The sequence below is a fragment of the Amphiura filiformis genome, chromosome 4 (genome assembly GCF_039555335.1).
Source record: "Amphiura filiformis chromosome 4, Afil_fr2py, whole genome shotgun sequence".
NCBI lineage: Eukaryota > Metazoa > Echinodermata > Ophiuroidea > Amphilepidida > Amphiuridae > Amphiura > Amphiura filiformis.
Genome location: NC_092631.1, coordinates 34,614,515 through 34,758,693, shown reverse-complemented (window position 1 = coordinate 34,758,693; position 144,179 = coordinate 34,614,515). Strand labels below are relative to the sequence as shown.

Sequence of the window (144,179 nt, the reverse complement as noted above, 5' to 3'; positions counted from 1 at the left end):
AGTTTGTTAAAACGGCAGGTATTCTCTCCATTTTTTGTCCAAATTTCACTGGTTTAATAATATTTTTTTCAATATTATGCCAATGCATGTTCGAAAGTAACATATAGCCAGTATATTTTCATAAAAGGATAATGATGTTAAGATTGCTTTCTTATGTTGTGCGGGTTTAAAGAGGTGACTACAAAAACACATATCACTCGAATTTCGTACGTTTCCTATCGCGCGCGCCGTCAGTTGCATTAAGGTGCGGGATTGTAACTATCTAAATTATCCAGACAAATATCCAATTAGCTTCGGCTATTAAGCTATTTAGATATTTAAGATATTTGGATATTATTAAAGGATATTATGGATAATTTGGATAATAGTTGGACCTACTGATATTTTGGATATTTGGATATTATTTTTAGATAATTTGGATATTATCAAGGATATTATGGATATTTATATATTTCAGATATTTGGATATTTTAGATATTATGGCTAATTATGATATTTTAGATATTTTGGATATTATTATGGCTAATTAGGATAATTTGGATATTTGAGATATTTGGATATTTTAGATAATTTGGATATTATTAGGGCTATTTTGGATAATTTGGATATTATTATGGCTAATTAGGATAATTTGGATATTTCAGATATTAGGATATTTTAGATATTTTGGATATTATTATGGCTATTTAGGATATTATTAGGGCTATTTTGGATAATTTGGATATTTTAGATATTTTGGATATTATTATGGCTAATTAGGATAATTTGGATATTTCTGATATTTTTCATATTATTGTGGGTCATTAGGATATTTAGATATTTTAGATATTTGGATATTTTAGATAATTTGGATATTATTAGGGCTATTTTGGATAATTTGGATATTTTAGATATTTTGGATATTATTATGGCTAATTAGGCTATTTTGGATATTTCTCCTATTATTATGGGTCATTAGGATAATTTGGATATTTCAGATATTTTGATATTTTAGATAATTTGGATATTATTAGGGCTATTTTGAATAATTTGGATATTTTAGATATTTTGGATATTATTATGGCTAATTAGGATAATTTGGATATTTCTCCTATTATGGGTCATTAGGATAATTTGGATATTTCAGATATTTGGATATTTTAGATAATTTGGATATTATTAGGGCTATTTTGGATAATTTGGATATTTTAGATATTTTGGATATTATTATGGCTAATTAGGATATTTTGGATATTTCTGGTATTTTTCCTATTATTATGGGTCATTATGATAATTTGGATATTTCCGATATTTGGATATTTTAGATAATTGGGATATTATTAGGGCTATTTTGGATAATTTGGATATTTTAGATATTTTGGATATTATTATGGCTAATTAGGATATTTTGGATATTTTTCCTATTATTATGGGTCATTAGGATAATTTGGATATTTCAGATATTTTGATATTTTATATAATTTGGATATTATTAGGGCTATTTTGGATAATTTGGATATTTTAGATATTTTGGATATTATTAGGGCTAATTAGGATATTTTGGATATTTCTGAAGTTTCCTATTATTATGGGTCATTAGGATAATTTGGATATTTCAGATATTTGGATATTTTAGATAATTTGGATATTATTAGGGCTATTTTGGATAATTTGGATATTTTGGATATTATTATGGCTAATTAGGATATTTTGGATATTTCTGATATTTTTCCTATTATTATGGGTCATTAGGATAATTTGGATATTTCAGATATTTTGATATTTTAGATAATTTGGATATTATTAGGGCTATTTTGAATAATTTGGATATTTTAGATATTTTGGATATTATTATGGCTAATTAGGATAATTTGGATATTTCTCCTATTATGGGTCATTAGGATAATTTGGATATTTCATATATTTGGATATTTTAGATAATTTGGATATTGTTAGGGCTATTTTGGATAATTTGGATATTTTAGATATTTTGGATATTATTATGGCTAATTAGGATATTTCTGAAGTTTCCTGTTATTATGGGTCATTAGGATAATTTGGATATTTCAGATATATGGATATTTAGATAATTTGGATATTATTAGGGCTATTTTGGATAATTTGGATATTTTAGATATTTTGGATATTATTATGGCTAATTAGGATATTTTGGATATTTCTGATATTTTTCCTATTATTATGAGTCATTAGGATAATTTGGATATTTCAGATATTTTGATATTTTAGATAATTTGGATATTATTAGGGCTATTTTGGATAATTTGGATATTTTGGATATTATTATGGCTAATTAGGATATTTCTGATATTTTTCCTATTATTATGGGTTATTAGGATAATTTGCATATTTCAGATATTTGGATATTTTAGATAATTTGGATATTATTAGGGCTATTTTGGATAATTTGGATATTTTAGATATTTTGGATATTATTATGGCTAATTAGGATATTTTGCATATTTCTGATATTTTTCCTATTATTATGGGTCATTAGGATAATTTGGATATTTCAGATATTTGGATATTTTAGATAATTTGGATATTATTAGGGCTATTTTGGATAATTTGGATATTTTGGATATTATTATGGCTAATTAGGATATTTCTGATATTTTTCCTATTATTATGGGTTATTAGGATAATTTGCATATTTCAGATATTTGGATATTTTAGATAATTTGGATATTATTAGGGCTATTTTGGATAATTTGGATATTTTAGATATTTTGGATATTATTATGGCTAATTAGGATATTTTGGATATTTCTCCTATTATGGGTCATTAGGATAATTTGGATATTTCATATATTTGGATATTTTAGATAATTTGGATATTGTTAGGGCTATTTTGGATAATTTGGATATTTTAGATATTTTGGATATTATTATGGCTAATTAGGATATTTCTGAAGTTTCCTGTTATTATGGGTCATTAGGATAATTTGGATATTTCAGATATATGGATATTTAGATAATTTGGATATTATTAGGGCTATTTTGGATAATTTGGATATTTTAGATATTTTGGATATTATTATGGCTAATTAGGATATTTTGGATATTTCTGATATTTTTCCTATTATTATGAGTCATTAGGATAATTTGGATATTTCAGATCTTTTGATATTTTAGATAATTTGGATATTATTAGGGCTATTTTGGATATTTTAGATATTTTGGATATTATTATGGCTAATTAGGATATTTTGCATATTTCTGATATTTTTCCTATTATTATGGGTCATTAGGATAATTTGGATATTTCAGATATTTGGATATTTTAGATAATTTGGATATTATTAGGGCTATTTTGGATAATTTGGATATTTTGGATATTATTATGGCTAATTAGGATATTTCTGATATTTTTCCTATTATTATGGGTTATTAGGATAATTTGCATATTTCAGATATTTGGATATTTTAGATAATTTGGATATTATTAGGGCTATTTTGGATAATTTGGATATTTTAGATATTTTGGATATTATTATGGCTAATTAGGATATTTTGCATATTTCTGATATTTTTCCTATTATTATGGGTCATTAGGATAATTTGGATATTTCAGATATTTGGATATTTTAGATAATTTGGATATTACCGGTATTAGGGCTATTTTTGATAATTTGGATATTTTTGATATTTTGTATATTATTATGGCTAATTAGGATAATTTGGATATTTCTGATATTTTTCATATTATTATGGGTCATTAGGATAATTTGGATATTTCAGATATTTGGATATTTTAGATAATTTGGATATTATTAGGGCTATTTTGGATATTATTATGGCTAATTAGGATATTTTGCATATTTCTGATATTTTTCATATTATTTTGGGTCATTAGGATAATTTGGATATTTCACATATTTGGATATTTTAGATAATTTGGATATTATTAGGGCTATTTTGGATAATTTGGATATTTTAGATATTATTATGGCTAATTAGGATAATTTGGATATTTCTGATATTTTTCATATTATTATTGGTCATAAGAATAATTTGGATATTTCGGATATTTTAGATAATTTGGATATTATTAGGGCTATTTTGGCTAATTAGGATATTTTAGATATTTTTGATATTATTATGGCTAATTAGGATAATTTGGATATTATTAGGGCTATTTTGGATAATTTGCATATTTTGGATATTATTATGCCTAATTTGGATAATTTGCATATTTCAAATATTTTGATATTTTACATAATTTGGATATTTCTAATCTTTTTCATATTATTATGGGTCATTAGGATAATTTGGATATTTGGATATTTTAGATAATTTGCATATTATTATGGTCAATTAGGATAATTTGGATATTTCTGATATTTGGATCTTTTAGATAATTCTCATATTATGAGCGCTAATTAGGATAATTTGGATATTTTTCAGATATTATTATGGCTATGCCTACCTATTTCACAACGTTTACAAATATGAGTCTTCAAATGATACATGTTTCTCTCATAGTTTTTGAAACTTTAATGTACAATATTACACAACGTTTACAAATATGAGTCTTCAAATGATACATTTTTCTCTCATAGTTTTTGCAACTTTAATGTACAATATTATCATCATCACCATAAATACACTGACATGTAAAATACAATATGCGTCGTTCTTTAAAAGTCTTTTCCAACTATACATGCTTTAGCAAACTTTATGCATATGCAACTTTAATGTACAATATAGTATGCGTCGTTCTTTCAAAGTCTTTTCCAACTATATCCATCCTTTAGGATTATACTATTATGAACTACAAGACAACATGCATGATCCATTCTAGGCTGTTCATTAAATGGTTCTCACGCATATTAATTTCACATCTTTTATGAACTAACACAACATGCATGATGTATGCGTCGTTCTTTAAAAGTCTTTTCCAACTATATCCATCGTTTTGGATGATACTATTATGAACTAGAAGACAACATGCATTATCCATTCTAGGCTGTTCATTAAATGGTTCTCAGGCATATTAATTACATCTTTTATGAACTAACACAACATGCATGATGTATATGCGTCGTTCTTTAAAAGTGTTTTCCAACTATATCCATCGTTTAGGATTATCCTATTATGAACTACAAGACAACATGCATGATCCATTCTAGGCTGTTCATTAAATGGTTCTCAGGCATATTAATTTCACATCTTTTATGAACTAACACAACATGCATGATGTATATGCGTCGTTCTTTAAAAGTGTTTTCCAACTATATCCATCGTTTAGGATTATCCTATTATGAACTACAAGACAACATGCATGATACATTCTAGGCTGTTCATTACATGGTTCTCAGGCATATTAATTGCACATCTTTTATGAACTAACACAACATGCATGATGTATGCGTCGTTCATGATGCAGTCATGTCTACAGTAGAATTCACCTCGACCTTTGCAGGACTTAAACCCCATTAAAAGCTATTAAACCAAGATAATACTCATTGAAACAGCTCAACTGATTAAATCGGATCTTCTCTGGCTGTGCACATGTGTCTGTTTTATATGTGCGATATAGCAATGAGCTGCTATAATACAGCTTCAGTTGGGTAACCGATTATAAAGGAAACGCAAGGAAACAATGGTATGTAGACCTTTGTTCACGAAATGAGACAATGGCCTGCTTTTTGTTAACCAGCATTCTTGAAAATGAGCAACATAATGATTGTTGACTTAACACGGTTTGGAAATAATTTCTTCATATTTTTGGTGTTATCTGTCGTTTACATATCCTTCCTAAAACACAAAAGTGCGACCCTTTGTCAATCACCTACAGTACCCAATTTCGGCATACTATATAAGAAACTCATCATGATGATTGCCAGAGAATAGTTTAAATGTAGCTTGTACCGTTTTTTTGTGGCATCCTTCAGAAGTGAGCGGTCCGATACCAATATTTTCGGTCAAATCTCCATTCAATTAACACGGGGAGTTGGCTAGCTATGCCTTGCCCTCACTCATATTTTACAAAAGTGCGACTATTTCTGAACATTTAACCTAGCTGTAATTTTAGATCATGTTAGAGAAATATATTTGCTAGAAGTTTGGAGAATAAGTTAAATATTGGCTGGTTATTTTTCACACAGTGATGTTAACTAGGCAAGTGCCCATTCTTCCAACATACATCATTTGTAGAGGTCACGCGTCAATGGTGAGAGCACTGTGTATTGTGTATAGGAAAACGGACAGTAACTGCAGTATGTCTTTATAATTCTTTACCAACTATATCCATCGTGTAGGATTATGAACTAAAACACAACATGCATGATGTAGGCTGTTCATAATATTGTTCAATATGCACTTTCACAAGTGTACAGGTGTATGCGTCATTCTTTACAATATTTTACAGCAGTATACATGATTTAGGAAACTTGATGCATATGCAACTTTACTGTATACTATAATATGCGTCGTTCTTTAAAAGTCTTTTACAACTATATCCATCGTTTACGATTATGAACTAAAACACATAGTGAGAAATCATCATACAACTACATGTATATATAACTACGTACATTAATACATTGCTATATTTTACAGCAGTATACATGATTTAGGAAACTTGATGCATATGCAACTAGCTAAATATCTGATATCTTAATATCCATCACTTACTAAGTAAAAAATTTCAATATAAATTTTACAAGTCCCTAATATCCAAATATTTGATATAGCGGATATTTTAGATAATATCTAAATTAGCAGATATTTTGGCTAATTTAGATAATAGCTAAATAGCTGATAATATCTTAATATCCATCACTAAGTAAAAAATTTCAATATAAATTTTATAAGTTCCTAATATCCAAATATCTGATATATCGGATATTTGAGCTAATATCCAAATTAGCAGATATTTTGGCTAATTTAGATAATAGCTAAATATCTGATAATATCTTAATATCCATCACTTACTAAGTAAAAAAAATTCAATATAAATTTTATAAGTCCCTAATATCTGATATAGCGGATATTTTAGATAATATCCAAATTAGCAGATATTTTGGCTAATTTAGATAATAGCTAAATAGCTGATAATATCTTAATATCCATCACTTACTAAGTAAAAAATTTCAATAAAAATTTTATAAGTCCCTAATATCCAAATATCTGATATAGCGGATATTTTAGATAATATCCAAATTAGCAGATATTTTGGCTAATTTAGATAATAGCTAAATAGCTGATAATATCTTAATATCCATCACTTACTAAGTAAAAAATTTCAATAAAATTTTATAAGTTCCTAATATCCAAATATCTGATATATCGGATATTTGAGCTAATATCCAAATTAGCAGATATTTTGGCTAATTTAGATAATAGCTAAATAGCTGATAATATCTTAATATCCATCACTTACTAAGTAAAAAAATTCAATATAAATTTTATAAGTCCCTAATATCTGATATAGCGGATATTTTAGATAACATCCAAATTAGCAGATATTTTGGCTAATTTAGATAATAGCTAAATAGCTGATAATATCTTAATATCCATCACTTACTAAGTAAAAAATTTCAATAAAAGTTTTATAAGTCCCTAATATCCAAATATCTGATATATCGGATATTTTAGATAATATCCAAATTAGCAGATATTTTGGCTAATTTAGATAATAGCTAAATAGCTGATAATATCTTAATATCCATCACTTACTAAGTAAAAAATTTCAATAAAATTTTATAAGTTCCTAATATCCAAATATCTGATATATCGGATATTTGAGCTAATATCCAAATTAGCAGATATTTTGGCTAATTTAGATAATAGCTAAATAGCTGATAATATCTTAATATCCATCACTTACTAAGTAAAAAAAATTCAATAAAAATTTTATAAGTCCCTAATATCCAAATATCTGATATAGCGGATATTTTAGATAATATACAAATTAGCAGATATTTTGGCTAATTTAGATAATAGCTAAATAGCTGATAATATCTTAATATCCATCACTTACTAAGTAAAAAATTTCAATAAAAATTTTATAAGTTCCTAATATCCAAATATCTGATATATCGGATATTTGAGCTAATATCCAAATTAGCAGATATTTTGGCTAATTTAGATAATAGCTAAATAGCTGATAATATCTTAATATCCATCACTTACTAAGTAAAAAATTTCAATAAAAATTTTATAAGTTCCTAATATCCAAATATCTGATATAGCGGATATTTGAGCTAATATCCAAATTAGCAGATATTTTGGCTAATTTAGATAATAGCTAAATAGCTGATAATATCTTAATATCTACCACTTACTTAGTAAAAAAAAATCAATATCAATTTTATAAGTCCCTAATATCCATATATCTGAAATAGCGGATATTTAGATAATATCCAAAATAGCAGATATTTTGGCTAATTTAGATAATAGCTAAATAGCTGATAATATCTTAATATCCATCACTTACTAAGTAAAAAAATTTCAATATAAATTTTATAAGTTCCTAATATCCAAATATCTGATATAGCGGATATTTTAGATAATATCCAAATTAGCAGATATTTTGGCTAATTTAGATAATAGCTAAATAGCTGATAATATCTTAATATCCATCACTTACTAAGTAAAAAATTTCAATAAAAATTTTATAAGTTCCTAATAGCCAAATATCTGATATATCGGATATTTGAGCTAATATCCAAATTAGCAGATATTTTGGCTAATTTAGATAATAGCTAAATAGCTGATAATATCTTAATATCCACCACTTACTAAGTAAAAAAAATCAATATAAATTTTATAAGTCCCTAATATCCAAATATCTGATATTTTAGATAATATGAGATATTATGATCCACAAAAATAGCCAAATAGCAAAAAACAACCTTGTAACTATCTAAAATAGCAGATTTTTCACCCTATACTACAACACACAAATTATCCAAATTAGCTAAAAATAAAAAAAAAAGTTACAATCCCGCACCTAAACAGTGATCGGAGTGCCCAACTCTCTTTCACCATGTTCACTGGCGATTAGGCCAGACTCCTCCATGAAATGTTGCCAGGGAGATCGCTACACCTCCTCCATCGCGAGTCTGTTACCTTCCCAGCATTTAAGAATGCTGGTACCCATCTGGGTGGAGAGGAGTAATCGAGATAAAGTGCTTACTCTAAGAAATTATGATATTCGATTTATAGAGATAAATTAAAAGTAAACTTGTCAAAAATATTGACATTGAAATATAGATTATTGTGATATCATCAGCAAACGATGGACTTCACATTGTCGAAATCTGTTTGAAAGAGTAAATCTTAAACCAGGGAAATAAAATTATTGTGATTTTATAATTCGTGAAATCTTTATATCTACATGTCTCGCGCTTAAATACTGGACATATAATAGTTCATTAAGACAACGCCATTACGTCATACTATTGCAGATATGGATGTTTACAAAGCTGACGGTACACGAGGTAGTCCTATAATCCAAGTATTGTCTTAGCTTGTTCAGCCAGCTTCGTTCTAGCAAACTGAAAAAAAAATCGTAAAAATAGATAACAATCTACGGGAAAGAAGAATTAATACGCATCGCACACTAGCACAATTAAACATGAAATTACAAATGGTAACATAACGTGCATAGGCAGATAAACCGGGGACTGCTCTATAATCCGAAGGTTCTATAATCCGAAAGTTCTTTAGTCCGAAGGTTCGCTAGTCCGAACATGTGTTGATAGCATTCGCTAGTCCGAATTTTAAAAGAGGTTCTCTAGTCCGAAAAAAATTGAAAAGAGATTCTCTATTCCGACGGTTCTTTATTTCGAAGGTTCTATAGTCCGAATTTTAAAAACGGTTCTCTAGTCCGAATATGAAAATAGGCTCTATAGTCCGAATTTTAAAAAGGGCTCTATAGTCCGAATATAGAAATAGGCTCTATAGTCCGAATTTTTAAAAAGGGTTCTATAGTCCGAATATAGAAATAGGCTCTATAATCCGAATTCAAAAAAGGGTTCCCTATTCCGAAATTGCAAAACGGTTCTATAGTCCGAAATGGATACCGTGTTCTTTAGTCCGAATCAGTAAAAAGGTTCTATAGTCCGAATTTTTTAAACATTAACATATACTGCGCCCTCTATAAAACAAAGATCCTAAAAATACGATCTTTGTACCAAAAAAGTTGACATATTTTTGCACCATCAGGAACGAAAAGAAAAATAATGAATTGAACGAAAATATTTGTTTAAATCCTGAACAAGTACGAAAGAAAACACGAAAAAATACAGAAGGAAAGACATAATGAAAGAAAATAAACAAAAGAAACAACTGGATAAAGACTAAAAAGGAAGACCATATGAAAGAACAATCAATGGAAATATTGATCACCATAATGAACATTACAGAAAGAACAATGAAAAGAAAGAAATATTGTAACAAAGATAGAACGAAAGAAATTTGAATAAAGAACAAAAAATCAAACGAAATCACGAATGAAACAATGAACAAATGAATGAAAGAACGAACTAAAGAAGAACGGTTCGAAAAAAGAACAAAGGTATACGAAAGAAAGAAAAAACAATGAATGAAAACGAACACAAAAAAGGGACAAGCAATCCCAGGGCCAGCCGCCGGTATCACTGCCAATTGCATGCATGTTACCCCCCCCCCCATCGCAAGATAAAACTATACTTTAACTATTCTGTAAACTAATTTGTGTAAAAGAATAAATTTGTTTAAATGTTTTTAAAAAGCCGCAGCATTTACATGGCGGGATGGCGCTATGAAAATTTGACCTCGACAATGCTCTAATACATGGTAGAGTATTACTATAATATTATATTTATGGAATGAAAAACAGATAAAAATGAAGAAAATATCACCAGAATAAAGATAAACGTCAATGTAGGCCTACGCTATATCCAGAGAAATCAACCATGTTGAACTTCAGCGGATTTGTATTTAACAATTAATGATTTGACACTGAAACAAATGATAAAAATAAAATTCGGACTATAGAACCCGTTTACCAATTCGGACTAAAGAACACCCCAGTGGGCACACCTGACGTTGAAATCACGTTGAAATCACGTTGAAATTTCGACGTTGAAATCAGGTTGAAATCACGTTGTATTTGCAAATGGACTTCAACCTGATGGACTTCAACCTGATTTCAACCTAGAGGTTAGTTGAAATCAGGTTGAAATTTCAACGTTGTATCAACGTCGAAATTTCAACCTGATTTCAACTAACCTCAAGGTTGAAATCAGGTTGAAATCAAGTTAGGTTGAAACTTCGACGTTGTATCAACGTTGATTCAACGTCGAAATCCTAACCTGTGCCCACTGGGACGGTATCCGTTTCGGACTATAGAACCGTTTTGCAATTTCGGACTAGAGAACCTTCTTTTAAATTCGGATTATAGAACCTATTTCTATATTCGGACTAGAGAACCCTTTTTTAAAATTCGGACTATAGAGCCTATTTTCATATTCGGACTAGAGAACCGTTTTTAAAATTCGGATTAAAGAACCTCTTTTAATATTCGGATTAGGGAACCTTTTTTAAAATTCGGACTATAAAACCTTCGAAATAAAGAACCGTCGGAATAAAGAACCTTCGTAATAAAGAACCGTCGGATTAAAGAACCTTCGGACTAAAGAACCGTCGGAATAAAGAACCGTCGGACTATAGAGCTTCCACCGATAAACCAGTGAAAAAACTCAGGTAATTGAACCCCAGATAAAAATCCTTTTTGGTCAAATTATTGTGTTCCACTTGATCGCCTATATTAAAATAGTGTATTTAAATGATTGTCGGCTGCGATCATAATAAAAACATGTTAAATTTCTCTGCTTCAACCAAAATTTTAGAATTGAACAATTAAGCGTGCTTTCCAACGGAACATCCATTAAAACCAATTTAACGAACAAACAAAGATTAAGGACGTGCGTATTTCAATATACGTGATAAAGAGTTTTATAATTTACTTACTTTGCCCGTCTCCGTTGTTGGAAAGGCATCCTCCACGAAGAGTATGTACTTTGGAATAAGAAAATCAGATACCTAAAAACAAGAAGATGAACAGTTAAAAATAATAATTATCATTATTTAAACATATTGTTCATAGACTTAAGCATGTTAAGGTTAGCACTATTATAAACTGTTGCGATTTGGTAGTGTACATCATCTTGCGAATGGTAGTGAGCTTTGCAAAAATTGCATTGATCATTTCATAGCGGGTGTGTAGAAGAATTCAAATATACACAGCAAAACACTGTTTAAAATGTCGCTGTTTAAAACGATGTTGTTCAAACTTTGAACAACATTGTTTAAAAGACAGTCCTTGAATTTTAAACAGTGTGTGTTTAATTCATGAATAATACCAAAAAGGGAACTTTTAAACAACGTTGTTTAAAAAAGATCGAATTTTGCAAAAGAGGGGTTTCCTTCCTTGAAATCAGGGTCAGATTCATCATGGCGGATGACTATGTGATTGACTTGCTCCAAAAGTGGGAAATGCCAGACCTAATTGATACATTCAGAGGTGAGTGTTTGGTTTAAATATTGTTTGATGTGATAGAGTATTATACATGCTAAATGATGCAAGCTGTGCAGTATGCAGCCGCCGTGACAAGTACAGTGTGAGTGTAAGCTTAACCACATGAAACAATATTTAAACCAAACACTTACCTCTGAATGTATCACATTCACACTGCTCATGCACAGATGCATGGGGCTGATGTGCATGTTTTACAGTCAGTTCTTCTTGTCCATTCTCCCAAGTAAATTAATTTCAACAAACAAAAATGTTTAAAACTTTTAAACAACAAGTTTAAACAACTATGTATGTTTTAAACAATTGTTTTAAACAACAGCCATAAACAGATTTAAACAACTGTTTCATTTAAACAGTTGTTGTTTAAAATACTTTAAACAACTGTTTACATTTAAACAACTAATGTTAAACAACCCAGATGTTTAAAAACTGTTGTTTAAAAAATTGTTTAAAATTTTAAACAATTGGATGTTTAAAGTTTAAACAACCCAAGGTTGTTTAAACTTTGAACAGAAGTTGTTAGAGTGACCGGCGTAAACAGTGTTGTTTAAAATTTTTAAACAGTTGTTTAAAATATTTTTTACTGTGTATATATAATAATCACATATATACTTTTGTAGGTCCTGTGGTTCTTGAGTTATGTTGTAAAGAGCACTGAAACAACATTACTTTTGTAAAACGTACATAACTCACTAACAACAATAAATCAAGCAAGTTTTCAAAGTATATGATTTGTAGGATAAACTGTTGCAAAACATCAAAGAGTTCTTTTTCAATAATATATTGAATTAGACAAGGAAAATACCAGAGCAAGCAAACACAAAACGTTTTAGACATTATTCGCATAAGGTTAGAAAAGGTTGCAAGAAAAGCTTTTAAATGTCAGGTTATATAAAGGTGATATAAAGGGTATAAAACGTCTTCATAACATTAAAAAACATTTTTGTCAACGTACTGCAAACTATTCTAACATAATGTTATGTGAGTGTTGACTAAATAATTGCCAAGAAAAGTTTGCAAAAAGGTATTATACAATAACATTTTGAAAACATTTTAAAAATGTTGTTGCAATGTGTTTTGATACAAAACGTTTTCATGACCATTAAAAACCGACAGAGCTCTTTTACCAAAATCAAAACCCAAAATATTAATATGTTTTGTGTTTGCTGCGCCGGTAATAACTATTTTAGCATGCGCACATTTCCAGTTTTTAGTGTTTATATTTTTTTTAGGCTTTTTTCTATCTCTGACCCACCTTTCCTCTGCAAAATTCCTTCAACTCATCTGAGGTAACTTTGGCAGAAGGCTGAAGTCTTTGAAAATAAAAAAATAAAAAGAAGCAACAAGAAGAACTAAGCAAATAAAAAAAGTATAGCATGAATATTAATATCTATAGGCTTGAGTATAAACTTGATCTGAAATGTTGTATCCGGTATAAAAATGCGGTAACAAAGTAAATAATCACGGGAAAGAAGAATTACGCATCGCACACTAGCACATTTAAACATGAATTTACAAATGGAAACATAACATGCATAGGCAGATATACCAGAGAAAAAACTCCGGACATACCTGCCTGTGCGGGGAGGTGTAATGTGTTGTTTGTACTGTTCACCCTTGACTGATCATATCCATAAGTACCAGATTTGAGTCCTGTTTATCAGGGACAGTCTGTGTAGCTCAGTGGTTAGAGCGCTCGCCCGACAAGCGAGAGGTCTGGGGTTCAAATCCCCGCACAGGCAGGTATGTCCGGAGTTTTTCTCTGGTATATCTGCCTATGCATGTTATGTTTCCATTTGTAAATTCATGTTTAAATGTGCTAGTGTGCGACGCGTAATTTTTTCCCCTGTATATTGATATATTAAGAATAACGATTAAGCATCATTAATTTGATCTCGTGCGCTAGTTGTAATGTTTCCATGTTCCAGTGTATGATGCGTAAGCCTCTTCCTCTGTTTAAATAATCATGGATTTTTATAGGCTCAAATACATGTATTATGTATAATAAACATGATTAAGGGTATTGAACTGAAGGCCTATAGATAATAACATCACTGCTCTTCTCCATCTGACTCATTAGCTCAGTTGGTAGAGCATCGGTCCGGTGATCCGAAGGTCCCAGGTTCAAATCCTGGATAGTCAGTGAAATTTTTCACTGACTGTCATTTATGTATGTGGAGACTTGTGTTAAAAACCTTTCTCATGATTAAGCAAGTTTCTTAAACGTCTTTTTTACCTGATACATGCGCACACTTCTTCAGAAGTCCGTCCATCAGGAACTCCAACAACCTAATTAAACAAAATTCGACATTAGGTTAACTGTAGGAAAACTGACATTTTAGGAAAAAGATGCATGATTGGGGGGGGTTGTCAAAGGGACTGAACTTAAATTCAGGGGTAGGAGGGAATTGTGTGAGTTCATGGTCAACAAGACAAAAGTTTGGCAATTTTTAATTACTTTCAGTCAGGGTTACTGAATTATTGCATTACTTTAAGAGGTCTCACATTAGGCCTAAAGATCAGGCTTAATCATCATGATTTACGCACAGGGGCTATTTTAACGTGTCTCACTGTCACGTTCGTCACGAGATAAAATATTCGTGCAGTGACAATTAACAATTCGTGTAGATATGCTTTAATAGTAGACAATGGTAGAGCCTTTCTTACGGTCACATTCAGGTAAAAATTTTTTTATTTTTGAAACGCACTCTACTTCATCAACACTTTTATCTCATTGCACGAACGTGACAGTGAGACACGGTAAAATAGCCCCTGTTTACGCATAGAGACGAACACTAACCCTGAACACCAGATTATACTATAAACCGTCCCCTTTTATAACCTGTAACATGCTTGACGCGATTCGACGAGCGCGAGCGGCGACAATAACAAAAACCCGGTTTGGCAGCTTTGAATAGAAAATATAGCGCTAACGTCGCCCTCGACGGTCAGTGCAATACAAAGGGCAGTTTATAGTTATGTGAGGTTCATCAGTATGCAACTTCTTACCATGACATTACTGACTGCAGGATGTTCGTCTAAGACTTTCTCCAAGTTACCAGGCGCTATGCTGATCCCTTCTTTGATGATGCGGTCCTGAATAAAGAAAAGAGTCAATGATCTTCACTGATATGCATTGAATGCACTAATTATGAGCTCTGGGGAGGGTAAAATTGGGGGAGGGGGACACGAACTTTTTGGCGAGCCGAAGGGGGGGGGGGCTATTATTGGCACACATAACGGGCTTCTGATGGGAAGCGGGAGGTTGTTCGAAAGCCTACATTACAAAGTTGGTCCTGCTACCGCAAAATCCTATGCAACGATTTGTTTTAGGGATATTATGCTTAGTATCATGTCACTGGATGAACGAAGGTTACGTGTTGATTAAGGGGGTACTACACCCCTGCCCAATTTTGTGCCTATTTTTGCATTAAAAAAAAAAAAATTATAGCGCATTGGTGACAAGTAAGATATGCATATTATAGGGCAAGGACTACAACTATTGCATTGGAAATTTTATTTCAATACAGACAACAGTTGTGGAGTTACAGTCAAAAATGAGGGAAAACCAATATTTGATCAATAAATCAATAACTACTTGCCTTGAGTTGCTGAATTTTCAGTGTAGTAGTTGTAGTCCTTGCCCCTATAATATACATATCTTACTTGTCACCAATGCACTATAACTTTTGAGAAAAATGCAAAAATAGGCACAAAATTGGCCAGGGGTGTAGTACCCCCTTAAGTATTGTAATTATGTCTGATGAAAGATATTGTGTTCTAGATTTGTACATTACCGCTTTTCTTCCGACAACCCGAAGGTACCCATTTTCATCTAACGTTCCAAGGTCCCTACAAATGGAAATGAACAAACATTAACAGAATAATAGACTTATCATTTGTGGATACATTAGAGAATGAAAGTTAAAGACAACAAAGACAACTTTTATGAACTTGGTAAGGTATTAAGGGCTGGGGTATGAACGTTTGGACAGTATTTATTTTGGGACATTAGAGCACATCAGACATATCGAATTGCATTCTGAATACGAAGAATGTCATTCTGATATCAAATAATTTTGATTTTTGAAATTCGCAATTTAATACACATTTTATGGCAAATCATTAAAAATTGATATTTAACAGTACTTGAAGTAAACTTTATAAATCTGATGATTTATACTTAAAGTGTATGTAGGTGGGATAAAAAGCCGACGATCAATTGAAAATTTTGACCTTTCGTATTGAAGATATGGATTTTTTTCCCAAAACACCAAAAAAATTAGGTCTTTTTGGGAAAAAATCTATATCTTCAATATGAAAGGTCAAAATTTTCAATTGACCGTCGGCATTTCCTCCCTGCTACATACACTTTAAGAATATATTATAGATTTATATAATTTACTTCGAGGACTGTTATATATCAAAAATTTGAAAAATATCAAATTTTTATAATTTGCCATAAAATGTGTATTAAATTGCGAATTTCAAAAATCAAAATTATTTGATATCAGAAAGACATTCTTCGTATTCAGAATGCAATTGATAGGTCTGAGGTGCTCTAATGTCCCAAAATAAATACTGTCCAAACGTTCATACCCCATCCCTAACAATGCTTAAGAGGACCCAATAATTATGAATCATGAAGTTTGACACAGGTTGAGCTTGAAATACTTAGTCCAAAAAAGCACCATCCAATTCGTTGTGGTTTAGCATCTACATGCCTACCCACTATCATTGATATTATTTTTATCACGTGACAGTGAGTTCATGCAGCCCATTTCATATCCTGCTATGTTTTTCTTTTTAAAACACTTGCAATTTGTATTGTAATCAAGAAACTATTCAAGCATCGATTGCAAAAACTGACAATGAAAATGTGAACAAATACAGAACATAACTGATGTCTTGACTCGAACCGAAACTTAAAATCGTATCTGCTTTCTTCATCTTCTTACCCTGTGTGGTACCATCCACTCGGTTTCTTGGCTGCTTTTGTCTTCTCTTCTTCTCCCCAGTAATATAAAAATAAAGACGGACCTCTAAAGCAGATTTCTCCAGTCTCATTGATTGGTATGATCTGACCATCATCGCCGACAATCTTCACCTGTATATGATATGGTTATAATCATTTAGGCCTCTTGTTACAAATCAATGACATTTTAAATATATTTTTTACTGAAAATATATCAATGTTTTACCATTAGCCAATTGAGGGATGAGGTGTAAGGAGCGTGATTTAATGCTACAATATTACTGTTATGGGGATAGTACACGGTGGCCTAGGGGTAGGGGTTCTGACCCATAATCTTAATTTTAATTTTTGATCCCTGTGTGGCCAAAGCAGATCACCCCAGCTTTGAACTTTTTGATCGTAACTTAAGAACGGTATGTCGCAGGTAGGGCAAACTATATTTTTTCTGAATCCTTGAAATGAGAGGAATATTTTGGTATTTGATCAACATTGAAATTTGACCTCTGTGTTGACCTTTGATATTGAATATCGCCAGAGACCTGGGGGTGCACGTTAACCCCCGTATATACTGGACTAGGGTGGTGTAATAATTATGTGTACCCAGGGGGGTATATTATAGGGGGAGATTTTTGGCAGGCCAAAAGGGGGGGCAATTTTGGCAGATCGAAAGGGGGGAGTCAAGCGATTTTTGGCAGGTCGAAGGGGGGGGGGGGCAAGCGATATTTGGCACAGATATTTTGGGCACCGTTTCTATAATACTCTTGTCTTGTCTTGTCTTGGTTAAGTCGGCAGGTTCAGACTAGCTGTACTTTCGCCAACTTTGATGCTGCTCAAGCTGATATGATGATATGACTACATTAATTACTTTTGGACTCTATTTTTGAAGATTTCTAGTGTGGCTGCTGAAGTGGTGTCCCCATGAAGCTTGTTCCAGTCTGTCACAGTGCGAGGGAGGAAGGAGTTCAAATAGATGTCCTTTGTTCCTTGCATCTTGAGGAGTTTATGTTGGTGACTACCCCTAGTTCTGGTGATCATGTCGTCCCTGTCGATTGCGACCAAGTCGTTCATGATTTTGTACATCATGGTTAGTCTGTTGGTTCTGCGTCGGTCTTCTAAGGTCTTCCACTCAAGCTTCTCCAGCATTTTTGTTACACTGCTGCGCTGCTCGTAGTCTTTCAAGCAGAATCTGGCTGCTTTCCGCTGGATTCTCTCCAGAAGTATCTTATCTCCTCTTCTGTATGGATCCCATACACAGGAAGCATATTCTAATATGGGTCTAACCAGCGTTGTATAGGCTGCTAAACTACGTCCTAAAAATACGCCCTAAAAAGGTGTAGGAAAACATTAGAAACACGTTCAAATATGCACAAATTCCTGCTCGCTGCGCTTGCATTATATGATAAGACAATTTCAAAATCTTAGTGTGTAAAGGGGAGCAAAGATTTTGACACGTCAAAAAAAAGGGGGGCAAAGGTGTTTTTGCACGTCAAAGGGGGGGCAAAGATGTTTTGGCACGCCAAAGGGGAGGGGCAAACGATTTTTGGCAGACCACTTCACCACCCCGGGGGTACACATAATTATTGCACAGCCCCTAAGTTTATATAATTTATGAGCATATTTACCTACATATAATAATGAAAAAATGGTTTTGTTCAACTTACCTCCGAATCATCAAAAGGGAAATACCCAGGTCTATGTAGAATTTCAATTGGATCTTTGGGCGATTGGAGGAATGCAAATCCCTCTGTACCCCCGTATCCTAGCTACACGTTGGTGAAAAGCAAAGAAGAAAAAACAACCAAAAAAACAAGTGTTATGAATAAATTCATATACCATTTTGTTATTTTTATGTTGTTCCTGGGACAAAAACAAGAGTCCCTTTTATGCCGTATAGACAGGATAGGATTGACAGGTGCGGCAGTTCCAAAAGGTGGATATTTTTTCTGAAAAAAAAAATCAGTTGACATAATTCTAAAAAAATGGAAAGTGTGCTTTTTAAGGCAGCTGTGTACTCTCAGGCATGCATGTAGTAAAAGTGCCATAACTTTGTAGTTATTCACGCAAGCCATATAAAAGTATTATTTTTTTAAAGGCGAGACATCACGGAATCTCATATACAAATTTAGAACAACGATTATGAAGAAAATCACAAAAAAGTGAATTTTTGACAATGTTTTGGTATATCATAACAAAAAAATAGTTTTTTTCTTCATCTTGAGGCTCCATTCCAAAAAAAGTTTTTATTTTTTTTTTGATATTGGACGTTTTTGAAATATTGACCATAATAAGGCATCAAAAAGAACTTTTTAAAATTCACAAACGTCTATCTGCACAAAATGATGCCTAAAATCTGAAATAGACCAAAACATAACAAAATGAGAAAATGAGCAGATCTTGTTTTTTACGATGAGCAAAATTGCTTACCTATAGATGCTGTATTTATTGCGTTATTGTGTACCTAAATCGCAGAGTTGTAGACTCGAGTCGAGTAACTTGGACTCGAGTCACGACTCGAGTCACTATTTTTGCGACTTGCGACTTGACTTGCAACTTTTGCAAAATGACTTGACTTACTTGTGATTTAGACAAAATGACTTGAACTTGGATTTAGACTTGACGAAAGTGACTTGTTACGCAAGTCTGAGACTACTTTCTTGTAAATTTTTTTTCCAAAAATGCTAAAAAGATGTAGCGGCCAGGCTATGCCATCATTTGCTGAGTTAAATATGTGACTGTTTTGAAAACACAGTTGCTGACATATTTTGAGTGAGCTTGAACAGGGTGAACACCAGATCTGGTGAACAATGAACAGCTCTTTGCAGAAAAAAATAAACAAATTAACAGCACAGTTAAACTTTGTGCCTGGTGCCATTATGCTTAAAGTACATTTTAATGCTAGTGTATTGTATTGTTAGTTCAACTTAATGCAGTAAAAGTGCCATAACTTCTTAATTATTCACGCAAGACATAAAAAGTATACAATTTTTGAAAGAGAAGACATCATAGAATCTAAATATAAAAATAACAATTAGGCCTATGGAGAAGATCACAAAAAAGGGATTTTTGGCAACCTTTTTAGGTATATAATAACAAAAAAAAACCACTCTTTCCAAAAACTTTGTTTTGTTTTTTCTTAATTTAATTGAGATTCCATTCCAGAAACTGTTTTCTAGCCAGAAAGAAGCCTCCGACACAGCCGGGACACATGAGAGGGTTACATTATAGGCCTACATAATGTTACCTTACATTATACATAATGTAATGTAATTATACATAATGTTACCATAATGTTACCTTACATAATGCCTCCACCCCCTCCCCCTCATAATGCCTCCACCCCTCCCCTCCCCTTAGTGGGAGCACGTGTGGCCGAGTGGATAAGGCGCCCGACTCATAATATATAGGTTGTGAGTTCGAGCCCCGCTCGTGCCAACGTGTTGTGTCCTTGGGCAAGGCACTTTATCCTCATTGCCTACTGGGAGGATGGGGTTGGGTTGGATTGGATGTTTGTATATATAGTTATTTGTTTCAATGTTGTAATATTAAGCTGCTGCCTGCAAATTGCATTGTGTCTGTTTAGTTGTGTTTAATTAATGTACAATTCTAGCAATTTGACCTGCGGGTCACCATTAGAGTTTGAAATAAAACCTTCCTTTTTTTTTTACCACGTTTCCCCAATCAGAAAAAAATCACCGGAAAATCTCACGATCTTGGGCAAAAATGTAAAATTTTCCGATTTTTGTGCTGTTTCGTAATTATGTGAAGGCATAATGACCATAGTTTACAGAATGCCTCCAAAACGCAAGTTAACCTGCAACTGACTTATAACTTTTACTTCGTGCCATTTTAGCAAACTCGACTTAAGGGGGTACTACACCCCTGGCCGATTTTGTGCCTATTTTTGCATTTTTCTCAGACATTAAAGCGCATTGGTGACAAGTAAGATATGTATATTATAGGGGCAAGGACTACAACTACTGCACTGGAAATTTTATTTCAGCACAGATAACAGTTGTGGGTGTTACACTCAAAAATGAGGAAAACATATATTTGATCAATAAATCAATAACTACTTGCCTTGAGTTGCTGAATTTTCAGTGCAGTAGCTGTAGTCCTTGCCCCTATAATATACATATCTTACTTGTCACCAATGCGCTATAATTGTTGAGAAAAATGCAAAAATAGGCACACAATTGGCCAGGGGTGTAGTACCCCCTTAATGACCATTTTATTTTGGGTATTGATGGTACTCTATACGCATTTGGACATCAATTATTATTTACTAACATAGTTGTGGGAATTAACATACCAATAAATGTTTAGTGAACTTTGCAGCTCTTTGGCGTAGTGAATGAGGAATGATGCTGCCACCAGCCATACCTGTAGTTAAAAGGTAACGAAATATTTATTAACAAAATAACTTTCGAGGGAAGGGAGTGGTGAGGGAGAGGACGTTGATCCATCGGAGTACGTTTTGCAAATAAGGACTTGCAAAATAATCAGCTATTCCGATTATATTTTGCAACCTTTGGTATATCTCTCTTTTGTTAACCTACTTGTTCTTCCCCGCAGCCCGCAACAGGCCCATGTTACATGGAAAAACGCGGTATAGTATCCCAGAATCGACCATTGCTGGAAATTACCGTAAATTGCCTATAATTATGCGAAATTGTGAGCGATTGCAATAGTAAATTGTGGTCAATTGTATAAAATTGTTTCACATTTTGATCAATCGGCTAAAAGTCGCCGAAAACCGCCACAAAATCTGCTAAGAAAGCTTAAAATGGCGTTAAATGAGCAGAAATTTGGCAAAAATAACGTGATTTACGTTTTTTCCATGCGACATGGGGCCACAGTGATAATTTAGACCTATACCACCAGCAGCCCTCTCCTTTCCACCCTCACAGCCTGACTATCTATTTTCCCCACCACTCATATTTAATATGGTTACGTGCCTATAAATTAACATGTTATTGGCAAGATTCAATACTTACAAACTTGAAAAGATGAAAAATCATAGTCATCAAAGTTTGGCAAGTTCAAAATGTCGTTCAAATGGTGAATGAGCATGGTGGATCCGGTAACTCTATAATAAAGAAAAAAACATAATCATACTGAAGAATCCCAGATAATTAGAAACGGTCCTTTTTTTTTTTATTATACTGATCATAGAGTTTTGAGGAAACATTGTGACATCATAGGTATAATTTTGGCTAATTTTAACCCAAACTATAATCAAAGACAAAATTAAAAAGACTAGTTTTCGTCTGACGTCACTGTCAATGAATCTCCCTACGGTTAGCATTGTTAGTAGTTATCGGGAATACGTTCAGCCATCGACGACATATCGTTGATCAGTGATGCCATGTGACACCAACGTCTCGATTAAGGCGCCAATTAGGGCTACTCAAGAGTAGTCATTGATAGTTCCAACTCAGACTGGCTCCCAGTCTTATCCGGTGTCCCTCAAGGGTCCATCTTGGGACCCATGCTTTTTTTGTGTTACATCAATGACATGCCTAACTGTACCCGAAACAGCACAACTGCATTATTTGCTGATGATTCCAAATGCTTTAGATCAATCCATAGTACATCCCACCACCAGATCATCTGCTGACCCCCTATTGTTGATTCCCAAACGATGCAAAACCGAATCTCACAGGGCATCGTTTTTCAACCGTATTGTTCCCCTGTGGAATCAACTTCCTCTCACAATTAGATCCACTGTCAACATGTCCTCTTTTAAGAGCCAGCTCTCTGAGTGGTACAAGAACAAACTAGAGGAGAGTTTTGATCCTTACAACACATGCTCTTGGGTTACATGTTGCCAGTGTTCTGGTTGTAAGCTTGTGTAGGTTTTGTTTTGTTTTTAGTCTTGTTTTTTTGTTTGGGGGGGTGGGGTGTCCTCATTGTTTTGATCTTTGGTGGGACTGTCCTAGAGGTGCTTTGCACCTGTTAGTCCTGCCTTTCACTGGTGCAAAATTTTATCTACTTCCTTTTTTGTATGTACTTTTGAATATTCATGTGCAATATATTTTGATGTTATATTATAATTATTGTATACCAGTGATAAAGTGTAATAAATAAATAAATAAAATAAATACTCGTCATGCTCGTTGCTGAAATAAGTGACGGCAACCCGTCAATACGGTGAAATTTAGTCCGAATAAGCAAATTTAAAAAAAGGGCTACATACCTTTAAAAAAGCGCTACCATCAAATTATTTACACGATTATTTTGAAAAGGTATGAAATATTATGGAAAATATTGAAAAATAAAAGCACTGCAAAGATGAGGTGATTTTTCGCTTGCATGTACGCGTTTTAGTTTAAAAATGTCCTCACCTTTCGTCCTGGATAACATTTGCCAATAGTTGTATATCGTACGTAGGACCCACAATGATACTAGTACTTCCTTTAAGGGTAGACGAGGTATTGTTGGTCGAAGCAACCTAAAAATCGATTTTCATTATCTAGATCAATATATTATTGAAAATTAACACCTTGATGCTTTGCAAAAGTTCATTCTACAAATCTTATACTTTGCAAACTTGCTTAATTTATTGTTGTTAATGAGTTATGTACGTTTTACAAAAGTGTTGTTGTTTCAGACCTCTTTACAACGTAACTCAAGAACCACAGCACCTATAAAAGTATATCTGTGATATTTTAATTCTTCTACACGCTCGCTATGAATTGAGCAATGTAGTTTTTGCCAAAGCTCACTACCATTCGTAAGATGATGTGAACTACCAAATCACAACAGTTTAAATAATTAATAACCTTAATCATGGGTAATAATGCTCCCACCTGTCCACTAATTCCTCCAAACGACATAATCAGGGCATACCTGTATGACTGAGTATAAAGATAATGTTATGTATGGGACATTTCAATATGATGGAACGACACTTTTACAGTAAGAACATTTGGTGAGAGCAAAATGTAAACAAATATGAGTGGGGGCATTGGGTGGAAAATTACTTCAAAAAATACAAATAAGTAACAAAATCAGTGATAAATGAAAATTGCTGCTTAAATTGAACTATAGATGGTAATTTAACCCGATGACATCTGGATAACCGATGACCCATACTGACCTCCAGATCACATTTGACCTCAATATTACTTTTAAACTACTAGCTCTTCTGAACAATTTGATAGTAATTGAAGGTACTTTGGCTAAATGACCCGAGATGACTGTGGATGACCTTTGACCCAAACCAATGTAAACATATTTATTCAGTTTGTTAGTTATTTATTTATAAGTGGATTATCACAAAATAGTATGCATGTGACCCCAGAGGATCTCTGAATAACATTTGACCTTATCCAGTATACGAAATTTACACTTCTCTTAAATAGGCATTTCGCTGAGCAATGTTTGTAGCCAAAGAGAATTATTTGGTAGGATGACCTCTGGATGACATTTGACCCAAACCAATGTAAACGATGCATTGTACTTAACCTAGCTGTTCCTCGCACTAGGTTTGGTAACCATAACACATTGTTTGACTGAATTACCCCCAACTGGCCCCCATTAATTGACCCCAATCTGAATATATCAGTTATAGAGCTTGGGTCAGTGGTTCTTCTGACCAAGTTTTGTTGTTGTAGCAGAAATAACATCTTTACATACCGACCCCCAATTATGATATTTAACCCTAATATGTGTACAAACCCTATATAAACCTTCTAACCAGGTTTGGTGATCATAGCATGTAATTTAGAGTAGTAGCATTTAGAAGCTTTTTTAAAAAATTACCCCTAATAGTCCGCATGACCTTTGACCCCTATTTGTTTACATCGCCTGTGACGTTTGGGTCTGTGGGTCTTCTGGCTAACTTTGGTCAAAATTGCCTAAAGCGTTTGCCACAACTAGCATTTTATAAGAGGGTGGATAAGAATAAGAAGAAACAGCAGCAGCAGAAGAATCAGAAGTAGATTCGATAGCTCGACAATATGTGACTGGACACTACGAATCAGCCGTAAAGTCGGCCCGGTCAATTTTCTTTTATTTTGTGTTTAGAAAATATATATCATAAGCTTTAAAATAGTATATCATTTGACTTCAAACAATATCCAGAAGCGGGGTTATGGTTTGTTGAACTCTGCTCCTTCAACAAAATGGTACCTTTTTCAGTTCTACGTATGTCTCTTTTTCCCACTTTGCTTGGTAATAGTCATAATTGGCGATCATTTCAAATCATCCCCAAGTCAACGAGGTTCAGGAATGTCCTCTCATTGTAAATTGTTGGTTATACATACCTAGACAAAATACAATGCGTTGTCACCCACCACTTAAACAGGATTTAGCCAAAGCAAACAAAGACTAGAGCTACTTAAAGAATCTATAGAATAGGTAGAAGATTATTATCCTCTTCAGCAATAGGACTATTGATTGGTTTAAACGCTATCAAATGAGAAACATGTCGCGCCTAATTGCGGTACCTATGAATACAACCTTCACACGCATTTTACACTGTAACTCATAATACAATTTGCCGACTTTACGTCTCATTCGTAGTGTACGGGCACATATATCAGGTGCAACACACCTGATATAAAATCAGGGCCTTACTTGGGCTCGTTTTTGTCAAAGACGACTCACTATCCTTAGCTCTTTACTGATGTTTACTGACTTTACTGTTGTAAAAAGCTACATTTGGGTGACAGTTAGATTGAAAAAATAAGGGTAGGGTACTTGGGTGACATATCATGTGCTCAAAAAAACAACAACGAGTGTTTATGTGACAGATCGTGTGTTTGAAAATAACATGGGGTCTTTGGGTGACATAGATGCTGAAAAGGGAGTCTAAACACCCCTACATGGGCACCACCTCCAAAATAGGAGTGCCCCTGGATTTGGTCCCTTTCTTTCCGGGGAGGTGTTATATACCACCCCAAAGATTCCTCCGGTGCGTTACATATCAGTTCTGTGTGTAATGGGCTATTCCATTTAAAATCCACACTACCCCTGTGGAAGATTTAGCAAAAGTCTGCCACAGAGGGAGTATCAATTTTGAAAAGAATACACAATTGGGTAACTTCCATTCGAAATACTTACTCCAGTTGTGGAAGCCAAAATAAAGCCAAAATACAGGGGGAGTATGGGTTTCAAAATGATTAACTCTGACCAATTACATTTGAAAAACATACGCCCCCTGTGGAAGATATTTCCAAAATCTTCCACAGGGGTAGTGTGGATTTCAACTGGAATAGCCCAATGCCCATGCACTTAAACCGGGAATACGCATTAGAGATACCACCTACAAATTGTATGGGATTCCCGTCTGCATCTTCCTCAAACCGCGACAAAGCCTCTGGAAACAGTACCAATGATCTATGTGTTTGGGTCACACATTTGGGAAATCCAGTTGAACCCTGGGTGATTAAAAAAAGAATGGTTTGCCATTTGCGTCAGAAATGAAAAACATACAGCGATTTTTTTTTAGCGACGCCATTAATAATTAGTGCGCCAGGAAGTACCCTTGGCAGCCCATCGATTTTTGTGCTCGCTATTGGGCCCGCTGACAAAGATCTTTCTTGTCCCTGACAGACTAGCCCTTATCGAACATTTGATTTTTCCGTTAAAATATGGAATTTTGCAATTTGAGTTCAAGCCCGTAAAAATTGATGGCTTTAATTGGTCCTTCATTTTAATTCGAATTTCTCTGGGGAACATCTATCTCAGACACCACCTGCCCCTGCGTACGGATAAACAAGTGGTCGTTTCGCTGGAGATTATATGTGACACGATCTGCTCCATGGGGGCCAGAGGAGGCATTTTTGAAAATTGAGTTACTATAATTATTACCTTGCAGTAACATTAGGCTATCATATACTGAAAACACCAAAGGTCTAGCATACTTGATTCTAAAGTTATGAGGTTTTGTGATGTGTTTTATTGTTTTTTACTCCATATTTTTGCCTTTATCTCAGTTTCAAATTTGCCGCCTTTGGCCCCTATGGACCAGATCGTGCCTGATATACTCATCAAATGACTTCAACTATTCAGGAGGGCACAATCGCTTCAGACAAAACCATGCGTCGCGCTAGGAATATTTCGGAATCTTTCGTGAGTCTGGCCCCCTTTCGACTGGTCTAGATCCGCGCTGCTGAAGATCCAGGACCAGGGTCCGGCTGTGCTTCCGCTGCCTGGATGCTATTATACTGGTAATGCTTTAAGCATAGTCCAATGCTGATGTGACATACCATCCCTGGCACTTAACCAATTGCACTCCTAGTCGGGTATCTACCAGATTTTAATGTGCAGCCCTCAGGACTCTACCTAACCAACTTTTTTAGTTTCCTTTTATGGTCCTATAACACATTCAAGATGTTAACATAAAATATTTCCCGGCACTTCGGCCATATTCAAGGTTAAAGGTCAACACAGTGGTCAAATTTCAAAGTTGCTCAAATCAAGTGCCGGAAAATGTTTTTTGTTAACATCTTGAATGTGTTATAGGACCATAAAAGGAAGCTAAACAAGTTGGTTTGGTAGAATCCTAGGGGGATGCACATTAAAACCTGGTAGATACCCGACTATCCAGTCCCCATCCGTCAATAAGTACCCTCGACAGCCCGCCACCGAGAACCGAGGACTGGCAAACTCGAGTGACTGCTTCGCAGTCGTGAGTGTTATTCAGTTGCGTCGCGATCCGAGGAACTGAGTCAGTTCTAGATCTTGAAGGTTATATTATTAACCACTATAAGTATGATATGGAAAAACCTGTGGTTTCTTCGAGAAAGTATTAAAGTTGAGAAGGTATTTTCTTACCGACGTAAATGTAACACTTATAGGATCGTCATAATCAACTCGATCAATAGCTGTCGTCACCGTACTTCTGTCAAATCCTTTTCCCAGTTCCATGAAGTCCGTCAATGAAATCGTCCCTCTTAAAATTAAAAACAAAATAATGACAAACCATAGTAAAGTGAAATGGCAATTATCATGATTATCCTGATATCATTCACCGATCGTTCACTTTATTTGCACAGGACCTTAGGGCCTAGGTCAACGACGTTTATTCGATGCGACAAATGCAGCAACAAAATGCGCTGCAGCAACAAAACGTCGAGAAGAAGCTATAAGGTCAACGGTTTTGCGGGCGTTTATCACTGCGACATACATCGTGTTTTCGGTTCTCAGCAGCGATTTTCGGCAGAAGACGCCGGTAAAATGAACAAAGCTCCAAACAAACCTAATCCGTTCAGCTGAAAGAACTGAAGTTCGCAGCGGACAACCGAAAATCGCTGCGGAGAACCAACAACGCGACGTCTGACAACGAAAAACGCGTGTAAAACGTCAGACTATATCAGTTCGACATGTTCGAGGGCACTCGTAATTCACGGACGTCTCTGACTTCAAAGACGGGTCAGTGATATCACATATGTCGAGCTTTGTTGACAGCTGGGCACTCGATGCAGCACATTGGAACGAAGCTGAATGTATATTAGAATAAGCTTTTCTATAGGCTATATGTTTAGCAAAAATCTACCTGTGCAAAAATCATATCTATCTGTACAAATTCTGACAAATGGTCCCAGAACACACTTAGATTGCAATGGCCAAAATCAAGTAAAAAAATCCCAAGAGTACCCGAGCCTGCGCTCTAATTCATGAATTGGATAGTAAAGGCACTCAACTTGGGCTAGCTACAACCCTGATAAGGCTTACTCACAAAACTATTCCCACTGCGCTGGCACGTTCACCAAAATTACTATTATCGTTTGCGACTGGGTTTTGAAACTAAGGAGTATGTGATTTATGAGACGTCTCTGAAATATGATACTGTTATGTGACATGACGCTTCAAGAGTATTTGATATCAGAGACGTCCGTGAATTATGAGTGCCCCCGAACTGATTTTACTCTGATTCACAAAATCATTCAGAATACACCTGTATCAGCAGTGATCAGGAATGATTTTATATAGAGCACAAACTATTTTGTGATATGTCTTAATCCTTAAAATGTCGATAGTTGACAGTTGTTTTATTACCAGAATTATATAAATAAATAGCAAAAATGGCTTTATAGCTTTACACTGAAAAGCAAATTATAACTCATTACTCACTTGCATTGATTGGTTCCTGCGTTTATAACATACTTCAAGCTTGGTGTGCTATAGATTTAGTAAACAGACATAATAAAAAAACAGTAGAATATCGAATTGTATTTCAAGTCAAAGACTAACTTGCTAGCATTCAATAATTGATGTACTACACAATAAGGTGCATGTAATAACGAACCGTGGACCGTGCTTCAGCAGTCGAAAAGCAGAATTACCACAATATTAAAAAAACAAAAAAAAAAACAAAAAACGCAGTGATTTATAGTGCGCTACGCACAGGCACACCGCCTAGACGTTGATCACCAAGCCTCAGCACACTTTACAGGTTGTAGCTGACCACTGATCATTCCATAAACCATTTAACAACAAATCAGGGACTTTGCTGCTTCAAGAGCGCACACCTAAGACATTCCACAAATAACCTTCGCAACCAGGATCAGCTCCCCGAGTTTCGTACGAGTTACAACAAGACAATTAGCAGTAAGTTCCTTGTCCAGGGGAATTTCAAGTTAACTCAATTTTCCACGAAAGCATAATAGGCACCGTCATGGTTCAAACCCGCAACCTCTCGCACCATAGTCGAACGCCTTAACGATTAAGCTAATTTGACTGCTTTAACTGAGCTAATTTAACCCTTGATGTGCCTTATGCGATTCGCGCAGCGCGGGTAGTGACAATGGCAAACAGTGGTGGCGGAAGTTTTCAAATTTACGGGGGGATATAAACTTGCTATAATAGTATTAGTATTTACCAATGAATATATTGCATAATAAGTTGCGTGTATAATAAGATGAACCGAGCGCCGTGTTTCAGCATACTGGCAAAAAGCAGATTACCGCAACTTAACCCTTGAAATGCCCTATGCAATTCGCGTAGCGAGGGTAGCGACAATGGCAAGAATGGCGTAGGCCTAACAGCTTTAAGGTTGGTCTGAACCCTGGAATTATGGAAACTTTCGGGCCTCATAACTTCTACACTGTTGGTCTAAAGTATTTAAAAGTATACATATTTAGAATGGCAAAGACTTGATAAGTACATCTGTGAGGTCAAATTTGGGCCAAAATGGCACTTTTGGCCCAAAATCCCAAAAATAACGGTTTTGGCCCACTTCTTTTCGTGCATCGTAACAAAAAATTCTTGGGCCAAAATTTTTTTTATTAATTTTTAAAAACTAGATCAAAATATCTAGGACCCGTTTTTCATTTTTTAAATTTCGACCAATTTCACCAAAAATATTTGAAATTTGGGCCAAAATCGGGCTTTTTTATGATTTTTTTGAAAAATCGGCATTTTTTGACCATTTTTGGCCCAAATTTCTCAAAGTTGGTCGAAATTCAAAAAAAATGAAAAAACGGGTCCTAGATATTTTGATCTAGTTTTTAAAAATGAATAAAAACATTTTTTTGGCCCAAGAATTTTTTTGTTACGATGCACGAAAAGAAGTGGGCCAAAACCGTTATTTTGGGATTTGGGGCCAAAAGTGCCATTTTGGCCCAAATTTGACCTCACAGATGAACTTATCAAGTCTTTGCCATTCTAAATATGTATACTTTTATATACTTTAGACCAACAATTTTTAAGTTATGAGGCCCGAAAGTTTCCATATTTCCAGGGTTCAGACCAACCTTAAATTGAAAACAAATCATACTGTCGCCCTCTACAGTTAATATAGAGCAAAGGGGCGGTTTATAATTGTTTTGGTTCGTCAGTATGAAAAAGTCGTTTATTATCATCAGCGAATGCAACAAATTTTGAATTTGCATCTATATTTTGTTACTTTGGAAACAAATAGGGAATGGAGGAAACGAAGAGGAGTGGGATACGAGAAAGAGGAGAAAGAGGAGGGGAAGATGACGTTTTTGCTTTTTAATCTTACATTTGGCAATTGAGATTATAAGCAGTATTTGTCAATAACTCTGGTATAATTTGACTGGCTCTGTCACACATATCAGACGGTGATCTCATCAAAACGACGACTTTCATTCCGAGCTAGAAAGAGAGAGAAAAGTTGAATTTCATGACGATTATAATTTTGGTGGTTTTTCTTACATTTGTCTATCTTTGTTTGTCTGTCTTCTTCTATGTTCCTGTACTTGTTGACAGTTGTATCCATGAACAATTAATTATTTTGTGTACCTGTGATTTGTTCTCTATTTGAGCCATAATACGTTACCTTTTGAATGAATTCTTGCTGAACACTCAACGGAAAGTCAATTCTCATATTAACCTTAAGGAGAAAAACAAAGAACATTTTTGTTACCAGATTATGTTAATTAATGAACATTTTGACCGATGAGTGGAAACAATGGATATTGTAACACTATTCGAACGGCAAAATTCATAACCTATCGAAAACTGTTTTGCGCGAAGATGCATTCCTCTACAAACATGATGATGTATGAAACCAACAACGGCCATAGCAGCGACAATCGTCGGGAAGAGACGAGAACCCGAACAAAGCTAGTCACTTGAGCTGAAAATCGCAGCAGAGAAACGAAAATCGCAGTGCAGGAACGAACATCGTTGTGGAGAATTGAAAAAAAAAAACGCACGCAAAAACGTTGGATTATAATTTTTACTGGCCTTTAAGGCCCGGTCACACTATGACGGCAGATAACCAACCAAATTGTGACGAACGTGAGAATCACAAAATGTTGGCGGCAAAGCGACGGCAAAAGGGGAAAAGCTGACGAGTGGGAACGACCTTCAGCGACAACACGACGGCAAGGGACGAAAGGCTGCGGCAAGAAACGGAGACTAGCGAACAAAATCGGACGTTGTCTGGGCGGCGAGTGAGGATGTCTCGACGGAGCCCGACAACAAGCAACGTGGTCATACGGCTGGCAGCGGATTTGCTGGCGGCAAGAAACGGAAGCAGACGGTGGATTGCGGCGACGATGACGTGACTCCCCAGCAAACACAAAACGTTTTCGACATCATTCGCAAAGGGTTATAAAGGTTGTCAGAAAACGTTTAAATGTCGGGTTATATAAAGGGTATATTAAGGGTATAAAACGTTTTCATAACATTAAAAACTTTTTTGATAATATATTGCCCAGTAAACACAAAATGTTTTACAGAAAACGTTTAAATGTCGGGTTATATAAAGGGTATAAAAACGTTTTAATAACATTCCAAAAACATTCTAGAAAACTTGATACAAAACATTCTAAAGAGAATGTTATTTTGAGGTTGAAAAAAATATTTTGCGAAAATGTTTGCTCTAAATATTTGCATTAACGTTTTAAAAACGTTTTCATGACCTTTATATAACCCGACATTTAAATTTTATTAAAACGTTTTGAAAATAACATCTTAAGATGATTTCTGTGTTTGCTGGTTGCAAATATTTTAACATTTTGTTATTTAAGTGTTGACAAAATATTTGGCAAAAAATGTTTGAAAAAAATGTTTACAATAGCATTTTGCAAACATTTTAAAAATATTGTTGTTGCGTGTTTTCATACAAAACGTTTTAAAACGTTTCATGACCTTTATATTTAATGTTATTAAAACGTTTTTACCTAAACCAAAAGCCAACATATAACTTATTTAAAACGTTTTTAAAACGCTTTTGTGTTTTTTTTGGGTCAGCGGCCGACATCAAAGCCTGTGTGTGTGTGCGGGTCGTATAGTCCACTTTGGCAGTCCCACTCTTCACAACGTTCTGGCCATCCCCTCAAAAATATTAACACTAATATTAATCAAAAATATTAACATCAATATCAATAATAATCAAAAAATATTAAAATCAATATCAATAATAATCCAAACAATTAATATCTATATCAATAATAATCAAAAATATTAACATCAATATCAATAATAATCAAAAATATTACACGTATGAATAATAATAATAATAATAAAAAAATCAATAATAATCAAAAATAGTAAAATAAATATCAATAATAATCCAAACTATTAATAGCTATACCAATAATAATCAAAAATATTAACATCAATATCAATTATTATATAAATCAAAGATAGTAATATCAATATCAATAATAATCCAAAATATTACACATATCAATAATAAATTAATAATAATAAAAACAAATATTATAAATATCAATAATAATCAAAATATTAAAATAAATATCAAAAATGATCAAAAATATTATCATCAATATCAATAATAATCAAAAATATTAAAATCAATATCAACGATAGTCCAAACTTTTATATCAATATCAATAATAATCAAAAATATTAACATCAATATCAAATAATAATCAAAAATATTAACATCAATATCAATTATAATCAAAAATATTAAAATCAATAGCAATATCAATATAAATAATAAAAAAAAAATATTAATATATTTTTTATTATTATTGATATTTTTTTTATATGAACTTCAAAATTGCATCGTGCCAGACAGTCTATTGAAATCGAACTGACGTCAAAAAATGTCAAAAATCACACAAAAGTTTAAAATCGTGGACAACCGTTTAAAAATCGTAACCCATCGATTGCCGCAGGTTCTCGCAAACGACTCGCCATCAACAGTCAATATCCGTCACCCTCCGGACAAAATTCGCAAGTCACTGTCGCACCAAGATCGTTACAATTTCGTTACTTGCCACAATGTGTCGCCAGGGTTCGAGATGTGACGTCACTTTCCGTTGTTTTTTCGTCAATGGTCGTTGACAACGACTACCAACGAAATTATGACGACCTCAAAACGACTAAAGACGGCCTCGCACGGTATGGAAACGTCAAAGAAATGAGGGTTGCGGTCTCCAACGAAATCTGAACGGAATCACAACTACTTCTTTTGCCGTCACAAAATTTCCAACGGCAACACACGATGAGTGACGGTAAATTCAAAAATGCAATTCGCAGCTTAACGTCGCTTGTCGTTCACCCTTATTCGTCATAGTGTGACCGGGCCTTTAGGAATCTTTCTGTCAGGAGCCGTTACGCACGGCTGGTTGTGTTTCCGCCCCCCGGGGGGGGGGGGGCACTTCAATTTGAAATGGATATAGGTGTAGGGCTGGCACTTTCGCACTAAGGGGCATTCGGTGAGAGCAAAATGTAAAAATATGGGGTCATTGGGTGAGAGCATGATTTTTGGCATTCGGTGAAACAAAATGTAAAAAATATGGGGTCATTGGGTGAGAACATGAACTTTTTTTAAATGAAATCTTTGGGTGAGATCCGAAATAGCGACACAGAAACCTCGAAAATCGAATTTCTAGTTCTAAATGGCTTCAAATTTAGTTGTTTTTTCAATATAAAACAAAATCAGTGATAAATGAAAGTTGCTGTTCAAATTGAACTTGTAAGGGTCTTTGGGTGACAGATCAAATGGAAAAATAGGGGGTCTTCGGGTGACAGAGCATTTGTTCGTAAAAAATATGGGGTCTTTGGGTGACAGCGATGCTGAAAAGGGGGATCTTAACAGCCCTACATACGCATCACCTCCAAAGTTGGAGTGCCCCCCCCCCCGGGGTTTACGCCTTAATGACTGAAGCTAATCGTAGATCCATCCTTTTTTTACCCCAGCACTTTACCCGGGGGTAGGACTGACCACTGAAAATGACAATAGAGGGAGAGTGGGCGGTGAGGCCATTATAGGTTTCTACAGTAAAATCCATGATTTATCTATGCCCGTGCAACGGGGCATAGATATTGTATTTGTTGTGTTTAGTCTTCTCCTTCGTCTTCGCCTTCTTCTCCTTAAGACCACTTCTTTGCACTCTTCTAGCTCAAGAACTAAGGCAGCCTCGGGGCCCATACTTGGTATAATGATGGCCCATGACCCTAAAATTTCCTACGGTACCCCCCGACCCCAGAGGTCAAAGGTCATGGGCTACAGGGGAAATATGTGTAAAATTTCAAACAGCTCTAGCTCAAGAACTATAGCGCCCTCAGGGTTCATACTTAGTATAATGATGACCCATGACCCCTAAATGTAACCTATGGTAGCCACGATCCCAGAGGTCAAAGGTCATAGGCTACAGGGAGCAATATGTGTAAACTTTTAAAACAGCTTTAGCTCAAGAACTATAGCGCCCTCAGGGTTCATACTTGCTACAACGATGGCCCGTGACCCTTAGATATTTTCTGCAGTAACATCGACCCCAGAGGTCAAAGGTCATGGGCTACAGGGGGCAATATGTGTAAAATTTCAAACGGCTCTAGCTCAGGAACTACAGCGCCCTCAGGGTTCATACTTGGTACAATGATGACCCATGTCCCTAGATGTATTCTATGTTAGCCGCATCCCCAGAGGTCAAAGTCTAATGGCTTTAAAAAGCAAACTAGGTACGACATATTAACACAGTGTAGCGCAATAGGTAGTATTTTGTTAGCTGCCTGTGTTTGCAATGATAAAGGTCTGAATCGTACGTCAAGGAAACTTATCACTTGACAAAAACTCCCTGAAAAGGGAATGTGTAGTCATTTTGATTTTGGTTCCTTGGACCACCTCAAAAGGTTGTCATGATTGGACAAGGGGTGTGGTTGGTTAAGAGGTGGGGTATTAGAGAGAGTGTGGTCCAGGCTGGTGGTATTTTAAAGAGAGCGAGGGTCTGATGGGGTATAAGAGAGAGTGAAGGCTTGGTAGGGTATTAGAGAGAGTGTGTGCTAGTCTGGTGGTGTTTTAGAGAGATTGATGGTCTGATGGGGTATAAGAGAGAGTGAAGGCTTGGTAGGGTATTAGAGAGAGTGTGGGCCAGTCTGGTGGTGTTCTAGAGAGAGTGAGTGTATAGTGAGTATAAGAGAGAGTGAATGCTTGGTGGGGTATTAGAGAGAGTATGGGTCAGTCTGGTGATGTTTTAGAGCGAGTGAGAGTCTGATGGAGTATAAGATAGAGCGAGGGTCTGGTGGGGTATTAGAGAGAGTGTGGTCCAGTCTTGTGGTGTTTCAGAGAGAGTGATGGTCTGGTGGAGTATAAGAGAGAGGGAGGGTCTGATGGGGTATAAGAGAGAGTGTGGTCCAGTCTGGTTGTGTTTTAGAGAGAGTGATGGTCTAATGGGGTATCAAAGAGAGTGAAGGCTTGGTAGGGTATTAGAGAGAGTGTGGGCCAGTCCAGTGTTATGAGCATTACATGTATATCAAATGAAAGCTTAAAACAAGTGCTTTCACATGGTGCTCACCAAGTTTTCGTTTGTGAGTAGGGGAAGGGGGTTAGGTGTGGTCACGGGCATAGATATTCGTGTTTGGTAAAACACATTACTGTGGCATCTAGTTTCATCTTGCTATTGTAAAATCATTCTACGAGATATCAACTTTTTACTTGGTAGTTATAGGTTGAAATAGTTATTTGCTTTCATATTTAGGAGAAAATCCTGTGAAAATCACATGTTCGTAAGATCAATTTTGCCTAGATACTATACATAATTTTCCAATTTTGCTGGGACGTACTCCCATTATGTCGTCACAACGACATTATGTGGGGAATGTTTGTTCTTATTTTGGTATCACTGGATAGAGGAAACCAATAGCTTTTATATTGTTACCAAATATAACGGTACATGACATTTATAATAAATTTTGGGGTTGCAACAGCCCCCTCTTCGTCATTTGTGTTACAAAATGGCTTAGCAGGACGAGGGTTGAGAGGTTTCATGGTCAATCCCTCACAATCACCCACCCATGCACCATTATACACACCATGCACACACATACAGTCATACACACAACCCTCCCTCCACACACCCACCCCACCAACACCCATATACCTACTCACCGTGATGACACCAATTTGCAATGAGGCTAAGTATGCCAGTATCCATTCGTAATGGTTTCCACCCCAAATTCCTAACGTATCTCCTTTCTTCAAACCCAACTTCAGCAAACCGCCGGCAAACTGCTTACTCTGTTGTGAATTTATTTTTTTTCAAATAAGAGAGATAAATATGGCTACTTGACCTGTTTATGAGAAATTGGTGTATAAGATTTATCACTAGTAGAACTTTGTCACATTGGATGTCGGGTCGTTATCCCGGGGGGTACTCAAGTTTGGTTTTGGTAGGGACGTGCCGCTGAGATTTTGGAAGTAGACCCATAAATATACCAATTTTTCAAGAAATTTGGACCCATTGATACACCAAAAGTCAAAATTTTCGGCCGAATTTACCCAAAATTGTCTTAGTTTTTACCAATTTTCCCAAAATTTTGGGAAAATTTTGGCTAGATTAAGGAAAAATTGGGCTGTTTTCCGAAAAAATTGAGAAAATTTTGAAAAAAGGACCCATTCATATATACCAAAATAGGCTTTGAAAAAGGGGTCATTGATATACCAGAAGGCTGAAAATGCTACCCATGTTTGCGGCACGTCCCCGTATGGTCATTTGTACTGAGTACCCCCCGGGGTCGTTATGTGAAATATTTAAAATGTCTTTTTGCTTACAGTTCTGTACGTTCTACGCACGTAACCTTGTCTGTGAGTGCGCCATCCCATAAAAAGGTATAATAACGTAAGGATATAATTAGTCAATTCATAATTTACTAAAACAACCTTTACCCAATGTAATGTTACACATAACTAAAAGTTAAACTCCATTGCTGCACATCCTCTTTAAAGCGATATATTAATATCAAAGTAAATGAAGGCATTAATAATCCTATTCAGATAACGCTGACGGGTTGGCGCCAAGCTAGCTAGCTATTAATCTCTTTCTTGAAACTCTGCAAATCCTATCCTGAATTGAAACTGTATTCAAAACGGCGGTATACTTACCTCTTCTTGCATTTGTCTGAATGTTTTTCGTTCTTTATCTGCATAAAATACATACATCTCTTTGTCCGGGTTCTGATTAGCCACTTCGTTGAATCTCTGCCCAATGCTTTTACCCGAAAACGGGGTTTTCTCTGGCACATGGATGTAACTTTTTGTTAGCTTTTGCGACATTGTGGCACTAAAATGATTGGAATAAAAACGGTGTCAACATTTGACATTATACTATATTCAAGATCAGATAATAATGACAAAAATAACACTGGAAATTAAAGAGGCGTGATCCGATTTGTTATGTTCTGTCTTACACCATGTACATTGAGGCCTACCATTAAGGCTCGTGAAAGTCGATTCCGAGTTTATCGTCCCCCGCCCGCGTCACTTTTTGGACACCAAAAACACCCGCGTCAGATTTTCAAAAATGCCAAAATAATTCATTTTTTTCAAAGTATCAGTGTTTTCACCAGTTTTAGCAATTGGAAACATATATTTTTGTTTGTAAAACATGTAAATTTATAACTTGGAACCAAAACCAGGCTCTTTTCTAACTTTCTAGTCCCTACCCATATAAAAACATGTTTATAAAATACATGTATGAGTGTGGCTTTAAATCAACACGCACTTTAGGTCAATAATGAAATCTGATGAAATAATGAAAAATGAAAAATGAAAAAGTCACCTCACCAACCTGGGGAAAAAAAGGGACGATAAACTCGGAATTGACTTTCATGGGCCTAAGACAAAAATTATGTTTCCAAAGTTAGAGTTGTATTAATCCAGCGGGTTTGATCTTAGCAGCGAAAAAATGTATAATAATGCCCCATAGGATAGTACATACACTTCCGGTGTAGTTACCTCAATGCACCATGTTTTTATTCACAAAATGTAAACGAAAACTATCTCAAATTTGATATAGAAAAATGGGGAATGAGGCTGTCGATCGCGTTTCCCAGGTCAAATGTTTCCCAATACATTTTCTGAATCAATCAATCAATCAACCGAACAGCCAGCCAGCCAGCCATTCAATCAAACAATTAAGCAATCACATGTAAACTAGTTTCATTACACACTGATTGAATAAAAATAAATAAAAATCATCGAGGACATTTTAGTCCACGAGATACTCGTCCCAGAAGAGGACTTCTTTTTCGAAATGCTAGAACGAAGATGTTTTAAAGATATTGAATCTAATGGGCTTTTTAAAGTCTTGATTGTGTATTTGTAATGAAAAATAATTTATTTGTCCTTTATATTGTCTATCAAATGTATTTTGACATCTGAGATAGAGAGGTGTCATTGACAGTATAAATATGACTTGGCATCAGCGCATTGATTCTGTATCTAAAAATATTTCTAAACGTTTTAGTATTATTTACCAAAGGATGTTCTTAAAATGCTAGCAGAAGCTTTGATAATGCCTCATTTTGATTATTATAGTCCAATTTGGTCAAATTGCAATGGTGAACTAAGATCAAAAATGCAACAATCCATAACAGGCTTGCAAGAATTCTATTGTCAGTTGATATTAGAACTCCAATTAACGATATGATGGAAACATTGCATTGGTGTAAACTTCAAGACCGTTGGACTAATCAACTCCTCATTATTGTGTTTAAATGTCTCAAAGGCAATGCACCAAATTATTTAAGTTCTCAATTAATTTTTACAAACTCAGTTCACTCATATCCAACCAGACTTTCGAATACACTTGTTGCTCATCATTCAAAAACCAATGCTGCTGAGCGTACATTTAGAACAAGGTCTGCAATTACTTGGAATAAACTTCTGCAAAATGTTCGCCTAAATTTTGATCTTTTAATCATTAAGGGATGCGGAATGAGCGTTTCGACAGTATTTTTATGGGGCATAAGAGAACATCAGACATATCGAACTGCATTCTGAATACGAAGAAAGTCCTTCTGATATCAAATAATTTTCATGTTTTGAAATTCGCGATATAATACAAATTTTATGACAAAATTTGATATCTTTAAAATTTTTGATATATATATATAACAGTCCTCAAAGTAAACTTTAAAAATCTAATGATATGTACTTAAAGTGTATGTAGCTGGGAGGAAAAGCCAACGATCAATTGAAAAAATTGACATTTCATATTTAAGATATAGATTTTTTCCCCAAAAGACCTATTTTTTTTGGGTCTTTTTGAGAAAAAAATCCATATCTTTAATACGAAAGGTCAAAATTTTCAATTGATCGTCGGCTTTTCTTCCCAGCTACATACACTTAAGAATACCTATCATTAGATTTATAAAACTGTTATATATCAAAAATATCAATTTTTAATGATTTGCCATAAAATGTGTATTACATTGCAAATTTCAAAAAAATCAAAATTAGGCCTATTTGCTATCAGATGGACATTCTTCGTATTCAGCAGAATGCAATTCAATATCTCTGGTGTGTTCTCATCTCCCACAAAAATACTGTCCAAACAGTACCCATCCCTTAACCAATTCAAAAACATTCTCCAAAATTAACCATTTAAATGTAAATGGTAAATGCATACTTATTTTTGTTTCAACACCTTCAGAGTATTAGCTCTTTCTTGGAAATAAATAAATAAATAAATAAATAAATAAATAAATAAATAAATAAATAAATAAATAAATAAATAAATAAATAAATAAATTCTAGAGTCTCTTGAAGTTGGCTTATAAATAATGGAAAACATGTGGCAATAAAAACAAAAAAGCTAGAAAATTGGTATTTTTACGATGCTCAAAGATATAAACACCATTTTCAAGCAAACACACACTCTGTAGGAGGTGTTAAGTTGACATAACACTCTTAACAATTATGAGACAAAAAGTAACCATTCAGAATGTACTGGGTTGTTCCATTTTTAGGAGGGATGTTTTCCTATTTTTCACTTTAGTAAAAAAGTGAAAACTACCTTTTTGTTATTACATTTTTACAAGTTGACTAGATTTATCCACGAATAATTATAAAAGCAATAAAACATAAGTATTTAATTTTTACGAGGTACAAACCCAGAAGTGGTCTACTTATTCGAAATGCATGAATGTAGATGTTGTAAAGATTTGAATTTAATATTTTCTTGATTATATTTTGTTTTAAGAAAATAAATTATTTCTTCTTTCTTATGCCTGATACAACAATCAAATGTGTTTTGACATCTGGGTTATTCCATTATGCTCCAGGGGTGTCACTCTTGAAGGTCTTTAAGGTGGAATTTGAGGCATTTTGGAAGTGCTCTATGTTTTTTTCAATACACAATGTATTGGTTTAAGGTTAATCGGACACAAGGTTTTCATAATACACGCATTTTCAATTTCTTTGTATTGTATTTGTTTTATCAATAATCAATATAACTTGAAAGTGCTCATTAACATGTAATTTTTGCCAATATTTTGCTAAAGCCAATGCATAAATGTTCATAACATTTTTATTTAAAAGAATATTGATTTCAAACTTTTCGCAATTTTCGCGATTCCTGCATTAGTTTTTATGAATAGAATACAATAGCGAATTCAATTCTAAAGCTGAATTTATACTCGATCGCCGAGCGATGCGAGTAATCGCTTTTGAAAAAGCGATTTGCAATCGCCGAATTTTGCGATGCATAGCCCGTCGCTTTTGCATTTATACTTATCACGGCGATAGCGATTGCAGACGACAATTAAAATATTCTAAATGCCACAAAATACATTTTTAAAACATCAGTTGCTGTCAATAATTATTGTTTTGAATTAATTCATCATCAAAAGTTAAAAATCGAGAACGGTAAATTAATTAGCAAAATAATAGATCCAGTTGGTTGAATATGATTGGTTGACGCATTCATGTGTCAAGCGATATCGCTGGGAAGTTGAGATTTCTTCAACTTGCAAAAGCGACGTCGTTTTGCCTCCGCGATTTGAATCGATTGATCGGCTTGACGCTCTGGAAATGTAAGTAAACATTGCGCATGCGTAAAAATCGCTTTTCTGCAAAAGCGATTGAGTATAAATTCAGCTTAAGGGTCGTTTTATCTTTTCAGCTTCCGTAAGTCTATTGTTCAGATACGAAAACGCAAGGGATTCAGTAAGTTTACTGTAATCTGACTTCATTGTTAACTTTGAAGTACCAATCAGCTTATTTCAAAAGAGGCGGATGCATATGTCAATAAAAGCGGGAGAGACAACACCGGTGTTTTTAATGGTCTAACGCCCTCTCGTCTTTGATGCATGCCAATCCGAATGACAAAGTCCACTTTTTTCTGTAAACACGTTGAAAATATGCCCTTAAATCACAAAAGGTCCGTTTATGAGCCTGTCGCACCCCAGTGCACTTGTGCAGGGCCACCGTGTCGCCCTTCCCTCGTATCAATGTCTATCTCCCTATTTTGCTTCCTCTTCCCCCCCCCCCCCATGATGGATGATCAGTCTCCCCACTCCCTCCCCGGTCCCTACTCTCTCCTCTCGAGTTCTTCTCTTTGTAGTCTTTCCGTCTCTCCCTCTCCTCTCTTTCTTCCTCACCCCTCCCACTCTCACTTGTTCAGTCTCAAGTATCTCCCTCCCCATCCCTTGCGAAATTTATCAGTATGATCCATGACTGAAAATAAGCTCTGCAAAAATAAACATTTAAAATAAACCCGAGTCTTGTATATAGGCCTAACCAATTATCAGATTAGCTTGCCATGAATAAAATAAATTATCTTTGCTTCACTGCAATTCTTTTGTATTGCATTTCAATATAAAATATGATTACCAAATCGCCACTTGTACGCGCCTCATTGGGAGATATTTGGCTATTTCAGACGCTCGTTTCATCGCCAATATGAAAGACTTTTGCTTATAACTTGGCAACATGGTTAGTATATATTTCAATGCAAGACTATTTTTACGAGCTACTTACGCCTAGGCGTAAGGGGCATATACACCAAACACAAGTCAATTGAAGCCGTACAATTTACCGTGAATTTAGGACCGTAAAATTTAAACTCTTCTTTTGTCTAGATTAGCACCCAACCTCTCATCTCAAGGTTTTATGTCAAAATTAACATAACTTACCAAAACGAAAACTGAAATTCACGAGCTTCAAATTATTAGTAACTAACAAAAGGCTAGAATAAAAGATTGGTCACACCTGGAAGGCTACCACTTCAGAATAACAATGACTTACAAAAACGGATACGGAAACAGAAACTGAAAAGATAAAACGACGGCATATAAACCTCGTCGCGTTGCTAAATTTCACTTCTTCTTTTCATTAACTAACCGTTATTCATTAACTAACCGTTATTTTAAAACTATAGCAAAACCTCGACCGAGGCTTTTAATGGTATAAATAATTATACTCTCGATTTTAAGTCATCAAACATTCGTTAGAACTAAAAGCATTACTGGAAATAGAATGGTAAAAACGTATATGGCCAATTCCAGCGAAAGCGGGACAAAATTCTCTCTATGTTAACTTTCCACTTTAAAATGTCATTAATAAAGGAAATCACGTTATTGATGGAGCATATCATGTCACGTCCAATGTGCTCTCTTTGTGCATATAGGCCTTTACTAGCAAGTCATACCAGGGGACAAGTTATGATGGCTTAAATGAATTGACGTTACCCACGAATTCAAAGATAAAGCACCATATGTCATTGAATGTCCTTCAATCAAAATGAAATTATTACCGTTAGAAAGACGTTTGCATGATCTCTCATCATATGTAAAATGATTGAATTCCACCAAAGTTTGTGGACTCTAGAGGCCATTAAGGGTACTACACCTGTGGTAAATTTGTGACTATTTTTGCATTTTTCTCAAAAATAATAACACACTGGTAACAAAAGTTATGTGTATTATTGGGGCAAGGAATCCAATTACTACACTGAAATTTCAGTGACTCAAGACAAGCGGTTCAGTATATATGATAGGAAAAGTGGTACATCCTAGCGGTACCTTATTTTTTATCATAAATAACAAATCGCTTGTCTTGGGTCACTTAAATTACAGTTTAGTAATTGGATTCCTTGCCCCTATTATATACATAACTTTTGTTACCAGTGTGTTATTAGTTTTTGAGAAAAATGCAAAAAAAGACACAAATTTATCGAGGGGTGTAGTACCCCCTTAACTCAATTTGGCTAATAATTTTGTTACCCGCGTATCAAACATAAAATGATCGTTCTGAAAAATGTTAAGTGAATATGCCATAAATGACTATATCATGAAACGAAGTTTCGTTTTATAATTCTGAGGTCCAAGTGATTATTTTATGCAAATACGTTTTACTCATAAAATTCCATAAAATCAAATTTGATGTTACCCACGTATCAACTGTTACCCACGAGTCCAGCAAATATAATAGCCATAACTTAAATTAACATTTAATGACTTTGGACACTGAATTTAGTTTGACAAGCGCTTAAAATTGAAAAATCGTAAAAATACGTTCACCGCTCTAAAAAAAGAATCTACGACGGTTTAAACTTTTGTTACCCACGAATCCCGAATAGATGCTAACCTTGAAAAACAAGGAGATTGTTTATTTTAAGTTTAAATCAGCACATATTCGAGCCATGGGTATGCTATAATTTTTACAGTACTTACAGTTTATGCACCTAAGAAACGCAAACCCCAAACGGTACTATAGTACTTATAGCTTTACCCACGAATTCGGCGTTACCCACGAATCCAAGGATTTGCTCGTAAATTATATGTTTCTTATGCATCGTAACATTTTGAAAACATGCGAAATAGGTTCCAAAACAGTACAGTTTAATAGCGTCCTCTTGAAGGTATACTGAAGCTGTATCATGAAGTTTTGATTGATTATCCTAAATTACCATTTTTTGGGTAAATGCAATTGGTTAGAGAAATGGGAATCATTGAAACACAATGGAGGAATAACCGCATGATGGTTTCCAACCTTCTGTAATATTTTCTATTTTGCCACTTACCAATACATACCTTCAAATATGTGTTACCCACGAACATTTTGGTTACCCACGAATCCCTACTTAAATTATAGTTAACAATGTATTGATAGTGTTTAGTTCATAGGAACTGTCAAACACGAGTTAATAGAATATTGCTGCATGAAAATATGGAATGATTTTACTAAAATAATAATATAAAACTGTTTGCTATGTCTATTTAAATTAGGCAACTTCATTATTCTCAAAATTTTTATACCCAAAATGCCATAATGATCCATTCTAAATATTCCAAGTAGTTTGTATTTTGATTAAAATTCATTTTAGTGCCATTGCAGCCTGAATTATTGACATACAGAAAAGTAGTTTTTATTTTTTTAGAAACATTTAATAGGAATTGCTATTTTCCAGATGCTGTTAGTTACCCACGAATCCATCCGAGATCCTCATCCTGCGACGAGATACAAAATCTAACTTTATATTTATATGAAGCATTTATTCTAATCTTTCGAAATAATACAGTAATGTTAAATCACAGCCACTTTGGAAAGAGTTCGAAGAATTGACACAATCTTAACTGTACACCTGGTTCTTTCTTAAAATTTGTAATAACCAAAATATTTCTTTGTAGATATATGTAATAAAATTCTATTTTACGTTCAAAGTCTTCACCGATTTCTAGTGTATATGAGTCACACATAAAATATTGAAAGATATTTAAGAAAGTGAAATTTTATGGCGTACAACAGGTGAAAAAGGCTTGAATTCGTGGGTAACATGCAGATGCGCATTCAACACTTTATTTGGTCTAGCAAGAAAAGTTATTTTTCAATGCGATGGCACTTCCACCTGATGATTCACTAGATATGATCGTCTCATTTGATAAGTCTAGAATTGAAAAGGAAAACATTTTCAAAATGGCCCCAGAGAGAATTTTGTCCCTTTGGCTGGAATTGACCATGTTTATACATCGAATATTCTACATCCCCTAAAAAGTCTGCATGTCCTTTAAAAGGCACCTTTTGCTGTTACGGGTCACATGTATTATACTACTGCAGAGGCTCCGGAAGATTTTGAATATTGGGGGGGGCAAATTTTGGCCTCCTCCGAGGGGCAGAAACGCTGAAGGGGTGGGTGCGGGAGGGGTATGCGCGGAAGCTTTTGAAATGCATACATTTTTACATGAATTGTACCTTACATTTTGAATTATACCCTAAAATTATGAATTTTACCCTAAAATTTATGAATTTTACCCGAAAATATATGAATTTTACCCTATATTATGAATTTTACCTCAGATTATTGGGGGCTCTAGGGTACTTGGGCCCCCTCACCAAAATTATTGAGGGGCCGGGCCCCCAGGCCCCCCGGTTCCGGAGCCACTGATACTGATGAACATCGTGCATGCTGTGTACGATATGCTTACCGTTTCAAATTGAGACGAAATGCTATGCAAAATCTTTCAATAAATCCGCGGTATAAATCACGAGTATATCCTGGCTGTAGATGGAAATATTCTGAAGTAGACTAGAGATTCCCAACACTACATGTACGGTGGAAATTGACAGCTAGTGTGCACACTGCATCCACATTAAGTCATATGTTAACATGGCCGGTTTATAAACTACGCAAAAAAAGTTTCTTTATGGTTAGGAAATTTATCCACTATTAAAATCTATCGACCAATGTTGTACGTTTGCTAAATAATCGCATGCGGGAGATTGTCCTGCGCATTTTGACACCTCAATCACTACCCTACGACACTCCTGAGAAAAGATATGAATGTTTAAGTAACACGAGGTCGAAAATGAAAATTGCAAAGAAGCCTATTCAATGGTTTTAGAGCCGATTCACTGATCCAAGACGGTTTCATTATTCCCGCCTTTTCAATTTTAATTTAAAGCATCTTAATTGATGCATGATACTTCTTTGCTTATTGTGCAGAGGAATGATCAAAGACAAAGGTGAGTGGGTACTAAGACATTTACGTTTTGAGAGATGGATTTGGAAATGGAATTCAAAACAGGTCATGATTACAGCTGCATTCCTGGAAGCAGAAGGAATTGAGACACTTGAGTGGCCCTCCAGAAGCCCTGATCTTAACCCCTTGGAGAACCTTTGGGATCAACACAAGAGACGAGTCAACAAGAAGATAAAGGCAGATACAACATTGCTGGGATTGCGTCGCATCGTTATCAACGAGTGGAACGGGGTTAAGCAAGGTAATATTCGACGCCTCATTAGGGGCATGAGACGCCGCGGACGCGTGGCTGCTGTAAGGGAAGCCAACGGTGGACACACAAAGTATTGAAAGTATGGTAAAGAAAGAGATTAATCTCAAGTGAAGTTGGAAGCGGCAGTATGATGCCTGAAATGTGCTCAGAAATTAAAAAAAAAATGTTATCTGCATGTTTGTTGTTTTTTGTGTTCTTTTATGCTGAAAACTTGTATAGGCCTTTTTGCAATTTTCATTTTTCGACCTCGTGTTACTTAAACATTCATATCTTTTCTCAGGAGTGTCGTAGAGTAGTGATTGAGGTGTCAAAATGCGCAGGACAATCACTCGCATGCGATTATTTAGCACACGTACAAAATTAGTCGCTAGATTTTAATAGTGGGTAAATTTCCTAACCATAAAGAAACTTTTTTTGCGTAGTGTACATGTAACACTATACATTTCAGCAGACATTTGTTAACATATTTCTACGTAAATCGATATAATTATGACAGCTTTAAATATGCCGGTGATTGTTGAGGTATATGGTTGATAGAATCCGATCGTTGATCAGAAACGATGTGTATCAACGGATCTTGAAGAAATAGTTCAAAACATTTCACTCATCATGTTCAATATAGTGCGGTATGCGGTACAACTATATTTAATCATTATAATCAGGTTCATGTATCTCAGTGACCTAGTTATGCATTGTGCTGAACTTTAAAGTAAGTCTAAATCGAAATGTACTAGAAATGTTAGAATGAACAAAATGACCGTGGTGGTATCGTTTCTTGCCATAAACTGTCATATGGGTCCCGACATTGGCCTTAGGGATGGTGCAATAATCATGCCAAGAAATCTCCCCCCTTTCAGCGACGTGCCAAAAAACTTTGCCCCCCCCTCCCTTTGACGTTCCAAAAATAGTTGCCCACCCCACTCTTTACACATGCAAGATTTGCCAGAAGAAAGAAGAAATAATTGGCGTAAGACTAGACTTCTCCGTAGTCCACTTGCCATTGTGCATATTCAGAATTACCTTTGCATTTTTAAAAACTCCGATTGTGTGCACAATTGATACATTTTCCTGATCTATTCAGTCACCGTACGCCCTCTGTTAGCTTGATACCCAATTCGTGAGTAACGTGAGCAATATTCTCCAAAATAAAACAGACTGCTAGAAAATCACTGGTAGGCATGAAGGGAGCCCTCTTTCAAAAAATATTAAAAAACAAAAGTAAGGCAGGACACAAATGATCACTTAGAATGCCTACATCTAGGGCAACTAGATTTGTTTATAGACTATTTATTACATTATAATATCGAGATTGATAACATAGGCCTATTTCTAAATTTCTCAAAATTCGACTATGGCATAGTCTAGCGTAAGACAGAACAAGCCGACTTTGTCGTCGGCTTGTACGAGGGCGGTCAAAAAGTTCGTAGAACTCGGTATGCTACTTTGTCGCACGGTATTGAGTTTGGTCTCATGTGAAAGCTTGTTCCTTCAAAACATTACTGCAAAGATATTAGATTTTTGCATCACTGTATATGGGCAGGATACTCTTCAGAGGAAGCTTGCCTCCATGAATTCACAGGTACTACCAGAAGTGAATACAGGGTCATCATGGAAATTCCTCCGGACGGTAGTGAAAACTCAAATGAAATTGAACAATGTACAGTTGCTGTAAATGGTAATGAAGTCCTTGATATTAAACAGCAACGAAATGGTTCTTAGAGTTCAAGAATGAAATGAACGTCCTTGAAGACCATCCAAAGTCCAAAAGACTTGCTGAGGTCACCCGTAATGATATACGAGCTGGTACAGTGACATTGGGAGTAAATAAAGAACCAAACAAGAAATATGAGATAGCCACAAAGTATAACAACTCTGATGAAAGTGTTTAAAATAAAATCGATTAACATTTGGTTATTCCCGGGTGTCTTCTAGATGGAGGTCCGTGAATCTTCATGCAAAAAATGATGCCAGTTGACTTAATCGGTTCCACACCTGCTATACACCTAGAATGAGGACCGACACAAGTTTCATATGTATTCAGTTAAAGGTGATAAGACATACATTAATCACTGGAATTATGAGTCCATTCAGTGGAAGCACCTGGATCTCCCACCCGTAAGAAGATCACCACTCGGTCACATAGGTCAAGGTCTTCATCGCTGCTTTCTGAGATTCAGGGAGAGTCTTGATGATAGATCATTTGCCAAATGAAAGTATAATAATAGGCACATGTCATACAATTTTGATAGCAAAATTGAGGCAAGCCATCAAGTGAAGAAGGTTGATGGTAGGAATGCGTCTGTTCTCGGATTGTATCCTGTGCATTTTTCTCAGTTTGTCAAGCTGCCATTCACGACAGAGAGGTCAGATAACTAAAACAACCATATTGTGGTCTAGGCATGGCCCCCAGTTAACGAAACATATTTTAGAATTTTAAGTCCTACCTTCAAAAAATCAGGTTTGATGGTGATCAATGCTGGTGAGCCTTCACTGAAGAATGGCGCATGGAGCAATCGGAAGACTTCCATTTAGATGACATAAAATGTTTCAAGGAAAATTGAGATGGATGCATTAAAGGTCCGTTCATACTACCACCGCATTTGCGATGCGTTGGCTTGCGATGCGGTGCGTTGCCGCACTGCATCGTACTGCAAACTACTGCATTGCGATATCGCAATGAAGTTAAATACATTTTAACTTGGAAATGCGACGAGTTGCGGCAAAAAGTAATCGATATATCGGCATCGCAAAGCAACGCATCGCAAATGCGGTGGTAGTATGAACGGACCTTTAAGGTCCGTTCATACTACCACTATGAACGGAACTTTTGCCGCAACTCAACGCGACAACGCACCGCATCGCAAAGCAACGCATCGCAAATGCGGTGGTAGTATGAACGGACCTTTACTTTTTGCCGCAACTCGTCGCATTTCCAAGTTAAAATGTATTTAACTTCATTGCGATATCGCAATGCAGTAGTTTGCAGTACGATGCAGTGCGGCAACGCACCGCATCGCAAGCCAACACATCGCAAATGCGGTGGTAGTATGAACGGACCTTAAGGTATGCAACAGAGGATGATTTAAGCACTTCCCAGCAAGTCTTGCGGTTAGCACAGCTGTGTGAGTGAACATGACACCACTGCCCGCCCACTGCATACACACGTGCATGGTTAAATTTGAATTTGGACAGATATATTTACAATAAAAACACCTTCAAAAAGTTGGTCGATTTCACATTTTATGTTATCTACAGAAGGTGTGAATTATCCTTCATGCATACATCACTTTAGATCTGAAATCGACCAAGTAATAATGACACACGGGCAATTCTAAAACAACATCTTTTGCACAGAGTTCAATGGGATTTGAAAAGTAAAGTGGCAGTTGAAACTCTAGTGATAACACTTTTACAGTGCATGATGGGGCTTCCTTAACAGTTAGCATCCTGGACAACCGATTCTTTTGTTATGCAAGGCTCACTCAGTCATTTAATGAGGCAATACAAACGATCGAATTTGGTGTTGAAATGAGCTAAATTTTTAGTTACACCTTTTCGATGTAAAATTAATTTTCTCGGCCAAATGAAAAGCAATCATTTTCAATTTTTCAATAAATGTCAAAAAAAATTGTAGTGCTTGATACTGTATTTTTTTTCAAATTCTAGTGTTAAACTTAGGCGTGAAATTTAGTCATTTAGTGTAAGATTTTCGATTTTGATAGGCTTAAACTCTGCCCGCGAGCCTTTTTTTGGATCAACCTTTTAGCTTTTAAAAGTAAGATAGTTCGCCAATGAAGGATTTTTCCCAACTTTCTAACGCACATCACCGTGAGCGATATATCATAGTTTTGTCAGAATTTGCGTTTTCATTTCACCATTTTTACTGCCGGCTGACCATTTTTCAAAATCAACGCGTGAAATCTATAAGGCTCGTACTAGCATTGTGGATCGATATCCCTGGGTTTAATAGGAATACCGGCATGGCTACAGTGTTGCTAGAACTTCAATATAGCAAAGAAATTCCCAGGCCTATAGCGCTCCTACTGATCATGTTTAACCAGAACACTCAATTGGGGATTTGGGCTACCAGATCGCTGGTCGGGCAATTTGCTTTCAATGGAAAATTGACCTGGATAAACAACAGACTTGTAGTCGAGTCACTAAAAGTCGAGTCCGAGTCGAGTCGAGTCATCGAGCCCTCGAGTCGAGTCGAGTCATGAAGCCTTCGAGTCCGAGTCGAGTCATTTGAAGTTGTCAGTCGAGTCGAGTCGAGTCAGTCAACTATAGGCTAACCCACATACTCGTAGGCCTACCTGTTTGTCCTCATTTTGTTTTCTTTTTTAATTACAGTAGGCCTACCTCTTCATGTTGTTTGTACTTTTTAACACACATCTTTTCCCCGTATTTATTACGCCTACGGTCGGTCGTTCACCCGTATTATCATTCATTGCGCGACTCTGCGTCGTTTACGCGCGACATGGCGTAGTGCTGCGTTACCCGCTCGCTATCGCTGCGCTACGCGAGCGGCTTGGCATTAGATACGCCCGTACGACGCGCACGGGCTAGCTTGACAACTGACTCCCTTTTTTGTTTACCCAGCATAGCAACGTACCACATTTTCACTGATTTTGAGGCCAATTCTTGACCGTTTTCAACCAAATAAAGTTTAAACACGTTCCCGTATATTCATCGATCTCCCGTATGAATTTGGCGACATTTGGATCGAAACTGACGGAGCCTTTATAGCATATATAGATAGATACATAGATAGATACATACAACATTTCCCTATTTATAGTAAGACTAGCGGGATACCCGCGCTTCGCGCGGTCCCCGCTAGATGAGTAAATGGGAGCGTTCACTATAACAGGAAGAATTACTGAACAGGTAGAATCATTGAAAAGGTACATTTTTATTTATCTAAATCTGTCTCTTCTAACATTTTCTTTTTTAGTTTCCTCGAGTCATGAAGCCTTCGAGTCCGAGTCGAGTCATTTGAAGTTGTCAGTCGAGTCGAGTCGAGTCAGGCCATTCTGTCGAGTCGAGTCGGATATATTTTGTCGAGTCATTTCGAGTCACTTCACGTTTTATATGCTCACTAGCGGGACACCCGCGCTACGCGCGGGTCCCCGCTAGGTGAGTAAATGGGAGCGTTCACTAAAACGGGAGGAATTACTGAACAGGTAGAATCATTGAAAAGGTAAATTTCATTTAGCCTATTTTATTCCCGTTTTCATTTTCTTACTGTGACTAACTATAGGCTAACCCACATACTCGTAGGCCTACCTGTTTGTCCTCATTTTGTTTTCTTTTTTAATTACAGTAGGCCTACCTCTTCATGTTGTTTGTACTTTTTAACACACATCTTTTCCCCGTATTTATTACGCCTACGGTCGGTCGTTCACCCGTATTATCATTCATTGCGCGACTCTGCGTCGTTTACGCGCGACATGGCGTAGTGCTGCGTTACCCGCTCGCTATCGCTGCGCTACGCGAGCGGCTTGGCATTAGATACGCCCGTACGACGCGCACGGGCTAGCTTGACAACTGACTCCCTTTTTTGTTTACCCAGCATAGCAACGTACCACATTTTCACTGATTTTGAGGCCAATTCTTGACCGTTTTCAACCAAATAAAGTTTAAACACGTTCCCGTATATTCATCGATCTCCCGTATGAATTTGGCGACATTTGGATCGAAACTGACGGAGCCTTTATAGCATACATAGATAGATACATAGATAGATACATACAACATTTCCCTATTTATAGTAAGACTAGCGGATACCCGCGCTTCGCGCAGGTCCCCGCTAGATGAGTAAATGGGAGCGTTCACTATAACAGGAAGAATTACTGAACAGGTAGAATCATTGAAAAGGTACATTTTTATTTATCTAAATCTGTCTCTTCTAACATTTTCTTTTTTAGTTTCCTCTGCTTAGCTTGTGATTTTCCGTTTCCATGTTATTTATTTATTTAACCCAGTTCCCAAATCAATGATAACAATATAACAAAGGTAAATCAAGGTGTGTCAATCAATAGGATTGAGTCCAAACAGAACATCATCAATAATTTCACATGAAGTGGCTGAGATTATGCATAATGAGATCAAGCTGACAGAAACTGACAAAGAACGAATCTTTACACTTCACCAAACAAAGAACTTATAGGGCATTGCCCCCAAACACTATCCACGCTTCTGAAATTGAAAAGGCCTAAATGTCTGCTTGATCAAAATGCATGCACAATATTTTTGCTAGCTCGCCAATACATAATAAAATAAATATAAATTCTAGCTTGCCATAAACGATAAATAAGACAAAACAACAAGACTTACATGTTTTACGTGCAATACACGGCCTCCTTGCCAGCCAAGCTGTCCATTCTTGTGACGAAAAATGCTGTCATGTAACTCAAAATACCCTTGTGTGTATAATGTGTGCGAATGTATGCGAGAAATGAACAAAATTGCAAACGGGACTCCAAATAACATAAAAATGATTGACCGAAAGGATTCTTCCACCATGTGTTATGACTTTTTAATTTGGGGAATTAGTCATGGGAAGGAAGAGCGAGGTACCAGATTTGGAGCCCCAAGGGATGATGGAATGAACGGAAACGGGAATGACAATCTCTAAATGAACATGATGAAACAGAAATTACGTTTAATAATTTATTAGCAATTTACATGATCAGTTATAACGTGTGTATTAATATAAAATCTTACCAGAGTTACATCACATAAGTAGTATAATTTAATATGAATCACGTGCAATACATGATGACATTAGAATCGTCATCATGTTACCAGTCTAACTATCCATCGTGAAACAAAGTTGAGTAGACCTGCATCAGTCGCAAGGCTAGCAAGGAGTGATGAATTTATTAACGGAGAAACAAATCCTTGGTTCACTCAGTGCAATTGATGCACAGAATTGGATATCAAAACGTTCACTTGATGAATGGTTATTCATGGCTTTCTGCCCTATGATCAACAATCAATTATTGACTGAATTATCGTCACAACAATTATTTTCTAAATCTGTTCTTTCTTACATTTCCCTTTTAGCATCTTTTTTTATTTGCTGCTTGTGATTTCCCGTTTCCATGTTTTTTATTTAATTCTGTTCTCATTATTTTAGCTTCTTTTTTCTTACATTTCCTGAATAGTTTCTTTCCTTCTTTGTTTCGTTCCCGTTTCATTTAGTTACTTTAACCCGTTGGTCTAATTACTCGTACCTTTTTGTCCTCATTTTAATTTAATTTTTCTTTATAGTACCGCTTCATCCCGTGACCCGTCCATGTACCTTTTTGTCCATTATTATTTTCCTTCTTTCCTATTATCATGTCCACTGGTCTCTGGCTCGCAAATCGTGTGGCTCTGCGCCGTTTACGCGCGCATTGGCGTAATGCGCATTACGCACGCGACGCCGACGCGCTGCCGGCCAGCTGCAGTGACGCGTAGTCTGGCAAAGGATTTTTATAACAAAAACCCCGTTTTTACCCATATTTTCACTGTTTTTGCAGCCAATTCTTGACCGTTTTCAACCAAATAAAGTTTAAACACGTTCCCGTATATTCCTCGATCTCCCGTATGAATTTGGCGACATTTGGATCGAAACTGACGGAGCCTTTATAGCGATACATACATAGATACATAGATAGATACATACAACATTCCCCTATTTATAGTAAGATGATACCAGCTGTCAACTTGATAGCCCAATTTGCATGACTTTGTACTTTTTTGAAATTAAAATCCCAGTGAGAGTACATAATATTAATTTATGAATCTATGTGCTCCATCCAGTGCATTGTGGAAATTAGTAATCAGTCAGACTTGTAGTATTGCCATTAGGACCCGCCATTAGTATGGGTGCGGTGCGTGTCCCGGACCACGCAGTACTTGTATGGTACGGGTCCCAGGCCATGGGTACGGATTTCAGGTCATGAGTATTCAGCCATGAGTATTCAGTGCGGGTCCATTCCAAAATAGGGTGCTGAGTACAGGTGCGGAGCCATGGGTGCGGGTACGAGTATGGGTACGGAAATTGGGACTCGAGTACGGGTACTGGTCCAGTAGTGGTATGGAAATTGCAGACTTGTACCAGAGTCCAGCTTGTCCGAGTCCAAGCCGAGTCCATTTGTATCCGAGCCAAGTCCGAGTCCTTTTGTGTCCGAGTCCGGACTCGAGTCCAAGTCCAGGGTGCCGAGTCCGAGTCCAACAAAAATAAGACCGAGTCCGACTCGGGTGATCCATGCCAGTGGTGGTGGGGGGGTTCATTCAACTTTAATGTGACAGGTATCTACCTATTGGCATTGCTTAATTTGGGTATAACAAAATGAAAAAGGGGTAATTGGGTATAAAATTTTGAAAGAAGGGGTCATTTGGTACAACATTTTGAAAAAATGAGTCATTATTTGCAAAAATGGAGCAAAATTTTATATTTTATTTCTTATTTGAAAAATTTACAATTCAAATTTGCTGAAAAAAGGTCAATTTTAAAGTTTCCACATAATTTTATGGCAGTTTGATGACAAAATTGTTAATGTGATGAGAAGGTCACTCACTGCATCACACCACACACCACTCTACCAAACCCCACCCAACACTGTTGACTCAACCAACCAACTGTACACCCGGCTGTACACACTTTCTTCAAAAGCCATGTCCATGAACAGGTTACTCCTGAAGGTAAAAACTAAATGTATCAGACCACCTAGTACCTGTATCAGACAGCAGGCATGTGGGGGTATTTTGTGTGTGTGTAGCACACTACATGTAAACTCACAGTTAACTTAATTGCGCCTAGGGACAAGACTGTAGGTATGCCAGGTGAATTCAAATTTGCCATCAAACTGCATCATTTTATATATCAAATTAAAGCCCTTGAGTAAAGAAAGTCAAAACTGAAAACCGTTTTCTCATAGCACTTTCCGTAGCAAAGTTACATCTTGTCAAAGATTGACTTTCATCAAAAAGAATTCAGCTAACAAAACAGTATTTCGGTCATAGACATACCACCTACATGTAGACCTATGGCATGCCCATCCCTTACCACAGCGGGAGGTGAAGCCCCGTATCCAAGGTGATATTGACGGGGTTACTAGGCGCGGAGATAATTGCGTATATTCTGACGCTCTCGGTTGCGTGGTTACTGCGCCGTTATCACCCGCGTCAAATGCAACATATCTGTAGACGAGAACATTATCTGCTTGCTTGCGTCCGGGTATGCGTCCTAGCTTGTTCAAGTCGTTGCTAAGCAGTGTCGGTTTCACTATGCGAGTCAAAGTCACTGGTCTAGGTACTAGTTTGTCTGGGATTTCGGTGGTGTTTCTAGATCTTAGTCTCATGATGATAGCAGCTTTTCTATGTGGAACTGCTATCAAAATCCGGGTCAAAATCCCTCTAAAATTCCATGTGCGAGTGTCTCATCGCCATAAAAATCATATATTTGGGTCAAGTGAAGTATAGACAACATACTAGTATTTATGTAGGTTTCCTTGACCTACCTGTTCTTTTAAATTTCCATGTAAATATGTATTGTGTTCTAGGCGAATTTGGCAGACTAGCAGATAGGTTTGCCTGGCATACCTATACGCTGTGTGCAGTATTGCATGTAAATGAATTGCAATATATTCAAATACATTATAGAAAATTAACATCATCATCAGTATAATAATAATAATACTAACAGAAATTCACCTGCAAAAGCTAGAAAATGAGTAAAATCTCACGCATCGTCATGAATAATTTGTTGCTCCTACCCCCCGCTTTTCACATTCTCGGCGCCGTGAATAATGGTACAAAATGAACATTGAGTCGGCAAATCCTGCATGCGCCTCTGTCACACGCCAAGCAATTCCAAAAAGTTGACAGCCCTGGAGCCGAGTCTTTTTGTGTCCGAGTCCGAGCCAAGTCCGAGTCCAACAAAAAGTGGACTCGAGTCCAGACTCGATACATCTCTGCGAAATTGGGACTTCAAGTACTTGTATGGGTCCTATTGTGGGTATGGGTATAAACAAATTAATTAATCAAGTACAAAAAGAGATCAAATATTGGTGGTCATAGTGAATCTAGCCTAAAGGTGGCATATTTTGGGATGCAAGTGAAAAAACTATGTCTATGTACAGTATGGACAGCCAGACTGTGCAATACTAATTTCAACATATATTTAGCAATGATGTAGCTTTCAAGTCTTATTATGCACATCTGGATAATTATATCCATGCTTTATTAATATTTTAAAATTCATATACATCCCAAATTTCTGTATATGGTAAGAACCTCTCTATTCATTTGACTCAGATGCACCATAGACCATTTTGGTCTATGGATGCACAAGCCCAAGCCTGGGCACAAGAAGTACATGTGGCTGGTGGAAATGCTCACACCAGTCAGTCACATTGCAATGTAGTTCTTCATGTGTGCAGCATGTAGAGGAGTGTATGGGGAATAATCAAAATGCTTAATAAAAGCTATAATAATGATATTTTAACATGATAACTTGAAATTCACCACAAAAAAGAAAGTATCTCGAAATGTTTTCCCAGTTTGCTGGGTTTTTTTTTCTGTATTGATCAGTCATTGTGTGAATGAGACATGTAGCATACATGTAGGGGTGTGTGCACAGGCTGTTACAATGACATATTGTGTGTAGCATTCATGTACATTTTGTGTAGCCAGGGCTGGATTTACCTTTTCAGGACCAGGCTAAAATAAAATTAAGGGCACTTGCTATAGCTTGCAATCTGGATCAATGCGTTAATCCACGGGGTTACTCCCCACCCAACCCCATCCATGATGAAACCTATTTGTTTTGATTATGATCAGAGGACTCACAGTGGGATTTCCTGCATTTGTGTAGCCATACCCATGGGTACGGGTACGTGTCCCGGACCATGAATACGGGTATGGGTCCCATGCCTTGAATATGGGTCCGGGTCCCAGGCCATGAGTACGGGTACGGGTACGGGTCCCAGTCCATGAGTCCGAAGACAAAATAGGGCATGAGTACGAGTACGGGTCCAAAGCCATGGGTACAAGTACGGGTACGGTATGGAAATTGGGACTCGAGGGAGTACGGGTATGAGCACTATAAGTCTGGTAATCAGCAATGATGGACAATGAACTTTTCCACCATGCCAAGTTTGAAGCATGTAAAAAAAATGGTGGATCCTTTAGCCAGATCGACAGGCAATCATACATAGTACACACATACATATAATTTAGATGCTGAGAGCTAGCATAGACCCATGGTCTATGGAGATAGTAAGCCCACTTTGTAAAATATAAGAATCACAATACACTGAGATGTGTGGAAGAAAACGTGCAGGTATTATTAGAAATATTAAGGTATATTTTCGAGTCATTTTTAAAAAGTCGATTCAGCCACAGTGACTCGAGTCACAAGCCTCGAGTCATCGAGTCGAGTCATTAAATTTCGAGTCGAGTCGAGTCATCGATTCATCAACCCTCGAGTCGAGTCGAGTCGTCGAGTCACCTTGCCTCGAGTCGAGTCATCGATCGAGTCACCAAAACTCGAGTCGAGTCGAGTCGAGTCATTTCGAGTCGAGTCACTACAAGTCTGATAAACAACAAAGGAAATATCGACTATTTCTGCTGGTTGCTCTCGAGATACAAGTACTGAGTTAGACATTTTCGGAGCATGAAGGGAAAAAGGGTAAAACAAAAACGGAAATTCTGACAAAACTATAACATATAGACCCACACGATGTGCTTTACAGGGGTGGGAAATATCTTTCTTTAGCAAACTATATTAGTTTGAGACGCTAAAAAATGAATTCCGTAAAAAGAACACAATCACACTACTTTTGATGCTTAATTTTAACACCAGGATTTGTAAAAAAAATGTATATCCAAGCACCAAGTTTTTAACTGACATTACTGAAGAAAAAAAAAAATATTGCTTTATATTTGACCGAGAAAATTAATTTCATAGCAAAAGGTGTATCTCTGAATTGTGCTGATTTTAACATGTATCGATCGACTTTTAGCGCGACTAAGCATTTCTAAAGAATCGGTTGTCCAGGTTGCTAAAGGCTGGTTCAAAGTGAATATTCGAAGGCGAATATTCGGCTTCGAATACGTTTTGGGCGTCAAAATATATGCGGCTTCGAATATAAAACTATGAACCGGAGAAAGATATATTTCTACAATTCATAGCGTTGCCCGACTGTTAACAAGTATTGCCCGTTGACCAAGGTAAGCAAAATTTAGAGAATTTCTTTAACGAAGTTAATAAAATCATAATAGGTAAACTCCATTGAACTATTGTCATGATTTAATGTCTGTATAAATGGGTCTAAATAGGAGCAGTGGCGTAACCAGTGGGGGCCGTGGTGCAAGCTGCCCCCCGGACACAAAAAAACCTGGAAGAAGAGTCCCCGGAAGAGTCAAAAATTGGGAAGGGGAAAGAGAGAAAAAGAGGGAAGAGAAAGGGGAAAGAAGAGAAAAATGGGAAGGAGAAGAGAAAAAGGGAAAAAGAGGGAAGAAAGGGAAAGAAGAAAAGAAAAAGAGGGAAGAAAAGGGGAAGGAGAGAATGGAAGAGGGGAAGGGACTCAAGGGAGAAGAGAAAAGGGAAAGAAAGAGAGAAGAAGATCTATAGGCCTACTACTTTCATTGTGAAATTTGTACTCTGAAACACTGATATTTTCTAATATGCCAAAAACCAGGAGCTTCATGACGCTCAGCCCCCTTGACCCCCGCCTGGGCTTTGCCCCTGGACCCCTGGACCCCACCGACTCCACCCGTTTAACGCTTCGTGGCAAGCGAGCGTTCTCTCGAATATAAATACTAAAACTTTTGATCAGAAATTGGGAAATTTTTCAATCTTGCCCCCCGGGAAAGTCAGGTCTGGTTACGCCCCTGACCTGAATAGGAGTCAAAAGATTTGCTTTTCAGGGCATTTAGGACCTGCCTGTAACAGGCGCGGAGGTTGACCCATACCTTCTTGTAGGTTTCAACTGCAAAGCAAATCAAGAAATGAATGAGTAATAGATAAATAAATAAAAAAAATAAAATAAATAAAAATAAATAAGTCAATAAATAAGTCAATAAATAAATAAATAAATAATTAAATAAATAAATAAATAAATAAATAAATAAATAAATAAATAAATAAATAAATAAATAAATATATATAAATAAATAAATAATTAAATAAATAAATAAATAAATAAATAAATAAATAAATAAATAAATAAATAAATAAATAAATATAAATAAATAAATAAATAAATAAATAAATAAATAAATAAATAAATATATAAATAAATATATAAATATCATAAGATATGATTGAAGCGACGACAAATATGACAGCCCTCACAAGTGTTATATATGAGACCACCCACGGTGACCCACCAAATATATATCTGTCGAGTTCAACAAAATTCAACTCCCACACATATATTTCCGGTGAATACTTTTTTCATTGGCTGATATCCACTTGAGATCGGTATCATCAAAGTAGTATTGCTCTCATTTCATGATTCATTGAGCAATCAATTTTGGCATTTGACCGAAATACGCGTCAAAAGATAAAAAGTCTCGTTCCGAACTTGTGTAGGCCTACATTGCTAGAATCTAAGTGTGTTTTATTGCCTGATTCACAAATTATAGAAATAAACAAGAATTTATTTTAAAAGAACACGCAATGATAGGGTACCAACGCTCGCGGTTTTGGTTGTTCTGCATAGTTTATGAAGAGATTCATTGCAAAGCGCTATATATCCATTCCTACATATTACTTATTTTGCCCTCTTAATTATTAATTATAATTATGAATTTGACTGATAACAACGCATTACATCTTTATTCGGCCCAAAATAACAAAAATGGGTGAACTTCCATGGCAAACGCATTTTTATATCAATAACCAATGATTTCCCACCCCGGACCCTCACACGTCCTCTGCCAGGGGCAGATGCATATGGGGACCTAGAACTGGGGCCAAACATTATTTATGTAAAACCGGGGTGGAGGCATAAATCTGAATTTGGAGTTAGACTTTTTTTCTGCATCAGTCGATTTAAATAGAGCTACGTTAATATGGAAACATTCACTTGCACTTTTAGGTTATGTTTGTAAGCCTAAATATCATATTATTTGCATAAAACATTACTAATCATATAAAAATGGGTACTCTTGTACCGCACTAATAAGGTGACACACCACTAAATCAATGCGCCATTTGTGTAACCCTAATGAGTTCCGGTAAAATACAGAAACTATTTGAGGTATTTTGGGCTGGTCTTTAGACTTATTAATCAAAAAGAGTGGCGAATTATAGCTTAAATTAAAGTGGAAAGCCTATACATAAATTTGAGTTACCAAAAAAGTAGCATTTTTATAATCATTGAGAAAATAGGTCCGCGAATTAAAAAATGGCAGAATCGGGTTTGCAGTCTTGAGAGCATGTCAAAAACAGTGAGGGCGCTGTTCGCGGCCTCGTAGCGGGAAAACGAGGTGGAAGGACCCCTATACATTGAAACATATGTTAAACTTTCATCGATTTACAATCGACTGGTAATCATAAACATTTTTTAAACGAGCCCAAAAGGCCTCAAAATGAGCAAAGAAAACCGGTGTTTTTACACGTATTTCAATGGGAAGATTATTTAGTGGTGTGCGCCCAAAGCATTTTCTTTCAGTTCGTTATCAGCCATGTTGGAACTATCCAGGCGTATTTGACAACTGGGCAGGTTAAGGGATGGGGTATGAACGTTTGGACAGTAGGTCTATTTATTGTGGGACATTGGAGCACATATCGAATAGGATTCTGAATACGAAGAATGTCCTTCTGATATCAAATAATTTTGATTTTTTGAAATTCGCAATGAAATACACATTTTATGGCAAATGATTAAAAATTGATATTTTTGATATTTAACAGTACTCAAATGAAACTTAATAAATCTGATGATTTATACTTATAGTGTATGTAGGTGGGATGAAAAGCCGACAATCAATTGACAATTTTGACCTTTGGTATTGAAGATATGGATTTTTCCCAAAAACACCCAAAAAATTAGGTCTTTTGGGAAAAAAAATCCATATCTTCAATATGAAAGGGCAAAATTTTCAATTGATCGCCGGCTTTTCCTCCCAGCTACATACACTTTAAGAAAATATCATTAGATTTATAATATTTACTTCGAGGACTGTTAGGCCTATATATCAATATGTGAAAAATATCACATTCTAATAATTTGTCATAAAATTTGTATTATATCGTGAATTTCAAAAAATGAAAATTATTTGATATCAGAAAAACATTCTTCGTATTCATAATGTAATTCGATATGTCTGATGTGCTCTCATGTCCCACAAAAATACTGTCGAAACGCTCATTCCAGATCCTTTTATTTTCATTGGGGATTTTTGAAATCATCGTTCGTCGAACGATATTCAGGTGACCTCGAGCCTTTCATATAAATCAATAGTATCTCGCTATCAGTAGCGCGATATTTAATCCGATTCAACTCATATTTTATTCGTTGCCGTATATATTTTGACGTCACAAAAAGTATTCGAAGCCGAATATTCGTCTTCGAATATGCACTATGAACCGACCCTAACTGTTAAATCATCCTCTGGGTATGCAATGCCCATGTTCAAAAGTGAGATGGAAATAATTTGGCTATCACTCTTTCAAGTACCTTGTTCTACGAACTTATTGATCGCCCCTAGTATAAATGAGTCGCATCTGCTCTCCATCAGTCTTTTACCACGAAAGCTACCCTCAAAATGCGATACTTTTTCACTTCAACTTGCTGCTGCTATTTTTAAACGCAAAGTCCGTCCGGGTGGTAGAATGCATTTTTGAAGTCACATTTCATGCTGATTATAATACATACCCATATATTATACCCAAAGGAAAGGACTTGCTTTTATCCTGAAGTGTACGATCATTGTGAAAATTCAAGTTGCACTTATTGACCCGACTAAATGAGTCGCATCTGCTCTCCATCAGTCTTTTACCACGAAAACTACCTTCAAAATGATGCGATACTTTTTCACTTCAACTTGCTGCTAATTTTAAACGCTAAGGGACGCACCATTAGATTCTCGGGGGGGGGGGGGGAAAGTTTGGGTAAGGCAGAAATTTTTTTGTTCGCCGCCTTCGGCGGCAAAGTTTTTTTTTTTTCATTTTTAATGTACTTAGTATACCTTTATACAGAGTTGGGTGGGGGAAAATTATTTTTTACTCATCAGTGAGGCAATTTTTTTTTTGTCTCACGAAGTTTAAAAAAACCAAAAAAACACCCCCCCTGGAAATCAAATGGTGTGCCCCAAGTCCATCCGGGTGTTATATATTGCATGCTGATTATATACAGGCCTATAAATTGCTTTAAGATTATTCTCAATTTTCTGACGAATTTTATTTAAAAAGTGGTGTAATTATGCTCTCGTACAAAAATGGTTCAATTCTTTTAAACGGCGTATATTGTGTTTTGACTATAATAAATGAACTTATGAAAGAACCACGTGGCTTGCTGGTATAGTTTTCTGGCGAATACCCTAATTCTAACAATAAAAATTCCCTTAAAAGGGAAGGCTCCCGACATACGTGAAAATGTTGTTGAGTGACGTCCTATAACATAAAGGGTGGTGTAATAAAATTATGTGTCCCCCGGGTGGTGAATTCTCAAAATGGTCTGCCACAAATCGCTTCCCCCACCTTTGGCCGTGCAAAAAATCTTTACCCCTCCCTTTTGACGTGCCAAAAACCTTTACCCCCTTTTTTTGATGTGCCAAACCCCCCCCCTTTACACATGCAAGATTTTTGGGAACTTGAATTTAAAACCTTAAATTGTCTTATCATATAATGCGAGTGCAGCGAACAGGACATTTTGCATATTTGAACGCGTTCCTAAGTTTTCCTACACCTTTTTAGGGCGTTACATAGAAACGGTGCCCAGAATATCTGTGCCTTGTCCCCCTTTTGACCTGCCAAAAATCGCTTGACCCCCCCCCCTTTCGACCTGTCACATCATAAATTTTTGATGGTTATGCTCCCCCCAGAATTTTTAGGTAATGGCTCTTTGTGAGCTGGTGGCGAACCGTGTAAAGGTAGACTGGCCCCCAGTCTCGGTTCGGTTCCATCTCTGGATAATGTAACAATAAATAATTACATAATGCCCTATGAAAAAAATGCCAAAGTCCTGTAACCCCCCCCTTATCTTCTTCAGTGCCAAAAACCCATTCCTCTTCATCCACAAATCGACGCCACTAATTACACCCACCACAGTCAACCATGCAGCAGTATAGAAATATACTCGTATTATAAGTGAACGCGAAAGTCCATTGAGCGCTGATTCCTCGACTGGTCCAATCTGTTTGAGATCTCACTTCCAAATAATCGTTCAACGAAGCACGGTGATTCCGATGTCAATTACGAAAGCCCCGCCCCAGTTTCAAATTCAAATATGGCAGCACAAAGCTATGCCGCGGGATGTGACGCAAGATCGGATGGGACACTTGTCAACAACTGAGAGGTATTGAGCTCAAGTGGCACGCGTCTGATAGACCCATGGTACGCGCAATAATAAAAGGCAACCACTCGACTCGGACTTAGGCCTATTGTCCACATCCCCGCGCTGCCAAGCTGCGTTGATTGGTCGGATACAATATCGTTGTTTTAGTCGCTTACACAAACGTTAATGTAGTGAAAACATGGACGTGGTATATAGAAAGATTGCGTGACTCCAAATCCGTAAAAGTGAATTCCCACAAAGTACTGGGAGCTGGAAGTCAAATTGCCTACAGACTGGTAGGGTCCATGTATTGGGTGGTTGATTGTTAATGCTATGTAATCTACATTACCAGTCGTTCTCCATGGACCCGAGGGAGGGTCTATGTAAAGGGAGCTACGAACAAGTAAAAGGTAGAGTAAAAGGCTCCAAGTCCTCGGGCTTTTTATAGACTAATGCATTTTCTATCAGTTGATAATTTATTATTATATCCATTGGTATTAAAGATTTATGACACAGGGTGTCCCTGATCATCGGAAACTTAATTGTTTTGGGTATTTCAACGCCACAACTAAATGTAACTAAATACCTGATGTGGTTGAGGAATATATCAGCTATCACATACTTTTTGAATTGACCACACCGTTCGTGAAATATAATAATTTTTCTCTTTTTCAAACCTTTCCACGGATTCAAATATTGACCAATCGATTATCTGTATTCGGAGTGCTAATCACTGCGCATCATCAGCGCATGAGGCGTCTATTGTCATTGATAGATATTTGACTCCGTGGAACGGGCTGAAAATGTGGCAGTTTCGTAAAATTCTTTTGTTTCAAAAATGGAGCGGTCAATTGTCAAAATTCAAAAAGTATGTGATAGCTGATAATATTCCTCAACCACATCGGTTGTTTAGCTTTGTTGGTTTACGCGTCAAAATACCAAAAAAAATTCAGTTTCTGACTATACAGTTCGTTTAGGGACACCCTGTATACTGCTGTACAACCAACAACACAACATACATAGAACATCATCCAGCCATAGGGCCCACCTATGCTTAAAATGAAGGGGGGGGGGTGGCTCTTTAGTGTGAGAGTACCCTGTCTCTTGTATACAGTGTGCTTCACATTATTGTATAACCAGCCAGCAGGGGTTTCCCGGGTCAGACACATGAACCCTCAGGCCATGGTAACCCTTTTCTCATATCCCTGGCCAAACCCAGCATTCTATTAAAATACAGGGATATAATGACATCCAGGAATGGCATGGAAAAACAAAATACTATCAATGTTTATACTTCAGGCAAAACATTGATCTACAACTCAATATAGGCCTATAAACACAGCATTTACAGTCAATTGGTGTTAATGTTCAACTTCAACAACCAATACTAGTGTACTCTCACTTCCAGTACCAGTGAAAGAAGAAGAAAAAAGGCAGAAGCCTTGAATCAAGGCTAAGGGTCTTTTATAGCTGAAAGCAAAGGTCTTTCGGAGCTCTATTTTAGTCAATTTTTGCTAAATTTAGAGGGTCTTTCGGAGCTGCGAAATCCGGGGTGGGGGCATTTGTGACAGCTATACGAGCCGCTCTTGACAGATAATCTTATAGTAAGAATTCCAATTGAATGAATTAGGGGTTCATTCAAATATTTTCATGACTAAACGGTTGTTTATGCCCGAGGGGCCGCTTGCGGTCCGAGGGCATAAACAACCGCTCAGTCACGACATATATGAATGAACCCGTTCATACATACCAGAACATTTTGTGATATTTATTTCATCAAAATAATGACAAAAGATAACAAGGAACATCATAAAAAACGATGAATTTCCTTCGTTTTCTTTACCCCGAGATCGCACATCCGGGCCACCGGGCATAAACGCTGTTTATGCCCGGCTCTCGACCAATCACGCGCGCCGTTATATAGCGAGTATGTATGAACGCAGCTTTTAACAGCTGCACTCGATCCAACCGCGATCGTATATTGCGTATTTCAAACTACAACGCGAACGCACGACCTTGGATACAATGCTATCCAATCACGAGTGCGTTGACATGGTTGGATTCACTTCCGCGTTGCTCACGCACAGTCGCACACGCTGGCGTACATCGCGCAGTGTACACAAAAATTCGTCACGCTATTGAAAGCTGCGTTCATTCAATTGGAATTCCCACTATAGGTGTAGCTGTCATGATTGTGAAAGATAACGTTTTGCCCAGCACAAAGATATCTAAGAGATCATAGCGATATTAAGCTATCTTATATTCATACTATAGTCGAGATGAAGTTAAGTATTTTGACTCATGGACGACCATTGACGGCTCGATGTCGGCTAATGATGTACAGCCTGAAATGACAGAAGCACAATAATATTAATCACACTGTAAAAATTTAACCGTAATTTTTACTGCAGAATACCTGGCAAGTAAGCTGCCAACATTCAACCGTAAAAACGACGATTTCACCGTATAATTAGCGTTATCTTTTCTTTTTTTATACGAAACACAAATTACTACGAATCGTCCGTAAACAAATAAAAACAATGGGAAATTTGCTTTGTTACAATATGCAGAATACCGTAGAAACCCGTCTATAAGGAATAGTAGCGACTGTGATGATAGCATATTTCACGCTAGCGCCCTCCACAATATTATATCATTATGGAATTTGAGCAAATCATTTACCGACACAAGCAGGTATACAATGTATTATTTTATCTTTATTTCGCATCTCACGAGCATAGCTCACTTGGCAAGGCATAAGACTTTGGTTCTTTAGATCGGAAGATGGTGAGTTCGAGCCTCATCACGGTCACACAAACTTTTATAAACAAAATATTGTTCAAACTTTTCATTTATATTTTCTAAAGACTCCATTCGTGATCATTTTTTTTTTCATATTTAGTTTAATTTATTCTATTGTTTTTCTTTTATTGTTTCTTTTCTTTGTCTTTTTTTTCTTGTTTAATTTTATTTTTTCTTTATTTTTCTTTGATTCATATAATATTGGCAGGATAAGGAGAGGAGGGAACTAAGACCCATTCAGTGATTTGCTCATCCGGACGATCGTAAAAATCATCAAAATTCACCTTTGTCATTGTCATAGATGTGGTAACATAGCTTGCTAGTGGTTCAGCAGAAAACCGTGTGACACATAATATATACATTTGGCTACATTTTATTATACGATAAATACGAATTTATTAAACATGGTAACAAATATTCTCTAGCAGATCGGTTATACGTTGGAACTGGTAGGCATAGGCCTATTATAAATTCGGGATATTAAATATCTTCCTGACGAGACAGATCTGCGCGTGTGGTCAAAGACGATTCCTTACTAGCCACAGACCGTCCGCTGGAATTAGTTGAACATGAACCATTCGCTATGGCTGTTGGTCGGACCTCTCATCTCTCCACATCGATTGTGACCTATAATCCCCGACATTGCCCTTATGAACTCACATCCTCCTGTTTTATTCCAATACGCTGGCGAAGTTACGTAATAATCGGATTAACTACCATAGCAATAGGTGAAAACAATTTTTGAATATACCGCGTTATACACTGATACGTTCAGGCGGTACCTCTTCATTGAACCATATCATGCTGCACCTGTAAGATTAGTATCTTTGAAAAGACCAGTATTGTATTCAATCTATGATTGCAGACATACACAGTACAGGTCAGTCCCAGAACAACGCCAAATATGGATTAAAAGACCTTTGACCTTGGATGTACAACAGCATGTTTATGATCTAATGGGAAACTGTGCACATCAACAAACACCATTTCTATCAAAAAGGCAACGGCCGATATAATTTGAAACCACATAAATTACTAGAGTTGGTTCTTCTCTTGGATTTGGACCAAGCTTTAGAATATCGACTGTTGCGTTTTGAAATAAAACAAACCAGAAATTTATCACCCATTGTAAAAGATATGGCACATGTACCGAATACATGTACATACATTGGCTGACCTTGTGGATTTCCTGGCCCAGCCATGCTAACCACATAAGGAGATTCATATTTGGCACTCTCTTGGACTGCAGGTGATGAGTGTAACCTGCTTGTAGCGCAGCGCGATATGTTCAAAATTGTTTTCACCTATTGCTATGGTAATTAATCCGATTAATTACGTAACTTCACCAGCGTATAATGGCCGAATAAATTCTGACCATCACTTGGCTTGTTGGATTCGTCTATACTACAATTCGCTGTCGAAGTGACGTAATAATCGCAATAACTACCATCAAGCAGATTGCACTAATCACCCGCGTATGTCACCAAACATAGATTGAATACCACTCTTTTCATAAATACTAATCTTACATGGCGAGTGATTAGCATTTCTTTGACAACTATGGTTCAATGCATAGGTGCCACGTGAACGATGAAGTGCAGGGCTATATATTCGAAATTGTATTCATCAATTGCTATGGTAGTTAATCCGATTAATTACGTCACATCGACAGCGAATAGCCTATGGGTTCAAGTGGAACAAAAAATAGTGTATGTCCATTGCTAGCTATGGTAATTAATCATGTTAGTGTTTACATCACTACTTCGGTGAAGACAAGAGAAGTGTGCCTTCTCTACCAACGCCTGTGATATAACAAGTGCAAGCGAAACAAAATTGAATGACCAGAATAGTTTCCTTTGTCAGATGAATTGATTGAAGTTTTTGAAGACACTCTATTCTTGATGGGACAATAGATTCAAATATGGAATAATTATTATTCCTCATCTATTTTTTTTATTGAAAAAACTGCAATTGTGGCAACAGAACAATATTTATTTTGATTTCATTTCAAGTAGAAACAAAATCGTGCTTAAGCCAAAAACGCACCCTACCTACCATTCCTCAAGAATTGGGATGGCACAAAGGTGCAACATAGGTTTTTATTGCAAAGACGAGGACAGACAAGTAGTTACAACACATCTGTGGGTTTCGCTTTTATTTAGAATAAATGCTTTACTAGTTTCTATAAAACCACAAAATTACTAAAAAAAACTATAAAAAAAAGCTAAAAAAAACAACTAAAAAAACCCAAAAAAAAAACCACCTAAAATTAAAAGTAGAAAGGTAGATTTGAAGAAAGATAAAAAGAACATGTCAAAAGTTAAAATTAAACGAGAATGAAAAAACGGAACCGGTGCCCGGACCATGCTCTCTTCAGTTCCAAAGTCTGACGCTCTATCAATTGAGCTATATACGATCCTGATATACGAAACAGTCGTTATTATGTCAATACAATTGATTGGTGTTACAACATACTTAGATGGAATGCATAGCCACCCAGTGCCAGTATATTTGCTCAAACTCCAAATACAAAAAGCAACCAATTTTATTGAGGGCGTTTCTTAGGTATATCCTTGTAGACGGGGTTTTACGGTATATCAAATTTAAATAAGTGAAATACATTATAATGATTCGTTAGCTGTCTTATTTTAGTCTTACCCATAAGCGCCATAGTTAAACTAAATTCTTCTTTTATGATATTAAGAACTTGGCTCACTCCATTTTCACCCTGCAAATATGAATGAGTACAACATATAATTTAATGCACCAAACGCACATAAATAATTATTATGATACAAATTATAAACACATGTGCACGTACCACATGAATATGCAATTATACATGTACCCCCTCCCCACACACCACACATACACATAATGTGCAGGCATACGGCGACAAACACAACACCTATATAAAACCGTCATTACAGTAGTTTTTCCACATCCTGGATACACCAGGGTTAGTGGTGACCTGCTGAGTCCAGGGGTCCAGGTATCTAATTCTACAAAGACATACAAAATTAAGGGGTTCAGATCACGGGGACCTGCCAAATCAAGGAGTCCTGGTCCCCAAGACCCCTTCAAACAAGTCTTGCACCAGAATTGCTGACGTCCACAGAATGACTTCCACAGAATGACTCAATGCTTGGTATATCAGCCCTGTATATGGAATCTACCGATTTAATATGGTCTGAAAACGTTTCTTGAACAAAACATCAGTACCGGACATCAGCATAAAAGTATGATATCTAGACATATGTGACCCATCACATCAAAACCGACCACTTCGCGGCTGGCTTGATTGGCAGATAACAATAAAAGAAGATGAGAAAATATAAAGAAAATAAAAAGAAATTTGAGCTTGTTTTGCCTCAGAAGACATTTTTACTGTATCTGATTTCAACAAGTAAGGTGTCATTTTAAAGCTAAAAATCAACAGTTTATCCTAGTGTTTAAATCTCCATTTTCATTTCTGCCGCGAAGTGGTTGGTTTTGATGTGATGGGTCACATATACAGTTTTTAATAACCATAATATAGGGTCCACAACTTATAAGTTCCCCCCTAAATACTTTCTAAAATAACTCGGAAAAATATTTAACGAAATGCACACGTGGAAAATGGTTTGGGTAGCCTTATTTGTTTTACACATATGGTCCAAATTATAGCGTCACACGTCATTGCGTTTGGTCACAATGGTTCATTATGTAAACAAAAGAGACCGTTTTTAACAGTGTTAAAAGTTGCATCTGAGTCCATAGGAGGCAACTCTAAAACAAGACAGTAGGCCAGGAATATTCATGTGTTTGTTAAAGAAAACTTAATCTTTGTTTTTCTTCTTTTTCAAAAGCAAAGCAGTTGTTTAATTCTTTTCTATTTAATGATAAATGGCCGCTGAGTAGGGCGGGATATGTACTGCGGTGAGAATAGACCATACATCGCCAGTAGTTCATCACGTGTGAAAAGTAATTTAAAAAATGCCACGTTTGCCCGATTTCCTTCGCGGTCGACCACTAGGTTTGCTGGATGAAAATGTACCAGTGAAAGAAATTGCTCGTCGTATGGGAGTTGCGCCCATTGCCATGCGATTCGAAAATTGAGAAAATTTCAGGTGACAGGAGAAGTGAAAAATCAGCCGACAGCACCTCGTGGACGTGTCACGTCTGTTCGTCAGGACATGTCAAAACTGAATTTGGCTGAAACCAGCGCAGCAACGGATCCGGACTTTAATAAACAGCATGCGCCGACGTTGTAATGCACTTGTTAACAATGTAGGGGGACACATTCCCTACTGAACATCTAGACTTTCAGTTTTATTTCCATTACAAACACATGAACAGACCTGACATACTGTATTGTTTGAAAATTGACTCCTATGGACTAAGGTGTAACTTTCCAAACTGCCTCTTTTTTTACATAATGAACCATTGTGACCGAACGCAATGATGTGTGACACTACAAATTGGTCCAGATTTGTAAAACAAATAAGGTTACTCATAATTTTTTACAATTTTACATTTCGGAAAATAGTTTTCGATTTCTTTCAAAAAGCATTAGGGGGAACTTATAAGTTGTGCACCCTATATAAATACTATCATGATCATTAAAAATACCTGTTGAGCAGTGGATTTTACAAAAAAAATACCACGCATCGTATGAACACATCATATCCTTAACACATAAACCCTATGGAACAATTTTAGGCCAACGATGGTTTAAGTCTTACGAGAATATATTCTAACTTTGTGTAAATTCGGTTACAGGTGTTTTCTTTGAGTGTTTTATACATACAGTAAGCGTTGTGTCACAACTTGCAACAACTCTGGTTTCATCATTCACATATCTAAGGGCGTTTCCTTACATTTTGCCAACTTACATCACAAGCTAGTCCCCATAGTATAGGTCTTCCAAGTAAAACTGCTTTAGCCCCTAATGCTAGAGCTTTAAATACATCCGTACCAGTCCGTATACCACCATCCACGTACACCTCCACATCACTGTCTTTTACTGCGTACACCACTTCAGATAAAGCGTCAATCTGTAAAATACATTGATTCCTATCATATATTCTTATCGTATAAACCATGTAGTATATTTGCGGGGAGGGGAGTGGTCCTCAAATGGTTTGCTATTAACTCAGCACCACAAGAAATCCCCTCTAAAAGCAGCCACAGAAAATGTCCATTCCTGCGGTAAATACAAATTTCACCTTTATTTTGGGGTCATATTGAAAATAGGACAAAAATACACACAAAATTTCACCTTTTTGGGGCTAAAATAGTGTGAAATTGACCCGTGTAGGAACTTGACAAGGAGCCATGATAGGAGTGGGTTGCGCCTCACATATACCCCATCCCCGGTCTATGCCAATTTCTACAAATTACGTCTTTCAGGAAATGCCATTTCGTAAGACTTGCATCTTGACAATCCTTTTTGGACGGTAGGTACATTAAAACCATCGAACACATTTTAAACTGATTTCCAGGTGAACTACACAATTGTTGATTTAAATTTTAAACAACAAGTTTAAACTTTTTAACGCACGTTATCAGAAGTTTAAACTTGTTGGTTACAAATTTTAATAAACAACTGGTAAGCCATGCATTAACTACCCTATTTATAATTGAATAGTGAACCTTCTCATGAGAAAGTTTTGTCTGTAAATAACAATGATCAACCTGATATTAGTGACTCGGACTTACCGGTGCAGGCACGCAATCTAACTGTCTTCCTCCGTGAGCGGAAACGATGATTCCATCAACACCGCATGGAACGGCTTCCTTCGCCGCCTTAGCTATAAAGAAATCGTAAAATATTAAGAAAATTACAATGATAGTAGGTGCCCCGAGTAATTTAATTTGATTATTTATCTTTGTTTACAATTTAAAGCTATTTCATGAGAGGTGGGAAACCCCCTTGCAAGAGTTGGTGTGTATCGACAGTTTGGGAATCCCCTCTCAGGCAATCAAGCTGATCAGAAAAACAAATTCAATCATATTCATTTTTGGATCTTGGAAATTACCATGTGTCTCAACGTGAACAAATGTGAATGTGGGAAAGTCCCAGTTTCTATAATAAAGTGAAGGTATTGCATGATGATCATAGCTGCAAATTACAACTGTCCCCCGGACTGTCCCTTCTCTTTCTTATATACCAGTTTCTCTTGTATCGGCAGAACTGAATTAGAAAGTGGATGTAGGCTTTCCAATTTGTTGTTGTATATTTTATGTGCCTTCACAATATATACCTGGCTCACATGGATATACCCATGTGAGCCAGTCAATTTGGATAGCCAATAATGTGCTATTATTCCATCAATACATCGAAGGAGATTTCAAGAGCAACAAAGTGCTCTTCTCTACCCAAAAGGGGAATACATTCTTCTGTCGACTTCTTGAAATCTGGTTTATGAAACGACACGTCTATCAATGTAAATGGGAACAAGTGGAGCAACCTTCTATTTGTGGCCTGTTTCCAGTGGTGAAGTGAGTAGTGAAAACGTCACCATTTTGGAGATTGTTATCTGTGCGAGGATTCCGATACGCAAAGTATATATAAATTCAAGTCTTCTGTGGACTTCGCTGAACAGTGATCTTCGCAGGACAAGTGAATCAGGATATACATCAGTCACTGAGTGCAACAAAACTTTGAAATCAACAATAAGAAGCCTGTCGGATAAGTAACATTCCTAAACAGTGTATTTTAGTGATTCTCAATGATCTTATTTATTTATATTCACTCGCAAAATTATTGTTAAATCACACTTTACTTTTCATTAAATATTCAGATATTGTTAACTTAATCAAACAGTGTGCTTTGTTGTGCATCCTGAAGTAAACTTGGGTAAAGGTGTTTTTGTCTTGAGTCATTAACGACTCGTAACAGTGGTACTTAAACATGCAGTCAAGGAAAAAGTGCTTGATTAATTGATTGATTGAATATCAGGATTATTGATTACTTTATTGATTGCTAGATCGTTTGATTGATTGATTGATTGATTGATCGATTGAGTGCGTAGTTGATTGAATGGTTGATTGCATGACTGACTGATTGATATATTGATTTATTTATTGATTAATTGATAATATACCTGTCAGGACACCTTTGACAACCACTGGTATGTGAGAGAATCCTTTAAGCCACCTGATATCTTCCCAAGTCTCCGAGTCATTAAAACCACTAAGATTATTGGCTTTTTTGTTGATTTTCTCAACATTTGTTGCCTCCTCGGGATCATCTGTTTCTAAGTTAGGAAACCTGGACAGGGAAAAGAAACAGTGCACGTCTTAGGGTTATCACAGGTCTTACCAAGAACATTTTCCATAAAAGGTTTAAATATGTCGGGTTATATAAAGGGTATAAAAACGTTTTAATAACATTAATAAAACATTTTTGAAATCGTGAAGCTAAGCATTCTAACAGAATGTTATTAACTCTTTGTTATTTAACTGTTGTCAAAAAAATATTTGCGTAAAATATTTTACACTAACGTTTTTAAAATGTATTAATGATCCTTATATAACCCGACATTTAAATGTTATTAAAACGTTTTGAGAACATTTTTGTGTTTGCTGGGAACGCCGATGGCCTTACACACAAACGACTAGGGGTGTAAATTCAATTCACGGTTATTTGTCTAACCGTTTAAACGGACCACAATCCGGTCGGTTAACCGTGTAAACGTATGTAAAAGAAGAAAAAAAATCGATTTTTTTTTTTTTTTTTTTTTTAAATTTTTCAAAAAAGTTTTATGTTTTTCCTACCCTTGCACAAACTCTAACCCCTTCCCAAACCTTACTACATGTATACAAACCCACCCAAGCCCAACTAGCCCTATTGCCCCATTGCCCCAACCTGAGAACCCCAAAATCGGACCTGTGTTAGCATGTTTAGTAAATGCATTAATATACATTAATAAAGTTTCAATTACTTTATTTAGCCTCATCTCATCAAAATGGCAATTTTTATGGCTAATTATAGGAAGGAGAACCCTTTCACATAATTTTGGAAATTAAAATTTTTTCTAAAATTCTGAAAATACAAAAAAAAATACATTTAAGTGCACAAGCTTTTTTCTTTTGGGTAAGAAATAGGTCCATGCATGCCTTTTGTATATGATGACCTATTTATCAAATTTCTAACCTGCAAGAAAAAAACTGTTGCATGTAAGAAAATATTTCTTACCCATAAGAAAAAAGCTTTTGCACTCTAATGTATTTTTTTGGTATTTTTAGAATTTTAGAAATCTTTTAAATTTCCAAAATTATGTGAGAGGTATCTCTTTTATTTTGTTAGCAATAAAAATAACAATTTCGATGAAATGAGGGAAAATAAAGTAATTAAAACATTAACACATTCATGCATTTAAAAACATTAAATATAGGTCCGATTTTCAGGTGAAATCAATTCTCCCCTAATTCCCTTTTGGGGGTAAGGGCAAGGATTTTGGGTTAGATTAAAGGTTAGTTGGGCTAGGGTAAGCTTGTATATACAGGTAGTACGGTTTGGGGGTGGGTTAGACTTTGTGTAAGGGTAGGAAAAACATTGAAAAACTTAATAAAAAATTATTAAAAAAAAATCGTTTAAACGGTAAGCGAGTCTTCTAAACGGATAGTGCATTTAACGGGCGGTTACACGTGAAACGTTTAAACGTAGACACCCTTACAAACGACCTTGAAATACATTTATGATGTTTGGTGATTAATTTGAATCTGAATATGAAACGCATGCCTCAATAAACATCGTACTAAATACCTAAAAGAAATCCGTTTCATTGCATAGTCTCTTACTCTTCGCCATTCCATGCGGTTTCCAAGGACTGGACTGTCGACAGTGACAACCAGAGCTTTGAATCCAGCTTTTTCAGCCCGTCGTACAAGTCTTTCAGTGATGGCGCGAACGTTGAAGATATGAACTTGCATCCAGTGAAGAGCATTAGGAGTTACGGTAGCGATGTCCTCCACGCCGGTAGTGCTGTGACTGCTTACGATCATAAGTGTGTTGGCTTTGTCAGCAGCTGAATGAGTTTGAGGAAGAACAATTATTATACACTAAGGTTAGTGATCGGTAACCTTAAGCTAGTACAGTGATGTATACGAGCGGTTGATTTTTTTTTATATGGGAAAGGATAAAAGTCAAATTGAGAAAATGTATGACTTGCTGTGCTAACCATCCTCTAGACTGCTTTGCATTCCCCTTTTTGATAAAACACTTAACACCAGCAATGCCATTCCATAAAACACAACACATCCCACCGCCTGCCCAGTGGTTTTCGGATGGGAGTGGCAGTTGCAATCAGTGTGAGATGAGTTGACATCATGAAGTATACATTTCCAAACTGCTATGAAGTAGACTAAACAAAATCCTAACCCTACATATTGAAAGTCCGAAGTACTTTGCAGTGGCGTAGCCAGGACTTTGTCAGAGGGGTGGGGGAGGCAAATTTCCAGGGGAAAAACTTTGACGAAAATGGTCAAAAATTACATAAAAGGCCTTCCACAGGGGGGGCAATACTTCTCACAGGGGGCAGCTCCCTCTTGGCTACGGTAATCCGGTGTTTTTAAATATGTGCCGAACAAGCGGATGTCTAACCATCATAACTCGATGGTCTAATGCTGGTTTCATACTACCATGCCGCTTGCCGGCGAGGCGCACGAGCATTGCAGACAGACGGACACAATCAAGGCTTGTCATTGGTTGATACGTCATGCTGCTTGCCGCAGGAAAGTCTGACAGGGGCATAACAAGCGGAGGAATACTCCAGGAAATGCCCGTGATCGCACCGAGACAAACTGACGTGATAAGAAATTTTCAAAAATAGGCACCGGCGCCGACAAAGCAGGCGCCGACATGAATTATATCAGGCTCTCACGATTGAGTTCCGGACAGAAACATATTAGAACAAGTTCTTGAAAAATTAATATTATAATATAAATTTGACCAACCTTTAGCTGTTGCTAGCTCTCCTTCATGATGCGCACGTTTCTGAAGGGCAGTTGGAGATATTCCTATTGGGAAACTGATAGGTTGTCCCAATACAGTTGTATCCAAGTTACGGGAAGATACATCCCTTAAAATACGAGGTCGCAATCTGTACCTAATGAATAATTGATATAATTATGTCAGAAATTTAGTATAGATCTATAGCAGTGACAAGACAACGACGTATAGGTAAATGTAGATGGAAGTTGCTGGATATTGGTTCCTGTATAAATTGTGCCCATTATAAACATGCTAGGGGGGCACCGGGCCCATTAAAATAGGTGAATGCATGTAACCCAAATGGTGATTCTTATGATGGGATTTTTAAACAAATCAAAAAGGTGCATGACGTCATATCGTTAAACAGGCCTACTATAGATAGCCAACAACAAAGCAAATCAACTTGGAAAGGTCTATGATCAGAACGATTTACCATCCTGCTGACGTCGGCGTATCCAGTATACAATATTTGCGATTTATTCCGTATTCATTGCGTGATAAAGATTTAGTGGTCTAGATCGAGATTCAGAACCAACTGGCAACCGCGTTGCTAAGCTACCAGTATCATCAGTGTTGAGAAAGAAGTCTGCTAGACTTTGAAACGTCCACAGTGAGTACATCATTTTGTTGGACTAGAAATATGAAATTTCTTCATTTATTTATCAAAAGCAGTCCTGAAGAAAATGTTCAGTTATCAGGTCTACTTTTTAGGGATAAAATGGGTATAACCAAATTCTTGATAAAGACAACTTAGCAAAGGGAACACTTTTCGTGTTCAACCGTTCAAATTAGCCCGATATGAAAAAGTCAATCTTTAAGGGGGTTAAGTAAACTTTTTGTCTGTAAGCGAATTTATTACAAAAAAGTCTATTTTTTTGGAAATTCGGCACTGTGCGCAGAGGTGAAGGTGGCGACGGTGCATTCGGCCTGCAAAATACTATGCGAGCTGGGATGACTATGAATTTAAATAGTTAGAAATGTATAACCTTTTAAAAGCCGCCCTGCATTCCTGTATAGTTTGCTGATCATCTGCTCCGGTAGCATAATAAATATAATCGGAATACTGCAGACGTGTTTTGGCTTCACTTTCAAAATCATCCAAGCAAATCCTGAAAATAAATAATTATGATACATACATAATGTATTTCTAATGCGCTTTACCAATTTACTAACTACTGCAGAGAGGGCAGGAAGATTCATACAATACATAAACAAAAAAAAATTAACACCCAAAATGTATTATGGAAACAGATGTGGTTTTAACAATTTTTTGCAAATAACAAAAGAATGGGCTTCTCTGATGCAGTCTGATGGGAAGAGGGATGGCGTTCCATAGCCTAGGTCCTGCCACATGATGGAGCGATTTGTTTACGGGATACCCCCTCACGCATTATGAACAAACACTCCCCACCGTGCTCCCCACACCCAATGATCATAGCTCCTAACAACTCAGTCTCACCTGATAGTGGAGAATAGAGATCATTGAAGACCCAGTATCAGTGGCGTAGGGTCACAGGGGCACCGGGGGGGGGCATGTGCCCCCAATCGTTTGCAAAATTTAGAAAATCCCATAGGAAAATTGCCAAAAAACGGCTTGTGCCCCCCTATCAGACCCGGTGCCCGCCCACCCAATCATGGTCGGTGCCCCCTCCCCCCAATCGGATGACCCACGCTACGCCACTGCAGCCAGTATAACTGCGAAGTTGCGTACTAACAGTATCTATTTGCTTATAGTATAAAAGGAGGGTTTGTAGATTCGGAATCTACCGGGTGCCAAGAAGGTACGCTTCAGCAAATTGATTTATTGAGGTCAAAGGTCACATGTGGATTAAATTTGAAAATGCTTTGTTCAAGTTTATAAAATATCACAAGTTGTTCGTCTGGTTCCCAGGAATAAATAAAAATGCTACAAATTGAATAAAAATAGTATTCAATTATTCGTCCTTAAAACTGATAATAATGAAAACAAAATATGTATAATTTGCTATTAGAAGCCTTATTCAAGAATATTATGGGCCCAAGTTCGGCAACCTTATGCCTATCATGTCGTAACATTAAATCTAGATTCCGTAGATATAGCAAACTATATTTTTTTGTTTTCTTTTGTCAAGACGGATACTTCAGTTTTAAGACCATTTCAATTGCAATTGGAGCATTTTGAAAATTTTACCCCTCTACAATTCTGATTTGACCTTTGACCTATATCTCATTAATTAGGCACCCTAGAGATGACCATAAAATACTTGGGACTAAAGAAGAACTTTCATAACTTAATAATTTAAAAGCAATTTTTTTAGATTTATTCCCCTTGTGTGGGCCTTGTGTGACCTTTGACATCAATAACTCAATAATTTGCTCAAGGCCAGGGTGCCTTTTCGCACCGTACCCGGGGATTCTGAATCTAAATATAAAGTAGCCTATCCTGTATAAATATGACGTGGTATATCGAAAGCAGAAATTTTTGGGCAGGATCGTAAATGGAGAAATAGCCAAAATCTGCCCAGGGGTGATTTTTTTAACAATTTGTGATGTTATTAATGTTTAAAATATTGGCTGATAGTTTCAGACCGGAATATAACTGGCATCTTGTATTTTTTGAGAAATTTTTCAAGGTAATTCCTACTCTCAACATTAATGTCAATAATATTTTAAAGGCCGATATCTCAATTTCCAATTTTATAATACCATAGCTTACGAACTTAATATCTTCGCTCAGGAATGCCCGATTTCATTGTGAAAAAAGGCATTGTGGAGCAAAATAGGCCTAGTAAGTAGGCATAACCTCAAAATTGATAACCTGTCCAAAAGTGTCTGTTTTAGACATGACACGTCAAAAATTACAGCGCGCAACTTCACGGCCATATAGGCATTTTCCTCGACTATTTAGTTGTCATAATTATAATAACCATGATCAGCCGATAGAAAATGATCATGTTAGACTGACTTCCGCGTAGCTTATTCCAAGGACACCCAGGTCATTACATGGTACAACTTGTAGGCCTATCCTATAGTACACTAACACTGACTATACTATACTACATACAAGTTACACTCGCACTCCAGGTTCAATTCCATCGATAGTTCATCAAGTTTTCTTGTCCGCTTGTCTCGATACCTCGGTAGGGCGCCTGTACACCATTACTGTTGGTAATTAAGCTCAACCTTTGTACTCTACAGTACACCATTTACGTATTTTTAATGAGATCCTACATGTATGTTATGTATACGGGTACCTGTATACATGGACGACCAGTCGTTGCAATATCGTTATACATAGCCCGTAGTACACGCAAGGAGGCAGCACACCACTTAATCCTTCCGCATTTTGGTGTAACCCCTTGATAGTCCCGGTAAACATAGGTCGGTAGTGCAATTGAAGTGGATGTCCCTTGGGAGCAGGATTCCGATGAGTAGCCATGATTGTTTATTATAATTAGATTAAAATATATGCAATTGATCAATGTTCAGAATATCACAAATTTAAATGGTGCATCTTGATCATCTGGTCAAAAAGTTTAGCTCCCGAAACTAAATCCGCATGTGTACATAACTAATCCGCATGTGGACATAGTATTATAAGGCCTCGTATCCATAGGCTGTTCCCTTGTGGCGTGTGCCCTTGTTCCGTGTTTACTTTTTCCCATGTGACCTGCCACACAGAAGCTCACAGACAACGAAACTTTGTTTTGCTCAGTGGCCGTATCCATAGGCTGTTAATACGAGGCCTTAAGGAGGCATATGTGCAAGCTGAAAATAAGGGTGGCGCTGTTCAGGTCCCCGTAGCTTAAAAGTTAGTCTCAACCTGTTTCAAAAAACCAATTTTAAATTAAATTTCAATCGCGTTTCGTTATCTAAAAATACCCCTAATGTCTGATGCGGCATGCCTGGCGATAGCACCAAAAGGGGAGAGACTCGAGAGAGGCACGGTAAAAACTGTAAAATTTAATCCCATTAGGGGCTGTGCAATAATTAAAATAAAATTTCCAAACGGCTCGTCAAAAATCGCTTAATTGCCCCCTTCTCGGCCCGCAAAAAATCGATTTCCCCCCTCTCGGCCCGCCAAATATCGCTGTCCCCACTCTCGGGCCGCCAAAAATGCTTTGACCCCCTTGCACATGCCAAACTTTTGGTATCCCAATTTACAAACCTTAAATGGTCTTGATACATGTTGCGAGCGCAGCGAGTATAAAAATTTGCATATTTAGGCCTAAGCGTTTCCGTACCGTTTTCCTAAGCCTTTTTAGCGCGTTTTATTTCAAAGGAGTTCCATGAATGTGTGCCAAAAATCGCTTGCCGCCCAATTTTACCCTCCCCCAGGGCTCATAATTATTGCACAGCCCCTTAGGTTGTTCGGAAGTTTGACCTATTAGGCCCTACTATACTGGGTCCAAGAATGGGCGCACTGATTATGCAAAACTGGCAACACGGAATTAACATGCCAAATTTCCTCGCGCTTCTCGCACTTCAGAAGATAACTTCTATATGCAAAGGTGTATCAATAACGTTACACTTTTGTAAAGTGTGACGGTAGGCTAATTTATACATTTACGTATTTGACGCCATGTCTCATAATGACTAAAATATCGCACATTTTGGAGATCAATATCACTGAATAAATAATTTACCTGCTTTACGACCCAAGAAAACTTGTAGAAATATTAATTATTGATGTTCCTTTTTTTCGTTTGGTTGCCAATGTCGCACACACCATGCGCGTATTTTTTTTGGGGGGTGGGGGCTTTGTGGCGCCAGCCTCCGGGGGTAAAGCTGGGGCGGCAAAAACGAAGGGGTGGCGGAAGAAGAAGGGGCGGCAAACACAGGGGCGGTAAAAACTAATGGGGCGGCAAAACGAATTAGCAAAGAAAAAAGTGCGGAAAAAATTGAAAAAGTATAAAAAATTTTGAAAAAATGGTACTATACATCAAAATGTGTTGCTTTTTTTTTTTTTGCACTTTTTCAAACCACTGAAAAAAAAGTTGGGTCAACCTTTTCGGGCTGTTGAAGAAGGGGCGGCAAAATTGAATTTTCTTCAGCCCCCGGGATAGGAGCGGCCACGGTACGCCACTGCACACACCTACACACAATCATGACTAATACGAACATTTTCCGCTCCATAGAATCCCATCTCACCCATGAAATCCAGTACAATTCGCCTCGTTTCAAGTTCAGGGCAAAGTTCAAAGTGAAAAAGGTGATCTGTATCATTTCTTTGCAGGGTTTGTTTTTTATGAACATAGAATTACCAAAGAGGCCTACACAATAAAACCAAGTAACTAACAAAATATGACGCCAAAGAAAAAAATTGTACTTTCTCAAATCATTCTATTTTATTTTAAATGGTGAACTCCCGAGATATTCTGCTTACGATATGGTTTCATGGATCCACATTTTTTACTATTTTCTTATGCTGTTGAAGTCAGCCGGTATTTAGAAAATGGTGAAATCAATATAGGAGTAGTAATAAGTTTTGACGTTAGCAAGAAGAAATGAACAATTCACTAGTAAATGGTAAACTAAAATAGCGCGACGGCTCGTTTGGATAAAGGCGTACAAGACAAAGAAGAAATGGCCATCAGAGACACACGATTGGTTAAATTAACCCCAGAGGATGATTTAAGCACTTCCCACCACGCCACTGTGTTGACTTGCGGTTAGCACAGCTGTGTGAGTGAACACGCACATTGCATTGACGGCCATGGTTAAATTTGAATTTGGACTGATATATTTACAATAAAAACGCATTCACAATGCTGGTCGATTTCACATTTTATGTTACACCTACAGAAGGTGTAAATTATCCTTCATGCATACATCACTTTAGATCTGAAATCGACCAACTAATAATGACACACGCACAATTCTTAAACAACGTCTTTTGCACAGAATTCAATGGGATTTGAAAAGTAAAGTGGCAGTTGAAACTCTGGTGATAACACGTTTGCAGTGCATGATGGGGCTTCCTTAAATCATCCTCTGAATTAACCCTAACCCGCCTGTATACTACAAAATACTACTTGATATTACGCTGTTCGTGCATGCATCCCACGTGGTGTGATGACGCAATCGCCCTAGCCTAAGTGATATAGGCACGGTTTCGCTGGCCAGCGAAGCCCAAGACCCGTGGCAAAGTGTCGCCGACCGAGTGCTTGGCATGCGAGGGGTCTCGGGTTTCCCTTCCCGTCGCCAAAAAGCCCTTAGGGGGTTAGGGTTAGGTTACCACTATCTTAAACCCTAACCCGCCTGTATACTACAAAATACTACTTGATTATGCGCTGTTCGTGCGTGCATCCCACGTGGTGTGATGACGCAATCGCCCTAAGTGATATATAGGAACGGTTTCGCTGGCCAGCAAAAGCCCTTAGGGGGTCAGGGTTAAGAGACCGGACGTCAGCATCCAGTCTGTTAACTAAACAGCCAATCTCTGCCACATCATGGGTATTACACCTTGATCCTAGACTATGCCATAGTCGAATTTTGATTTAAATAAAAATATGTTATTATTAATCATGATGAACGCATCCTGTTGGAACTCAAAATTATACTGATCATGTGTATTATAATTAATAGCAACATGGTCATCAAGAGTTTATATAATTAGTGACAGTAAAAGTAAAGTATACTCATGCTATTAAATGCAACATGATCTTGCATAATGGCTCACTTTAATACTGAATAACTCTGATTTTGGAATATACCAGTTTATTGGCGAACTTAAACCCGAGTAAAATATTCCACTTGGGAAGCTAACAAACAGAGGGAGTACGGTGACTGAAAAGATCAGATGTGAAAATCTATCATTTGCACACAAATTAATACAAATCAGAGTTTTATGCTTAAATGCAACAGCCACTAGCCAGAGTATGCAAAATGGGCAAGTGGACTACGGAATAGTCTACCTTAATGCCATCCCTTTAGATCAAGATGCAAGATTGAGATGCAAGATGCTCCAGCCTATACCCATACAGGTTTATGTTCCCCGTTTTGGTCATGTGTATGTGTGGTGAACCCACTTTTCCTCCCTAGTGATTTTATCCTTTTGATACAACTGCTGCTTAAAAATTTGTAGCGACGTTCTATAAAACATAATCCATATACAAAGTACTCACATTTTATGGAGACTTTACGTTTCGAAACCTACTTGTCTGGTTTCCTAGTCATGAGTGATGATTTGATCTAGCAACACTGGTGGTGTTTCTAGAAGATGTAGTGTTTCTAGAATTGTTCTGGATCAAATGGTCATAACTGTAACTGAGGTTGAATGCTACGGAAAAGCCGTCCATCATATGAAAATTGTGACCGTTCGTATTGAAGATATACATTTTTCCCAAAGACCTAAAATGTTTAGGTGTTTGGGGGCAAAATCATGTGATGGATGGCTTTTCATCACAGCTACATGCACTTAAAGTAAATATCATTAGATTTATACAATTTACTTCGAGGACTGTTAAATATCAATAATACCGAGTTTTAATAATTTGACATAAAAATTGTATTATATCGCGAATTTCAAAACAATCCAAATATTAATATTTGATATTTGAGGGGTATTCCTCGTATTCATAATGTAATTTGGTGTGTCTTATGTACTCCAAGATTCCACAAAAAATCCGACCACTTATAATAGAGTTGTTTCCATTGTGTCCAGACCAAAGTATCATCTAAGTGTTATTTATCATTACTATTCATTATTATAATATTATATTGTAATTGTTCCATCTAATAAATCAGAATACTAAACCAACACATTCAACACTTGTTTTCTTAACCTCAATTTTGTAAGTCTAATAATAAATAATGTGTGTCAATACAACTATTTTATGATTTTACAATTTTCAATACATTAGAGAATGAATTTGGAGAAAACCTTATTAAAATTACAAACACTCGCTGAGCAGCAAGACCATCCCTCTAAGCTTTTAATCCGATAAGCTGATTATCTATTTGTTTTCATGAATTGGAAGACATTCTTTGATGTAATACTGAGCTCAATCATCTGAAATTACTGGAGCGTGAGCCACCCAGGATGGTGGCCCAGCATAGTATTTTATTAACAGAAGGTTTTCTCCAAATTCGTTTCCTAATGAATTATTTCTCTTATGATTCAATAAGTTTTAAAATGACACTTACTTCAAAACTCATTCAATTGTTTCTGTCACGTATAATTCTCCACCTAATGACTGCATTCCTGCAATGTCAGAAGGAGCTTGATACTGTGCAATGCTTTCTTGCCCGTAATATAATTATTTCAGTGCAATGATAAACAATGCCCTGTATTGTGGTTCGCCTCAAGTCCAATAGTGACATATGCGTATTGGGCTATGAGCAGTATCGAACTGTGGGCACAACCTTGAAAAAGTACTGATGTCACTTCTGAAATTGAGGTGAGCCACATAAAGCATTCAGTTTTATAATTATTATCATTAATCTAGTGTTTATATATACCCATCGATACATTTCTCTTGACAAAATATCCTTTTTAGATACATTTTATTCACAGAGAGTCCTGTAATCCAAGTATTGTTTTGGCTTGTTCAGCAATCTTCGTTCTGTCAAACTGGAAAAAAACGGACAAATAGATAATAATCATTTTTAGTCAAATGACTGTGTTCCAGTTGAGGGTCTAACCGGTCTATATAAAATATACTTTACTTAATTATGGTCGGCTGCGATCGTGATGCAAACAAGAGCTATTGTGATGTGCCCTGAGTAATTTAATTTGATGATTTATCTCTGTGTACAATTAAAATCTATTTTATGAGACATTTTAGGGATTCCCCTTTCTTGCATCAACTTGATCAAAAACAAATTGAATCATTTCTAATTTTGGATCATATGGGAATACCCCTAGAGATTGTAAGGTGAAGTGATGTCAGGGGATTCCCCTCAGGAAATGATGTCATGTGAAAGGTTAATGTTATAATTAAGGCTTGGGAATTTCCAAGATCACATTTGGCTATTAATACTTGGGATTTCCCATTGCTTGATATATAAGAAAATGTAAACACAATTATTGTCACAGTTTATAGTGTTGATCTGGGCTAGCTAGCTAATATGCTTAAAGTCCAATTCCTTCAAAGAAAGGAAATTGCAAACCAGAAATATTTTATGTAGTCAAATACTACTATTTGCCAGTGTTGTCGGAGAAGATCTAGAATACGTCAAAGAACGTACTTCTTCCAAGAAAGGAATATATATTCTTCTGTCGACTTGCTGAAGTCTGGTGTTTTGATTCAACGCAACTGTCAAAATAAGTGGGGACAACTGCATCGCAGTCCTGCTTCCTGAAGATATTATGTGAAAGGTGGAAATAGCACCATGTTTGGAGAAAGCAGCGCAAGGAGTTTAGTATTGGAGAACGGCGCAAGGAGTAAAGTGATTTGGAGAACTGCGCAAGGAGTTTAGTATTGGAGAACGGCGCAAGGACTTTAATATTTGGAGAACTGCGCAAGGAGTTATAAATGTGTTTGGAGAACGACGCAAGGAGTTTAGTACTTGGGAGAAAGTAACACCATTTTCGTATGAGGATTTTATACGCAAGGATTTATAAATGCAAGTGTACAATGGACTTAGCTGATTTTGGCAGGACAAGTGAATAAGGATATATTACATCAGTCCTCCAGAACATTGCAAGAACTTTATGATCACCAAGAAGAAGAATGCTGGCTAAGTACTAAATAGATAAAGAGTGATTATATTTGATTATTGTGTATGTGCATTTGTTGTCATATATTGTACCAATAATAACGTGCTTTCAATTAAAGACTTAGATTTTGTTAGCATAATCAAACAGTGTATTTGTGTTGTGCATTCGTGTGAGTTCGGGTAAAAGGTGATTTTGGCCTTGAGTCAAGTACGACTCGTAACACTATCAAGTTCAATTTCTTTGTTCCAGCCAATTATCAGCTTTGAACAATCACACTTGTCTTCCCACGAAGCAACCATTTAAACAAAGTTTAACGAAGTGATGTAATAATCGGATTAACTACCATAGCAATAGGGTAAAACAATTATTAAATCTCATCGCGCTGCACTACAAGCACGTTGCACTCATCACCTGTGTATGTCTGCAATCATAGATTGAATATATTACCGCTCTTTTCAAAGATACTTATCTTACAGGTGCGAGTGATCACGGTTCAATGTAGAGGTACTAGTGAAGTGCGATATATTCAAAAATTGTTTTACCCTATTGCTATGGTAGTTAATCCGATTATTACATCACTTCGACAACGAATTCATCTATACGTTGAGTATAAAGAGTCTAATAATTTACTTACTTTGCCCGTCTCCGTTGTTGGAAAGGCATCCTCCACGAAGAGAATGTACTTTGGAACAACAAAATCGAATACCTAATACAAGAAGATGATTACATTAAAAAATAATGATTACCATCTTTAAACATCATGCTCTATTCTAAAATCAGGAGATTCAAAGCATGCGCACCTTACCAGTTTTTATTTTGTTTTGGTATATTATATATATAATTATTATAAATATACTCTGACCCACCTTGCCTCTGCAAAATTCCTTCAACTCATCTGAGGTAACTTTGGCAGAAGGATGAAGTCTTTGAAAAAGATGAAACAAAAACAATACAAACAACAAATTATAACATGAACATTTATTATTGATATCTATCATATCTATAGGCTTGAGTATTAAGTTGATTAGAAATGTTGTATCCAAAATAAACGGGAACAAAGTAAATAATCATGGATTTTCATCGATTCAAATAAACTGCTCAAATAAAGAAAGTCCGCAGTCATGTAACCCGTCCTACACCAAACCCTGATTGTGTTATGAACATTTAATTGATAAAGTCGTGTGCAGAATCTTGTTAGCTCCAACTTGATACCAAATTTGCCACCAAAAACTCTAAATTCAGAGAGATTGAGACCAGTATATGAAATTTGGTGCATTTTCAAAAGTTGCAAATTTAAAATGGACCACGCGGAGCTGTAGAGGTGAATGGCACAGCGCGACCATTGACAAAGCCCGAAACAACCGCTAGGTCATATCGATCGCATCGTGCCCTAGTATTCATGAGTAAAGCACTGTAGCAATCCATGCGTTTCAAATTAACAATTGAATAAAGCGCGCACTTGGGATAGTCGACATGGGTTCATCGTGGGCAAGCAAGCTTGACCACATTGCCACGCTAAGCAATTTCGACCGCGTTATCGTTTTGATTTGCAACTTTTGAAAATGCACCAAATGCCATAAACTGGTATCAGTCTTTGTCACTTTTGAGTGTTTGGTATCAAATTTGCTATCAAATTAGAGCTAACAAGATTCTGCACACAACTGTATCAATCAAATTTTCATAACAAGATCAGGTTTTGGTGTAGGGCGGGTTACATGACTGCGGACTTTCTTTATTTGAGCAGTTTACATGTACGATGTATAATAAACACGATTTACCAAATATTTCTTTAAACGTGTTCTTTACCTGATGCAGGCGCACACTTCTTCCAAGGTCCGTTTATCAGGAACTCCCACAACCTAATTGAACAAAATTCGACATTCGACATTTTAGACCAGTGGTAGAATTATGGAACTATAATAGTCCTGCCAGTAGTAGGCCTACTTGGTAAAAGATGACAACTATGCTTAAAATGTTTCTTAGTATAGCTCAAAAGCTTAAATTACCCGAATATGCTAATTATGAAGGTCAAAGGTCATGGGGTCAATCTTGTATAATATACACAGAATTTGATGCAATTGATATATTTAATGTATCAAATCAAAGCACGAATTACTTTTAATATTAATTAAATGTACATAAAATGTTGCCAGTAACTAAAATAAAACAATAAAGCACCACTTTCAAACCTCAGAATACCCTACTTAGATCTCTCGTCTCCCCCAAAGGATAAAACTGAACAAGAAAAGAAATCTGGTGTTGTGTACAGCATCCCTTGCAAAGATTGTGACTCCCTATATGTCCGCGAGCTACAATCAAATCATGAGGAGGGTGACACACGCATAAATTTAGAGAACCTTATTTATTATTCGAACTAGACAACCCGATATTCGGAATAGCGAACCTTTTTTCAGAATTTGAACTAACGAATGGTAAATTACGTGTTAGGACTAGTGAACATGGAGCCTTCGGACTCGGGACTAGAGAGTTGTTACCCTTTGGTCAATAGGGTAGTCCATGGTCATGGAAAAATCATTCACATGCCATCCATATTGCCATATCTTTACAAATGATTATTGTCCGGTAATAACAATTTTCTTGCGCACATGATCAAGTGCATGCAGATTATTGCGTGTGTCACCCTCCTCATGATTTGATTGTAGCTTGCGGACATTCCTACCAGATGATGACTCTGCTCGTAATTCGTCAGTAATATATGTATAAAACCAAGTGACAGTTTCTCCTTTGTCTAGGAACTTTCTTTTCTCAATCAGTGATGTGGAATGGTAGTTGCATTAACAGCAACTAGTTTAACATACATACAACAAAAGATGTATTGTATTCACTTCCATTGTTGTTTTAAATTCAACCAAAAATGGTAGTTTGTGCTGTGAGTATTCATAAAATATTAAGTTGCTGCTAATTAACATGTTTTAACATTACATGTTTGACTTTCTGCTATCACGAAACTGGCGTCGATGCTCAGATATAGCTTGCAGCAGGAACTGCATCGTGTGTAATATGCCGGTTGAACCCCTGCCATTCCTGTTCTTTGTCATCTTAATTTTTTAACGATTTCTATCCCCTCAAGAAAGTCATCAAGGCTGGTGGTGACGGTGGCACGTCAACATTTCTAGATCGTGATCCATAAAGCATAAAGTCAGCCGATATACCCAAGTTCTCTAATATTTTGGAACAGCTGTTGGATCATCACAACAACATCAAGCTTCAAAAAAGTCAGTTGTCAGCAAGAAAGTAAGTTTCTTCAAATTGGTTTTGACAAATCAAAAACTTTTACAGTTCTCTGGTAGTCTGCACTGTGTGACAAAGTCTTCCAGTTGACGGTCTGGAATTAACCATGCAATAACTTTGATGCGCTTGAGTGGTTCAATCTCACCTTCCCTATTTTGCATTGATTTCACCATCTCATGTTTTGTGGCCGCTCATGGAACGTGAGGCAACCAACTGCTCTGAATTGAAGACAGCACAGGTGCAGACTTAACTTGGCAGATGTGGCCTTATAGACATTTACATGGCTGATAGGTCTGCATGTCCTTAAGCAATGAGGGGTTTCGGGAGGGTCAAAGGGTGTCGTGGTCGGTCAAGGGTGTCACGTTGGGACAAGGGGAGTGCGTCAAGGGAAAGACGGATGGGTCAAGGGGTGTCATGGGATGTCAGGATGGGCCAATGAGTATTATGATAGGTGAATGGGTGTCATGGTGGGACAAGGGGCGTCGGGGTAGGTCAAGGAGTATCATGGTTGGTCAAAGAGTTTGGTGGGTCAATGGTGTCTAGTATTACTCCCGAGGTGGTGTCAAATGAATGAGAAAAAAATCAGGATTACAATAAAACAAACCTGGGGGTTGAACACCTAATAGTTTTATAGTTATAAGAAAAAAAAATCATAAAATTTGGTTCCCTATTTTCAGGGTTACCTATACGTCACTTATGCGTTAAACGCGGATCGATTGGCGCGAGGTTCATATTGGTGCGTATGCACCAAATATATATCTTGTATTACTTTGAGCATAATTGTTATAATATTACGAGACACTACTGGCTGGTTTGATTTTTTGACCTTTTTCTAATTTTACCCCTCGTCTATTTAAATACAGCTCAACTGCAGGGAAAATGAAATTTTTGAAAAAAATATGTTATAAAGACTTGTTATAAACGGGATTGAAATTAGGAGGAGGAATGTAAGTGTGTGAGTTCATAGTCGTCAAAAAAAAACTTTGGTAATTTAATTTCTTTCAGCCATGGGTATTGAATTATTTCATTATTAGGAGGTTTAACATTAGGCTTAATCGCTATGAGTTACATATGGAGAAGAACACCAGATTATATTAGAAACCCTATTATAACCTTTAACGTGTCTGATGCGATTCGACGAGAACGGGCAACGACAATGACAAAAAAGAGATTTGCATTGAAAATAAAGCAACAACGTCGCACTCTACTGTCAGTACAACACAAAGAGCAGTTTATAGTTACGTGATGTTCATCAGTATACAACTTCTTACCAAGTATGTTTTTGCCGATTCTGACTCATTTACTGTCATTTCCCGTATAAAATCGCCCCCAGCCATCAAATACACATAAAATCACAAAAACCCGTGTAAATCGACTCAACCACCAAATACACAGTAAAATCACAAAACCTGTGTAACTGCCGTGTACACAGGATTACACAGAAAAACATCCTTGCATTTTTAATTCACCCCAATCCAAATTACACAAAAAAATTCCCCCTGCATTTCAACTTATCCAAAAAAAAAATGCAGGGGAAAAAATTCCCCTGCATTTCAATTTATCCAAAAAAAAAATGCAGGGGAAAAAATTCCCCCTACATTTTTTTAACCTCTTCATTTTATTCATTTAAGAAAAAATATTTAAAAAATAAATATAATAAAAAAATGGAATCATTCAAAAATCATTACAATATCGAAAAAGAAATAACTCTCGAATCGAAAGTAGAAAATAACCGTCTGTTCGTATTTTACAACAACCAGTGGGTTCAACTCAGTCAAAAAAATCCAAACAAATTTTACAAACCCGTAACATTGCAGAATCGTTACAATGTCGGTCTATGTAAAGAGTTGGGAATTCCGACAAATAAGGGTAAAAAATATAGTTCGGCTTATTACCAGAAAAATAGAGAGAAGTATTGTATGGCTTCAAAAAAATATTACGAAAAAATGAAATCCTCATAATAATTTGATATTGATTTTTTTGAAAATAAAAAAAGGGTTTAAGAAAATAAAACATTGTATATAATAAAAGAAGATGAGAAGAATACTAAAATTTTCATCGAACGCTGAATGGGAGCGTTTAAAAAAATCAAGAGTGAATATACGGTAAAGGGTCTACGAGCCATTGCGAAAAATGCTGGCCTGCAAGGAGATTGGAGACACACCCGCAAAACCAATCTGATAAAATTTCTTCAAGAAAACTATGTCTTAGATCCGCTGGATGCTCCGATACAAAATATCGATGTACCCATTCTTGAACCAACGCCGTATACCACCCCCGCTCCACCGCTGGATGCTCCGATACAAAATATCGATGTACCCATTCTTGAACCAACGCCGTATACCACCACCCCCGTTCCACCCCAGATAGAAATAAAGCCAACGCAAGATTGGTCATTCTTGGATACCCCCAAACCACCTCCCATACAAACCAGATTTCAACGAAAGATTGAAAAGCTTTACAAACAGAAGGAAAAACCTTTTGAAATTCAAGAAACCGAATCTGCTCTCAATCGATTTACTACTCAATACAAAATTGATGGAAGATCACGTTATGAACCAAGAACCTTTAGCAGCAACTAAACAACCTGTTGTGAACCTTTTAACCAACAATCGTCAAACAAAGGTTGTGCTAGTTCTTCGCTGCATGATGGAAAAGACGAATCTCCAAACGGGAGAACTTATCACCAAAGAAGCCGTATTTACCTCCACTACGGATGTTAATCTGGAGGCAACTGATCTTGATGAATTATACAAAAGGTGGTCTGAAAGAATTTTGGAAAACATTGCGACATTTCAAAACAGCGGAAGCGGGTGGGTATTCAAATCGATCGTAGACTTGAGCATTCACACAGTTAAATACAAACCGATGAGTGGTTCGTCATACATTCCGACTCAAAAAGATTTAGCCAAAAAGAAAGCGATCATCAATCTCAGAAATCATGACAACCAATGCTTCAAGTGGGCCGTCACCAGAGATAGATGTCCAGTTTACAAAAATGCGGAGCGAATAGACAAAAAACTAAAAGCAAAATCCAAAGAGCTCAATTGGGAAGGCATCACCTTTCCAACCCCCCTTAAAGATATTGACAAATTTGAGATGAATAATCCATCATTTTCCGTCAATGTCTTGGGATACGCCGAAAAAAATTCATCCAAGAGGTTGTACAAAAATGAAGTCTACCCGCTGAGAGTAGGTGCTAGCAATCGAAAACACGAAGTTAATCTTCTTTTAATTTCGGGCAAAAAATAAGGATGGTCATGACACCCAACATTACTGCGTCATCAAGAGTATGAGCAGACTAATGTCGTCACGAGAGAGTAAAATGGTCATGCTAGATATTATTGTATGCGATGTCTCACGTCCTACATCTCCAAACAAAAATTGGTGAAACATAAAGAGCTATGTCAAAATAATGAAACCGTGAAAATTGAAATGCCGGATCCAGAGAAGGATTCATCTCAGTATTTTAAACATCATTTCAAGTCTCAGAACGTCTCCTTTGTCGTGTACGCCGATTTTGAATCTTTTCCAAAACCGAATCAAACTTGTCAACCGGAAGTTTCTCAGAAGACGACGAAATACCAAAAGCATGAACCTTCGGGCTTTTGCTACTACATCAAGTGTTTCGATGACTCGGTGTACACTCAAGAACCAGTGATCTTCACCAAGGAATCCGAGGACCAAGATGTGGCTCAGATTTTTGTGGAAACTCTAGAGCAAAACATCAAAGAGATCTATCAAGAATTCAAGTTCCAAAAGGAGATGATCTTTGGGGAGCAAGAGCGAGAGATCTTCAAAAAATCTACCCACTGCCACATCTGTAAGGATCCACTGACTCCCGATGATAAAGATAATTACAACGTCAGAGACCACTGTCACTATAAGGGAACCTTTAGAGGAGCTGCCCACAATATCTGCAATATGAAATATAGGAAACCAAATTTCTTTCCCGTGATTTTCCATAATCTAGCCGGATATGCTGCTCATCTGTTCATCAAGAATCTTGGCAAGACCGAGGAGAGATCGACTGTATTCCTTCCAACGAAGAGAAGTACATCTCATTCACCAAGAAGATATTGGTTGACACCTTTACCAATAAGGAAGGAAAAGAAGTCGATGTCAAGCGTGATCTCAGATTTATCGACAGCTTCAAATTTATGGCTGCTGGACTTGGCAAACTCGTCGAAAATTTGGATGAGTTTTCTGAATTACCAAAATTTTATCAGGATGAACAACTTCAGCTGCTCTTGAGAAAAGGGGTGTATCCGTACGATCACGTCAACTCTTTGGAAAAACTCCAGGAGACTAGTCTTCCACCCAAAGACACCTTCTACTCCAAACTCAACGAAGAACACATTTCCGACGAGGATTATGAACACGCTCAAAAGGTGTGGAATACCTTCGAGATGAAAACCATGAGGGAGTACCACGATCTGTATCTCAAGTCGGACGTTCTTCTTCTAGCGGATGTTTTTGAGAGTTTTAGGAAACTATGCTTGAAAAATTACAAATTAGATCCTTGTTGGTACTACACAGCTCCTGGACTTTCCTACGACGCCATGCTGAAAACGACGGGTGTAAAATTGGAACTCCTCGTGGATTATGACATGGCTATGATGATCGAAAAAGGGATCAGAGGTGGGGTTTCCATGATATCAACCAGATATTCAGAAGCAAATAACAAATACATGGGATCCGATTACGATCCGAGCAAGCCCTACCAAGTATATCCAATACCTCGACAATAATAACCTTTATGGCTCGGCGATGAGTCAACCATTGCCAACCGGAGGTTTTGAGTGGATGACTCCGAAACAGCTAGACTCTTGGGATGAAATCCCATGCATTCTTGAAGTGGATCTGGAATACCCTAAGAAGCTACACGACCTCCATAACGACTATCCCCTAGCTCCTGAGAGAGTCACCGTAAACAGGGTGGAAAAACTCATTCCAAATCTTGGAGATAAGGAAAAGTACGTCATTCACCACACGGCTTTGAAACAATGTCTAGACCTTGGACTCAAATTAACCAAAATTCACAGAGGAATCACATTTAATGAGAGTCCCTTTATGAAAAAGTACATCGATCTGAATACCGAGCTTCGCAAAAATGCAAACTCGGAGTTTGAAAAGGATTTTTTCAAACTGATGAATAACTCGGTTTTTGGCAAAACTATGGAAAACATCAGAAATCGCGTCAATATCCATCTCGTGAATTCGGAACACAAAGCCATCAAATTAGCCGCGAAACCCAACTACGAGCGAAACACAATCTTTGATGAAAATCTTATAGCGGTTCACATGAAGAAAATCAAACTGTACTTCAACAAGCCGATATATCTCGGAATGAGTATCCTGGATATCTCAAAGACAATGATGTACGACTTCCACTACAATTATATCAAGAAAAAGTACGGAAACAAAGCGAAGCTCTGTCTGACAGACACGGACTCGCTACTTTATGAAATCGAGACCGAAGATTTCTACAAGGATATCGCTCAAGACGTGGACCGCTACTTTGACACTTCCAACTACCCAGATGATCATCCGTCAGGAATTCCGACTGGAAAGAACAAAAAAGTTCCCGGCATGTTCAAGGACGAAGCCGGAGGAAAGCAGATAGTGGAATTTGTTGGACTGAGAGCAAAGTTGTACTCTTTCAGAATGCACGAGGGAAACGAGGAAAAGAGGTGCAAAGGCATAAAGAAAGCGGTAGTCGAAAGAAAAATTACCTTCGACGACTACAAACGCTGTCTCTTCGATGAGAAACCTCAGACGAGAACGATGAATGTGATTAGGAGTCACAAGCACGAGGTGTACACTGAAACCGTTAACAAAGTCGCGCTCGATTCCAAAGATGATAAGAGAAGCATACACGAAGACGGAATACACACGCATGCGATTGGACACTACGCCGTAAAACTTGAATAAGAAATTTTACTTCAAAACTCTGTCGGGTGGCAACTGTGTACCCTCGGGTACTATCATAAGCTCCTGTCTAACAAACGCTCTTTTGGTGCACCTTCACTCAAATAGTACAAAATTGGATCACCCGGTGTCCTCACGATACTATCAACCGTGTAAGTTTCCAGAGACCAAATGGGATCGGTTGCGCGTCTTCTCTCACCTCCCTCCAACTCTCCGGGAGCGTACAAATACCTCAATCTCACGTTACCTGGAATTTTAATCTCATTTTTCAACTTCTGTGGAGCTGAAGACATCGTTTCAATCTTTTTCTTCTTGATAGCATCAACCGGTTTCATTCCTATCAGCCGAGTCTCTTCGCTGTTCAAAGCTCTGATCACATCCGGAAGCCTACCCACCCACTCGGTAGACCTCACATTTTTTGACCACGAGCTTCCATCAGTATTTCCTGCGAGTACTGATGGCCAAACAGTCTTTCAGCCAAAGTTCTGTTGAATCTTTCAACAATTGCCTGAGCTCTATGTTGACCAGGCAACCCTCTTCTGATATCGACCTTGTGCTTTTTCATCACTTCGTTCACTTTGCCCATGAATTCTCTTCCAGGATCGACCTGCAGAAGCTTCGGCCACTTTAAAACTCGAGAGTAAATTTTTTCAAATGCCTTAGCCACCTCCCCAGATTCCTTCGAGCTCAGAGGCTCAGCTTCCTTGTATCTGCTCGCGACATCCACCACAGTCAACGCGTACTTGTAAAGCTTTTTTTCTTTACTCGGTCTGTCGTGAGGGAGAAACAACAAATCGGCTTGATGAACTTCATTAGGTACACTTACGTTAAATTTTGCTCTGGGAATGTACTTCGGAGGTGGTAGGTAAATTTGCCACTGAGTCTGCTTTTTTAAAAAATTTCTAGCTTTTTCTTTCGTCACTCCAGCCTCTTTCGCCAGCTTGTCTATCGCAGAAACACCCTTCCAATACCCTCTTGGACTGTAGTAAACCTTAGATATTTTAGTTTCAGCCATCTTTTATTTTTAGCCCGATTTAAAAATAAAAACAGTTTAAGAAAATCCCGGCTAATAAAAAAACAGTTTAAGAAAATCCCGGCTAATAAAAACAAACAAAATGGCAAAACAATCAAGCATACTGAAGGTGGAATTTGAGCACTTGTTAGAAGAGCAAAAAGGATCCTCAATTTTGAAATGGGTTGAACTAGAAGAAGGTGGAATTTACGAAATTACCAATTTTGAGATCATGGAAACCAGGGTTGGAAAATCCGGAGTTATCACTCTCAGTGATAACACTCGAGTTTGGAGTTGTTCTACCCTAACAAAAAGGCTAGAGAACTTGGACTTGGACTTTGGTGAATCAATAGCTCTTGTTAAACCCACGGGCCAAAAAAGAAAGCAAAACAACCGGGAACATGTACCACAGTTTTGACCTTGTAGTGAAAGAGTTGGAATATGATGAAGACTCAGACTAGACGTACAGTCTACCATAACCAACAAAAAAAAAATCTCCTTTAGACATTCAGTCTAAAGGAGATTTTTTTATTGTTACAAAAATGAAGTGTACGAGTAAATACAAGCGTTGTTTTTGCAAATTGTGTAAAAAGAAAACTCGCCTTCGGAACAAAAAACCGATTTGCAACCTATACGGTACCGAATTCACTCGGTTGTTTAAAGAACCCGCACGAGTGGAGCAAAGAGTTCCGCCAAAATGTAAAAATTGCAACTCAGAATACATAGTAGACGATGTGTGTTATGATTGTGGTTTAGAAAATGACGCGTCTCTTAACGAGAACTCACCCCGAGTTAACATCGACCAAATTCGACAATCGAAAAAGTACTGCGAAACCAAGACCTACCAGTTTGAAGAATACATCGAAATCTACAGTGGAAATGTTACGAGTACTTCTGAGATTTTGATTGACGAGTTTGTTACAAAAATGAAGTGTACGAGTAAATATAAGCGCTGTTTTTGCAAAGTGTGTAAAAAGAAAACTTGCCTCCGAAAACAGAACAAAAAAACCGATTTGTCTATTCGCTACTTGCACGGTTCCGCCATTATGCACTATGTGCGGGAGAGCCTCGAACTGGCAGCATACATGAATGGGAATTGAACTAGTCATAACGTTCTGTGTAAGGTTACATAATTCTTCCTTTCATGTATGCTGCCAGTTCGAGGCTCTCCCACATAGTGCATAATGGCGGAACCGTGCAAGTAGCGAATACGGTACTGAATTTAATCAGTTGTTTAAAGAACCCGCGCGAGTGCAAAGCATACCAAAATGTAACTCAAAATACAGTGGAAATGTTACGAGTACTTCTGAGATTTTGATCGACGAGTTTGTTAAAAAAATAAAATAAAATAAAAAAATGTTCGAGTCCCTGAGTAAAAAAGACTTGTTAAAAGTCTTGAGATCAGACCCAAAAGCCGTTCACAAGATTTACTACAAAGTTACGGGCAATTCTCCCGTTGATTTTTGTCATGATCGCATTAATTTGTTATGCGATCTTGATAATATACTGAAAATTTATCTACAAAATAAACCCAAGAGAAATAATTTCAATATTCACTACGTTCTCTTCTACCTACTCAAGCGAAGAAATTATCCCGTAACTCTTGATGATTTTCCAGAGATTAGAGGCTCAGCTCCCACCCAAATACTTTTATCCAAAGTATTTGATAGCGACCACACCGGTTCCGAGCAATCCCAGTCCGAGCAAAGCTAATTCCCCATTTTGGATCGATTTTGTTTGATCTTCGTCGAGATACTCTCCATCATAAAGTTGTGGTTCGGGTGGAAAAGAATCCATCAAAATTCCCGTTAAATTATAATACTGTCTCATCGCGTCATCGACGTCCGAAAAGGTTCTCTCCGCGTGACCCTGTTTTTTAATTGATCGTTGATGTAATCTATTCTTGAAAGACGCGCTAAATTCCAAGAATCTCGGTCGTGCTGAAGTTTTTCGAGAGCGAGATCGTGTCTTTGCGTTCTTCCGAACTACTGAGAGAGTTGAACAGATAATTGCTCCCTGAAAATGCCAAAGCGTTAACCATGGCTCCACCAACCATGAATGCGATCGACGCCATTTTTCTCTTTATTTTCACAAAAAACCCTCTTAGCACAGATAGTGCTAAGAGGGTTTTTTTTTTTCTTTCATTGACAGAATGTTTTCCTTGGACTAAGCCATAATTTGATCCGGAAGAATTCCTTGATTCACGAGCCAATCTCTGAGCATCGTAGCCGAATAGACGCTCAAAGTCAACTTTACGATATCCTCCACATCAAGCTGCGAGAGATTAGCCGGCTTCATTTTTAGGAACTTTTTCATAACGAACGAGTTAGCCCATATACCGAAGCTTATCGTTGTTGCGTGATACGCACCGTTTACGATCATTCTTATGTTTGGATTGGTTTCTGCCATCTTCTTTATTGTAACTAAAAATCATCGAAAGGATCGACTTTTGGTTGATGATCGACCACTGTGGTCACGGTGGGTGGGCTTTCAGTCGTACCGTTTAAGGTAGAATACCCATATGCCACTATCCCTCCAACGACGACGACCGCTCCTCCAACAAGAACTGGACCTGACAACCAGTTTGACACGTCTGAAGGTGTACGTGACGTTTTGTCTATGGTGGACGGGTTCTCCCGTGTCGTTTCCTCTGCTTCAAAGGCTTTCATTTTGCTGCCCTTTCTTTGTTTCTTGCGGCTAATGCTTTTCCAGCGGCAACCCGGTTCGGGTTTTTGACTTTTGCTTGATTCACTCCTGCCGTCACTTTTGTCGGAGGCGTCGTGTCCGCTGCTGGAACGTCTACTGATTTGGTTTCTAGATCACTCATCTTTTATTATTAGAAAAAATCTATAGATACCTGTAGAATCATCTATAGATACCTGTAGAATCATCTATAGATACCTGTAGAATCATCTATAGATACCTGTAGAAATCATCTATAGATACCTGTAGAATCATCTATAGATACCTGTAGAATCATCTATAGATACCTGTAGAAATCATCTATAGATACCTGTAGAATCATCTATAGATACCTGTAGAAATCATCTATAGATACCTGTAGAAATCATCTATAGATACCTGTAGACTCTTGCGAAAGCTGAAATTTTCTTTGAAACTTCATTTTAAAGTTTTGATAAATAATTATAAACAAAAATCAGGCATTGATCATCGGAACCGAGATTGGTGTTTGAAGATTCTGACTCGGAAACTCAGTAAGATGACGGATTCGTTCTCCGAAGAATCAGATTTCAGCGACGAATGCGACGCGTTCGATCCGCTGTACTGCGATTCAAAAGGGGAGCATCTCACCTTATCGCAGAGGGTAAAAAGAAGCAGAGAGAGGATCGCCGAGAAAAGAGAGGTCGAGCTCCTAAAGACGCGACTTCTGGTGGAAGAGATCGCGCAGAGCAAATTTCCCAGGAAAAAAATGCCCTACAAAGAGAACGAGCCCCCGGTGACGCTGGTTCACTTCCTCTCGTTCGGTTGCAAGAACTCGGTCTACGAAAAAGAGATAACCTGGGAAAGACAGTGCGACTGCAAGAGACCGGATCTGCATAAAAAATTGCACGGTATTCCAAAACCCGAGCCGGCGATCGTGATCCAAAAAAGCAACCCAAAGACGTGGAGCAACCTCTTCAAGACCGAAGCCACCATCGTGGAGGAAGATAGAAGAAGGGAGGAAAGCGCAAAGAAGTTAGAACGGGAAAGGCTCGAGCGCGAAAAACGACGCGCCCCCAGGGTGATAATCCGACTGTGCAAGTTTTACCAACAAAATAAGCCGTGCCCCAACATTAAAGAATGCAAAGACGCTCACTCTCCCAGAGATTTTGAACAAGAGTGTAGATTTGGAAAGAGTTGTAAATTTTAAAAATAAAAGTGTAAAAATTTACACGGTAAATTATAAAGTAGTTGCCGCGACTTGTCAAAAAAAATGTTCGAGAGATATTTTTCTCTTGAACATTTTTTTTTTTTGGTTTTGAAACTTTTGTAATTTTTTATTTTTTTTAAAAAAGTTTAGTCAAACCAAAAAAAAATTCAAGAGGAATAAATACTTCCTCTTGAATTTTTTAGTTTCCAGGATCTTAACCCTTTCCATACTAGACGGGTTTTTGTTGCTTTACGAGTTGTCTCCAGAAGAAAAGATTGCATTCGATCATCATGGTAGTCAACAGAGCTGACGATTCGCTTCTTCCTAAAATCACGGTCCTTGTAAAATCATCCTTGCTGGATTCGCTAAAAATGTTGTAAAGCGGAGTCGGAAACGGTGAAAATGAAGAAAGTATGTAGCTTGCCATCAGCCTTACGGTTCTTCCGTTTCCGTCCGAAAAAGGATGCAGTTCAAGCATTTCGGTTACAAAATATGCGCAAGCTTTGAAGGTATTCAACAATCTTTTTTCCTCGTCAGGATCTTCCCTGCTTTGAATAAACAAACTATTGAATCTATCAACGATGTTGATTACCGCCATTTCCATATCTTCAGGCATGCGATACTCGTGTCTCTGACCCATAAACGTTGTAAACCTCCGAGCCCGACTATACTCTCCGGGCTTTGTTTTGCCAAATTCTAACGGAAGATTTTTCCTCACAATTTTGTTGGTCTGTCTAATCAAGTTTTCTTCTAGAAACCCAAAATTGCTATCATTTTTCAAACTCATTAAATTTTGGCAGGCTTTGTGTAGGTTGAGCGTTTCTTTTGCTTGTAAGGAGGTGTCATCGGGGTCAAGGTTCGATAGAAACTCTCGCGTTTGCGATAGGTTTTGAAATCCGTGATATTCTTCGTCTAGACAATGATAAACAAATTCCGTCAAGAGAAAGTCTTTCGGAACCTCGCAATTATTCATCTTTTTGCACTTCAGAATCTCTCGAATGGCATCTTTGATGCTTGGAAATTCGCCCTTTCTCCAACTAGGGTTTTCTTCTGGAGAAAAATCGATCAAATCGCTAACCGAAGAAATAAATGACATTTTTAGAATATAAAAAAGTTATATCTTAAAACTGTTTTGCAAACTTCAAAGGGTTAATCAATCACATCAATACTTGGGGAGTCGTCTACTGTGCACTTCGCTTCTGGTGGAAAGTCAACTTTTTAACACCGTTGCTAGTTAACAGAATAGCCTCCAACGGAGCTAGCATACGTCCAAAACTATGATACAGCCCACAGGTCCATTTGTTTAAAGCTAAATCAATAAAGGGCCCTTCGTTCAGAGACTCTTCCAGAGCATCGCGATCAGTAATCGCCAAATTTTTTGGAAGGAAGAGTCCGACCAAATTTACGTAAGCGGTAACGAAGTGCTTTTTCATTGACCTGGTCACTATCCCACCCATGTGAGCCTCGTATCTGGCGTAGAGTCTCATCAGGCTCTTTTGATCAAGCCTATCGATCTCAGCGGAGGTTATGGTCTTTCCCAAATACTCTTTGCTTTTTCCTGCCTCTGCTACGCCTATCAACCGTTCCCGCAGCTGTTCCGTTTTAGCAGAGTCCGTGTTTACAAGTTCCTCCCGTGTAGCCGTACCGTCTAAGGTAGACATTCCGCCTATGGTAGACGTTTCGCTCAGGGTGGGCAGAACGTCCACGGTCATCGCCTCGTTAACTATATCTTCAATTTCAGTCATCTTGCTTTTTTATCTTAAGATTATTTTTGCCACCAGTACTCAGTCGGTTGCTCGGTAATTAGAATTAGTTTGGAATGTTTTTGTTTAGCTAGCTTTTTTTTGATCTCTTTTTCTCTTCTAGAGTTGGGATTATATCGTTCTCCCTTAGAGTCTCGTCGAAACTATCTTGATCTTTTGTGTAAAACAGGGCTGTCCATTTTGTCTGCTCTCTGAGATCAGTAACGATGGAGTTATATTTTTGTGTAAGCACCCAAACGGAGCAATTATCGTGTCTTCCCGAGAATGCTAGCTGAGAAAGCATCTGTTTCTTTTTGGTTAATGATCTGTCAGAGCTGCAGTCCTCGATAATGAAAAGTGTGTGTCCGTCTTGTATTCCATAAGTTTTGTATCCAAATTTCAAACAATCGTTCAGCCAATCGTCGGACTTTGGACACCAGTTAGGATCCATTGGAATGACATCAACGTCCTTAAAAAACCAGGATCTGTTTAAGTACGCTTTGTTGCGCGTCCAGGTAGGGCAACGATTATGATGTATTCAAAGAAATTCTTGTATTCCCTCTCGAGTAAATCCAGAACAAATTCAGTCTTGCCACAGCCGGTGGCTCCGCAGATTATAGCCGAGTGCGCGTGTTTTGGAAACATCTTTTATTCTAGTAGTTCACGCTCTGCAATTTTCCGGCTTCGATATTCACCCGTGCATCCTGTATGTAGTACACGTAAGCGTTCAACGCTCCTGCCGTCTCGGCTTCTTTTTCGATCTCGATCTGAATACTCTGACTAGCTCCTTCAATTTTCCTACCAGATCCATGCAACGTGTCATCATCCGTGGTTCTCATGTCCAACCAAAGACCATACTTGGTCGTGAGATAATCTCGCCTCCTCACATCAGCCAATCCCGCTTCCTTGATTACGTGTGGAACGGTTCTGAATTTTCCATCCGCAAAGTGCTTTTGAATTTCTTTGAAGTGATGGTGAGGCAGCATCCCAGAGGAGTGCAGCTGATTTGGAACACCGTCGAGCGTTGTTGAAACTTTTTTGATCTTTGGGTTGTAGAACTTTTCGGTATCTCGAGCGTAATTGGCTCCTCCTCCATCCGCAGCTGGGTCTACGAAGAGAATCAGAATACCTTTCATGGACTTTGCTCGCGGTGCTAGAGCGATATTCCAGACGGTGTCTGACTTGTTAAGCGACTCTTTGCTGTGTCTGATGACTCTGTCGTACATGACGACGCTTTTTCCATTCACCCTGTTCCTAAGAGCCATCGCTAGCTCAGGATCATTGACTACATCAAACTCAAGGGTAATATCTGAGATGAAATAGCTGGCTGCTGTATCCGTGGACACCACGACTTTTTCGTAATTGTTGAACGTCAGCTCGTAACTCAGCCTGTCCTTCATCTCGTACTGGAAATATGGATTATGAGAATTCAGCATCTCAAAGTCCAGAGGGATGCAAAACATGTTGTCGCCGAAGGAAAGTCCTTCGGCGACATCCTTGGCATCTGTACCTTTGTCACCAGCGTCGATTCTTATTTTTCGACCTGCCGCAGACTGGATGCCCTGATCAGCGGCGTTCTCTCTTTCCTCGCTCGTCTTCCAGAGATCTTGGTAGCATAGGAATATATCAGCATCGTTCAGAGTGAAGATGCTCTGTCCTTCCAATTTAACCTCAATTTTGACACTATCGCTCTTCCGAGATTATTTACGATAGTCCTGTTAAGATCTTGATTTCCACCAGAAGCGGAATTTAGAGCAATCTTGAACCAAAGAAAACTCGTTCCAGGGTATATTACGTCATCTTTTCCAAGACCAGGAAATCTCACCGTGAGAATTCCGGTTTGGTCGATGGTACTCGGAACGTGCGTATTTCGAATGCTACGTCTTTCACCTTTAACTCCTCGCGCTTTGCGAAGTTGTCGGTATGGGTCCAATTTGTATCCGTATTCAGTTGCCATCTTTCTTTTTATTTATACGTAGAATAAATGGCCGAAGGTGGAAAAATTGAATTTGTGAACGATGCATACGAGGATGATGAAGAAACTCCGCTTTTACCAGAAGATGACAGTTTTAATGATACTTCACTAAATCAAAGCGAGTTAGATGAAGTTCCTAACGTTGGACATACACCAAATTGGGCTCAAGACACTGTACCGTTAGGTCTAACTGAAGAAACTCGAGCATTGCGTGAGTTAGTAAATCAACGAGTCAACGACTTCAAACAATTCCATAGTATTAACAAGGACATAAGTATTTATGAATTCGAAGGAGATAAAAACGGTCAACTTTGGGTAAGGTGGGGTAGAAATTGGGTGCGGTTGACCTATAAGAATAATCCAAGTAAGTTCTACAAAAAATCTACATTGCAAGGGATTCGTGGGATTGGAGTAGATTTTTTCAAAGCTTTGGGGTTGATACCAGAGATAGATCCTCATGTAAAGGCTGCTGCTATGGATCTGTCTCGCAACACGCAGGATCAAATTCGTAACCTTGACAGAGGACACACCGAAGAATTAGAATTAAAAGAAGTAAATAAATCGCTTGAAAGTATGATACTACGTATTAAAGAGGATGAAGCTAAAAAAGTGGATTTTGATCAAGAAGCACGAGGGGTTTCACCAGAGGCAGAGACTTCTTTTACCTCAGACGGCCAACCACAGACAATTGAGCATGAGTTCCAAGGTTTTACCCCAAGAACAGTGCGAAATCTTGAAAGAGCTCATATGAGCATTAACACCGTTAACCATCAAATTACAATTGCCCAAGCAAAAATAACAGCCAATGATGAGATGATAGAAAATCTAAAAAAGCAAAGAGGCGATCAAGAAAAATTAAAAAGAGATATCACGGATCTTAAGGAGCAAAACAAAACTCAACGAGAAGTTATGGGTAACTTGAAACCTCTCCTAAGAAATCAGCTGGTATCCATCAGGGAAACCATTCATAAGATGTTGTATCAGGACAAAACTCTGGGTGAAAAACTTCGAACTCTGTTCACCGAACAAGGAGTCACCATAGCTTCGTTGGTCACAGCCATCGGCATGACGATCGCCACTATCGTCGAGGGTATTTTGTTAGCCGCAAGATCAGTCACAGCAGTTACTCCTAAGCCTGGTCCAACGCCTCCGGGGCCGGAACCTGGACCAGGTCCGGGTCCGAGTCCATCACCCGGTCCGCCAAAACCAAAAACGTGGACCGATTGGATTAAGGATCAGCTGAAAAAAATAGCAAATTTACTTCTGAAACTCGGAGACAAGATGTTAGTCGCTCTCCCAGGAATTATCGGATCCATCGTAAGTTTTTTTCTGAAGGCTGCAGGGTCCGTCGCGGGATTCCTTGCCAATCACCTTTGGGCATTAGCTTTGGGTGCTGGAATTTTGCTGTACACTACAGTTATGGAATTTGTCAAAAAGAAGTAAAAAAAAGTCTTCTCACTAAATTCTAGTGAGAAGATTTTTTTTGTGTGTGTCCAACTTATTTTTTTTAAACCCAGAAAAATAAGAAAATTGCAGCGGCTGCCAAAAATAGAAAAGCTTTTTCTCATCATGCATTAGAGGCTCTTCAGTCAAGGGTGGACTTTCAGTCAAGGGTGGACTTTCAACCTCCTCTAAAAACAACGGACTTTCCTCAGGAGCACTGTCTCCAACATTCGGTCGAGAGTCGGTGTTTACGTCTGAGTTTAGTCCTATCTGCATGTCATCCGTGGCGATTTGAATAAAATTGTTGTATCCGTTCACGGATCCCACGAGGATTTCCATATTGCTCGGAAGCAAGTAAAGTCCATGACTCACAACAAAATCCAATTTGCTTTGAGCGTACTGAAGAGTTCTCTGGTATCTGTCAATCGAGTCCGGAAGATCCACGACCGAGTTGATCGCATCCTCGACGTTTGCTAGAAATTGTTTCTGAGCGTCGAACGCCTTGCCGGAACGCAGGATGCTGGATCTGGCTTGAGCTTGGGATCCGAGAATTGCCCACGTGTAAGTCCTGATGGAGTCGTTGATTCTCGAAACTCCCGCACGTGTGAAACCCTCGTTCCAAGTGTCTGCCACGAAACTGCCGATGGCAGCCATAGCATCTCCTTTTCTGATACTTTTGTCGGTTATATCCGGATCGTGATCGAACAGCTGTTCAATGTATAGAATCTTGTCAGTCTGATTGTCCACACCTCCAAAGCTGTCCGCATCAAAGTGAACTTTCCAGTCCATCGACTGACTGTAGTTTCCTCCGTTGGTAAGCTTCGACCATTTTTTGGTGGTCACGAATTTCCAGTCGTAAAATTGTTTGTTGAAGAAGTAACTACCCATTCCGTTGGAAAGATCGAACTTTTGTCTCCAGTTAGCTCTCGCGGACACTCCAAATTCGTTGCAAATTCTTTCGTAAGCGTGGGTGTCGATCCCGTTGTTCAGAGGATTGAAGGATTCCTCCGAGGGTAGTGGACAGGACATTTCCGACAGAATTCTTCTGATCTGATAATATGCGTGAAATCTGAACACGGATCGAATCATCGGATCTTTGTGACTGAGAAGTTCTTTGGACACCCCGCATCCTGACGTGGCGCACCAGACCGCGAAGTTCAGCTGGTTTTGCCAAAATTGCATCTGGTTGGAGAGCCAGTCATCGTACACCTCTTTTCCGTGACTCTCGGAAGTTTGTACTTTTGCCACAAACTGGGAAATCTTACGTAAAATGTTCCTTTTTTTCTGACTTGAATTTCTTGATTTACGAGACTGAAACCGTGCGTCGGTTCGAATACTCCTCCGGTTCTCATTTTATTGAAAGATAAAAGAAAAATGTTTGTCACAATTACCGGCACCGGCAAAGGAAAACCTTATCGCCCGTTGCAAAGTATAGACAATAACGGCAAAAACTTAAAAATTGGAATCAAAAGGATCTCGGGTCGAGTAGGTTGGTTCAACGTCGAAGAAGAACTCGAATGGAGGTACACTCAAGGAGGGCAGGGACCTGAAGAAGCGATAAAAATAAGCCCGGGGCTGTATAATTTTGACCAGCTCGTGAAAGAATTCACGAGTCAAATCGACGGTTTCGAATTCGAATTCGACAAACGCGATGGAAAACTCAACATGAGAATTCACGAGCAGTATCAGATTTGGTTTCCGGACCGCGTTCGAGAAATGTTCGGATTGGACGACGAAGGGTGGCTAGCAGATGGTGAATACACGGGAGATCGGGCGATAGAATTTTTACCTCAAAGAATTCTCGTGTACCTAAATCAGCTGTCAACCACGGGTAATCTCGTAGACAACGACGACGTTCTGCAGGGAGGTCAGGTTCTTGGGTCTATCGATCTCACAAACGCCGCGTTCGGGAAATACTTCGTTTCGACCTACGAAAAGCCGAGTTTCAAAAAACTGCAAAACGGAACCATCCACGAGCTCGACTTCAACTTCAAAGTAGAATGGAAAAATTCTTCGAAAAAGCTCGATAATCACGATCAACCGCTGGATTTGGAATTGGAAATCCGATAAAATAAAAGAAAGAATGTCTATCTGGGGACCAACGATCGAAACGGAATCGACGTCAATAGCTGGCGAAGATGTAGATCTTTCCGCGTACGTCAAAAAAACTGGAGCGCGAATGACCGGAAGGATTAACATGGGAGGAAAAAAAATAACGGGGTTGATGAATCCAACCGAGCCGCAAGATGCAGCTACTATGGGTTCCGTGACCAGCCTAACCTCATGGTTAAACGACAGAAAAGTTTCGAAGGATGGCGACTCGATGACCGGCGAACTCGCTATGAGTGGCAATAGAGTCACGGGTCTCGGAACTCCCACGGACAACGAGGACGCTGTGACAAAAGAGTACGTAGACCAGCAAATTGGACACGAGCACGATACCAGCTTGCATGTTTTGGGGAGATTCATGGTATGGATAAACGAAGACGGAACGCACTATGTTTCCATCCGAGCCAAAAAAAACATCGACTTGGAGAGAGACAAGTTGATCGAAATTAAAAACGGAATGAACAACACTTTCAACGCTAGGCCTATGCAAATTGGCATCAATGCTGGGTTTACGAATTTGCCGAATCCCGGAAAAGATTTGACCCCCATGCGACTCACTAGACCTTTAGAAATTTTCTTCAACAACCCACATTTTATTGCTCAGCCTTGGAACCTCTCTTTTTCGGTAAAATCGGGAGTGAACCCGCCGAACGCCCCAGCGAACGCTTGTTCTTTGACGTTTCAGTCTAATCTGAATTTCTTCATGTACCTAAATATTACTTGGACCGACGACTCGATATCGTTCAAAGTGCTAAATAACGAGCGGCAAACCCTCTTTTTCACATCCGTTCAAACGGACACTACGATTATGCATCATGTCTCGATCGAGTACGTTGAAAATAAGCTTTGCTTTTGGATCAACGGGGTTTCAGCAAATGTCTACAAAACTCAAGCCCTGGTAAGTCTCCTTGGAATCAACATGAATTTTGAGCAACTGGGAATACTTAGCTTCTACGAAAAAAATTTAACCAAGCAAGAAATCATACAGCATTTTCTTGAAAATCATATCTCGAATTTTACAGAGCACGAAGTTTTGCTGGACTAACATGATATAAATAAATAAGCATGAAGAAACCTAACGCACCGCCACTTTATCCCGATCTTCCTCAGGAAAGCGAAGATCGAGGAGTTGAATTCCGACTAAAAAATATCGAAGAGATTAGGAATTTCTTGGACAACGAGGTTAACGAGAGGGAAAAATTGAGGAGAAAATACAAGGCAGCGTGGAACATGTTCTACAACACGGCTCAAGTTTCCGGGCTCATCGCGGTCGGATCTGGAACAGGGGCTGTGGGGACGCTGGCCAGTGGAATTGGCGCGATCGTGAGCATTCCACTCGGTGGAATCGCCATCGCTGGTGGTCTAGTTAGCGCGGCATGCGTAGCTCTTGGAAAGGCTACCATGAAAAAATTGGAAAAGCACGAAAGCGTAAAACGAACGGCTGAGTCCAGTTTGAATACGGTAAATGATCTGGTGTCCAAAGCCCTCGAAGACGGACGGGTCAGCAACGAAGACTTCCACCACATTCGGCGAGAGTTGGAAAACTACAGAGGTCACAAGGCTGGAATCAAGCACAGAACCAGAGCGGATCTAATTGAACTTACGGCTGATAGAGAACGTAAAATTCGTACAGAGGCAGAACAGGCTGGACTGGAAAGAGGAAAAAAAGAAGCCCTGGAGAGCCTCCGAAGTACATTGAATCCGTAGAAAATAAAAAATTAGAAATCAAACTTGTTTTGTATAAATAAAATGGGTTCTGATGATGAAATGTCAACCGCTGACGAATGGGCAGAAATTTGGAAAATTCCAAATTTAATGAGTAAAAACTGGATCGAAAATTTAAAAGAATTTGGAAAGTATCGGGACGAAATGTGGGATGATAAAGGAATTCCACACGGCGTTTGGAGATGGTATCATGACGAAGATAAACGCAGAATGAAGGCTGAGATGGTGTTTGAAGGTAATAATCCCAAGTATTATACAAGTTTTAATAAAAACGGATTATTAGATAGAGAATGCACGATCGAAGACGGCGGAGTTTTGAATGGTACATTGTACGGCAAACCAAAACCTTGGGATCCCTGGATCGTTGGATACGCTGCATTCGCGTCAACTTTTTTAGCTACAACCGTTTTTAATTGGATGGAGTAAACTATGGCAAAAAAAAACCTCTTGTGATTATTAATCACAAGAGGTTTTTTTTATTTTTTGTACTCATTCTGCCTAAGATAGAATTTAAGTTCGTTTTGTACAAATAACCACGTTTAAATAAAATGGATCTTCCAAATCTAACGGATGACAACTGGGTTGAGAACCTGAAAGCGTACGGAGAGTATCGGAAAGAAATGTGGGATGATGAAGGAAAACCATGCGGCGTTTGGAGATGGTACTATGACGAAGAAAAAACAAAAATGAAGGCTGAGATGGTGTTTGATGATAATTATCCCACGTACATGACGTGTTGGTACAAAAACGGATTAGTAAAAGCTGAAGGTAGATACAAAGACTACGCACCTAGAGAACCGTGGGAATTTTGTGCTGGACGGGATCCTTTAGTTACTGGATACGCCGCATTTGTAGTAACCTACTTGATTACAACCATTTTAAACTGGGTGTGGTAAACTACAACAAAAAACCTCTTGTGATTAATAATCACAAGGTTTTTTATTTTTATTTTTTGTACTCATTCCGTCTTTTTTATCATCGTTGTAGGCTTTCAAAATTTCTGTCATACGTCTGGCTTCCATCCTAATTCTTCTCTCAGGAGAATCCAAAAGAGCGCTCGTGAGAATCCAAAAGGCTACGATCATCTTTATTTTAATAAAAATGGCAGATTTGATTTATTTTGAGCTCGCTGATGATGAAATATTCCAAAAACTGGAAGACTCGTCCAAAGGAGATTTTTATATGTGGAATGGTACTAGTCTCGGAAACCTGTTTGTTGCTGTCAGCGGTTACAACGGAAACAAAGTAAGAATCCAGGCAATCAACCTTTTGATGTGTTACATTGGGTGGTATAAGGATAGATACAGGATGAGATTGTGTTTAAGACCACCTTGGATTTTTCCTGAAAGGACAGAGGAGTTTGAGGTTTTAAAAAAGACTCTTGAGTTTGTTACGAATGAACCACCGATTGAAAAAAAAGATATGACTATGTTAAAAAATTATCAAGACAAATTTGGTCTTGTGGATAATTTTTGTAAAATAATATATTAAAAGTAAAAATCAAAATTTTTTTGATAATACAGGACGTGGTCAAAAATTGGTAGTGCTCCATTCTTTGCAGAGTTTGACGATGTTTTCGCGCCCACAGTTCGCTGCACACCTCATCGCGCCTTCAAAATCGGTGGCGCCAGATTCTTTGCAGAGTATGACGATATTTTCGTATCCACCGAATGCGGCACCCCTCATCGCGGAGTCAAAATCGGTGGCGCCCCACTCTATACAGAGCTTGACGATGTTTTCGCGTCCACGTATTGCAGCACACTTCATCGTGTCGTTAAATTTAAGAGCACCGGATTCTTTACAGAGTCTGACCTGGTTTTCATTACCGATTATCGCAGCACCTATCATCCCAAGATCACAATAAGTAACTCCCAATTCTTTACAGACTTTATCTAAGTTTTTATAATCGGGTAATGAGACCCAAAGTGTTTCATCATTATCATTGTTAACAGGGTAGTATAACCCCGTGCTAAGTGACTCATATGAACCGAATTTTGTAATTTTAGCTAGTGTTTGTAATTCATCCATTTTGTTTTTTATTAATTGGGATTTTCTTAAACTAAAAATTATTTTTTATTAATCGGAAAAAAATTAAAATAATTTTTAATTATCAAGACAAATTTAAACTGGTAGATAAATTTCAAGATTTATTTATTTGACAATGTTAAAAGTGAAATACCGCCACCACTCAATAATTGCTCCATATCATTTCTGCTACACTCATTCCAATCATAACCCCTCAGGAAATTAAATAATCACACAGTTTGAACCTTTGACCTTGAATGTCTGGCTGAGAACAAAGAACTAGCTGTGTGTCAGCATGAATAATCATACCCATCCTTAAACATAAGAAATATTACCCATGATGCTTTCAGGATAAACAATCATACCTTACCATAAACATAAGAAATATTACCCATGATGCTTTCAGGATGAACAATCATACCCAACCTTAAACATAAAAATGTAAATACCTTCGGGCTAGGTTTCCGCCTGGTTAGACATATCAAATTAATTCTTCCCGCTTAGCATAAAACCACTTTGTCTCACTTCCTGCAACTCAATCTATTAAATGAACTGGCAACACTGTACTATGCAGCTATTCACAGCACAATTGAACTTTTAACCTTGAACGCTTAACAAAGAACAAAGAAAAATTGGCACTAACTAAGAACAAAGAACTTTCACGCTCAAAGCATTTTAGTAGCGTGGGTTGTCATTCATGATTGAGATAGCATTCACGACACAGGGACTTGCAAAACGCTGGAATAGTTCACATGTACTAGCTAGGAATATATTGTTTAGATATGGATTCAGAACCAGTAGTGAGAGATATTAGTACACCAGAATTACAAGAAGTAAGTGTACATAATTCTAATTTTCAGTGGGATCAAAACAAACTGAAATTTTTAGTTGACATCAATAATTATGGTATTGAATTACAAAATTTCTCTCACAAGCTTTTAATGGAAGGTCCTTTCGCAAATGTACCGATTCCAAAAAAGCTGAAGGGAAATCTAAAAGATCTGTTTGGAGGAAAACCGAGCAAAAAAATTCCTCTGAATGGTAGGGATCTTCATGATTACATGAAAAATCGCTTAGTCAATGACGACTCTGTAGAAGCGACAACATGGGATTCTTCTAGTTTAGACACAATGAAGAGTACTTTGGTAGAGGGTTATTCTGTACTGAAACAACAAAATGCAAAATTGCTCAGGCATTATTTACAATATGGCCAATACTTACAAGCTGCGTTTGATCGATACAGAATTTCTAAGCTTAGAAATGAACTTCCTACTGATGTGACATGGAATTCATGGCTCTCTGATAATGTTGATATATCTGCATCGTACGATAAAGAACTTCGCAGTATTGCTAATGATTTTGCGAGGTATTCTCGCTTCAAATATTTAGGTGTGAGCCTATCGTGGTTCAAACAAAATCGGGAAAAATCAGACTACTTTTTGTCGAGTTTCCTGATATAAAAGGGTTTTGGTGTGTAGACTCTTCTAATCCTACAGTAGAAGCTTAGAAAAGTGAATCTATCGTGATTCAACTTTTTAGAAAACAAAAATAGCCCTAGGAATTTTTCCTAGGGTTAGTTTGCGTGGGTTTCATATTAATTAACATGTGAATTTTTCTTGTGTTAGTTAAGGCCCGATTAACTCTACCGAAGCTGGTCTCAAGTCCTAGTTGAAAAATGAGGAGAGGTCGGGTCTTAATTATGTACGCGCAATGCAATCCCAATACAATACACACTACTTTATGGCTGATGCAGTGGCTATCAAAAATCATCAAAAGCTACACTAACCGTAGATCTTCAAATTTAGCTAGAGCCGATGCAGTGGCTGTCAAAGGTCAACTTTCAGCGGAAGTCAAAATTAAAAAAGCTGGAGCTGATGTAGTGGCTGTCAAAGGTCACAAGTACGTTGTTCATAATTTAAACACAATTTCAGTGAGCAGAGTTTGTAGTTTTATTGACATTGTATTTATTTTTTTAGTACGTACAATATCTTCAAGAGCCGATGCAGTGGCTGTCAAAGGTCAACAGAAAGTAAAAACCGACGCAGTGGCTGTTACAGGTAAGTTGTTTTTACATAAAAAAATCCTCATGATATGACATGAGGATTTTTCATGTGTAATTTGGATTGGGGTGGGTTGAAATGCAGGGGAATTTTTTCCCCTGCATTTTTTTTTTTTTGGATAAGTTGAAATGCAGGGGAATTTTTTTGTGTAATTTGGATTGGAGTGAAATAAAAATGCAAGGATGTTTTTCTGTGTAATCCTGTGTACACGGCAGTTACACAGGTTTTTGTGATTTTACTGTGTATTTGGTGGTTGAGTCGATTTACACGGGTTTTTGTGATTTTATGTGTATTTGATGGCTGGGGGCGATTTTATACGGGAAATGACAGTAAATGAGTCAGAATCGGCAAAAACATACTACTTACCATGACATTACTGACTGCAGGATGTTCGTCTAAGACTTTCTCCAAGTTACCAGGCGCTATGTTGTTCCCTTCTTTGATGATGCAGTCCTGAATGAAAGAAAAAAATCAATGATATTGTTTCTATTATGCTATACACACACCCCATACACCTACCAATATACACCCCATACCCCCTATACAACCCTATATATACAGAGTTATTATAGCATTATTAATGCGTTTTTTCAACAAGAATCAAACGCAATACAATCTACTGCCCTAGGGCAGGATAATACAAAAACAAAACACAAAATGGAAATTTGCAATCGTATAGAAACACTTTATATTTTACTGAACAATTTGTTTGTGAATATGGCTAAAAACAGGCCTCTGATGCAAAGCGGGAGGTTGTTCCAAAGCATACGAAGTGGGTCCTGCTACCGACAAATCCTATGCAACGATTTATTTTAAGGATGTACAATATCATGTTATTGGATGAACGGAAGGTTCGTGTGGAATGAATATTAATTTGTACAATATTGTATGGAATGATGTCTGATGAAAAATACAAATGTATTCATGTTCTAGATGTGTGCATTACCGCTTTTCTTCCGACAAATCGAAGGTACCCATTTTCATCTAACGTTCCTATGTCCCTAAAAATGTAAACGAACAAACATGAACAGAACTGATTATTAGTGGATACATTTGAAGACCTAAGCGCAAGTAGACCGTAAGTCCACTTGGCCCCTCAACATGTATACACAAAAGTTGCGTGCGTATAGTTTCGTATAGTTCGGTAATGTTTTATACATGTTGAGGGGCCAAAACAAATCTTTCATAATCTTTCATGACGTTTTCACCCTGGAACATGTATTAAACAGTATAAAACCCTAAGAAACTATACGTAACTTTAGTGTATACATGTTGAGGGGCCAAGTGGACTTACGGTGTTCTTGCGCTCAGGTCTTCATTTAGAGAATGAAAATTTAGGACAACTTTTATGATCTTCGTAAAGAATTTAAAAGGGCATTTCGTGATCCACAGCCTCATCCCCCACTTTTCTCAAAAAAAGTTGAGATTTTTATATCACTGGAAACCTCTGGCTACATAATGTTTATGTACAAAATATTTCTTGCAGATTAATTCGTTTAGCAAAGATATCGTGAAATTTGAATTTCGTTCTGGTGCACCAGAACGAAATTACAACGCATTGTCTATGGAACTCGCGAACGCAAAATCGGAATCAACTGAAATTTTGGGAATAGGTTTTTTCGTGGATATCTAATGAAAAATGACATAAATAGAGGATGCTAGGATCACGAAATACTCCTTTAATAAGATGACCCGCTTATGAATCATGAATTTTGACATAGTTTGATGTTTATCTGAGAGTTTGAAATACTTTTTTGAAATGCGATTTTTAAGTAACATCCAATCCGGTGTGGTTTTTAAAACATCGATTGCGAAAATCTAACAATGAATGTGAAAAAATACAGAACATAACTGACGTCGAGACTTGAAATGCAACTTGTCCCGTGAGACGGGCATATTAAAATCGAATGTTATTCATCTTACCCTGTGTGGTACCATCCATTCGGTTTCTTGGCTGCTTTTGTCTTCTCTTCTTCTCCCCAGTAATATAAAAACAAAGACCGACTTCTGACGCAGATTTCCCCAATCTCATTGATTGGTAGAATCTGGCCATCATCGCCAATAATCTTCACCTGTTTATGGTATAGTTAAAATCATTTAAGCCTCGTGTTACACACAAATCAATAGACAGTTACCAGTCATCTTCCAAATAGGTATTAACAGTTTTTGAAGAATGACGTCATTATTTTACTCAATACACATGGACCGTGCCATACAGTAACTGCTCATTCACTTGAATGGTGAAACTTCAAGAGTGCGAGTTCAAAAATTTACTCACTATATTGAAAGATAAAATTGAAAAGACTAGTTTGCGTCTGACGTCATCTGTCGATCAAATTCGAGCCCTGTCTGTTTACGCTGAGCGCGGCGGTAAAACGGTCGCCTTATTGTTAATTTTGCACCTTGAAATATAAATTTACAAATCGGTTCAAAAGTTAGGTCTTTATAGTAGGTAGCTTTCTTCTCCGAAGGCACCGTGTCAACAATGCCCAGAAAAGTTGCTTTTTGCCTTGTAAAAGTACGTAATATTTCGGCATTTTCTGCGATTCCTTTTCTCCGATCGGCACCAGACGAATCGACCATCCTTTTACGTGAAATTAACCAATCAAGGGTCGTATGGAGTTTGATTGACATTGACGTCAGACGCAAACCAGTCTTTTTAATTCTGTCTTCGAGGGATTCGCTGTGAATGTGATTAAATCCTACACATGCTTAACGATATTAATCAATATCACTGTTGTAGGGGGCATGTTTGACCACTGTGTGACCAAAAACAATCAACAAATTACCACCCCAGTTTTGACCTTAAATTGACTGTAACTCAAGAACGGTGTGTTGCAGGTAAGTCAAACTATACTTTTCCTGAATTCTTGAAATGAGAGAAACTTAACCTCTGTGTTGACCTTTGATCTTGAGTGCCGGGATATTTTAAGTAACATCTTGAATGTGATATAGAATCATAAATGGAAGCTAAAAAGTTGCGCTTTTAGAGTCCTAGAGGATGCACGTTAAACCCCGTATATTGGACTATTAAGTTCTAATAAAGTAGTATATAATAATGAAATGTGTTTAAAACTTACCTCCGAGCCATCCAAAGGACCATATGCAGGGCTATGTAGAATTTCAATTGGATCTTTGGGGGATTGCAGGAATCCAAATCCCTCTGTACCCCCATATCTTAGCTACACGTATATAGATGAAAAAAATATTCAAACCAGTGAAAAAACAAGCGTTATGAATAAATCCATTCTACCCAACGCACTGCAGGGTCTATTGTTCTATTGAGTCTGATTTGAGCGCTGATATATTGGAAAATGTTGCCAATCAATATTCATGAGAGTGTGATTTAACGTCCAATTTTCGAAATTGGGTGACTTGTGCTTGGCAGGTGTGAAGTACATCTGACTGGGCGTTTTAATTACGTAACGCATAAAGGCATTGACATCATCGAATGGCTGCCCAAAGTGCTAGTAGTGTTAGGCCTAAGTAGGGGGGGCTATGCTTAGCTTTTATAATAACTATTATTAGGCCTAAATTTAGCTATCATTCCTATCTTTTCCTTTCTCTGTACTTATTCTTTCCTTGCTAAAGTATCACGCCCTCTCCTTTTCCCCCTTCCCTTCTCCATCCCCTCTTACTTTTTGTCCCCTCTCATTCCTATCATTTTTCTTATCTTTCTATTTATTTCTTCCTCTTTCTCTCTTCCTCCAGTCCTCTCATTCTCAATATCCCATCATCCACCTCTTCCTCCCTCATCCCCTCCCAAGACCTCGCACAGAAGAGCTGCCCCCCCTCCCTTGGGTACGCCAATCTGCTTCTTAAAATAAAAATAAAATAAAACCTTGGGTTGTATGGGAACAAAAGGTACCTGTCACTCGTTTAGGCGCTTTCACCTGACTTTCTTTTGATCACTTATTGACAGTAGCCTGCCTATTATAGCGTTAATACGCTGTCAGGTCAGTTACCGATTTAATGGCGATCAGTTACCGATTTAATTCACCTCTCGATGAATAACGTATCAGTAAACCAAATCGGCACAAAGGAACAATGCGTTACATAATCTATTGCCACTCTATGTTCATTAAAAGCTCTTTGATTCTACCCTTGGCTCTTTTTATATTGTTCATTAAATTCCTTTTATAAGTTTCATTGCGCGAGTTGTATGATGACAGGACCGTATAGAAAGGATATACTTTCACGCATGCTTTTATCGATTGGCTCTAAACACAGGATTTGAACCGATGCAGTCCATTCAATCAAATGTTGTCATCAATCTGTTTGATCGTAGTTCATTTGTTATGTGTGTGAGACGAACTGTCGCAGTAAATTGCAATCATGCTTTTGTTGAATGCATTTGAGTAGTCCGCCATATTTACGGGATGATACGTAATATGCACAACCTCTATACGCCGTAGAAGTGACGTCATAATCGGATTAACTACCATAGCAATAGATGAATACAATTTTTGAAAATATCGCCCTGTACTACAAGCAGATTACACTAATCACCTGTGTATGTCAACAAACATAGATCGAATACAATACCGCTCTTTTCAAAGATACTTATCTTACAGGTGCGAGTGATCAGCCTTTCTTTGACATCTATGGTTCAATGCATCGGTACCGCGTGAATGTTGTAGTGCAGGGCGATATAGCCAAAATTGTATTCATCTATTGCTATGGTAGTTAATCCGATTAACTACGTCACTTCTACGGCGTATAGGATTGGCAGGTACAGTACACAGCGTCATCATCCCTATATCTTCGTGTCAAAAATTACCGTGATAGTACGGCGATCGTTTTTCAACAGCTACGCATGGCGATTTTGTTCGAGATAGGCCGAGCGACCCAGGCTATAAGCATACCATTTACACGATATGAGATACCACATAGTTTCTATTCTACACGTTTTTACGATTTGCGCAAGCTCAGTACCCCATATGATTTGTTGTCAGGTAAAACCCAGGTTTTAATTGTTTTCAATACACTAACTGGAAATTCATTACACTAATCAACGGCGATTGCTGATTGCTGTGTTTACTGCATTTTATACATAACGATTTCAAAATCGTACATTAAAAATGTGATATATTTAACTGTTTGAGAATTGAAATTAGATCCACGTGCTGTATAGAATGGGCTATTCCAGAAAATAGATGCACACCCCCTATAGAGGAGTTCGGATATCCGGACTTTTTGTCCAGTCGTGACTGTTGGAAATCCAGACTTTTAAAGTGCCCAAAGGCAAAAAAATCCGGCAGAACAATAGTTCAAAATCAGAAATCCTCAATTTGAGAGCTCATTTTTAACATTTCCGTGATTTTTCCTTCATTTGATTGGATTTCCAAGCTTTTTCCAGTAACATTGGCAACTGGAATTTCAGTCGTTTTCAGAGAACAGACTTGGAAATCCGGACATTTCTTTGATTGAAAATTTACTCCTCTATAGGGGGTGTGCACCTATTTTTTGGAATAGCCCAATATTAAATCACATGTCTATAATACAATGCACATTATCGAGACACTATGCGTCAATAATAGAATATTGATTTGAATAGAATTGAATACATCTCTACATTTTGAGTTTGTACTTCACCACTGAGCGATCTAGCGATCGATTTCTAGCCAGTCATATTGTGAAATACCAATCGCCCGTCGCTCACCAACGGAGTATTAAGTTGCAGGGAAAAATATTTATAATACAGGGTGTCGACACTGTGCAGTAGTTTCATTAAAATGTGTACATATTTGACATAATTATAAAATAGTGGGCTTTTACCCTCTTTCAATTTGAGTGTCTGTTTATACATTTCCACTTAGGAAAGAGGAAGCTTTTTTTCCTTTAAAAATCTGGACCTTTTATATATTATAACATATTTTAGCTATGTAGAAACCGCGGTCGTTATAATATTTACCAGCCAGAAATAAGCCTCCGATGTTTACATAATGCGCAATATTGTATATATAGTGGGTGCATCCAACCAGAGAAGGTATAAGAATAACTTCTCATCATTACAGAAGACGTTAAATGTCGGGTAAAAGGGTATATGAAGGTTATAAAACGTTTTAATAACATTCAAAAAATATTTTGTTCAATACTTGCAGCAAAACATTCTAACATAATAGACCGGTTTATCCTTAGTGTAAGAGAGCACGAAATACTAGTAATAGGATTAGTTAGTTAGGGTTAGGGTTAGGGTAAGGGTTAGGGTTAGGATTAGGGTTAGGGTTAGGGTTAGGATTAGAGTTGGTATTCTCTAGCTCTTACACGAAGGATACACCAAAACACTGCATGATCATGTTTTAAAAAACATTTTGGTGTTTGCTGGGTATTAGCATCCATAAGCAAAACACTTTGATAGCTGTTTATCGCAACGAAATAGCAATGGTGATAAACGACGTTACATGAACTACTGTGGCCCGGCCAAAACAGACATTTCATACCGCATTTTGCCGTAAGACAACACGATCTTGCCTAAAACGCCTTTTCGCCACACACAAATGAATAGGCATTCTAATTCAGTTGGTGCGTCTTGTCAAGAATACACGCAATTTGATTGGTTTTCACCTAATATACATTATGACACGATAGTGGATAGTGATATAAGACAGTGAGCGCACCGACACGCAACAGCGGCACGCTTGTAGATCCTCAATGATCGCGCGATAACGTGTTCGCGTAATACACGTGCGGGGATGTACTTACAAAACTTGATTTTTTTTTCTGGGAAAAAAGCACATTTACTTATAAAAATTATACTTAAACTGAATAAGAATGAGAATAAAAGCCCATCCATTATGACACGATAACTTTTTTTCTAAATATTGCCTGTTCGAATTCGCTTTGAAAACTTCAAAATCTATTCACCTCATCTCATATCTATAAGGTCAAATTTTAATAAACCAAATGGGTTTCATTACATGTCGGTCTCTTCTTGTTCAACTTAATTACTTTGAATCGTTTCAGAACATGACAAGAGATTTTTTTTTTTGCATTTTCTGATGCTTTTTTTGTTATTGTCATTTTGGAACGTAATGATTTGCTAACCGCAACCGCAACTCGACGATTGACCAATTTACAATAGATTTCACCCTCTGGAGGGCATACAAACTGATTTTGGACTAGTGTAACATGCGGTTTCCGTTCCGGTTTCACGTTTCACGTAAAAATCGCAATCTCTCTAATATCAATGTCACGCCAAAACGAATCAAGCTTTTTCAATGAAAGTAACAGAATAAGTAGGTGTCATATATGTGGCATTGTATTTCACATATTAAATTAGATTCACTGTTCATTTGATATTTTTAATATTTTTTTTCAAACACGGTATAGATCAGTCTGGGACACCCTGTATGACAGCATTTGGACATCATGTGATATTTATGAATAATTGTGGGAATGAACATACCAATAAATGTTTAGTTAGCTTTGTGGCTCTTTGGCGTAACGAATGAGGAATGATGCTACCACCTGCCATACCTGTAAATAAGAGGTACCGAAATATTACAATTACTTTAGAGTGACAATTCGACCTCTTTTAACGAGTATTAGCAGGCGCGGAAGCAGAACTCCAGTACCCCAGGGTGGTAACTCCGGTGCCTGAGTGTGGTACCATGGAAGAACATTGTGCAAATATAGTTTAGATTGACCATTCTAACTGTCTCAACGAGCATTAGCAAGCGCGGAAGCAGAAGCAGAGGGATTCCATCTGATAGGACTTCCAGAATAATCATATAAATTATTCCTAGTATATAATATATTGCTACCTTTAGTCTTATCTGACCTAGTTTATCTACTTGTTTTGCCCCGCAGCACGCTATAGTGATTACTCTTCATTCCAGAAAAATAGAGCACTAATTTGCTTGGTTTTGATTAAAAACATAATTATTATCCTGTTTTGCCGAATGTAAAATAAATAGATAAAATTATTTTGATTGTTTCCCCAATTTTTGTAGGGATGCGTTTTTAGGATGATTTTTAATTTGCTGGGACATTCATTCAAGCCCAACGATTTGTCTATAGATTAATATTTCAGGTTGTCCATTCTAATTTTGGGAAAACGCATTCTTTAATAATTATCAAAACTAACCTAAAGTATTAAAATTATGAGCAAATTCATAGCCTTTAATTTTGAATGCGTAGACTTATGCCAAGTCTTTTTTTAAAATAATTTTGTGACTGCAATTGTACGAAAATATTCAAAATTGCATGTTTTGGCCCATTTCCCCTTAAATTGCAAAAATATTAACATTTGATTTTTAATGCCAGCTTGTACTATTCTAAGAATTAGGATCTAGCTAGCTACATTTCATTTGGCAAAACAGGATAATATCTTTTTAATCAAAAAAAAAATAGTGCTGTATTTGTCTGGAATCAAGGAGAGACATATCCTCTGAGAAAACTAAATTTCAGAGGCGCCATTTCGATCGCAGAACTGAGTACAGTGGGGCCTTGTGTAAGAGCTGGACAGTGTAAGAGCCTGCCATGCTCATATGTAATGAGCTGGACCATAAATAAATGCCTAGAGAGACAAAAGGTGACCGTCGTATTAATGAGCTATGCAATGACGTAAACAAAGCACACGAAGCCGCAAATAAACGTTTTTTCTCATCTTTTCTGGAAGCTCTAAGTATCCCTTATAGGTCGTTTAATTACCTTTTAGAAACAAAATGTGTGGTAGGGTTACCTTTTACATTTGTTTGCATATTTTTTTTTATTACTAGACTGATTATAACCCACAGAAATTCCGACATTGGATTTGTGGTTGTGCATGGTGATTGACAGCTGCAGGGCGGGGCTAATTCTAAAAAGTCGATCCGGACGATGGTATAAAATGTTGATCTCCAGGAAATATTATCCCTTCTCTCCCTCTCTTTCTCCCATCTCCCACGTGCTTATAATATTAAAATGTTATTGGTAAGATCCACAACTCACAAGCTTGAAAAGATGAAAAATCATAATCGTCGAAGTTTGGCAAACTCAAAATGTCGTTCAAATGATGAATGACCATCATGGATCCAGTAATTCTATACAATAAAGAAAACAATAATCATCGTGACGAATTCTGCCTTGCTCGGACAACATCATATCATTAGCAAGCTAATATTATGAGGACAATCAAAATGACTCCTTTTTTGAAAAAAAATAGGCGTTTAAAATTGATATTCCTTCAAAATCCAACTTTAGCGGTGAGTTCCTTCGAACGAGCCATATTTAACCTAAAACAAGTTGACTAGGAACCAAAAGAGCCCTAGGGCCCATACTTGGTACAATGATGGCCCATGACCCCTAGATATTTTCTTTGGTAGTGCCGAAATGGTCAAGGTCATGTCACAGTCAAGGTCATACGGGTATAGATAGCTGGATTGTCATCAAACTTGGTGGATGAGATCACCATCGACTGTCGAGAATGGTCGAGGTCATGTCAAGGTCATCGGAGTATAGACTGTTGGATTGTCATCAAACTTGATGGATGTGATATCCATCGAGTGCCAATAATAATCAAGGTCATGTAAAGGTCATCGGAGTATAGATTGTTGGATTGCCATCAAACTTGGCGGATAAGATCACCATCGAGTGCCGAAAATGGTCAAGGTCAAGTCAAGATTATCCGAGTATAGATTTATAGTTTATCAAACTTGTTGGATGTGATCAGCAACGGGAGAGGGCATAGATATTCTTGTTTGCTAAAACACAGCAGTCCTCTCTCTCTCTTTTCTGTCAGTCCTTTACTCTCTTTTTTGTTGACAAAATAACAAAACAAAACAGTACAACATCCCTCTTTTAGTTTGAAAATGTACTTACCTTTCATCCTGGATAACATTTGCTAATAGTTGTACATCGTACGTAGGACCCACAATGATAGTAGTACCTCCTTTCATCATGGGCATTAATGCTCCCATCTGTGCACTCATTGACCCAAGGGACATGATCAGGGCATATCTGCATGTCTGGGTATAAAGATAATGAATATTATGTATGGGGCACTTTGACATGTTTAATATTAGTACAGCTGCTGAGCCGAATCATTGCACTTTGTGATGAAAGTATGAGAGTGCCCACTCAAGAAGTATATGGTCCAAAGTTTATTTTAAGATGTAGAAGCATATCCGATTTGACCCCTAGTGACCTCTACAGGTTATGAAAGTTCACATAGGGGTAACAAATTGAAATCTTGTCTTTGTCTTGTATGACTTGTCCTTGCCTCTTTGCACCGCATTGTTCTTGTTTTAGGGAAACTGAATATTCTCGAGGTGTGCTCTCTTCTGACCATTCTTCAACCTTATTGTAACATTGACCAAAAGCTGAATCCCATACTTCAGCTATGGTGCGAAAACCGCTCTAGGTATCAACGGAGGAGTGCTACAATGTGCAATGTGCGTCTGAGAAGGAAGGACTTTATTATTTAAAAAAAACATCAATATCTACCAATACACGGTTCAAAACGTAAAAAAGGGGCCAAAGTTTCCTGTGTGGATTTTCACCCTTTTTAAAACTTGGTCCCATTTAGTTAACTCGTAAGCTTTACATGGAGAACGGGTCACAGATGTTATTTTTTCATGCACAAATTTAAACAAGTTATAGTTTCATGAATGTTCAAAAGCGGTGCAAGAGTTTTTAAACTTTGGTCCTTTTTACGTTTTGAAACCTTTTTCGGTATAGGCCTACTCTTAGTAGAATAATTACTACTACTCACAAAATGTAAAGGATTTCCGTCTGCATCTTCCTCTAATCGCAAGCAACACTCTGCGTCCATCAGCAATGATCTATGTGTATGGGTCACACCTTTGGGAAATCCAGTTGAACCCTGGGAGATTAAAAATAATGATTTGCCATTTGCTTGAGATATGGGCAACAGACCATTAAAATCGCAATGACCGTCAAGATCCCGGTCAAGATGAACCCTCGGCAGCCCGTGAAACCGAGCATCCGAGGAATAAACGAGGAAGCCGTTACTCGGTTTGGTTGATCGGTTTGACCCAAGGATCCTTCTTGTTTCTTGACGGACCAGTCCCGATCGAAGTTATGATTTCCTGTTAAAATATGGACTATTTAATAATGAATTTGTCTAAATCAGGCATGATTACCCTCAGTGGTGTTTATTAGTGCAGGGCTGAGTGTCACCAAAATATTGACATTTTGATAATACTGGGAAAGTAATATATATCAAAATAAATATAATACTCTGTATATTCACAAAGTTTTGAGACATAAATGTAATTAGTTAATGAGATATGGCACGCATTAGAATGATACGACATGGTTTTTATGTAACACCCCCAATCTTTGTTCTGTGTTTTGGCATACAGTCGTATCATAGTCGTATCATCATACTTCGCCATAGACCACCGTGTAACTGCAGTTGCCTATTGTTTTGACATACTGTCGTATCACATGGTGTGTCTTATATTAATACATTAGGTTGTCAAATTGTGCATATTTTGGCATAGTATCATATGAGCTTGCAGATTAATTACTTCTAATTAGTAAATGAATAAAAAGTTTGTATTATGTTGAGAACAAAGACAGACATATTATCGATTATATTCTTTTGATAATAATAAACATATTCTACTTTGGTGCCCTCCAGTGGGTCTTCAAAAATTAGAAAAACTTTAAATGCGATTTTCTCAAAACTGCATTTTTCGTCATACGACAGTTTGCCAAAACAGCGACGGTTTGATTTATTAATTGGGCTAAAATAATAATTATGTGAATTTGCGCAAAATGCCATTTTTTAAAGGTAGCATGTTGCGCGCAGATTTTTATCAATACCCCGTGTCCAAATTAGCTGAAATTTCACAGGGATGGTGTAAAGATCTTTTCTGAGACATTGACAGAAGGAATTTTAAAAATACTTTTTATTTTGCGAAAAATAGGCAATTCGCCCGAAATAATGCCGACAAATCGCAAACCTTAGAATTTTTAAGGTCGTTCACCCTCGAAATTATTATTTGTCCCTATATTCTATCTGTAACTTTCAAGATCATGTCATTAGCTATCCATTCTTTCAATTTTTGAATAAAAAATATTAGATTAAGGAGGTGAAAAACAGGGCGCAAATTATATCCTTTCAAAATCCAAAATGGTCGCTGCGCTGTTTCCATAGCAACCAATATGTGCGGACCAGTTTGGCATGATTTTTGGAAGTCGATTCCCTGGGCTAGTATGTTGACCAAATATAAAAGCCTTGGGTTAAATATGACAGAAAATTTTGCCTGGGTTACCTTAAGCGTCCACCAAATGGCTTCAATAGGACATTTATTTTGCAAACTTTCCAACTTCTCAAAGAAGGCACATTTCCCGCGTCGCGCAAGTGCAACGATGGTCTCGTTGCGGCTTTTTTTAAGAATTACGGAATCTTTCTCTAGTCGTCCCTTTCTGACTCATCTAGATCCGCGCCTGATCCATGTTCAAGGTGAACGGAGTCCGGCTGTGCTTCTGCTGCCTTTATATTGTATAGTGTACGGGTCATGCTATCATGATCCAATACTGTTGTGACGTATCTCTTGCACTCCAGGCAGTAACGTACCGTGGTCGCTCCTATAGCGATGACTGCCAAAAGGTTACTTTTGCAGCCCCCTTCATCAAAGCCCTAAAAGTTTGACCCATTTCCCTTCTTCTTCCGCCGCCTCTTCTTTTTTGCCGCCCCTACTTTTTACCCCGAGGGCTCAGGCACACCCCCCACACACACACAAAAAATACGCGCATGCCAGTCACCATCTAGTCTAGGACCTTCTTGGCCTGGCACTTAACCAATCGCTCTCCAGTTACCATTCTTCAAAAAGTATCTCCAGCAGCCCGCTACTGAGCACCCGAGGACTAAAGTGGGCTCAAGTGACTGCTTCTCATCCGCACGTGCTATTCAATTAAGAAGGTATTTTCTCTTTAATTCTTACCGAAGTGAATGTAACACTGATAGGATCGTCAAAATCAACTCGATCTATAGCGTTCGTCACTGTACGTCTGTCAAATCCTTTGCCCATTTCCATGAAATCCGTCAATGAAATCATCCCTCTTAAAATTAAAAACAAATGACAGATCATAATAAAGTGAAATGGCAATTGAATCATCAATATAATTCTGATATCATTCACATATCGTTCAATTCCCTCTGCAATTGCAAGACGTTTCAATATACGGTGGCCTATTGTAAATATCGTATCACAAAACAGACCACGCGGTGTTTGTCGGCAAACGTCGGAATAACGATATGGCATGGCATACGACATGGCATATCTGAGCATTAACAGCAGAAACAAAAAATATCATTTTGAAGCTGTTGACGAGGAATCACCCAGAAAGCGATTAACCTCCCTGCTGAAGCTGGCTCTTGATCTAATGGCTGGAATTTGGGCAGGTAGAGAATTCCATAATTGGTCTGTAGATGGCAGAAATGATCTTTCGTGGCTGACATGCTTTGATCGTGGGACTTCCACTGCTAGGTCATGGGATCTCACAGACCTTCACAACCTGGGGTCATGGACATGGATGTCTGGCATCAGCTGGCATAACAACCCAGGGGCCTCGTTGTAGAACATACAATAGAAGAGGGTGGCTGCACCAACTGTCTTGCGGTGGCTCAATGGCTGAATCTAGTGAAGCTGAGCTAGTGAGGTGGGGTTGCACCACTCCAAGCATGGCTAGCATAATCTGCTTCTGATCGTGTCATGGTCTTGTAGATGATGGCTCTCTCTGGGTAGTTAGAATATAAGGCGAAGCTCTTCTGAGGAGTCCCAGTCGCTGACATTTTGGTGAATACAAAGACCAAAATATAGTTTTTGCTGCTACGCAGAAAGTCACGTCTTATGTTCTCGGCAGCGATTTGAGGTTGTCCGCTGCGATTGTCTGTTATATTCGCTAAGGGTATTGGGCTAAGGGCTTTGTTCCCTTTATGGACGTTTTCTGCAGCGGAAACGTTGGCGGAAAATTAGTCGCTGCGTCTGTTGCAACGGAAAAACGCCGACTATATTTTGACCTTTAAAAGTATTAAAATTGATTTTTGCTGCAAAAGACGTCCAAAAATAAAAATAAAAAGCATCGAACAAATCTGATCCTTTGAACGGAAAGAACCGAAGGTAACAATGGACAACGGAAACTCGCTGCGGATAACGGAAAAACCGTCACGTCTCACGTAACGGACAAACGCTCGCAAAACGTCGGACTATATTTTGGCCTTACGGTCTTCCGCTGCAGAATACGTAAGCGAACAAAGCTAATTGGTCATTTCAGCGGAAAGAACTGAATGTCGCAGCGAAACACCGAAAACGAGACGTCTGACTCAACTAAGAAATGCCCGCAAAAACGTCCGACTATATATTGCAGCCTTAACTCCATTCCATTAACACTGCTGATTTGATTACTGTTTCACAAAATCTTCATAATACATCTCTGTCGGCGATGGTATTTTCATGCAATTGATCACTCAAGTCAGGTCTTTTATTACCAGAATAAAAACTAAAATTATATCTTATAATTTATATGAATAAATGGCAAAAATGGTTTTACAGCTTTACACTGAAAAAAAAAATATAATTCATTTAGTCCGGTGACAGAACAAGGTAGGTTGGTTTTGCCAGTTAAAGTTTTGATTATGGGTGGTATAAAATAAGATTCAGATAGTGTCAAATTATTGCCCCTGGGCAACCCCTGTGCATATCCAAAATCAAAGTTTATGCACGGGTCAAAATTAGAAACGAGTCCAATTTTGTCCAAATCTATGCCAATTATGTCTCTCGTCATAAAAAAGGTCGAAGGTGAACTATGGAACACCATAGGGTTAAAATAGAAGATTCTTTTTGTGATAACAACTCTAATAAAGAATAGTTTGAACCACCGAGAATGACACGTTACCTAGGTAACACAACAAAAAAATTCATTGCAAATTGAGTCGTTACAGGTAGTTTTAACTATTCTTTATATTCTTTATTAGAATTAAGATAACAGAACCAACAATTTGAGACCATTTTCATAAAAAACTTTGATATATAACTCCGGAACAATAAGTCGAACTATATACTTTCTAAATCCTGACCCATGTATGAACTTTGGCTTTGGGAATCTTGAATTGCCCAGGGGTGTCAATTCTTCACCCACATGATCTCATTTTGTACCACCTATAGAACAATAATCAACAAAGAAAAACATTTAAACCACAGATGCTTTAACTGGCAAAACAATCTAACTTGATAAAACAGCAGTCGGACTATTACTCACTTGCAGTGATTGGTTCCTGCGTTTATGACATACTTCAAGCTTGGTGTGCTATATATGTAGTAAACAGGCAAAATAAAGGAACAGTCGAATATCGAATTCTATTTCACGTCAAAGAGTAACTTGCTATAGTATTCATCAATTGATATACTGCATAAGTTATAATATGCATAATTATATATAAGATGCACAGAGCGGCATCTTCGCCGTAATTCGGCATGATGTCGCCCTATACAGTTTTAAAAAAAGCGCAGTGATTTGTAGTGCGCTAGCACAGGCACAACACCTAGACGTTGATCCACAGGCCTCAGCAAACTTTACAGTGAACACTATGGCCCCCATATCATTCCTTAAACCATTAAACAACACAGGGACTTACAGCTAAGAAGCGCAAACCCTACACATTCCACAATTGACCATCGCAGCCAGGATCAAGCCAACTCAATTTTTTCCATTTTTAACACGAAAGTGTACTAACCACCGCCAGGGTTCGAACCCGTTCGTCAGCAAGAATTTTTTGCGCCAAAAACAAGGAGCCAATTTCCTCTCTTTATGAGCGTTTTTGTTTTTTAACTCAGCGTTGAATCCTTATATCTACGCCTTTGGAAGCTCCAATTATAGGCAAGGATTTTGGGATGCCTTTGGATTTTCACGTAAATCTGAGAAGAAATTTGAGAGCGGATCACTTCATTCTGTCAGTGGGATAACTGACACAACCAAAATTTAAATCATAGTCGAACGCCTTATCGATTCAGCTTACTTGACTGCTTGTATAGCGCAGCGCAGAGAGACAGTTTATGGTTATTTCGGTTCATCAGTACAAAACACGTTTATTTTCATCAAAAAGAGTTTTTGAGTTAATTTTGAATTTGCATTTATTGTTACGTTGGATAAAATTGGAAACGAAGGAACAGAGGAGGAGGAGGAGGAGGAGGAGGAGGAGGAGGAGGAGGAGGAAAAAAGTAGGAGAAAAGGAGAAGACGTAGTTTTACTTTTTTTAATCTTACATTTGGCAATTGAGGCTATTGGCGGAATTTGTCAGTAACTCTGGTATAACTTGGCTGCCTCTGTCACACATATCAGACGGTGATCTCATCAAGACGACGACTTTCAATCCGAGCTATAAAGAGAGAGAAAAGTTCATTTTCATGACTATTATTATTTTTGATCGTTGCTCTTTACATTTGTGTGTCTTTTTTGTTCGTCTGTCTTCTTCTTTGCTTTCTTTGCTCTTGTACTAGTTGGCAGTTCGTGGATGTGCGACATGGTTTTGGCTTTACTTAAACATATCCTTAGCTCTTAAGGCTTGGATGAGAATGAACATGCTGAAACTTAATGACAGCAAAACTGAGTTTTTTGTGACCACTACTCCACACCTGAAGCGCTCAATGATACCGGTTGCTTTGAGGGTTGGGGACAAATCCATCTGTCCTTCAGATTCTGTGCGTAACCTAGGGGTTATTTTTGACTGTCAAATGTCTATGTCCATTTACGTCAAGACTCTTTGTTCTAACCTTACATACCAGCTTCGCAACATTTCCCGGATACGTCGGTACTTGGATTATGACACTTGTCATCTGGTCATAAGAGCCCTTGTCCTTTCCAAGATCGATTATGGCAATGGGCTGCTTCTTGGCTGTTGTAAAGCAGACATTCAAAGACTACAACGGATCCAGAATTGGGCTGCGAAGCTGATATGTAAGGCCCTCAAATATGATCATGCCACACCGTATTTAAAGCAGTTACACTGGCTCCCTGTTGAAGAGCGCATCAATTTCAAAGTTTTAGTCACTGTGTTTAAATGCCTCACCAAGAGTGTTCCTGAGTACCTGTCTGATTGTGTTTCCCTGCACTGCCCTGCGCGTGCAGGCCTGCGTTCTGCTTCTGATACCACCCTCCTGACAGAGCACAACACAATCAAAACACTCATGTCAGCTGAACGCAGGACCTTCTCCTATGTTGCCCCACGCACCTGGAATAGACTGCCAATTGGTATCAGGGAATCACAATCTGTGGGTATTTTCAAGAGGGTTCTAAAGTCACACTTGTTTCAATAGATTTTGTAGCCTTCACAGGCAGTTCTCATTTATTTTTTCTTCATGTTCTTCTTTTGCTTTGTTTTTTGTTTTGAGCGCTACGTTCTAAATGTAGCAGCGCTATATAAATATTTATAATGTATGTATGTATGTTAGTTTCAATTGAAATTGTTTTGAATATTTTCTATACGGTTTATTTGTTATCTCTTTGCGCCACATACGTTACCCTTTGAATGACTTCTTGCTGAACACTCAACGGAAAGTCCATCCTCATATTAACCTTAAGGAGAAAAAAAAAGGAATTTTGTGTTTCAGATATTTTAATAAATGCACATTTTGACCGATGAGTGTATGCAAGGAATATTGTAACACCTTCCGAACGGCAAAATTCGTACCCTCTAGAAAAGTACTTTGCCCAAAGACGCATTCCTCTACGAACACGATGGTATATGAAACAAACGACGGGTCATACCGTATAGATTTCTACTTAAGGCCAAGATCATGAGATATAATAGTAGTTCGACGTTTTAGGTGCAACAAAAGCATCAGCAATTATCCCACTTTGCGCTTTCAATGCACAAAATTGCCACAGAAAATAAGAGCACTTGAACTAATCACAATGTACAGTGTACACATCAAAACATGTCAAGTCCAATGGGTTTCTATGGTCATTGACCTATTTTAATGCAACATCTAGGTTATGAAACATCCTACATATTGCTAACTAGCATTGTTTAAGATCATTTATCAAAGCGAAGATTTCGACACCATTTTCATCAAGATTGGAGCAAGTTTAAAATTTTGACACTTTAGAGGTCAACGCTTGACCTTGGACCTTTTTGGTAATAACTCAAGAACGGTACATCCTAGATAGGTAAAACTATACATTTTCGACACAATTTGATGAAATTTGACCACCATGTCAAGTTTAATGACCTTTCATCCATCCATGGGACAATATTTTATTTTAAAAACAACAACATGTTTGTACTAGGGCCTTTAAGGATTACGAAGAAACAGGTAAGAAAAGTGCATCATCTGGGTGCATGGGGAAAATATCTGGGAATCCCACCAAAGGATTAAGAGGTTTTATGGCCAAATATGCCTACACAAAAGTACATCCTTACAATCACCCGCACATGCACCCTACTAGACTAATTCCAATCAGCCGTCTACACTTCGCATGTACTGTGTATGCTTCGTAGTGACGACTGATTATCTTACAGCCAATCAGTCAGTCGTGAGCACGGTCGCTAATGAGCTGAATCGGCTAGTTGTGAAATGAGGATCTCGAAGAATCTCATGGTTTCTCGCTCGCAATCCGTGTACAATAATTTAGACAAAAACACGCTCAGCACTGACTGACCTGAAAGGATAGGTATATACTGTCATCTGTTTTCTGAAAAACATTTCAAAATTGCTTCCAAATTGCTAAGGAGGCATGTACATTTAATTCTGTGACAAAAAACGAGACCAAGTTTGCTTTATTTTTGTTGTTTTTGATCATTTAAATGACACTAACTTTTTGTTAAATTTTTCCAAATTGAAAACCTTAGGCGACATTCGTCTACCTCCCATCCGATTTACCTAATCATGAACTTTTTTACTTCATTTTCACGTAGTTCACATAATTCCGCTTCGTTTGGTATATTTATAGGTATGTGTTATTTAGATTAAGTGTCTAAATTGTTCTTCAAAAATGATGGAAAAATGCGAATTTTACCGAATTGCAGGCCTTTCTCGTGGTATTTCTTGCGTCACCTATCAATCAACATTCGGGTTGTACGCGCCCTAACACAAATACCGCGCCGGCGCGCGGTTAACTTTGCGTGACGCTCGCGCTATGCAAGTGGTGTACAGTGTGATACGCGTTTAAATTCGCCACAGCATAAATAAGTAAACAAAAAGTTTTAAAATACCTGAATATTTTCAAAGCTCATTTCATCTTCGCCGATAACTGTCTACCTCCCACGGTTGTTTGATGTGATCATTTATTGGTTTTGCAAACAAAACATCATGTATAACCCAATTTTAGGCTTAATCAGCTAAAAGCAATATTATGCTAATGTATACAGATGATTTTGAATCATTTTCAACTTTAATTTCACCTCTTTTACAAAATTATTCACGTTTACAGCATTTTTAAAGCTTTTTCGGATATAAAATGTATCTATTTATGACAAAATTGGTGGCGCTATTTAGTTACTGGAAATTACTCTTTCAAGCTTTTAATACAAATAATCCCATTTATTTTTTGATGACATATGTTTATAAAATTTCTTTGTTGCTTATTTCACACGTTCTATCTATTTTAATGGCAGTAATGATCACCTACCCCTTGCAAATTAAGAAATATGATTTAGGATAAATAGCGCCACCTATAGTTTGCATTTACTTAATAATGAAGCCAATTCTATATACATCAAACAACCGTGCTCCCGGGTGATTTACGTCAATTTGTACAACATTTTCGTGGCATTTGTGTACAAAACCGTTTTATCTTTCATATTTGTGATTTTTACGATTGTGTTATTTAAATTACAAATACAAAATTAAGTTTAAGTATGATGCTTTTTTTCCCAACTTTTTACTGAAATTGTTTAGTTCAAAACACACGTTTATTTTTCATCTAAATAATCTTTGATTTCCTTTTTTTTTTTGTGACATGCAAGTTTACTAGTTTGGAATGCTAATTTGAGAGAGTGATAATTTTTCGTGTTAAAATAAAGAAATTAGAGCTCTTCAAACAGGGAAATGTCATGGGCTGATTGTTCTCGAACCTCATTTTACCTTCCCAAAAAAGTGTCTACCTCCTGGTCGATTTACGCCAATTCGTACGGATTTTTCGAGGTATTTGTATTCAAAACCTTTGTAGGCTATTGGTCAGATTTTTGAATTATACGAATGTGTTATTTCAATTACCGCAGAAAAATGGACTTTAATACTGTGTTTTTTCCCGACATTTTTACTGAAATGTGCTAGTTCAAAACACACGCTATTTATTCATCCAAATAAACTTGGATCTACTTTTTGTTTTGCAACGTGCAAGTTCATTGGGTTGGCATGATAATTTGAAAGTTTTGTAATTTTTCGTGTTAAAACAAAGAAATGAGCGCTCTTCAAACAGGGGAATGTCATGAGCTAATTAGTATGCATAATTGGCCACGGAGCATTACGCGCACTGGTTGTTATGCATATTTACTTTCACACAGAGCAGCGTTTGAGCGTGCTCACGACCATAGACATACCACCTAGACCTGTAACTGCCCATCCCTAACCATGGCAGTAGTTGAAGCCACGTATCCAAGGTGATTTTGGTCGGGTGGTCGGACGCGGAGAAATAAGCGTTCATGTCTGGAACGAAAAACGCGATCGTTTGCGTGATTGCTTCGCCGTTATCGCCCGCGTCAAACGCAACATGTTCTGTAGACGCGAACATGTCTGCTTGTTTGCGTCCGGGTTGCGTCCTTGTCAAAATCGTTGCTAAGCAGTGTTGACTTCACTACGCAAACCAAAGTTATAGGTCTAGGTTCTTGTTTGTCTGGGCTCACGACTGACTGCAATATCATGACGGATTTCTGAAAACTATCCAATGCGACTTTGCTTGTGCGCCGTAGCGCGACTGACTAGCGGCGCCCGTGTACCGCGTCGCTGTACCGCGCCGCTGTGACAAGATCGCGCTCTGAACTTCGAAAAACAACAAACTCGGTCAAAAGGTCAATTTGGACACAACTGCGCATGCTCTATGCCACAGGAATCCTGTTGTAAAATCCGTCACTTTTTTTCCACGTAGTTTTCTCAGTCGTCAACCCAGACGGTTGACGACTGAGGGCAGCAGTCTAGCACCCTACATCATGCACACACATACAGATCCCCTCCACACACACCCCTCCCCACACACCCGACAAACCTCCTTGTACACCCACACACCTACTCACCGTTATGACACCCATTTGCAGTGAGGCTAGGTGTGCCAGTAGCCACTCGTAATGGTTTCCACCCCAAATTCCTAGCGTATCTCCTTTCTTCAAACCCAGCTTCAGCAAACCGCCGGTAAACTGCTGACACTGTTATTAATATATTTTTAAAAAATACGAGAGGTAAATTGTGATATACGTTAACAGTTTCTAAGAAATTGGGGTGTATGTAAGATTTATCAGTAGTAGATTTCTGTCACAGTGGATATTGGGTCGTTGTGTGAAATTTTTAAAAATTTCTGTTGGGTAACATTTCAAGGTCTATTCAGTGATTTGCTCATCCAGACGATTGTAAAATTTATCAAAATTCAAGATTTTGGTACCTCTGTCATTATCATAGATGTGTTAACATAGCCTGCTAGTAGTTCAGCCGAAACCGTGTATATATATAAAAAAAATAAGACATTTACATGAATCTGTAACTTATATACTGACAGTATATAAAATAGCTACATGTATTTGAATGGGGCTTCATCAATACTGCTGTTTTCTTCGTTTTTTGCCAAATGTTTCATTTCAAAAATACCAAATGACAATTTGAATGACTTATCCTTCACTTTCAAGTAATAAATAAACAATTTTGATTTTTTTCACACTTGCGCTTGGATCACTGAATGGGTCTTTTAAAGACGTTCTACGCACGTACTCTTATATATGTGAGTGCTCCACCGCTCCTTCCTAAAACGATACTATAAGTTAATCTCCATCGCTGCACATCTTTCACTCTTTCAAGGGATGTTTAAATGTCAAAGCTAATGAAGGCATTAAATTCTATTAAGGTAACGTTGACGGGTTTGTGCCAAGTTAGTTATTATTGTCTCGCTCGAAAACTTAACTACGTAAATCCTATCGTGATTTGAAACTGCATGACGGTAGGGCATTCTAAATGCCGGTATACTTACTTCTTCTTGCATTTGTCTGAATGTTTTTCGTTCTTTATCTGCATAAAATACATACATCTCTTTGTCTGGGTTCTGATTAGCCACTTCGTTGAATCTCTGCCCAATGCTGTTACCAGAAAACGGTGTTTTCTCTGGCACATGGATGTAACTTTTTGTTAGCTTCTGCGACATACTGACACTGCAATAATTTAAATAAAAACGATGCCAACATTTAATATATGTGACGTGTCATGTCAAAAGGAGACACTTTTGGGCAGGTTATCAATTTTGAGGTTTTTACATATCTTAAATATAGAGATATTTTGCTCCACAACACCATTTTCCCCAATGAAATCGGACATTCCTAAGCAAAGATATTGAGTTCGTAAGTTATGGTACCGTAATCACTCGATAGTTATCATATGTGCCTTCTATTGAGGGCTTTTGAAAACGTGCAAAAATGAAAAAAAAAATGAACAGCGCCATCCACAAAAGTGTAAAGGGTTTTGAGCAAATCATCGATACACATAATGTTTACTTTATATCGCATTCAAGGTCAGGTAATAACACCAAAAAAACACCGAAAATTAAAGCCACAGTTTCCCAGGTCAAATTTTCTCAATATATTATCCGAATCAATCAATCAATCAATCAATCAATCAATCAACAATCAATCAATCAATCAATCAATCAATCAATCAATCAATCAATCAATCAATCAATCAATCAATCAATTACTTAATTAATTAATTAGTTGATTAGATATGATCAATTGAACAATCGATCAATCAATCAATCAATCAATCAATTAATCAATCAATCAATTAATCTGCAGAAATGATGAAATTTGATTCCCAGTTTCAAGTATGTGTCAACAATTTAAATTATCTTATAGACTTATTATAGGCATAGTAAAGGGAAAATTGCCTCATTCACTTTTGCTCGATACAATTGTATTGGGGCTTTGCACGTGTGTAAGGGTGTGTGGGGTGAGCTGATTAGTGTAAGGGGGTTATCATTTCCTTCGGAATGGGGGTCCCAAATTTTCCAGAAGTCGGTGTCAATAAAATTGCGACCCCCACTATTTCGGCAACAACAACTTTATGACCCCCTACCGATACAACTTACCCCCTAAACAGGCTAAAATTATATTGAAATCAGTCTTTTTAAATACACCCTATATGTGGTAGGTAATCTTGTGACTCCCTACATTTTGGTCATCACAAATTTTATGACCCCCCCTTATTTCTTTCCACAAATTTATGAAACCCGTATATTTGGGAACCCCCTTCCGAAGAAAATGATAGCCTCTAAAAAGCAATGTTAAATAAGGATTTCTTTTTTATTTCGTTTTTGGCCCCCAAAGGCATCTGTACTGTTTATAAGCTTTACAACTTTCGGCTTAAACTCACTAAGTTTCTTTGAGGGGGGTGGTAGGACTGAGCCGAATTCTGCGTACGCCGTACATGTACCCTATTGATGAATAGCAATCTAATATTGATTAACAAACAGTGGCGGCGCCAGGGGATGGCAGAATTCCCCCAGTCAAAGCTCTTGTCCCCCCTCCCCCAGTTGGCCCCAATAAAACCCAATATTACGAGAACTACTTTTTGCTGCAATTCTGCGCAACATTTGCTAATTTTGCCACCCCCAGAAATTCACTTCCCTAAATGCCTCCCCCGAAACAAAAAAATTAAATAAACAAACAAACAAACAACCATGTTTACCTACACTATAATACTTCTAAAAAAATCGTAAATGGCAACTGACCACTGTTTCTTTTATTTATCAAAATGAAAATACAGCAATTATTGAGAAGATAATTTCACGAACTTCGCGCCTTATAAAATTACCTTTGTTTGGTTGTTTTGTACATAATTCTTAACATGATTTGGGATGGCATACTGTACCATACACTTTTTAATGCCTCGATGTCAACATAATGGCCGCTAAAAGCTGCTCCAGAGGACAGAGGAAAAATTCATGTTCGACGGAAAAGATTCATATCAAAAATAGATTAATGTTTTTGGAAAATATGCGCGTATCAAATATGTAGAACTTGGCTGTTAAAACCTCAAAATAGATGTAGTTTGCCTGGCACATTTGGGCAGTGAGATAAAAAAAACCCGTGCAGTGAGAATTAAAAAATTCGTCCTTATATGTATAACCAACCTTTAACAATGAGAGGACATTATTGAACCTCGTTGACTTGGGGATTATTTGAAATGACCGACAATTATGACAGTTCGATATTTATTACCAGCATTTTGAAAAAAAAGAGACACATGTAGAAACGAAAAAAGCTACCATTTTGTTGAAGGAGCAAAGTTCAACAAACCATAACCCCGCTTCTGGATATCATTTGAAGTCAATGGTATACCATTTTAAAGCTTATTATAATATATATTTTCTAAACATGAAATAAAACAAAATTGACCGGGGAGGAATTTACGGCTCATTCGTTGTGTACGGTCACATATAGTCCCTTTCAGGTAAAGCATTTCATTACCAATTTCTTGAAAAGTTCCAATTTACATGGTGTGATGCATATAATAGAAAAAGTTTGCGACCCGCTAGTATATCGTCACTCACCCCCCCCCCTCCTCCCCTTTCTCCAACGCTTTGATTACGACAATGTTGCAACCAATACAATGTCTGAACATGCCTGGCGATAGCAACAAAATGAGCTAAAATGCCAGAGAGAGAGGCAGGGTAAAAACTGTCGAATTGAACCCCATATTAGGTTGTTCCGAAATTTGACCTATTGGTTAAATACCATTAAACCATTGCTGTGACGTCAGTCTATTCAATAGCCTGTAGATTATTTTCTACGAATCAACACTTTTCTGCACGAATCTTCAGTTAAGTGTGGATTCGTACAGAGAAGTGTGGATTCGTACTAAACATGTAATCTACAGTTTATTAAATAGAATTACGGCTGTTTCTAAATTAAGTGATAGGAAAAGGAACATTATCATGAAGAAATAAAATAAAATGAACGACATTCAAAAATTATGAAACCATTTTACACTAAAAATACAATGAATACCGTGGTATTTTATTTGTACATGCGCTGATCTTACGTTTTCCAAAATTATATAGCCTACCGAGCTTTTGTATAGGCCTACAAACATGACAAAATTGTATTGTAAAATAACAACGCAAATTTGGCATTTTTAGTGTAACTTGACCATTACACTTTCATTTGTGTTATAAAATCTATTATTCCACCAAGATTTGCATAGGCCTATGCAGGGACTCGCATTTGAAATTTTCAGGAGAGCATTAAATAGCTTTTCTGGGCCATCAAGGAGAGCTGTTCGGAGCATTTATAATAGAATGTAGGGACAGAATGGTTCACTAAGGAGAGCTAAAACACTCTCCAATATCAGATTTAAGGAGAGCATTAGGAGAGTAATTGCTCTTGCTCTCCTCAAAAGGCAGTCGCTGCCTATATGTTCTGTTTTTCTACTTATTTTAATTAAAAATTTATCTTTTGTCGTTTTTTTTTTCTTTTATGTTCTTTTTTTCTTTTTCTTCCTTTTCATTTCAGTCGCTTACATGTTTTTTATTTAGGAAACTTTGCTACATAATACACATTCTGTATCAATGCATTTAGGCCTATTTATTTATTTGTTTATTTATTTGTTTGTTTTGCACATGTTTAGTTTGGGAGCACGTGTAGCCGAGTGGATAAGGCACCTGACTCATAATCCATAGGTTGCGAGTTCGAGCCCCGCTTTTGCCAACGTGTTGTGTCCTTGGGCAAGGCACTTTATCCTCATTGCCTACTGGGGGATGGGGCTGGGTTGGATTTGCAAATTGCATTGTGTCTATTTAATGTACAATTCTAGCAATTTGACCTGCGGGTCACCATTAGAGTTTGAAATAAAAACCTTCCTTTTTTTTAATGATAAAAGCCACTGCCGTAGATCTATTTTCTGTTTAAATTTTATTTGTCTTTCGTGTACAAACTGCATTTTGTTTCATCTGGTGGTATTTTGGCTAGCTTGAATATTTACTTATATCGATCAGTAGGCCTATCCGATAATTAAATATTATAATGTTAGCATGGTTATAGGGACACGCCATTTGATTTCCAGGGGGCTGGAAGTTGAGGTCGAGGCTTTTTTCCGTGTCGAAGGCGGCGAAGTTTTGTTGTGGTTTCTGTTTTGTTTGTTTGTTTTTTGCTGCTGCTGAAATTCATGGACAGTAGGTATTATTAATAGGACCAACCAAATAAAACGAATTCTTCCTCTGTTTACACATTTAAAATGGACATATGCCTACCTTTGTTCGGCTAAATGTAGAATCATGTTTTAGGTCATTTTCCCTTTTCGAAAGACATCTTCAAAACAAATCCCATGAATCAACAATATATCATTTGAATGCCTCGTGGATTATTATTCAAGAATCAACAGTTCTTCGTGTATTCTCCTTAACCTAATTGTGTATTACACGGGTTTCAATGAGAAAATTGCTAATTTCGGGTGGAATTTTATCATATTCAGAACTCTCACAGTTTAATGCCACTAATATCAGGTGAAACTATATGATTTAGATGCCAAATGATCAAAAACTCAACATAGGTTGAGCTGAGACTTTTCTTGTTTTAACGCACTGATGAACCGTAAACACCTTAAAATGGCAGTGCGCCCTCGAAGCTGAAAGTTACAATATGGTAGGGCGAATATTTATTACAAACTGAAGCCGTGCGTATGAATTTTGGTACTATTACAACAAAAATGTCATATAATGAGAGAATATAATACCATTTTGAAGCATCAAACCCTAAAAAGTACTTTTTTGGCTATATAACTTGATCAATTCAGCGATTTTAATGCAGTCGTTTCAGATGCCATACAAATAAATAGTTACTCGTCGTATTTCCATGTATCGTCCAGGCCTATTAGTGGTATGTAACCTATTGGGCCTTACTATACTAGGCCCAAGGATGGATGGCAATGATTATGCAAAATTGGCAACTAAATATGAGAGATTTCCTCGCGCCGCTCACGCTTCAGAAGATAACTTCTATGCAGAGGTGTATCGATACCGATCTGACTGCCATGTTGTAATTGTAACGGAGAACAAGGTTAGTCAAATTATGATTACGTATTTGACGCCATATGTCTCATATATACAATAACTGAAATATCGTACATTTTGGAGATCAATATGACTGAATGAATATTTTACCTGCTTTACGACACAAGAAAACTTGTAGCAATTAATGTTCCTTTTTAACGTTTAGCTGCCAATGTGACACACACACTATTCATGACTAACCATACGTACGTATAGCATAATACCGATGATTGTATTTTCCGCTCCATAGAATCCCATTTCACCCATGAAACCAAGTACAATTCGCCTCGTTTCAAGTTCAGGGCAAAGTTCAAAGTGAAACTGGTGATCTGTATCATTAAGGATTTCTTTTTTATTCCGTTTCTTTGTACTGTACTTTGTACATTTGTACTGTTTATGCTTGGGACAGGGACAGGGGTTATTTTAACTGCCAATGTGACACACACACTATTCATGACTAACCATACGTACGTATAGCATAATACCGATGATTGTATTTTCCGCTCCATAGGATCCCATTTCACCCATGAAACCAAGTACAATTCGCCTCGTTTCAAGTTCAGGGCAAAGTTCAAAGTGAAACTGGTGATCTGTATCATTAAGGATTTCTTTTTTATTCCGTTTCTTTGTACTGTACTTTGTACATTTGTACTGTTTATGCTTGGGACAGGGACAGGGGTTATTTTAACGAACCTCCTGGCACATTTGTGCAGTGAAATTTAAAAAAACCGTCAGTGAGAATTAAAAATTCGTCCCTATGCCATTCCACAAACTCATTAGGGACGGCTAAATAGCGCCTTCCATATAACCCCTTTCAGGTAAAGCATTTCATTACCCGTTTTCTTGGTGGTGCATATTATAGAAATAAACATCTAAAAAAAAGTAACTAAGCCCCCTTAAATAATGGCTATTATTCAAAAACGGGCTATTGTATTACAAATCTGTAAAATGCGTTGGAAGCAGAATTTATTTCTGCGCATTTTGACACCTCATTTGATACGATAGCTCAGAAAACAATACAACACCGGTCAATTTAATGTAGTGAGGTCCGGATTTGAAAGTTGCACTTACATACAAATTTTAACAATCTCATGAATATTCAAATTAATGACGTCATCTCATGAATATATGAAAATTCAAATTACTGACGGCATCTCATGAATATTCAAATTACTGACGTCATCTCATGAATATTCAAATTAACTACATCATCTCATGAATATTCAAATTACCTACGTCATCTCATGAATATTCAAATTAATGACGTCATCTCCTGAATATTCAAATGAATGACGTCATCTCATGAAAATTCAAATCACCTACGTCATCTCATGAATATTCAAATTAACTACATCATCTCATGAATATTCACCTTACTGACGTCATGAATATTCAAATTACTGACGTCATCTCATGAATATTCAAATTACTGACGTCATCTTATGAATATTCAATTTACTGACGTCATCTCATGAATATTCAAATCACCTCATGAATATTCAAATTAACTACATCATCTCATGAATATGCAGCTTACTGACGTCATCTCATGAATATTCAAATTACTGACGTCATCTCGTGAATATTCAAAGTATCTACTTCATCTCATGAATATTCAAATTACCTACGTCATCTCATGAATATTCAAATTAATGATGTCATCTCATGAATATCCAAATTACATGAATAAAAATTATATATCTGGTGAATATTTAAGTTACCTACGTATCTCATTAATTCAAATTTATTTTCACATCACATGAATATTACATGAATATTCATTGCATATTCATAAAAGCTGAATATTCATATCCAAATAAAAAAAAATTGATATTCAATATTTAATATTCAATAAATTTATGAATTATTCATCCAATGTTGATATATACATATTCAAATAATTTTGAAATTTGAATATTTTGATATTGTTCAAATTTGAATATTTAATTCAATAAACTTGTAATATCATAAAAATTTGAATATTCATTATTCATGGAATTTGTAATATTCATAAATATTCAAATATGAATATTCATAATTAAACCTTATTTCCCTTAGCGTACAATATTTGATTATTCATTAAATCTTGGATATTCATAAAATCTTCATCACAATGACTGGTTGGGCACAACATACTCGAGTCACTATCAACCACGAAACCTCCATGAAAGTATATCCTTTTCCAAATTTACAACATAAAGCTGGTTGTATTGTACTACTGAATCTTTATTTAGTCTCCACAAAGTTAAGGCTGAATTGCGTGGTTTAATGTATTTTCAATAAGATTCCTAAACACATAATACTTATGACATACTAGAATGATCATTCATTTACCCTCAAATCAATCACCGTATCAGTGAATAGTCATATTTGACAGTAACGCGCGAGTCGCAAGAGCGAAAAAATGTTGACGTCACTGCATGCCTAAAGAAGCAAAATTCGTAAGTAGCCGTGCTGCTGCTGAAACCATAGATTCAAATTGTAAACATTTCCGACTTGAAATTG

General features: G+C 37.4%; 2 protein-coding genes across 3 annotated transcripts; both read right to left on the bottom strand.

Annotated features, from left to right (window-relative positions):
- Positions 1-66,724: 66,724 nt before the first annotated feature.
- On the bottom strand, positions 66,725-80,944 carry LOC140150832 (2-Hydroxyacid oxidase 1-like). 2 transcript variants are annotated; one of them, XM_072172971.1, is made up of 9 exons: positions 80,735-80,944; positions 78,678-78,800; positions 77,655-77,806; positions 76,465-76,726; positions 74,801-74,967; positions 73,413-73,504; positions 72,572-72,748; positions 70,371-70,440; positions 66,725-67,255 (listed from the first exon to the last, which is right to left on the bottom strand). In XM_072172971.1, exons 1-9 carry the CDS (start codon positions 80,764-80,766, stop codon positions 67,179-67,181), a joined length of 1,152 nt encoding a protein of 383 aa, XP_072029072.1. In that variant the 5' UTR covers positions 80,767-80,944; the 3' UTR covers positions 66,725-67,178. The 2 variants fall into 2 exon arrangements, with proteins under 2 accessions (XP_072029072.1, XP_072029073.1); XM_072172972.1 differs by having other exon boundaries at positions 72,587-72,748.
- Positions 80,945-85,159: 4,215 nt separating this feature from the next.
- LOC140149804 (medium-chain acyl-CoA ligase ACSF2, mitochondrial-like) lies at positions 85,160-141,926 on the bottom strand. Its single transcript, XM_072171844.1, has 19 exons — positions 141,786-141,926; positions 136,608-136,785; positions 135,667-135,795; positions 131,955-132,008; positions 130,700-130,812; positions 129,696-129,743; positions 127,379-127,496; positions 125,176-125,286; positions 124,284-124,429; positions 123,414-123,505; positions 121,888-121,958; positions 117,560-117,661; positions 116,403-116,551; positions 115,426-115,480; positions 114,846-114,932; positions 89,141-89,193; positions 88,201-88,258; positions 87,969-88,040; positions 85,160-86,245 (listed from the first exon to the last, which is right to left on the bottom strand). The coding sequence occupies exons 2-19, from the start codon at positions 136,776-136,778 to the stop codon at positions 86,183-86,185; spliced, it is 1,692 nt and encodes a 563-aa protein (XP_072027945.1). The 5' UTR covers positions 136,779-136,785; positions 141,786-141,926; the 3' UTR covers positions 85,160-86,182.
- Between the last annotated feature and the right edge of the window lie 2,253 nt (positions 141,927-144,179).

Excerpts from the sequence above, each read along its gene's own strand:
- LOC140150832 (XM_072172971.1), bottom strand. The coding sequence starts at position 80,766 with ATGGAATTGAACCTGGAGTGCGAGTGTAACTT. Across the intron at positions 72,749-73,412 it reads TAGATTGCGTGCCTGCACCG|ATTGACGCTTTATCTGAAGT; the intron begins GTAAGTCCGAGT and ends TGTATTTTACAG. Across the intron at positions 70,441-72,571 it reads GTGATGTAAGTTGGCAAAAT|GGTGAAAATGGAGTGAGCCA; the intron begins GTAAGGAAACGC and ends TCATATTTGCAG.
- LOC140149804 (XM_072171844.1), bottom strand. The coding sequence starts at position 136,778 with ATGTCGCAGAAGCTAACAAAAAGTTACATCCATGTGCCAGAGAAAACA. Across the intron at positions 124,430-125,175 it reads ACGGAAATCCTTTACATTTT|ACATGCAGATATGCCCTGAT; the intron begins GTGAGTAGTAGT and ends CTTTATACCCAG. Across the intron at positions 89,194-114,845 it reads CTGCAGTCAGTAATGTCATG|GTTGTGGGAGTTCCTGATAA; the intron begins GTAAGTAGTATG and ends TTGTTCAATTAG.